Source organism: Dasypus novemcinctus, chromosome 21 (assembly GCF_030445035.2).
Source record: "Dasypus novemcinctus isolate mDasNov1 chromosome 21, mDasNov1.1.hap2, whole genome shotgun sequence".
NCBI lineage: Eukaryota > Metazoa > Chordata > Mammalia > Cingulata > Dasypodidae > Dasypus > Dasypus novemcinctus.
The window spans coordinates 73,609,282-73,723,902 of NC_080693.1; the positions used below are offsets into that span (position 1 = coordinate 73,609,282).

The 114,621-nt window shown below is 36.8% G+C and overlaps 1 protein-coding gene across 3 annotated transcripts; it reads right to left on the reverse strand.

Annotated features, from left to right (window-relative positions):
- Nucleotides 1–5,760: 5,760 nt before the first annotated feature.
- ABCA6 (ATP binding cassette subfamily A member 6) lies at nt 5,761–62,712 on the reverse strand. Of its 3 annotated transcripts, XM_071210783.1 has the most exons (41): nt 62,505–62,712; nt 62,109–62,189; nt 61,511–61,611; nt 59,845–60,049; nt 58,560–58,721; nt 57,003–57,106; nt 56,423–56,649; nt 53,405–53,546; nt 52,906–53,091; nt 49,397–49,544; nt 47,878–48,046; nt 45,174–45,232; nt 37,225–37,335; nt 36,652–36,827; nt 36,345–36,464; nt 35,938–36,076; nt 35,312–35,402; nt 34,866–34,955; nt 34,299–34,438; nt 31,907–32,023; nt 29,506–29,689; nt 28,960–29,126; nt 26,674–26,807; nt 25,936–26,073; nt 23,851–23,958; nt 22,944–23,117; nt 22,649–22,762; nt 19,081–19,200; nt 17,587–17,664; nt 16,252–16,343; nt 15,470–15,590; nt 14,779–14,896; nt 13,607–13,698; nt 13,245–13,423; nt 12,733–12,808; nt 12,564–12,658; nt 11,475–11,594; nt 10,334–10,474; nt 9,106–9,185; nt 7,278–7,333; nt 5,761–7,142 (listed from the first exon to the last, which is right to left on the reverse strand). In XM_071210783.1, the coding sequence occupies exons 3-41, from the start codon at nt 61,604–61,606 to the stop codon at nt 7,044–7,046; spliced, it is 4,968 nt and encodes a 1,655-aa protein (XP_071066884.1). In that variant the 5' UTR covers nt 61,607–61,611; nt 62,109–62,189; nt 62,505–62,712; the 3' UTR covers nt 5,761–7,043. The 3 variants fall into 3 exon arrangements, with proteins under 3 accessions (XP_071066884.1, XP_058140614.1, XP_058140613.1); XM_058284631.2 differs by lacking the exon at nt 34,866–34,955 and having other exon boundaries at nt 62,505–62,711; XM_058284630.2 differs by lacking the exon at nt 34,866–34,955 and having other exon boundaries at nt 37,225–37,338; nt 62,505–62,711.
- Between the last annotated feature and the right edge of the window lie 51,909 nt (nt 62,713–114,621).

The following is a 114,621-nucleotide window of genomic DNA, read 5'->3' on the forward strand; positions in this document are numbered from 1 at the left end:
CCCTCCCTCTTATGAACCAAGAGATCCAGGGCCTTATTCCACAATCTTTGGGCCTCTAATAATTTCTATATGTGTTTTTCAGATGGTTAATTGAATCTTCAGTAGTATAAAGAAAAATTTGGGTGGTCTTTTCCTCATTTCCTGGGAATGGGACTTCTGAATCTTTGTAATTTCTTGTGATAAGTGTCTTTTTCTTCTTGGTGGATTCAGGACCATGCCTGATACTTACAGAGTAGGGCCAGACACACAAGCACACTTAGGGTGGGCAGCTGGCCATGCCAGGAAGGCCAACCATGTGATTATGGGGTTAGGACTTTGAGCCTCATCATATCAGCATATATCAGCCCACATCAGCCCACATCCCTGATATCTGGGAGTTCAAACACATGGACATTGATTCTATCCATCATGTTACCTAATGAGATCCCATATAAATGCAGGATGCTAGAAGACCAGCAGAGCTTCCCTGATTGAGAAGATACATTGCTGTGCCAGGAGGTAACACATTCTGTCTCAGGAGAAGGAAACACAGATGCTTGCATTTGGTACCCTGGCAGACCTTATCCCATGTGTCTCATCTTCTTATTTGTATAATTTTACCATAATAAAATTAAAATCATAAGTATAGTGTTTTCACTGTGTTCTGTGAGTCATTCTAGAGAATTATTATACCTGAGGGAAGTGATGGGAAACCCCAAATGGATAGCCAGTTAGCCAGAAGTACAGGTGGCCTAGGTCCTCAAACTTGCAACTGATACCTGAAGGGGAATCTTGTAGGGGACTTCTTTTAACCTGTGGAGTCTGGCCTAACTCCGGGTAGTTAGAAGCAAAATTGAATTGAGTTGCTGCATCTTTGCAGTGGTTGATCAGACTTTTACACACAAAGTTGATATCAGATGCGGTTTGAGGTTGTAGAAGTCAGAAGTCTTTGAAAATGATGCACATACATTATATTTTTCAGGAGTCTTTTTTTTTAAAGAAGCTTTAGATTTCATAAATGTTGCATTAAAAAAAAATAGAAGATTTCCATGTTTTCCATTCCCTCCCCCTTCCACACTTTCCCACATTAACAACAGCTTTCATTAGTGTGGAACATTTGTTACAAATGATGAACACATAATGATGCATTACTACCAAACGTGGACTATAGTTTACATTATAGTTTACACTTGGTGCCACACTTTTATAGATTATGGCAAAATACATAATGGCCTGTATCTGTCATTGCAATGTCATGTAGGAGAATTCCAATGTCCTGAAAATGACCCATGTTACACTTATTGTTCCCTCTCCCTCCCCTCAGAACCTCTGATGGCCACTGCCTTTACATCAATATTACAAGTTCTTCCATTGAGACAACCAGCAAGATGGCAGCAGAGTAAGGAGCTCCTAGAGTCAGCTTGTGCTACAGGGCAGTTAGTAATCACCCAGAGCTATCTAAGGCGCCCGTTTGGGTGCTCCAGGAGACCAGAAGAGCATCCTGCAACATTCTTGAAAGAATGGAAGGAGGAGGAGATGCATCACCATCCCCAAATCGTTAGGATTGAGGAATGAACAAACATAAGGGGGAATGCAATTATGGACCAAAGTAGACTTATTATTATTCAAGTAATGGAAGAAATTGTAACATTAATATATAGTGGTCACCAGAGGTTAAGAGGGGAGGGAGAGGAAAGAATAGGTGTAACATGCAGCATTTTGGGTACATTGGAATTGTTTTGCATGATGGAACACATGGATATAGGCCATTATACATTTTGTCAGAATCTATACAATTGTATGGTACAAAGTGTAAACTAATGTAAACTGTAGATCATAGTTAGTAGTAATGCTTCAATATTTGTTCATCAATTGTAACAAATGTACCAAACTAATGAAAGATGCTATTAATAGGGGAAAATGTGAGGGAGGGAGGGGGAGGGGTATATGGGAATTCCCTATATATATATATATATATTTTTTTTTTAAAGATTTATTTTTTAAAATGTATTTCTCTTCCCTTCCCCGTGCCCAATTGTCTGCTCTCTATGTCCATTCACTGTGTGTTTTTCTGTGTCCACTTGTATTCTTGTCAGCAACACTGGGAATCTGTGTCTCTTTTTGTTGTGTCATCTTGCTGCATCAGCTCTCCGTTTGTGCAGCGCCACTCCTGGGGACACCCCTGTGTGGCATGGCACTCCTTGCATGCATCAGCACTGCACATGGGCCAGCTCATCACACAGGACAGGAGGCCCTGGGTTTGAACCCTGGACTTCCCATGTGGTAGGCAGATGCTCTATCCATCGAGCCAAATCCGCTTCCCTCCTATATTTTTTATGTAACTTTGTAATCTGAAATTTCTTTAAAAATAAAGTTTCAAAAATCTTGCATTAAAAAAGGAATGTATGGTGATCTAATGTTGAAACTCTGAAAAATTAAAAAAAAAATAAATGCAACAGGGAACTAAAATATTAAACAGCAGCCAAATGGAAGAGGAGAGGGCAGTTCCCTAGCAATCTTATAGTTCAGGATGAGAAACAACACTACAGCACTCCTCCTCCCCCACACCCCTGGGTATTTAAATTTAAACTTAATAGAATTAAACAAAATTTAAAATTCAGTTCCTTTAGCTCTTAAGTGTAAAAAGTGTGGAAGTTAAGAAAAAAGCTGAACAAACTGAAAATTAACTTTTCTTGGACTCATCACAGAAATGAGATCTCTGGGCAAACCACCATACTGAAATCTGGGGAGAGAGGAAAATACATAGAACTACAGCACAGCATCTTTGGAATGGACACCCTTGGAACCATAAACTAGTAAGAATATTTAAATGGCAATTTTGCTGAACTGTAGGAAGCTGAGTGTGGACTAGCCTAAAATGAGAAACTCATGGGACTGCAATCTTAGGAGGTCACACACTTTCCTGGGTTTTATCTCTATGAACCCCATCAGGTTATTATAATGAGAAAAGGAAAAAAAAAAAACAGGCAGGGGCGTAGAAAAAGAAGAAAAGTAACCATTTTGAGGTACAACCAGATAACTCATAGAACAAAAGTCTACTCTAAAGGAGAAAATACTTTACCATAGCTGTATCATACCTAGAAGTAAGGGCATTTACCCAACTCCAGTTTTTCTCTAGTTCTCTAGCCTTTCTGTCTCACCAAAGTCTGGGAAAGAAGGTAAGAAACACTGAAGGTCATAACCCAGGGACACAGGTCTCCTAAAAGACATAGTCATAAGACTATTGAGTGATTTCTCTCCCTTATAACTGAACAGCACATCAACAGAGCTCCAGTATAAGGACTATGGCTTATAGCAGAAAAAAATGGCAAGGCTCGGTCTCTAAAGAGATTTTCTAAAGAGAAATTCTTAGGAAAACTCAAAGACTATGATGGGAACAAAAACTAGGACACTAGAGGAAACTACAGCTATAGCAAACAGTAAACAGTACAAATATAATGGAGAGAAACTAGATGATTTCTCCTTAAAATCAAAAACAAAATATGATTTTTTCCTCCCACCACTCCTATTCAAAATCATACTGGAAGTCCTAGCTAGTGCAATAAGACAAGACAAGAAAAGAAAATGTACAGATTGGGAAGGAAGAAATAAAACATTGTTCACAGGTGGCATAATTATCTATGCAGATATTAGTGATAGCTGGAAAATATGCTTATTAAAATTTCTTCATTTAGGGGCTCTGGATTTTCTAATACCCTTCTGGAAAACTAATTGAACTGGTTTTCTGTTAACCTAATCTTAGTTTTTTATTCTTTGTTCTTAGTTCCTAGAAGGACAAAAACTAGACCTTCCCAGTTCTGCTTCCAGAAATAACAGGAATAGGATAACATCTCAAGGCAAAACCACAGAATGGCCCCAGGAACACCTTATAGCCCAGTAAATCTGTAAATTTTCTCAGGGACAAAGGCTGATATCCTTGAGCAGTAAGTTGAGAAGAAGTCATGGAGACTGCACATAGGGGCTTACACAATAATAACCATGTAATATATAAACGTTAATCAATGAATCACTGAACTGGGACAACACAGGCAAGAGTTTGGCATGCTTGAGATAAAACAGGATTAAGAAATTTGGGAAATGGATGAGGTTCAATCAATTGAGCTCCCGCTTACAACATGGGAGGTCCCAGGTTTGGTTCCTGGTGCCTTTTAAAGAAGACAAGCAAGGGAAACGGACTTTGGCCCAGTGGTTAGGGCGTCCGTCTACCACATGGGAGGTCCGCGGTTCAAACCCCCGGCCTCCTTGACCCGTGTGGAGCTGGCCCATGCGCAGTGCTGATGCACGCAAGGAGTGCCGTGCCACACAGGGGTGTCCCCCGAGTAGGGGAGCCCCACGCGCAAGGAGTGCACCCATAAGGAGAGCCGCCCAGCGCAAAGGAGGGAGCAGCCTGCCGAGGAATGGCGCCGCCCGCACTTCCCGTGCCGCTGACGACAACAGAAGCGGACAAAGAAACAAGACGCAGCAAAAAGACACAGAAAACAGACAACAGGGGGAGGGGAGGGGAATTAAATAAATAAAAATAAATCTTTAAAAAAAAAAAAAAAGAAGACAAGCAAGACAGCGAGCTGGCACGACAGGCTGGCACAACATGATGATGCAACAAGAGACACAAGGAGGGAAATATAATGAGAGACGCACCAAGAAGGGAGCAGAAGTGGCTCAAGTGATCAGGCATCTCCCTCTCATATGGGAGGTCCTGGTTTCAGTTCCCAGTGCCTCCTAAAAGAGGAAGACTAACAAAAATGAACAGACATAGAAAATGCAAACAACAAGGGAGTGGGGAGAAATAAATAAAATAAATATTTAAAAAAAATTTTTTTGCTCACATCTTCCTCACAAGATCTTTAGAAAAAAATCCAGCATTATCACTGACATGGCACGAATGCATCATGTGGTCATCACTTGATCCTTAAACCCTATTTCCTTTTCTTTGTCTATAACAACCCTAGTCACATTCTTACTTTGAACTGGTTTGGGGATGATTCCTCCAGGTCCTTGTTTGTGCATTTGCAATAAATCACCTTCTCACTGAGAGATGAGTTTCTTCTTTGTGGCACTGGATTGGGCAGACCCTTCTATTGGAAATAGCCGTGCTTACAATAACATTAGCACACTAATTGTAACTATGCCTGATATTGGTTATTCAATATTTTGTAAACATGTGTCTTTAAGACTTAAGAAATTTTATAATTTATTAAATAACATAAGCAAATATTGCATTATATTATGTGAAATACTAAATGTTATGTATGGTGTGATGTTATACATCTGAGCAAGACAAGAAGTTTTTGTTTTTGTTTTATAGATTTACTTTATTTCTCCTCACCCCCTTGTTGTTTGCACTTGCTGGGTCTGCTGTCTTCCTTGTTTCTTTAGGAGGCACCGGTAACTGAACCCAGGACCTCCAATGTGAGAGGGAGTGACCTCTGTTCCCTGCTTTGTTGTTGCGTCTCTCACTATGTTTTTTATTCTTGTGTCTCTCGTTGCATCATCTTGTTGTGTCAGCTTGCCATACCTGGCCGTCACACCAGCTTGCTGTCTTCTTTGGGAAGCACTGGGAACTGAACCACAGACCTCCCATGTGATACGCAGGAGCTCAAATGCTTGAGCCACATCTGCTTCCCAACAAGAGGTTTTAATGCTTGAGTTTTGGAAGTCATTTAAGTAAATTCAAGTCTAATATGAATTTATTTTTTACAGGGTAATAAAGATCATGAATAAACAGTAAACTATAGATTATTTATCACAGATTTACAAATATAACTCTCCAAATTTTATTGGAATATTTGTAAGATGTATAGATAAAATATTATTATATGAAAAGCTTATAAAATTGATAAAAGATCAGAGTCCAAAAAATAAATGAACAAAGAATCACATAATTAACATACAATAAAATATAAACTTCTAAAGCTACAACTTCACCATAAGTTTAAATGCAAATTAAAACTATTTCAATGTTATGACAGTGAATATGCATATATATTTAATCAGAAAATTATACATACTATATGATGTCAACTATGTAAAATGTGCATTAAGGAAAAGAAGGAAAGAGTTGAAAATGTTACCATGGTTTTGTTTTGTTTGGTATGGTAAGGTGATTGTGGCAGTTTTTAAATTCGATTTTATGCAATTCAATTTCAATATTTTTCTCCATTATACAAATTTTCTTCAGTAAGCATAAAATTTTTTATGTTGTATAACATATCACTGAAAAAAGAAACAAGCAGCAGGAATACTGATTGGTCTTCAAACAGTTTTCTGGTGATATTCAGAATGAAATAGCTATATTTTAAGGGAAAAGCTAAAATAATATGGAAAGTTGAAGATTTAAAAAAAAAATTGATTAATACAACAGATACACATGCATACACACACAGGAAAATGAGCTTAAACTGCATCAAATATACAGAAAATTATCAATGGGGTGATGAATGAAATCAGCATGCACTACTATCACATGCTGATATGTTATATTATAACATATTCAAATTTTTAAAAAATCTGATCACATACTCCTGTGACTCTCCTTGTTTTCCAAAGAAATACCTGAATTGCTTTTCAAGTGTATATGCTTGTTACCTTGTGAGTCCAAGGGCATCCTAACCCTATGAATCTCAAAACAATTTCTGGGAAGGTTCAGGGTAAGAATTTTATGTTGACTATAAAAGAAAACCCATAAAACTGAGAACTGTGCACTGGGGTAAAGTAGTCACATAGCTACTAGTTGTTGAATATGCCCCTCAAGTATTTCAGCAAGAAAATGTTTTAGTAAATGGTAAACTAGTGATATTTCAAATAATTCCACAACATACCCAGGGCTAGGCTACTTGGGTGTTTTTATTAATAAATTATATCTCCTTTATCATAGTTTTCTTTCTTCCCTAGGACTGAGGGGAAGAAAATTTAAAAATTCATTCATTTGTTGGCTAACCATATAAAATATATTTAATATTTATATTATTTTTAAATTATACTTACTGCTAATTATTACATTTAGACTTGCATGATCTTAACAAAGAATTTTTAGGCTTGAGGTTTTAAAGGTTATCTGAATGAGGGAGGAGTTTCCATCTCATGGTTGTATCAACTTGATCAAAACTTTCCACTTCCTGCTCCTTAGACAGCTCTAAGAACACCTAGACAGATCACAAAGGAGAAGGAAAAAAAATATTATCAAGGTATTGATAGTCTTCCAAATGAACAGGAAAAAAACTCAGGTTACTTGCATGAGAATGTTACAGGGTAGTCCAAAATCATAAAAATCGACTTACCTTTTCCAGTGTGCTTTCAGAGAGGCTGTATTCTTCCAGGTTAAAATTATGTTTCACTGGGGGGGAAGGAGGGTGGAGGAAGCTAATATTTATTAGATGCTTACAATTTTTCAACAAAAATTTTCTCAAAGTGAAAAAATATAAAAATTCAAATAATACAAATGTAATATAAAGCTGGAATAAACAAATACTTGGTAAAAGAATAAAATAATAAAAAGTCATAAAGGGTATAAAGGCAAATTAAGTTAATCTTAATATTTAAAAAGTTATCTCATATTGTATTTCATTAATATATGTTTTGTTATTTGGTGTGTGTCTTGGGAGAGATATATAAGTTCCTTGAGTAATTATATAATTAATTGATGTAATCTCACACATGGAAAAGATTCCAGTCACATCTCATCCTCTTTAAAAGGGCCCAGTCCTTCCATGTAATGGAAGGTAACAGCCAGTTCACCTTCTGTGCCAGTTCTCTGCTGGACTGCCCCACCAGGAAATTTGCATGAGATTTGTCACCAGATTCACTTATTCCTGTGTTCAACAGTTGACCATTTGTACACTGAGGATCCCCTATGTGCCAGGCACTCATAAGTGCCAGGGTTAGAGCAATAAACAAAACAGGAGAAAAAAAACAACAACACACAAATACTTTCTTTATGCATTTTGCATTCTAGTATGAGAAATATGGACATTAAATCAAAGGCACTTAAATGGTGACAGTTGCTCTGGAGAAAAATAAAGCAATAAAGGAAATAGGGAATGCTGGGGCATTCCTTTGTACAGGATGGTCATGGAAGGCAATAATAGTAGAACAATAATAATAGAGCAGAAAACTAACAGGAGTAAGGAAGCAGCCTGGATATTTAGAATTCCAGGAAGAAGGATTCACAAGGACAGAGTCCTGAGTCAGGAATATGCAAGTCTAGCAGCATTTAGAAGGAGCTAGGAGGCCTGTGTGTACAGGGGAAAAAGCAAACCAGATTTATATCTCAAGCACAATGAACCAGATGCTGTTCTGGGCACTTTACAAATTCAGTCATTTAATCCTCCTAACAATCCTGCCAAGTGGACACTGATATTACCCCTCATTTTAGAGATGAGTCAACTAGATATGAAGAGATAATTTGTTGAGTAATTTTACTCAACATCTCTCAGCTGCTAGTAAGTAGGAAAACTGGGATGGGAACCCTAGAGTCTGAGCTCTTTTCCGTTCTGCTGTGTTGAGTTACACCTTGATGGTCTACTGATGGGAATGATCCAGGTGAAAGGGGAATAGGCAATTTTAGACATCGCGTGGAGTTACATACAATGCAAGGAGTGGACTTAGCAAGAGATACAGTTCACTCATCATAATGGGAAAAAGGTCAAATATACTGGCATAGACGCCAGGAGCTGATAGAAGGATAGAAGATTTCTGTCATTTTTATTTTATTAGGAAAATATAAATCAAGGGAATCCAGGAAGGAGATAGACACGTAAGGAAAGAGGAGGAGTGAGGTAGTAATTTAGGAGACTTGGGGTGTGAATGGGATGTGTAGAAAAGGCAAAGCAGGCAACACCACTGGGCTTTTTGAGGTTAGGATCATGGATTCACAGTAAGACCAGTCAGCACAATTGTGTGTTTTTGGCAGTTTCTGTTGCAGCACTATAAAAAGTTAGATTAACTAAGGTTGGGGCTTAATCCCACCATTATCTACCTTTAGGATTCTTAACACCATACTTACAAGGTCTATTTTTTAAAACTTATTAAACAATTATCTATCATTAAATTATTATCTAAATATGAACTGGTCCTTCAGAAGTTTTATTATAACATGGCTATTCTTACCTGTCTCTAATTTTTGAAAGGCCTGAGACAGAGGATGAACATCCGTCATGGGCAGTTTATAGGCCAAAAAAGAAGAACACCTGGGAATAGGAAAATGTCATCTTTGTCCTGAGTTTCAAGGGGATAAAATTGCTATCAAATAAAATATTGATATTATTAACAATTTTTTCTTTTAAAATTAACAGTAATGCAAATTAATGTAATGCTAAAATGTGAATTAATTCATGTAATTTTTTCAATGGACAATTTTTAAAATGACTTTTGGCAATTGGCTGTTGGAGATAGTTCTAGTAATGGTCCAGCATAGTTACTTTTATGCTCAGTTTATATAATTCCTTTGCTTGTTGAATACAGATAATCTGAATTTTTCCTTTTCATTAGCTCAAAGTAGGTTGGAAACTAATTTCAAACTAAAATTTCATCCTTGTCACCAGAAAGCTAACTCAGAAAGAGGAGTATGAGGTTAGGAGAAAGAGATATAATAGTAGAGGTGAGACTAAAAGGTTTTAACTAAAAACTTCACAGAGGAAGAGCCAGAATTCATTTTTGGCATCTTGTTTCTATGTACTACTTTTGACTGTACGAACTTGTGCCCCATTCTCAGCTCATTCCTGAAGGGGAGACTGATATTCTCAAGTGGTCCTAAGGCTTCTCAGACCTCTGTGACCAGCTCTCCTAAGACCGGCCTCTGCTCTTCCTTCCTACCTGTATGGAAACCACTTTTCTGATTTGTGATGTCAATAGTCTGAGAATAGGACTGAGTTAAATGACCCAGTATATACCTTTAAAAATCCCATTATGTTTATACTGTGCTAAATAAAAGTAGCAGTTTTTGCATCCTCTTTCTTTGGTAAGCTCAGCCATCTAAGGAATTTCAAATTCAGTTCCCTCTCTATCGCATTGTCCTTCCTCCAATAGCACATACATTCTGTTCTCCATTTTGAGGCATAAAAACACCATTAAAGTGAGATTTATTAGTTGTCTCAATTGTTCTTGTTTTTTAAGAGGGGGATCTACCCTAAATATTTACATATTTTTTTATGCCCATAATCAGCTTCCTGGGCAGCTCCCATCACTTGCATAGTCTGAAAGACTCAAAGAATTAGTTTTGTGATCCCTAACTTTCATCGCAAAGTCAAATTACCTTGAAATTCTCACAGAGCTAAAAAAGGAGCCACTGAGTGGATAAAGCCTACATTGTTTCACCATTTTCAAAAGTTCCTTTCACCTTTGCTGCTGTGCTGCCTGTGGGAAAAGCTTCAGAATCTCAGTGTGGACCAAAGTTATTTGAGAAGGCTCTTTCACTTTAAGTTCTAGAATGTAATCCTTGGCAAACTTGCTTTTCAGGTGTTGAATGGAGCCAATGCATCTGTGGACAAGAAGGAGAATGTGTTGAAAAAATAGTTCCCCTTAATTTATTGAAGTTATTCTGAATTCCAAATATAGGGAAAGGCTGTCACTGATGTTTTCAAGAAAATGCATGCCAGCTGGACTCAGTTGAGGTTTTCCTGCACATGGCTCTTCTGCCCCTTCTATTTGAACCTATAATTAGTACTACAGTTGATAGGTGTATGTCCAAGAGATTTAAATCTTTGGGCTTTCCATGTGCCAGTTGGGCCCTGAATTTCAACAGAGTTGCAACACCTACTCTCCAGTTAATTGAACTCACCCATGACAACTAACAAGGAGATGATGGACAACGATTATTCCAAGGAACAGAGTTTGCAACTGCAAGCAAGATAGTCCCATCCATCTCCCCCTTGGGATGTAAGCCCCCTCTCAATTAGAGGTGGATCTAATCCCAGAATCCTCAGGATTGGGGAATGAATGATGAACTGAAGACTTACTGGTATTCTACTATAGATTTATTGTGATTCTAGCAATGGAAGAACTTTCATCATTGATGTGGGGACAGTAGCCACCAGAGGTTCTGAAGGAAGGGAGAGGGGAAAATAGGTGCAATATGGGGACATTTTCGGGACTTGGGAATTGTCTTGAATGACACTGCAATGATAGATACAGGCTATTATAAGTTGTGCAGGAGAGATTGTAAAACTACATTGTAAACTATAATCCATGCTTAGTGGCAATGCTCCAAAATTTTTTCATCAATTATTACAAATGTACCACGCTAATGAAGGATGTTTTTAATATGGGAAAATGTATGAGGGATAGGGAGAGGAATATATGGGTGTCCCCTACATTTTTTGTGTAATATTTATGTAATTTAAGTATCTTTAAAAAAAATTTTTTTTAGGTATATTAAAAAAAAGAGAGAGAATGCATGCCAGCGGCTCACAGTTATCTTACACTTTCAATGGGGGTACTCCTTTTGAGGGACTAAGTGCAGGCTCTGGACAGAAACTTACCTCAGCCTCCCAGACACCATGATGGCCACGCGGTCACACAAGGCCTCGGCCTCTGCCATGTAATGGGTGATCAGGAGGGCGCCCCTCTCGGTATTTTTAATGCTTGTCTGAATTGCCTGCCTGAAATGGATCAAGAGATTACTGGCATATTTTTTTTTAAGTGCAAAAAAAAAGAAGCAAGATGGAGGGCAAAACTTATAGACAGAATACAATGTATGATCTCATTCAGATCCCAATTCAAACAGATCAGGGAAATGTGAATACTGCCTAGGTACTTGATAATATTGAAGAATTGTTTTTGATATTGTAGGTGTCTTTATGAATTTGTGGTTAAGTAAAAAAAATACTTTATATCTTTGGAGAGATATACTGAAATATTTATAAATAAAAGGATATGTTGTCTTGGATTTGTTTCAAAGTAATTGGAGGGTGGAGAAAGGAAGTGGGTGATAGAATAGATGAAAGAAGATTGCCCTTATACTGATAACTGTTGAAAATGGGTGATGGGTATAATAGGTTCATAAATGATTCTCTCTACATTTGTATAAAATTTCTATAATAAATCCTTAAAATAAATTGGAAAAATATTGGACAGTCATAAACATTAAATTGGATTGGAGAATTTTTATTAATCTAAAGGGGAACTTAAGAAGAATTTTTAAAAACTATGAGAAAAACTGGATAAATGAATATAACAGGGCAGGGAAAAATAAAAGAAATGGAAATGGGGGAGTTGGTCAATGAGTCAATGCCCTTAATGTTCTTTAAGCAAAGTAGGGTTTTAGAAAAAGGAAATATTGATAGACATCTAGTTATCAAAAGACAAAATTATCACACATTTCAAATTACAAGACTTAAACATCCAACAAAATACTTCAAAGGTTTCCTTTTACCTGAGTAGTACATGAATATGATATAACATTAGAGAATTTGTTTGTTAAGTATTTGTTTTCCTAATAATGTGGATTACTTCCTAGTTGCTGAATTAGGAACCAGTGGATTTGAGAGTAGGTTTTCCAAGATCAGTTTAAAAATGCAACTTTACATAACCTTGATACTCTTGGCTCTGATGGATAAGATAATTCTCACCACATTTGCTGTTGCCCTGTAGGATCTATGCCTGTAGATGGTTCATCCAGAAGCAGGACAGGTGAATTTCCCAACATGCTCAGCACAATACATAACTGAAATGCAGAGAAACACCTGTTTGCTGCGGCTCCGAACCAGACCTCAAAATAACATCGCACACCATACACACCTTCCTAGCAGATCCTGCTGTTAATTTCTGCACTGGAACCTTCAGCTGCTCCTGCAGTTTGAAAGCATTCACTAGCCTGATGGCAAAACGGATGGGAAAAAGTATCAAGTCGAGAGAAGATTTTCAAATATATAAGCACATAGAAGAGGAGTAATAGCATTGGGGGCAAGCTTGAACTATTAATCTCAAAACTTTAATGATAAAAAATTCAGCTCATTTGGAACATGAAAGAAACTTCACCTCATAAAAAGTTCTTAAGAGAAATTAGAATTCTGAACTAGGAACAAAAATGGATGATTTGGGGGCCTTATTCATTTTCAATTATTTTATATAATTATTTTTTAAGATCCCTTCTTCAGGGATGCAGGAAATGAGGTGTTCTTCTATCCCTGTTCTACCACTGACACTCCGAAAAGTTGCAGATGTCATGTGCACTCTCCTTTCTTTATTAGTGAATCCATCAATGGTATGGCGCCCTGTCACAAAGGAACCACAATGACTTCTTTCTGTACCGGGTGATGGCGGCCTGGGCAGCTGCTTTCCTCAGCCCCTTCACTGCGGCAAACACCTCCAGGTGCTCCCTCACTGTCAGCCTGGGCCACAGAGCGTTCTCCTGGGGACAGTAGCCCAGGAACTTGACCGTGTCCTCTTCCTGGTGACCCGAAACTGAACTGTATCCTTTCAATTCCACCTCAAAAAATAATAAGATGGTTTTAGGAACATACGTAGCATTTTGTCCAACCCCGCAATTATCAAAGAAGCTAATAAAGGCCTAAATTTTTGAGCATCAAAAAAAAAAAAATTAAAGAAATCACTTTATATGTTTTTATAGAAAATAATTTAAATAATAATATAAAAGCGTAGTTTTAACTACCTCTCCAGCTGTTGGCCTTGTGACCCCAGATACCATTCTGATAGTTGAACTTTTACCAGCACCATTGGGTCCTAGCAAACCCAAAATTTCACCTGAAAGAAAGAGTCACTGACTATTAATAGTCAAAGTTAAATATTTATTAATATAAACAAACTTGTTTCTTTAATAAAACCTTCTGAGATATTTGCTCTCCTCAGTTATTATCATTCTAAAATAGATATCATATATGTAATCTATGTCATCAAAACACATTCTTTAATGCCTCTATGAAATATTAGTGGAAAGTTTATGGATTAAATGCCAAAATACCAGTCTTCCTTTTCTGGTAATTTGTTTCTGTTAGAAATGAACCATGTCTTAAAAGAAGAAAGGATCCCAAATTGTTTTCTAACAATGGCAGATGTGCTGAATATGTGCATAAATTATTCCTAAATGTGGGAAGCCAGAAACATTTTCTCCACCCCAAATACCACCACCTGTGTTCAAGACACCATCATCTTTTATCAGAATTGATATAAAAGCCTCCTAATCCTTCCCAAAATTCATGAACAGCCAGTATATTTATTTTATATAAATAAAATGTCATGAGCCTACTAAAAACACTCAAATGGTTTTCCACTAACTTGATATAAAATCTAAATTCCTTGTGTTTAAAAAGCTACATCTAATCTGTGCCCTGCCGACCATTTTGGCTTCCTCCTCTCCATCTGCAGATGTATTCTCTGACCTCTTTGTACCTCAACCACTCCAAACACATCCCTTTGTCTGAGCCCTTCCCTGCACTCTCATCTCTTAATGCTCACATAACTGGCACCTTTTGCCATTCAGATTTTGGCTTAAACTTGTTCCTCAAGTGAGGCCTTCCCTGATCACCTAACTGAAGGCAGCCTAAGTCACTTCATTTCATGTATTTTAATGCTACACATAGAACTTATCCAATATCTGATATTTTTCTTGATAGCTTATTTTTGTTTATGCCCCCCTTCTAGGATGTAAATCCATGAGGGCAGGGACTTTGCCTATTTCCTTCATAATTACATTTTTGGCAAACAAAAATATATAGGTTAAATGAATGAATGCTATAGCAAAAAAAAGGTGCTGATAATATAATAGATGCTCGAACTATATTTCTAAAAATAATCGTGAATTTAAAAGTGGTTATTATTCCAAACCTTTTCTAACACAGAAAGAGATATTTCTTGCTGCTACTTTCTTCTTTCGTTTTGAACAGCAACTTTTATTTTTGCTTGCATATTCTTTGTGTAGACAGCTGGCAATTATAACTGGTCTCTGGAATAGATGATATTATGATTTTACAATTAAGTTTCAGAGATTTTATGTTCCTATGTCTTCTCTGCTGGACCCTTTCTTGCCCTATGTTACAAACCATGTTTTTCAATGAATATAATCCATACTGCTTGCTTCAAATTTAATTTGCATTTATTAATGTAGACAAATTACATGCTTCTATGGAAGCTGGCTCATTACTTTACCAGAACAAAAGTGGCTAAGCTCATGGAAATGTCACAACATCTAAGTCAAATAAAAGGAAACTCTAAAATCTTAATCTCTATTTAGCATTTTATAACAAATCTCAAATTATTCACCTCACAAGGGCTTATTTGGTTTTGAAATTATAGCTCTACTTATCAAAACCACTTTCCTCAAAGAAAAATAAAACAAGCAGGTTTTAGATTCTTCATGGAGCTTCCCTGAAACTCCAAGAAGTATCTGCTTATATTTAAGGATTGGAAAAATGCACCAAATTCCAAACTTTCTCAATGAAAACCAGCAGTTCCACCTCTCTTCTTGACAATTCTTAAATATTTCAATTAACATCTGTTGTATCACTTATTTTTCTACCTCATCATCATTTGAGGTGGTTAGGGAAGTTGCTGTTCTTATTCTTTCTTCTTGAACATCTTCATCTTCATCGACAGGTTCTTCTGGATTTGGTCGACCACCTCTAATTTGGGGGGAAATTCTGTGTAGAAATAAGTAAAATCTATAATGTGTTTTCCAATTGTCAAGGATGTATCAAAAATATCTTCCCTGTGATTTTACCATTGTCCTTTCTTTCAATCAACTGATGATGACCCTGTGAATACTGCTTCAACATTGCCAAGGACTCCAATCCCACTAGCTAGAATCCCTTTCTTAGCATTGTTTCCATCCTCCCAGTTGACCCTTTTAAATCTGTTGGAAATTACTGTTGCTTCCTCTCTGAAAATCAGGTCACCCGCATTTTCTCTGGTCACACCAGGTCTATCTTAATCACACTCAGATATTAGTAACAGCACTCTTTCTAGAATTTCTCTACTTGCAAAACACTCTGAATTATGTCACTAAATCTTCTATCCCATCTCTTCAATTCGAGGATCTTATACAGGAGAATGACATATTTGGGTACTCATTAAATATTTGAGGAGCTGGAAGCTACCTTCAGCTGCTTTGGTTGATTAGTGGCAAAACTCTGCCTGGGGGACTTATTTCATGGCAAGGAAGTCAGTGATCCAGTGACAACAATGATAATCATAGTGCTGTTTACATTACACGTACAAATGCTCTTAAATCAATGGTGCAGCCACCTTCTGGGAATATTAAAATAGATATTAAGTACCAAATTTGATTATTTTAATTCTAACCTGAAAACAGGGTCCTTTCTCGTTGTTTTCTTTCCCCACTTTATTTCCAGCCATCTTAGAATAAAAATTAATATCATAGTCTGAAAGTAAGGCTAGAAACAACAACAACAAAATTATATTTAGATATAATTTCAAATACATTATTTAAACATTTTAGTTAAATTGACAGTCTTTTGTCCTCAGGCAAAATAGATGTGATTCATGTTCATACATTAGGGGAGAGATATTTCTGGCCATATGATCACAGTGCAGCCCACTGGAACTTGCTTCCTCTTTCTCCTCACAACCCACTTCCAGTCTCTCAGCAAATTCTACGTATACTATCTTCAAAATTACCCAGAATCTAACTACTTCTCATCCCAGCTTGTGCTAGTCCCACGTAGGTCCAAGCCATTATCATTTCTTATCTGGACTCTTGGAATACCTTCCTACCTGCTCTCCCTCTTCTACCCTCACGCAAAACATTTATTCTCAACACAATAACCACAGTGACTCTTTTAATATGTAAGTCCAATCATATCACTGCTTAAAACCCTCCAACCGCTCCTCAATCACTCAAAGAGTCAGAGTCCTTATGGGCCACAAAAAGCACTGTGTGCTTCTCCCTAACCCCATTCAACCTCCTTCCCTCTGTGACCTCTTCTTCTACCACTCTCACCCTTGGTCATTCTGCTACAACCAAACTGGCCTCCTGGCTGGTCCTGAAACAACCCAGGCTCATACTTTCTGCTTCCTAGTCATATCCTCTTTCTCAATCTATTCCTACAGCTTGCTTCCTTCACATCTTTATTCTCAGCAAACCCTTCCCTAATCACCCACCTGATACAGTATATATTGTTTATTTAGTTTAGTGTCCTATAACCTCCACAAGGGCAGGAATTTTTGTCTATAATTGTCCCTGTGCCTAGAAATTCCTGATACATGCTATACATAGACAGAAACTTTCCTAAGCTAAAATGTACTGATTTAATCATTTTGCCCTTTATTTTCATTATTTTGCATTTGCCTTTTTACACACAAATCAAAGATTTTAAGTTACATTGCATCTGCATTTTTGGATACACGATATCTCAGATTTGTATGGGGGGGTTAGTAGACAGTGTCAACAAACATAAAAAGTAATTTTTTATTGAAATCTTGACTTAACTCTACAGTCTATTAATGCAAAAAATAGTAAGCCTAGGATTTAGAATCATTATGTCTGAATATAATTGTTTTATCTAAGAGTATATTAAAGACACTTTCAAAGTTGGTACACTTCAGACAAGATCACATAGTTATAGTAAATGATAACTATCCAAAAAAGCAGGTGGCAAGGTAGAAAGTCCTTCTCACTATTAGGCAAACTAGAAGATCAACTTCGTTCAGGTCATGATTTGGGTCTTGAAATTTGTTGAAGGGCCTATAGGCTTTCTGCAAAAAGAAAACAATAGCTAAGATTTACATTTTAATAATATGAAATTTCTCACATTGAATATTTCCCTCATTAAGCTTGATTCCCCTCTGTGCCTGGGAACAAGTAATTACCTACAAAGTTTTCCTACTCAACATTTATTGTCTCTCTTTAACAGGTACCTTATAATTTTTTCTCATCCTAACATTGTTTTGTTTTTTAAATCTCTTGATTTTAAGAGATTAAAGGCTGCCAAGAGTCTACTGAGAGCATAAAATGGAAGTTCTGGCACTATGGAAAAACTCCAGGGGTTAGCAATATTTATTCAAAGTGCCCCAGATAAGCCCTTTCCATGTCCATTCCTACTTCAGTGAACTGGAGTACTGTTTTCTTATAATAATTAGTCCCATCATCTTATTCTTTCTTCATTAATCATTGCATTAAGAAAGTAAATTATTCCCCCTAAAAAACATGTAAAAATATAAATTAATACATTTTACCTGCAGGTCTACTATATTTTAGGAGAAAATGTTTTAAACAAGGGAATGAGTTTCCAATTGAGAATTCCACATATTGTTTAGCCAGTGGAAAACTATTCTTGTAGATGGAAGGCTTCCCCAGTTCCCTAAGAATACAAACCATTAGGGAAGCCCTGTCTACTTCCTTTAAAGTCAGTTCAAGCAGAACAGGGGGCATGCTCCAGACTCACCTACCATACTCCAGCCTCCAGAAAGGCTTCTCTGCACTTGAATCACATTCTGGTTCTTAAATTAATTTTTCCTGGTTCTTCCTGCCTCAATGCCTTTGTTTTCCTCTGTAGAACGTGCTTACCTCCAGCCCTAATCTTCTACTACTTAATTCTTACTCATCCTTTACTTCTCTGTTTAAATACCACTTCCTGCAGAAAAATACTCGGATTCATCAGTGCACATCAGATAGGCTTTGGGTGTGCTCCCTGGCACTCTGCTTTTGTCCTTTGAAATGCTTAAGTCCCTTGCCTTTACTTGCTTGAGGTCAGTCAGTCTTTGTCTCCACTAAGTTCTGTGAAAGGAACAGTTGTGCTATCTTGTCCATCAGATGTTTCCAATTACCAATACAGTGTTCCACACATAGTAGCATTTAACATGTCTTGTTGAATGGTAAGGTACAACATATATGCATTTTGTACAGGGCAAAGCTTTTTTAACAGCTTTAGTGAGGTATGATTTTAAGTGTACAATGCAATGATTTTCTCACAAGTTTATGGAGTCATGCAACCATCACCACAATTCAATTTTAGAACATTTCTATCACCAAAGAGATCCTTCATGTTTATTTGTTGTCCATCCCCATCCCAGCCTCAAGAAACCACTAATCTACTTTCTGTCTATAAATTCAGGTAAAGTACATTAATGGGCTATATAGTCAAATTATTGACAGTTGGTAACATGTCTTACCTCTATCAAAAATGTTAGAAATCCACCCATAGTATATATGGGAATTAATACCATGCAGGCAATTATGACAGATTTGTCGAAATGATGCGCTATAACAAAGGAGACTGTGAAGACTGAGATCTACAAGGCAAATCCAGATATACGGCATGTCAGACAAACTCAGTCCATTGTTACCTGACAAACATACCTGGGTGTTCTCCAAATTTCTATCAGAATTTTCTCATATGCAGATACACACTTATTGCCATCACAAATACCCCTTTTCAGAGGGAAAGGAGCAGGAGGGAAGCTTTTGCTATTGTTAAGATATATGCTCTTTAGCTCTCTGATAGAAAATTCGTAATAGATAAAATGTCTTGGGATTGCTATGAAAATTAAAATGATCAAATAAACTTCCTGGCATTATTAAGAGAAAGTCAAGACAACAGGATAAAGAGAAGAATTACCTTTTTATAGCTAAGGTAATAATATCCTTAATGCAAAAAAAATACATATGCAATGGAAAGTTACATGGACAGTTATAGAAAAAGAATCCATATTGCTTCTCACCTAGACTACTGTAAAGCTTTCTCATCATCCTCCCTGCTCCATTTATTCTCCATTCTAAACAGATAACATTTAGAAGATTGTGCATTTTGATCGTAATGAACCCATTTTCTTTTAGAATACTGGTTAATGGGGGTAAAGCGTAAATACAATTAAAATTTTTTTTCTGTTCATGTATTAATTATAATAATAAAAATAATTTCTAAATTTGCTGAATATTTTCAGACATTAAGAATTTAGCATGTCTTATTTACTGTAATTCTCACAACTTTATAATGTAGCTACTATTATTTAAGTTTCAGAGAAATTGAATATTATTCTTAAATCCACAGTGAGTGGCAAAGCTGTAATTAAATATTCTGTGATTCCTAAATCTTTATGCCAGAAAACTTTACCATTTTGAAGGACTATTACATAGGGAAATGATGCCTCAATACTAAATGAATTTACAATTTTGGGGGAATATGTAATCTATATATTAGGTTGGTACAAAAGTATTTGAGGTTTACATTGCTGAAATTTGCTGTTTGATATTGGAATACATTCTTAAATAAATGTGGTTATATTATACATCATTTTAATGTGCATTTCTTGCTTTATGTTTTTTGCTAATGACTTACTACTTAATGTTTATTTTATATTTATTTTAGACTATGGAAATGATGTTAGACAAAAAGCATATTTAAGCAATTTTCTTATTTGAGTTCAAAATGAGTTGTAAAGCAGCAGAGACAACTCACAACATCAACAACGCATTTGCCCAGGAACTGCTAACGAGCACACAGTGTAGTGGGTTTCAAGTACTTTTGCAAAGGAGACAAGAGCCTTGAAGATGAGAAGCATAGTGGCCAGCCATCAGAAGTTGACAACAAACAATTGAGAGCAATCACTGAAGCTGATCCTCTTAATCTACACGAGAACTCAATGTCGACTATTCTACAGTTGTTCAGCATTTCAAGCAAATTGAAGAGGTGAAAAATCTCGACAAGTGGGTGCCTCATGAGCTGACTAAAAATCAAAATCATCATTTTGAAGTGTTGTCTTCTTTTATTCTATACAACAAAGAACCATTTCTCGATTGGATTGTGATGTGCAATGAAAAGTGGATTTTATATGACAACCACTGATTATCAGCTCAGTGTTTAAACTGAGAAGAAGCTCCAAAGCACTTTCCAAAGCCAAACTTGCACCAAAAAAAGGTCGTGGTCACTGTTTGGTGGTCTGCTGCCGGTCTGATCCACTACAGCTTTCTGAATCCCAGTGAAACCATTACATCTGAGAAGTATGCTCAATAAATCGATGAACTGCATCGAAAACTGCAACTGCAGCCGGCATGGGTCAACAGAAAGGGCCCAAATCTTCTCCACAACAATGCCCAACAGCACATTGTGCAACTAATGCTTCAAAAGTTGAACAAATTGGGCTATGAAGTTTTGCCTCATCCACCATATTCACCTGATGTCTTGCCAACAGACTACCACTTCTTCAAGCATCTCAACAACTTTTTGCAGAGAAAACGCTTCTGCAACCAGCAGGATGCAGAAAATTCTTTCCAAGAGTTCAATGAAACCCGGAAGCATGGATATTTATGCCACAAGGATAAACAAACTTATTTCATATTGGCAAAAATGTGTTGATTGTAATAGCTCCTATTTTGATTAATAAAGACGTGTTTGAGCCTAGTTATAACGATTTAAAATTCACGGTCTGAAACCGCAATTCCTTTTGCACCAACCTAATATAAGCAGCACTTTGGAGTAGGACAAAATAACAATCGAACTTCCGTAAGAGCACAATAAGCATTTTATAGCAAATCCAAAGGACTCTTCTTGTTTTATAATCTCCACACTCTCTCTGCAAAGGCTTTGCACAATTGTCCACTTGTACATATTTCTCTTTGTTTCCAAGACACCACTCTTTCCTATTTTTTCTACTATCTCTTTATTTCTGGTAACTATAATTCCTGAAGTCCACTTAGCTGACTTTCTTACTTTACTAGGTCTCCAAGTTCCCATCTTTGTGCCTCCTTTAACCCTGCTTTCTTATCCACTGAAACAAGAGAGGATTCCAAACAGCTATTTATACCTCCACTGGTAAGCATAATACACTGAAAAGGTGCTTCCCTATCAGTCAGGGGTCTGAGATACACATGAAGTACCATGTCTTTGGGTGTATGAGAGTCCATCAGATACTAGAAACAAATTAACTATTATCTATGCCTTCACTCAATGAGAGAAAAGAGACACTTCCTGGTCTGCCTTTCCAAGTGTACCCCAGATCACAAAAGAATTACTGCATGACCATCAACATACAATGCATTCCGACATTTGATTCTGTTGAGGATTGAAAAATGACTGCAACCCAAAGACTAGCAGATTTTAAGTTTATATTAGCTGTATGATAAAAATATCAATTAGCATAGTAAATATCCTCAATACATACATGGAATGAAAGAAGTTATTTATATCAAGCATAATGCAAAGGTTATTGCAAACAGCTTATAGTCTTCGTGAGGATGTATAATTTGGAAACCTGTTAACCTCCTAAACAGCATGAGCTTGAGTAAGTATTGTCAGTCATGCTACTATTATATATTTTTTGACACAAAGAATGACATAAAGTCTGAGACCTCAGTTTTATCCTGGAGTCTATCACTATTTATTGTGTAACCTTGAACAAGTCACTTAATTTTTTTCTTTTATGAAATGAAGTGAGTTATAATAAATGACTTTGACAATTTTCCACTCTGACAATTCTAGCATTCTATAAATATGTAACTTCTTTGCAATAATATAAAAATGAAACAGATAAATATACTGAAATACATAAATATAAAAAGGGACTTGGAAAAATAATCAGAAATTGTAAACATGTGCTATAGTAAATTATGTGGTATAATTTTAAAGTAATATTAATTTTCCCCATTTCTAAAGGCTTAAGTGACTATATTTAGTTAATGTTACAAGGAAAGTTAGAAAAGAACAGAACTCCACTCCTCTATTTGTATGTTATATATACTTACCATATAGAAGCAAAACGACCAAAGGCCACTATTTTTTCTCCTCTTGCCAAAAACAAATGATATCACATATGTCAAGAAAACAAGAGAAGCTGCATAACCAAATGTGATGACAACCTGAAGAATATACAAATAATATAAAAGTCAAAAAAGAAAATGTTAGCTGAGAAAAAATGAAATTAGAAATATTTTGTTGCTCATGCACTTTGCATGGTTTTACTTTTCACTTATAAAGTGTTGATCTAAATTTTATTATTAATTACATTATAAAATATGATCTATGTAGCATGTTACTTACCACAGCAAATACCATTCGACTTGTAATATGAATGTGTTCCAAATCTTCTAGGAAGAAAACTAAATGCATTGAAAGGAGAATAAAAGCGTAGAGGTTAAGATCCACCAGTGCCTGCCCACACCAGTAAGCAGAGGGGTAGAGGCCTGAAATCCATAGCTGGAACTGAGCTTTGCGCTGATTAGAAAGAAAAAAAAAAGCACAGACATATACCATTTAGGAACATGAGGCTTTTAGGGTCAGTTCCATATAGATAGTCATTTTTGAATTTTTCACTGTTTTATTTGATATGCTTGAGTCACACCACCATTTCAGCCTATGTATAATAAATAGAAAAGTAGACCTCATTATAACCAAGGGGTTAAGCTCCTTCAAAAGAAATATTATTTTGTGACCTGAAAGAAATAGTCAATTCTCCTTTTGTTCAAATATCCTCTCAGGGAGCTACTGGCCTAAGACAGTGAAGACTGACTTTTCTAAATGGAATTTAACTATTTCGTCCGAATAATGGGCACAACCAAATATAAACTCAACATAAAATTGTATTTTCCACAGTGGAAAGGAGGCTCAAGTCTTAAAATTGACCCTCAATTTCGACATCAATGATTTCCTCTTTGTAGTTATGAAGATGATGTGGTTGAAAGTTTTATAATATTCCTTTTTTTGAGGTTTTCATAAATTTCGGTCTCTGCAAAATTACTGTACTTTTACTGTGATTTTGAAATAAAAAGTGTTTTGTTTTTAAAAGTGAATTTTCTAACTTGTTATAAATAGTGTGTAACTATATTATCTAAAATAAACATGTTTCAATATTTTTCTTACAGGAAAATACTATACTTTAATCATATAAAACTCAAAATACAACTACTGAAGTTATCATAATTTTTTTGCATTTCCCCCTTTTCCTTACTTTGTAATCGTTGACACTGCTCATGGCGAGGTAAGGTGCAATGCTGCATGTAACCAAATATAAGAAAATGAAGCCTTCTGGCAGCCCAGTCAAGAATAGTACATGATACTGAAAATAGAAAAGGTACTTTAGTGAATATTTTAAAAAATGAAACAAATACCAACAATCATGAAAAATAATGTGCTTTTTGAAATACTGAAAAATCAAAACTAAAGTGTCTGTGTGGAGGTAAGAGTTCTGATAATTTAACATGACATTTCAACTCCTAGAAGAAAAAGAAGTAAAAAAATAACTCATGAATTTTGACTCCAATTAACAGATTATTCGGGCTCTGAGTAGCCTGTCTTTCTCAGCAAATCTAGGGATGGGGATGTGACAACTTTGGTAACTAGATGGGTATGTTCTGAAGTGCAGAGGTAAAAAAGAAGCTCAGATGCCAACGAACCCATCTACAAGGAGATAAACTTGAAATTGGTACCCACAATCAGCATCTGCCTGAAATTGGGCCTATATGCTGCCTCCTGGATATAGTCAATATCAAAGTAATTCTGCAATTCTCTAGCATTTATGGCACTTAAGGCTACTTCTAAACTCCCCCAGATGGAAAAAATGGTTGAGGGAGGATTGGTGTGTGTCACTGGGGCTGCCCAAAGAACAGCTATGTACACCTTAGTCGACTTAGATCCTGAGCAAACAGGCAATGGCTTGGGGGTACATAGCACCAAGAGGGTATAAAAGCTGTCTCTGTTTCTACTACTTGCTGGTTCTGCTTTCCTTCTTGCTGGCTCCTTCAGAAACCATCACCCTGGAACTCACCTATGTGTTCCCTCTCACACAGTTACGGCTTTAACTTGCAGATTTGTATATCCGTCATTGATTTCTCCAATAAATCCCATCATCACAATTCTACTGTCTGCAGACTACTTGCACATGTGTATACCACCAGCACCACTAGTGCAGGAGGCCAAAACTGAACTCAATACCTTTGTCACAAAACTGACTTCCCTTTTTGACTGTTCCATTGCTAAATCCCCCTATTGCTCTCCCGATCTCCTGGCCTGAAGAAGTTGGAGCCAGTTTTGAGAGATCCCTCTTGGTATCAGTCAGGGCCTAACCAGAAAACCACAACCACCTCTGCACTTAAAATACAAATTAATCATGAAATTGGTTCCACAGGGAGTGAAAGGGCAAGTAAGATGGGGAGCTACTATCACTCCTGGATTAGGAGGACAAAGGAAGGAGGCAATGGAACTGCAACTCTGTTAACGGTCCTTTTGATCTCCTCTCTCCCACCAGTGTGTCCTATTGTCTAAACCTAGCCTGAAATCCGAGTTACAGAATCCTGAAAATGCAGCCTATGTGAATCAGAACCCCCTGCACACAGATAAAGTGTAACCACTGGTAAGCAAAGAAATGAAACAGAAAGCAAATGGGCTTAGTATTGGCACATTCTCCTACAATTTTTAATAGTCAATCTGGAGTGGATGTAGCTCAAGTACTTGAATGCCTGCTTTCCATGTATGAAGTTCTGGTCCATTCCCCAGTACCTCCTAAAAACAAGCAAACTAACTAACAACAAGAAAAAAAACAACTTTCATTGGGGAGCAGATATAGCTCAGTGGCTGAGTGTCTGCTTTCCATGTATGACATCCCGGGTTCATTCCCCGGTACCTCCTAAAACAAAAAGTCAATCTACTGCCCATTTACTGTCTATGGAGAGTCTATTAACAAATTATATTAGATTTATGAAATTTTAGAGCTGGGTTATTAGTGTATCTGATTTCCAATTCAATGTTCTTTCTCTCTCTCTCTCATACACTTCCTCAATCAGTATGTATAATTTTTGCAGGAGTCCCTAGTACAATAAGACATACTAATGGAAAGTATTCTCCTATGTGTATTCTCTGATAATAACTTACTAGGAAAAATATCATATTTTGTTAGATATAATTTGCTTAAAATGTTAGTACAAAATAATAATTTTTAAGATTAACAATAAATTATTAATACTTAAAAGCTAAAGAGAGAAAACATAGGTTACCTGACTAATACCTGATTGTTCATATAAGCAAATTCAATACTCACCAAAGGCAATGTGCCTCTTGCAATTCGAATATGTTCTGTATGATTAAACATTCTAAGTAGCCCATTGCTGATAATATTCATAAGGATAGGAAAACAATGAAGTCTCTTGGTATTGCATACAACTGAAAACTTGTAATCCTTAAAATAAAATAAATAATATTAATTATGAATCTTTAAAGAACAATTGCAAGTTTTAAATACATGTAAGATCCCAAAAGTGTGACATTTTAGCAAATAAAACTAGTGAGTTGTACTTATCGTTAAGGTGCAATTTTAATAATCTTCACCTTTGACAGTTTGCCATTGCTCATTCTATTTTCTCCAAGTTGTAATATGTTAAGATAGCAGACTAAGGACATTTTCAGAGATTTCATGTGGCTATTATGGTATTTAATGTATTTGCTCAACATATCAAATCATTTTTGTGCAATTAGCCACTTAATAGGATTCTTTAAATACGTAAGTATATTGATTGACAATTATAAGTTCTAATATTTTCGTTAAATTTGAAATTAAATTTTCATATGTAAAAATTATGCATGTCAAAACAAAATTAGACAGAAAATATTTTACAAAACCTATTTAAACGTCACAGTTTATTCAATGAGCCAAAATGTTTTCCTGAGTCAAGTTGCTATACAGTAGCTGGGTTGATTTTCTGCAGCTTTTGAAAGAGTTAAAATGTGGTACTCTCTTAATTTTTTTTCTCTTATAAGCTCTAACACGGGACAAACATACCTTTTGTTGACCAGAAACTATGATAGCTCCATTATATGAGAGGTCGTTAGTGCCATTTCTATTTTCAAAGTCATCTACTTCCAAAACTATGTTTTGATGTTTCAGTGAGCATATAAAATCTTCAATATTTGATTCTAGTATGAAGTTAATAACAGAGGAACATATAATAGCAATGAAATATGGATTAAATTCTTAAAAGAATGCCCCTACACAAATGAAAGTAAGTATTTGCACTATACTACATGAAGGCATGTCTCTTTGGATTTCACAATAATATTGGCCCTTGACACAGAAATCATTCTACCATTTACTATTTAGCAAAAGTTATGCAGTGACTAATTAGCTGTATAGTTCTGCTTAGTGCAAGCCACCATGTGGCTCATTAAAACAAGATAATTCTATTATTACAAGTTTGGTAAAAATACATTGGAACTCAATATTAAATGGAAGTATAATAAATATATGAGGAAAATCAATAATTAGTGGAGATATAAAAATTATATGGCAAGACTTCAGATTGTCCAGCCTAAAACAGTAGATAAGACTACTCTCCTTTCTCCTTTAATCCTTTGAAATGACAGGAAAGTAAATACACGTATTTGTGTGTGATGGTGGTACACATTTTACATATATATTGCATACATATTTTATAAAAATATACATTAATAAGTGGGAAATGAAAAAGGCACCATCAGCAAATGAAAGTTTTTGATGTGCGCCTAAAGAATAAGACAGATGCAATCGCTTGACAGAGAAACAAGAGCTGAGAAAAATTCACAGTCTAGAGCACACAGGAGCAAAAACTATAAAGATAAAGTTAATTTCTGAGATATTTCAAATTCAGAGTGAACAAAAGCAAGGGGCCAGATGGCCAGGGTCACTAACTAGGTCACAATTACACCTGGAACAAGGTGACCAGTCAGGTCCCACCATCTGTTCCACAGGATTCAAGCAGCAGCTGCAGTTGCTCCCACAGTAAAGGTCCCTATATTTACCTTCTAAGAGAAGTGAAGAGCTACCTCAGGAGGACAATATCTGGTGAAAACAGCAGGCAGGATCTGATGTAACTCCAGACAATTAAAAAGACAGGATAGGAAGGAAAAAGGAAAAAGAGGGACTTTTGTTTTTGCCTATTAGGCCTCAGAAATGGGAGTTTATCCTAGACAGACTCAAAGTGGGCTATGGGGTTAGAAACACAGGGACAAGTTCCTGACAGTTAGGACCCTCCCCCAACTTGGACAGAGATGCACACATAGAAAGTAAGCTTTCCATGTACCCTGGAGCAGCCACAGCTCTCACTCCATCTCCACAGCCACTTAAGGTAGAACACCCAGGCAAACAGGGACTCTCAAATTTAAAGACAAACATGCTACCAATTATCATATTTTGAGAAAAAAGGAACAAGATGGTATACAAGTCTCAAATTTAATTAGCAAATTACCTCACAATTGAGCATAGAGAAAAATAAATCTTTTTAAGATTACACAAGTGTGCTGTTCTCAGGATGACTGGAGAGTATGGAAGAAAAAAAACATGGCCTAATAGGTAAAGAAATAAGCTGAGATCTTGGAAATTAAATATACAATTAGCAAGACTTTCAGTTTGAAGAGTAAGTAAGGCTTTCTTTCTAAAATCCAAATGGGAAACAACAAGGAAAATGAGAAACAGAAATTGTTTTAAGAGGAGACATCTAAAACCCTGAATCACAAATGTATATGAAGAAGGACATCCAAGTAAAACGATGTCACCTACTCAGACATTATTTTTAACACTTTAGTCAGAAACCTAAAAGTTTCTTTAACAAAGTTACATTAGTGGTTAGCCAAACCAGTTGCTGGTTGTTTGGGATAACAAGATCACAAAGGAATCATCCTGGATTCTTCTGGACTACATGGAAGAGCATGGGGAGTAGGTATGTCATCTTTACATTTCAATCAGTGTGTGTCATCCTTATGACATAGGTTAAGTTGTAATAGAGAGATCTTAAAATAGGGCGGTTCAGCCAAGATAGACATTTATTTCTCTCTCGCATAATGGCTGAGGGTAGGCAAGTAGACTGCAAGATAGTGTGGTGACACAGATTCCTTCTATCTTGTTGTTCCACCAATCCCCACTATTTCCAAAACTCAGAGCAAATTTGTTATGCACAGGTTGTCATAAGTGTTTTCTGTAAGTAAGATTCAAAAACACATTTTCTTCTCTTATAATTTTCTCTCCCCGCCCCCCAGCATGTGCTATTTAACAATAAACATAATCAATTTCGGGATTTAAATTTTATCAGTTCACCTGTGTTATTGACAATCAGTAGGCTGGTACGGGAGTCTCTGGGGGGTTGTCCAAGAGAGAGGAAATACAATTCAGGTTTAAATTCCCAATCGCTCTTTTGATATAATGTAATATAAAATATATTTTCCACAATCAAAGGGAACACTGCAATTCCAAGCACCAATAATCTAGCAATAAAGAAAAATTACCATATGAATGTACAACAAATTTTTTGTCCACTTAGTCATTCCAAAATATTTGTTGAGTGTCGATTCTATTCTACCCTATAACAGTCGTGATCCCGGTGCTACGATTAGAAAGGCATGTACTAGCATGATATAGTACTAAAAGGCATTGTTATATACACACCAGGATATCAAACTATTAAAACTAAACACACAATCAAACACTAACACACAGGTGTTCTCAGTGTCAGTAGAATCAAATGCTGTGTTTAGCCTCCAACGTGAATGTGGGGCATTGTGCTCTAGATTTGAAATTCTCTTCTGGCTTGAATCTCTTTTGAAACCCATAAGTCTAACAAAACCAAAATATTCTGATACTCACAGGGTCAAAAGTGATTTCTTGCCACGTTTTAATTTTAAGAAACGGAGCCATGCTATTGCACAGACCTGCAGTCTCCAGAGGGCCATGTCACTTGAGGCCTTCTGCATTTCAGGTAGAGAAGAACGAGCTGATTCCATTTCATCTAGGCTTCCTGAATCTCTTAATATCACTGCTTGTTCAAAATCTATATGCACACACACACATCATTTTTAAACTTTATTTTTAGAGATGTTTTAGATTTACATTTACAGAAAAATTACACTGAAAGTATAGGGAATTCCCATATAACCCCCACACACCCACCCACATAGCTTACCCCCCCCCCAATACTGACATCTTAATGTGGTACATTTGTTACAGTTGATGAACCAATACTGAAGCATTGTTACTAACCAAAGACTATAGTTTACATTACAGTTTACACCTTGTGCTGTATAGATCCAAGGCCTTGAAAAATGCTTAATGTCATGTGTCTGTCATTGCAGATTATGCAGAAGAATCTCACTGCCCCAAATATGTGCTGTTCTAGCCATTCATCCCCCTTCCTTCTGAAACCCTGGAAACCACTATCTTTATATCAGCACACACACATTATTAATGCCAGCCTGGGACATCACAGTTTTCTCTGTTTAGGAACATGAACATTTTTTACTCCTTAAGTCAACAACAAAAAGACAACAAAGGATTTATACAGACATTCTCAAAGAAGATATTCAAATGGCTAATAAGCTTTTGAAAAGAAACTCAGCATCACTGCCTTCAAGGAAATGCAAATCAAAACCATAATGAGGTACCACTTCACAACCACTAGGTAGCTGTTATTAAAAAACGGAAGAAGAAAAACAAAACAAAACAAGTGTTGAAGGGAGGAGGAGAAATAAGAATTCTCTTTCACTGCTGGTGAAATGCAAAATGGTTTAGCCACTGTGGAAAACAGTTTGGTGGTCCCTCAGAAAGTTAAACACATGATCCAGTGTTTTTACTTCTAGGTATATACCCCAAAGCATTGATAATATGCACTTGGCAGATATTTGCACACCAGTGCTCATAACAGCATTATTCACAATAGCCATAAGGTGAAAACAACCCGAGTGTCCATCAACAGAAGAAGGGATGATAAAATGTGGTATATGCACACAAAGAATATTATTTGGCCATAAAAAGGAATGAATTTCTGATGCATACCACAAATGGATGAACCTTGACATTGTGCTAAATGAAATAAGCCAGACACAAAAGGTCATTTATAGGAAATAACCAGAATATGCAAATTCATAAAGTCAGAAAATAGAATATAGGTAACCAAGGACCAAGTGGGGGTGGGGAAATAAGAGTTAATGCTTAATGGATAAAGAGTTTCTGTTTGGGATGATGAAAATGTTTTGCTGAAAGATAATGGGTATGATAGCACAATATTGTGAATGTAATTAATTTCACTGAATTGTGCACATGTAAGTGGTAAAATGAAAAATTTTGCTTTTATATATGTTACCAAATAAAAATCTTTGGGAAAATTATTTTAGAATATTTATGGTTACAATGAGAACAATATAAGAAAAAATTACATTTATGATGTCCTTATTCAATAAATTCAACCATAAAATGTACCATATTCAAATCAAAAGAGGAAGGTTGATCACATTATGCTCAGTCTTTAAAAAGGCATAGACAGTCCCATACGTAACAATAAACTGAGGGATTTCCAGAAATGTTTTCCAAAGGTATAGCTTATCATTAATGCCTAAATGTCTGATATTGAAGGATCAATAATTTAGTAGTGCAAGTGAAACATCACCAAGACTGGAATCATCAAACCTGTACCTGAATCACATTATTATGGCTTATAAGTATATGGCTTGGGACCAACCAATCACTTAACTGCTCTTGAGTCTGATTCTCTCATCTGTAAAATGACACAGATGACACCTGTGAGAAAGTAATGCAATATACCCATACATTAATCAGAGTGTTTGACACAGGGATTTCATAAATGACATCTCTTATCATTTCCACCTGTTAAAATGCACAGAACATAGTCTCAAGCTTTCTCCTCATAAAGACTCTAGTGGAATTTTGTTTAGTAACAAGCTAAAAAAAATTTATAAGAAATTTCTGCTTAGACCTCAGGGACCTGACTGAGAGTCTTTCATAGCTTCACAATACCCTAGAAGTGTAAGCATCTGAGATGTAGGAGAAACCTGCTAAAATAAGGTGCAATCATTTCCAAAGAGAAATTCTATAGATTCCAAGAAAGGCCATGTGTCCAGTCCTTTCCAAATAGCAGAATCAAAGTTGAAATTGGTCTCATTCCTTAATCTGAATCACACACAAGAAATTATGAATACCAAATTGATACATGATCATTTGGGAATTTTTCTATGAATTATACAAATGGCTTTACCTTGTTCGGTAGTTGGTTTTCCTTCTAGTTTCATGAAGACATCATTCAGAGTTGATATGGAAACATCATAATTCATCACACCAAGGCTGGAACACTTATCAAGGTCACTGAAAAGGTCTAAGACAAAAGATATAATAGATACAGTCTAAACCTAGTAAATTAAATTTGGCCCTTTGCTTTTTATTAGTAAATTAACACTTATTTAAAAGATAATACAGAATATTGTTCAGAAAAATTATGTATTTGGAGTATCACTCAGATTTTGGTCTTATCTCCAAAATATCTTTCAAATCCATCCACTTCCATCCATCTTTTTACTGGTACCACTGCATCCCAATCACTATCATCTTTTACCTGTACCTCTGAAATGGCCATATAGTTGGTTTCCCAGTGTTCATTCTTATTTCTCTACCTTCAGAGTGACCTTTTATATTCAGAGAATACAAATATAAGTAAGACCATACAAAACCCCCTGCTTAATAGTTTCTCAATGCAGGTAAAATAAAAATCAAAGTGTGTAACATGGCCCCTGAGGCTCCATATGAGCATGTCTCTATCCCTACAACCTTCCCTATCTCCCCTCTCCACTCTCCTCCTTTACTCATTGCACTCCAGACACTCTACTTTCCCTCTCTTTAGAATGCTTTTGACCATTTTCTTCTTGTGGCCTTCTGAAACCACTCTATCTAAACCTCAACCTGACACCAGTCATCACTCTAAATTATATGGCCTTATTCATTATTTTATAGTATGATTGTACCACGATTTTGTTTATTGTCCATGTCTACTTCTCCCCACCCAATGGAGGGTAGGCTTCATGAGGGTAAAGACTCATTTGTCTTATTTAATTCCATATCTCTAATGCCTTGAGCAGTGCCTTTTATATAAAAGGTGCCCAGTAAGCATTTACTGTGACTCTTTTCCATGGGTATACTTGGATGAGGAGACAAGCTTCTAGGAAAAGCCTCTCACATGCCATTTTCTATATCTGGCAGGGTGATAGCCCAGTAACATTTCTAAGAGGAACTAGATGGGTAAGCCCATGCTGCACTGTGTTTCCTCATGGCCTGCAGGGGCCTGGAAGTTACCGTATGTCCTGGTGAGGAGATACATGGGCTAAGTACATCATTAGACATGTAGAGGTCTAGGGTCTGTGTAAAAGGCTGCCATGGGCTGAGAGGTCAACACCAGAGACTCTGGCTAAGTGATATATTCCAGTGGTAAGAGCACATAACTCTCTATCTCTCCTATCCCACTTAAAAAGGAGGTGGGGCAGTTATGTCTCATCTGAGCATTATTCCAAGAAGAATAACATAGGATAGTCCATGGACCTGAGAATGTCATCTTCCATGCTACTACAAAGGTCATAGAGAGCTGCCATTTATTATGTTGGGAATAAAATCTAAATTCCTGAGCATATGCCTAATGAGACTGAGTCAACCAAATGAGGCTGTTTAATTTAAGCCTGAAGAGAGTTAAATCTTTGTTAAATCTTTAACTACTTAAAGTTAAAGATTTAAGAGTTAAATCTTTAATAATAGTTTAGAATAAAAGGCTATTTAGAGCAGAGGAGGCGCTAATGTTTCCTCATTTGTAAAACAGAGAAATCATAGCACCCACCTCAAGGGATAGTTATGAGGACTAAATGAGCTGATATAAATTAATCTATTAGAACAGTACCTGGTACATAGTAATCATTTACAGAGAATGATTATAACTCAATGCCTAAGTTGGTACCACTACACAGCAAGCTAAGGACACATGCTGAACACTTTTGTGGGATCAACAAACTATGTCTTTCTCTGCAAAACAAATACATACACAATTTTATTAAAATACAAAAGAAACCTGTAGAAGACCCCACCTACATGTCTTCTGCACTCACCTCTACACAGCAAACCTATTTATTAAGAACACTCTCCTAAGTGTTATTTCATAGCCTCATACAAATACCAAATTCATGTTCAAAGCAAGCTCAAAGGGTCAGAAAACTAATGCTTCTGGAAGCATTCCTTAGCTAATGACAGACAGGGAATTGTGAGTGAATACCCCAGCTTCCTCATCCTCTGGTGACATAATCTAAGCACACTTATTCATTCATTCATGTATTTTCTCCAGTGTGATTAACCTCAATTGTCTACTTCAGTAAACCACTTGATAATACACACTTCCTTGACTTACTTCCCTTCCCTGTTTCATGACCCCATTTTCCTGCAGGTGCTTCAGGTATTAACTATCAAATAAATTAATTGCACTCAGTCCTCACTTCAGGTATGCTTCTTGGGGAAACCAACCTAAGACAAAATCCAAATCCATTAAGCAATGAAACCTAAAATATTAATGTAAATATTTGTTTCCAAATTTCATTCCATTGTGATCATATTCAATTTACCTGGAAATGTATTTGCACTTTCCAAAGGTAAAGTATACACAAGCTTTTCTTCATTTTCTGTTTTCAATTTAGCATCAGGAACATGTTGATTAATAAAGGATGTTATTTTTTCTGACTCACATATTTCATTTCTGTACAAACTAATATTTAAAAGAGAAAACAAGTGATTTGCATTCTCTCCACTGCTACAATTAACAAATTTTATTGAATATCTTGCCTTTGAGTACTACTTGGCTTTATGAAACAAACAACATGATAATAGTAATAATAATAATAAATGATGTCACCAGATTGAAAAATCTTACGATCTATATGTAAAAGACATAAAATCAGAACTACAAATATACAAACAAACTCATAAAATTATTCCTACTATATACCACGTATGAGGATATATGAGAATTATATACTAAGTTTGAAAACAGAGGGAGGTGAGAACAGGCAATTTTTATACCAGACTATGTAAAGATCAAAAATAGTAGATAATAGGGAAATTTGGCCCACATCCATGTTTTATTGGGCCATAGGGCTTAATAATTTTAAAAAATTATTTAAGCCTCAGCAAACCTTTTCTTGGTAGACGCAGTCCTCTCATGCTCTACCACCAGATTTACTTCCCTATTAATACTGGCTTCTGAAATTATTTGCCATTGTGCCCTTAGAAAGAATGAAAACATATTAGAGGACTGAATGGATCATCTGAGGAAATTGGAGGATGGAAAGAAGGAAGAGGTTTAGGCAGCACAGAGGAAAAACCTAAAAAAACAGTACAGAAGGAATTCTACTGTAAAGAGTCAGGCTTGGTTTACAATATTAAAATTTTGCATATCATTAGCATTAGTAAAATTACAAGGAAGCAGGAAAACAGGAAAACCGTTCAGGCAACATTGATCAATCCAGTATGGCAGAGAGGAAGCAGAAGGCCAGTTCTTCTTATGTAACCCATACTTTGTCTACTTTTTGATATACCATTATTTAAAAGCATGTACCTAGGCTATGCCCAAAGTCTGTACCTTAAGTGATATCCAAGACCCCATTTTCTTTTCAAAAAGAGAGAAGAGCCTGCACACTTCACTCTCCCATTGGACATGATCATTTTTCTGTCTGAGTAAAAAGAAGCAAGAGGAAGGATATTAGGAGTCATATCTACTCTCTTTAGAAAATATAGATGAGGAGATAATGCTCATATTTCCAGGTGGGCAATGTTCTTTGAGATGTTACTATATCTAATGTTGATCTTAAAATTGATGAATCCAAATGAACTCATGGACTCCAGTCTATTTCTGTGCTCTCCAATACTTCCTGAAAAAAAATTAAACGGTACATTCTCTACTCTGGATGCCAACAAATGAACAAATATTTTTAACCTAATATATATTAAAGGAGATTTGGATGCTTAAATTAATTGACAGCTGATCTGAAAAAAATAAAATTGCAGTATTTATTGGTGTAAACACTCTAACAAATGTAGAACCAGAGAAGAACCCTACAGTAGGACTAGAATTCTTTTGTCCACTGGACTAGTCCGGGATGTAGGAACCCCCACGTAATGAGAGCAGGTCTCTTGCCCTAGGAATAAACATCATGTCTCAGTTTCCCAAATTCTCAATTGGAATACTGAAATGAAACCAACGATTACCAGCCAGGATGTCAGCCTCATCCATGAACTTGGTACTGAAGAGAATCACGCAGTCTGCTTTACGCTCCATCAGGAAGTTCCATACTCGGTGCCTTGCAAAGGGATCCAATCCAGCAGTTGGTTCATCTAACAGCAAAAGCTACAGAGGATGAAGATATAGAAAATATGTCTCTCTTCCACGGGAACTTTCTACATATGATAACATGAAAAGCAACAATAACCAAACCAAACAAATGAAATTATCCAAATATTTATCTTTATTATATTTCTAAACATAGTGGTTTCTCTATAAACCTATTGTCAGCTGATAGTTATAATGAAAGATCCACCTCTTTTAGTGGTCGAAGAGGAGCTTGACTTTCTATGGATATTCAATCTGCATTTTTCCCATGCATAATCTCACTTACCTGGGGGTCTCCTAAAGTGGCAATTCCAAAGGTCAGCATTCTTTTCTGTCCTTCACTTAAATTTTGAGCAAGGTTATCCTGAATGTTTTGCATGTCCAATTCCAATAAAATTCTTTGTACCTATTCGAGAAGACATACAAAGCTTGAATTCCAAAATGACTTATACTGTGCAAATTAAACTTCCCATTAAACAGTGGACAATTTTTCTAGGAACTTCTTGCCTATATTTTATTCAAAGGAATTCTGTGGTCATGATTTAACTTGGTAAATTGTTGGCAGTTCGGTTAATGCAAGCATGTCCATCTACCTCTTGTTCTACTTCCTGTGACTGAATTCCTCTTAGTTTAGCAAACAGCCTGAGGTTTTCCTTGACAGTAAGTACATCAATTTGAACATTGAATTGAGGACAAACACCGGTGATCTTCTGGATTTCCTCCAAGTTGTGCATTTCAGAGAGATTTCTATTATAGATGATAACTGACCCTAAGAATAAAAGTTAAAATAATTTAACATTAGACTGAATATAAATTTTATTAATGCTTAGAGGTGTTATTCAAGAAAATATTAGCATATCTTTACAAATATCTAATATTCTGACTTCATAATTTATTAAAAATGACTCCTTTTTCTTAATGTAAATATTAGTGCTCAGAGTACTGTAAATTTTCCATAAAATATCATACAACATTGGAATAGAGATGATAATAATTTTCACAAAAATTGGGGAAATATGAAATATATTCTAAATCACATAGTTCTGAGAACACTTTAACATTATTTTATTTTAAGCAATCAAATTTGAAATTTAAAATGAGAGGCATAGACCTGACTTCATTCTATTATCAGACATTTCACCTTTGAGAAATTTCATTTTGCTCACCTTCTGTTGGAACAGACAATCCATTAAGGATGTTTAGCAGTGAAGATTTGCCAGCTCCACTGTGACCCAGAATTGCTGTGATTTGACCTTCATATATGTCAAAGATGAAGCCTGCTTTTAGAGTAAAATATTAAAATTATTAATAGGAGGGCATTAGACAAGGACTGATTCTAAAAATGGAACAAGAAAATTTATTTAGTTATGTATTTTATTTCATTTCATTTCATTTTTTCAAAGATTTATTTATTTATTTATTTCTCTCCCCTTGTCCCCACCCCCATTGTCTGCTCTCTGTGTCCATTCGCAGTGTGTTCTTCTGTGACTGCTTCTATCCTTACCAGCGGCATGGGGAATCTGTGTTTGTTTTTGTTGCGTCTTCTTGTTGTGTCAGCTCTCCGTGTGGCACCATTCTTGGGCAGGCTGCACTTTCTTTCGTGCTGGGTGGCTCTCCCATGTGCAAGGGCACGCTCCTTGCACATGGGGCTCCCCTACACGGGGGACACCCCTGCATGGCACAGCTCTCCTTGAACACATCAGCAATGCACATGGGCCAGCTCCACAAGGGTCAAAGAGGCTCGGAGTTTGAACCGCAGACCTCCCATGTGGTAGGCAGACTCCCTATCCATTGGGCCAAGTCTGCTTCCCTAGTTACCTATTTTAGTTGTAAATATATAATATTCAGTAGTCTCCTAACTGCCAAAATAATATGCCTATTGCAGAATGTTTTTTAAAATTAATTCAACACATTAAGAAGACAAAATAAACAATTCCAAATATTAACCGTGTCACATGCACTTATCTCCAGTGTGTACACACATGCAAATTTGAATATGCAAATACATACCTACAAAACTTGATCATACTTTGTTATTTTAGCTTGACTTTCTAAACATTAAATTACAAACATTTCAAATGGCATAAATTACCTTCCAAAATATATTCACCAACCAATTGTATTTCTTTTTTGACCATTTTTCTATTCTTTCATTATAAACTTTTTACAGTTACATGTCAATAGAAGTGATTTTTAGCTATTTTGAGGGTTTTTTTATTTCCTTCCTTTGCAAAAATGAAAACCAAGCTTTATTATAAAAAATTGTTGGACAGAGCAACTTTTAAGACACATTATGTCTGATAATTATATCTGTATCAGGTCCTTTCATTCAAATTATGTGACCTATCTTTCAAACATTATAAAAAGTAACAACTAAGCTCAAATTCCAGTTCTTCCATTTTCTATCTGAATGATTTCTGGATAAACTAAACTAAAGTTTGTTTTTCTCATCTATTAAATGTGCTAGTAATAATAATTAGATATAAAGAAAAAATTCTTCCCATTGTAATCTATTCCAATTAAAGTCCTCATTTATAATTTGACTAAAAGATTCTAAAGATCACTTGAAAGAATGAATTTTAACAATTAAAAAAAAAAGCTAAAGAAGATTAAGAAATTGGTCTTGGCCTACCAGATATTAAATACATTGGAGAACTATTGCAATTAAAATTATATGTTACTGATAGAGTAACAACAATGGAGTAAATGTAATAATTAAAATTATAAGTTAATTGTTCAGGACAAAGTAATCAATGGAATAGAATAGAAGCGTTAAATGGGTCAAAGTAAACTTAAGAAACAAGGAATCATAAAATGAACTTTCAAATTCATCAGAAAGAATAATTATTAAGAGACAAAATCGAGACAACTAGGCAACTCATTTTAAAATTCTATTATTGTTGTTTTTAAATGGAAAATACGTAGGGTTTTCAAGAGTAAGAGGAAAGCAACCCTACCTATCTAGAAGTTGACCTTGTTCTTTGGAAAACTGAAATATAAGCCTCAGTTACCTCATTTATATAATGGGGGCGATATTAATATGTATCTCATAAGATTAAATGAAAAGGTCCACACAAATCACTTTGCATAGTTCCCAGAACAAAGTACTCAATAAACTTTGTGTTTATTGTTATTATCATTATTATTATTATTAATGTATTGCTGATGGATGTATAACTTAGGAGAATGATTTGAACTGTGACTCAAGAATCTTAAAATATGATTCCTTTGAATGAATAATTCAGCAGCTGAATAATTCTGCTTCTAGAAATTTATATTCAGAAAACAATTAATAGCCTTTACAAGGAATGAAAAGAATGTTCTAATATTTTTTATATAGTGAGTAACTGGAAATAAAATAAATTTCATACATTAGTGCGTTAGGTAAGTAAATCATGGTTATTTAGGGAATAGAGTATTATTTAGAAAAATAGGGATGTTGCTGAGGGATTTCAAAAGTATCTTCCAAAAGGTGTTCCAAAGTTGCCACAGGTACCAGCTGCATGGAGAGAAGGCTGAAAGAGCGCAACTCTAGATCCCCCCACCCTTACAAACAAAAGAACAACTCCATTTTGTTCTCTTTCACATATATATATATTTTAATTAATTTATTGAAGTATAGCACTCATACATAAACAATAAGTGTATAATAACAGTTGTGGGTGGCAGACTTGGCCCAGTGGTTAGAGCATCCATTTACCACATGGGAGGTCCACTGTTCAAACCCCGGGCCTCCTTGACCCATGTGCAGCTGGCCCATGCACAGTGCTGATGTGTGCAAGGAGTGCCATGCCACGCAGGGGTGTCCCCCGCATAGGGGAGCCCCAACGCTCAAGGAGTGTGCCCCATAAGGAGAGCCGCCCAGTGCTAAAGAAAGTGCATCCTGCCCAAGAATGGCGCAGCACATACGGAGAGCTGACACAGCAAGATGACGCAACAAAAAGAGAGACAGATTGCCGTGCCGCTGACAACAGAAGTGGACAAAGAAGACGCAGCAAATAGACACAGAAAACAGACAACCGGGGTAGGGAAGGGAGGGGAGAGAAATAAATAAATAAATAAATCTTTGGGGAAAAAAAACAGTTGTGAACTTACAAAACAAACAAATATAACATCATACAGGACTCTAATAACTCACCCTACCGCCAATAACTTGCATTGTTGTTAAACCTTTTTAACTAACAATTAAAGAGCATTGTCAAAATATTACTACTAATCAAAGTATTTTCCCCCAACCAACACTATTATTATTATCTTTATATCATTTATATATGAACATACATAAACAATTAAGTGTATAGTAAAAGTTGTGAACTTATAAAGCAAGCATGCATAACATCATACAGGGGTCCCATGCATCAACCCTCCACCAACACCTTGCATTGTCCTGAGATGTTTGTTACAAATTATGAAAGAATGTTGTCAAAATCTTACTACTAATCATAGTCCTTATATTTGGTGTGTTTTTTCCCCAACCCACCCTATTATTATTTTTTAAATATATTTTTTATGACAGAAGTTGTAAACTTATAAAACAATCATGCACATGTGCAGAATTCCCAAACAATACCCCTCCATCAACATACCACACTGTGCTGGAACATTCGCTATAGATAAGATAATATCATCTGATTGTTACCATGTCATTGCATACATTTGGCTCACATTTTCCTTACTGCTTCATTATCACCACAGTACATCTTTGGCAGAGATGCAAGAATATTATATTATTTGCTAACCACAGTCCATAGTTCACTCCAGTTGCATTTTTCCCATGCTTCTCAACATTCCCAACACCCTGCAGTAGTGATATACATTTCCTCTAACTCACAAAGGATACTCTTGCATCTGTACCATCAACCACAATTCTTGGTTTATTGTGCTATTCAGTTCCTAGATTATTCTCTAGCATTCTGTCAATTGGCATTTACATACCTAGATCACCATTTTCAGTTACATCCCCATTTGTAAACTAGCTGTTACTGTGCGTTACCATCCACTCAATACATTTCCACACTTTTACAGTAAAGCTAATTAAAACTTCTACATACATTAAACATCAGTAGTCCATCTCAGTCCTCCTTTTACAAGAACCCACCACCTACCACCAGGTCTTGAAGATATTTTCCTATAACTTCTTTTAAAAGTTTTATGGTTCTTGCTTTTATTTTTAGGTTTTTTATCCATTTTGAGTTAATTTTTGGATAAGATGTGAGATAGGGGTCCTTTTTCCTTCTTCTGGCTAGGATATCCAGTTCTTTCAGCACCTTTTGTTGAATGAATTGTTTTGCCTGAGCTGTGTGAGTTTGACAGCCTAGTTAAAAATCACTTGACCGTATATGTGAGGCTCTGTTTCTGAACCATAAATTTACTTCCATTGGTCAATTGTGTCTGTCTTTATGCCAGTACCATGCTGTTTTTACCACTATAGGTAGGTAATATGATTTAAAGTCTGGAGATGAGGGTTTGCTTTTCCTTTTTAATGGTGTTTCTGGCTATTCAGGACCCCTTACCCTTCCAAATAAATTTGATGATGGCATTTTCAATTTTTTCTTTAATGCTGGTGGAATTTTTATCAGAATTGCATTGAATCTGTATATTAATTTGAGTGGATTTGACATCTTAATACAAGTGCTTTACATCGTTGCTCAAGTTTATTCCTGACTATTTGAGTTTTATCGGTCATATTTTATTTTCACCACTCTGACATTTTTGGTTACTTTTATTGATAAAATCATCATTTCTAGACTCTCTTTCAGATCTATCTCCTGTCTTTTCTTTTCAGGCTCTAGCACATCCTTCAATATTTCCTGAAAATCTGATCTCTTGCTTAGAAATTCTCTCAGTTTCTCTTATCTATGAATATTCTAATCTTGCCCTCATTTTTGAAAGACAATCTTGCTGGATGTTAGGTTCTTGGCTGCAAGTTTTTCTCTTGTAGTATCTTAAATATATCAGACCACTGTCTTCTTGCCTCCATGGTCTCTGCTGAGAAAGCAGCACTTAAGCTTATAGAGTATCCCTTATATGTTACGCTTTGCTTTTTTCTTGCTGTTCTCAGAATTCTCTCTTTGTCTTTGGCATTTGACATTCTGATGAGTATGTGCCTTGGAGTTGGTCTATTTGGATTTATTTGGAGCGAAGTACACTGTGCTTCTTGGACATGGATATCTATGTCCCTCAATAGGGTTGGGAAATTTGCTACCATTGTTTCTTCAAATATTCCTTCTGCCCCTTTTCCCTTCTCTTCTCCTTCTGGAACACCCATAACACATATGTTTACATGCTTTTTGCTGTCATTTAGTTCCCTGAGATCTTGTTCAATTTTCCATTCTTTTCTTCATCTTTTCTCTTGTATTTTCACTTTCAGAAGACATTTCCTCAAGCTCACCAATCCTTTCTTCTGCTTCCTCAAATCTGCTATTATATGATTCCAATGTTTTTTAAAATTTTCATTTATTGTACCTTTCATTCCCGTAAGGTCTGCTATTTTTCTACATACCCTTTCAAATTCTTCTTTGTGCTCATCCAGTGTCTTCTTAATATCTTTAATCTATTTAGCCATCTCATTGAATTTATTAAGGAGATTTGTTTGAACATCTATGATTAGTTGTCTCAACTCATTTATAAGCCTCATCTGGAGGCTTATCTTGTTCCTTTAACTGGGCCATAGCTTCCTGTTTCTTGGTGTGGATTGTAATTTTTTGCTGGTGTCTTTGTATCTGGCTTACTAGAGTATTTATTCTGAGTGCAGTTTTTCTCTTTAGTTTAGGGCTTCCTATCCTTTCTCCCTTGGTGATTGTGCGGTAGGAACCAAGAATGTAGTTGGTGCTGTAAGCGGTGGAAGCTCAAGCTGCCCTTATTGTACCAGGGACCAATGAAGCTTCTTCCAATGTTCTCCTTCGCCAGGGGTAGGGACAGAGTTATAGCTGTGTGGAATAATCCAAGTGCAGGCCTAGACTGTAGTTGCCCAAAGAAACTGATGAAGTTTCACATCCCTTTCTCCCCTGCCTGTGGTGGGGGATGAAACAGCAGGTGTGGGCAGCAATCTATGAAGTGCAGGTCCAAGATGACTGCAGTTGCCCCAGTAGACTTCCAATTTTCAGTCTGTGCCAGTCATAGTTACCTGCAATTACCTGGATAGGCTGATGCCGGGTCCACCAGCTTCCTCCCTGCCAGAGGTGGGGCTGATGCCTAAGCTAGGGCTGTAGGCTGATCCAGGTGAGAACAACTGGTTCCTCCCATCTCTGAGACTTTTGGGCAGCCTGGCTTCCCCTCAGGCTGGGGGTGGAGTAAAAATGGCAGCCACCAGCCTCTTTCCAACTTGGGCTGATTCACACCTCAGCTGTTCCCAGGGTTATAGCTTAGCTAGCTTAGTCTACCAATTACTAGCCGAAATCGGCAGCCAACCATGTTCTCCCCTGTTTTGGGGAAATGGGGCTTCCAATTCCAGCCACAGAATAGCTCCTGGGGTGGCTCGTGTCTCCAGAGTAGGAAAATCACCGACCTCCACAGCTTGGCTGGTAATTTCCCAGAGAGGTTGGCATAGGAACCCACAGCTTCCTCCCCGCTGGATGCCCAGGCTGGAGCTGCCATCTGACCTTGATGGAAAGAAGCCGGTCCCCATCAGCATTGTGATTTTCAGTCCACCCTCCTTCCCCTGTGCCAGGTGTGGAGTTAAGGTGGCAGCTCCTGGCCTCTTTCTGGCTTGGACAGGCTCAAACTTTAGCTGTTCTCAGGATTGTACTTTAGCCCCCTGAATTTACTCATCAGTAGCTGAAATTGGTGCCCAACCATCTCTTCCTCCCCTGTTTTTTTGAGAAGTGGAGCTTTCAATTCCAGCTGTGGAACAGCTCCTGAGGCGGCCAGTGGAGAATGGGCACTGGCCTCCATGGCATAGAGTGCTCTACTTACGAGTCTTCTCAGCAGATGGGCAGTCTCCTCCTTCCATTCCTTCAAGGATGTGGCAAGATGCTCTTCTGGCCTCCTGGATCCCCCAAACAGGTGCTTCAGCTAGCTCCAGATAGCTCTGGGTGTTTACTAACTGACCTGTAGCAGGAGCTAACTCTAGGAGCTACTTACACTGCCGCCATCTTGCTGGTTCATTTCTTTCACATATATTTTTAATGTATTGATAGCCAATGTTCTAAAAAATGTTTAAGGTACTACTATTTCTAAAAATGGAAAGAAATCCTTGAAGTTCATTATTATTGATTATTGAAAATGTGGTTTAAAGGTGTTCTGGGAAATGAAATAATAAATTTTAAAATCCTTGGCTAAAATTTTCTTAAAACCTGCATCTGCATACCTAGATGGTATTTGATGAAAAAAACCTGGACAGAAAATAAACTTACTAATACCAGTTCATGTAATTCTCAAAATAAAGACCTAATCTCAAAGAAAGAAGATTCAGTTATAGGATGTTCCATTTGTTAGAAAATAAACACAATGGACAGAGAACTCAATCTTTGGGAGGGTTCCTACTTTTCCTTTTTTAAACTTCTAAGGCTCTGTCTCTTGTAAAAATCATTCTGATTATTCCTATAAAATTATTGTTAATAAAAGCAAGCTGTTCTCAATGAAATGTAAGCCACAAACCTTGACTTTTGTTAAAATAAACTATATTTTTCAAAATTTTAATATCAAAATATGTTTGTTCTTCCAAAATTATGAGCAGTTTGTCATAGGATATTGACTTAAAAAACTGAATTCATTGTCAATGACTTTATTCATCTTGTTTTTAGCTAATCTCATCAACAGATGCAAACTATGTAAATTCCCTTGCTAGAATAAAAATTTATCAGACTTCTTCCTTCATAGTGTAAATAAAATAAACTAGTGCTGATAGCAGATTTAATTTGGAAAAAACAGTGAAATCACCTTATTTTTATCTTTAAAATTAATAGATCCATGAAATAAGAAGAAGAAATTAAGCATCAAGTCCTAATCATGATTAACAATTAACCTCCAAGTGGTAGAGGTACATTGTTTACATTCCTTCTTTCTTTTCTTTTCTTTTTCTTTTTTTGCCTATCTATATATTCCATTTTTCATGTTGAATTGTTCCCATTTTTGTAATAAAAAAATTAATGATACAATGAAATGTTTTATTTACCTTTCAATGCTTCCACTTTTCCAGACTTCCCTTTATATTCTTTTCTAACATTTCTGATCCTGAAATAACAAAAGAACTGCTTGCTCAACCGACACAGAAGTAAATATAGTACAGATTATGAACAATCCTAGTTGGAATGGTTTGTAGTCAACCACTTTATATGTAAAATACATAGTGGTAGTCAATCACTACATGTAGTGGTAGTCAATCACTTTATATGTAAAATATGTATTGGTAGTCAACCACTTTATATGTAAAAAGGAATGCTGCAGCAGGTGCCTTCTGGTCTCAAATTATGGCATAATCGACCTCTGAGGAAAAATAAGACTTAATTTCAATTGGTCATTTCCCCTGGGATGGAAAACAAAAAAGTATCTCTAGAAATATTTATTCTATTTGATTTTCTTAGAAAAGTAGACTATAACTATTATCACATTTTTTCTCTAGTCATAGAACGCCTTGTGCTCTTTCCCCTATTTGAAATTAATGCATTTACCTGAGCTTTTTAATCATCATCTCGCTTCCCCTTCAAGCTTTGTTCATCAGTCAGATATTCTGTTACCTTCATCTTCTATAGTTTCTTCTCTGATAGCTTCTCCTTGGTCTTTAATTCTGTTAGATACAATCAAGCTTTTCTCCTCTTCTTACCTTACTAAACTCTCAAAATAGTGTATAAACCTGTTGTCTCTACTTTCTCACCTCTCATTTCCTCCTCAATCACACTCTAGCTTCCGAACCTACCACTCTACTGGACTTTTTCTTACTGGAATCAGTAGTGAACTTCCAATAACCAAATGCAGCAAATGTGTTCCCATCCTTACCTGATTATGGGTCCCTACTGATGACTTCTTCCTTTTCGAAAGTTTTTACTTTCAAGGGACATTCCACTTTACTGGGTTTTCTTAGTATTTTTCTAAATATGCCCTTGCTGTTTCCTTATGAATTCCTCTTCTTCCAACAAACATTTAAATCTTTGTGGAATCAAAGGGTTCCCTGAATTTTATGGGTTTTCTCATTATATACCTTCTCAATGTGTTATTTCATTGCTTCTCACATTTCGAAACCAACCACTTTCCTACTATGGCGAGAAACTGAGGACAGGTATCCAAAAATGGAGCCAAAAGTTTAATGAAAAGTCCTTGCATCAGATGACTTTCTTACCCTTGTTTTTCAGTGACCCCAGGCCTCTACCTTAGTGAAGATCCAGACCAAAAGACAGAGCTGCGCAGAGACAATGTTGCACAGATTAGTCATGGAAAATTGGGAATGGTTTTAGGGCAAAGAAAATTCACTTGTTTTTGTTTTGTTTTGTTTTCATTTTTGCTTTGTTTTGAGAAGTACTGGTTTTTGGACTGCTGTCAATATTTTCTTAAGCAGATTGGATATGAAAATTCTTATAATTTCAATAATAATATCGTTTTATTTTTGTGCCCCAACTGGTAAATAGTGATTGACAACATGGGAATTTTGTTTTTTGGGGGGAAGATTATTCTTTATTTGGCCACTCCTTTTTTGAATAGATGTGTTCCATGGAGATGCTATCCTCTTATTTAGGGTGGAATGAATCTTTTGCCCCCCCTCAGAAAGCTTTTTAGAAAATATTAATAACTAGAAGGATGAAGTTTAAGTAGATGGGTTAGGACCTATGTTCTCTGACTTGGAAATAAATATTTCTCTTCCTAATGTGATTCCCACTTTTATTCATCTTCCTCTGTCTCCTGATATGTCAAAAGTAGTCAGTGGTTATAAACAGGCTGTGGAGCCAGACTGTCTGGATTCCAAAACCAATTCTCCCATTAATTAGATGTACAACCTCGGGCAAGATATTTAACCTTTCAGTACTTCAGTTTCCTCATTTGTAAAATGGGGAAAATAAAAGTGTCTGCTTCATATGTTGTTTTTGTTTTTTTGTGTGTTTTTTTTTTGTATTGTTTTGTTTTGTTTTGTTTGGGTTGGGTTGGGTTGGTTTTGAGAGTTAAATGCATATCTGGTACATAGTAAGCACTACATGGGTATCTGTTAAAAAAGCAAATGGTTAATAATTAAAGCTCTGATTCTTTAACTTTAATGCATGATAGAAAAATCTACAGGGCTTTTTACAACTCATGGATTCTTGGGTTAAATCTCATACCAACTGAATAGAATCACAGGGATAGGGTCTGAGGACAGAAATATTTTAAGAACTCTTCATAAGACTTTGTTACATACAAAATCCCATAACAGCGCTACAAAGTTGATGTTACCCTCATTTCATACAGGACACTGAGGATAAGAGAAATGCATTCAATTTTTCTAAGATTACACATAAATCGAGAGGAAAGTGTGGTATTAGGACCTAAGAATTTCTGACTCCAAATTTTTTACTTCTTCTACCATACCATATATGACAAAAGAAATTATAGATTCAGGTTCAGATGATTTAAAAAGTAAGTATAAAAGAGAGGTGGGGAACCAAATACAGAAGCAGGGAGGGAGACAGGTAGAGGATGACAAGGTAACATTATATAGAATTAATCAAAGAGAATTTTCCTTACAAAGTAGCAGTTAGTTGAAATTAGTGGTGTCTGCAGTAGATCTGTCCAAAGTGACATTCAGAAAAGCAAATTTTATGTCTTTAAATATTTTGCCTAAGCCCTGTCCTGTTGCTGTTGGTTAAAAATTGTTTAGCATTGTACCATGTTAATATGACTGTATATGTCATTACCTGATGGCTTCTTTTCCTTGAAATTCTGGAGCTACTTGTTCAAAATAATCACCATAGGGATGCTCAGTATCTATTTCATTCTCAAAGACCTTATCATCAGTTCTTTGGTGTTGCCAACAAGATGATGAGTTCAGAAAAAATAATGGAGAATATCGGTGATCACTTCCATCTAATTAAGAGGCAATAAAATATTGGATCAATATATTAAACCAATTAAGGCTTGATCAGAATAGTATAAAATGCCTTGAACTTTTGAGTATCATAGAGAAATTATTTTCTTTCTTGCTTAATATTATAGAGAAGAAAACTTGACAATAAAGCAAATAGTGAAAATTCAAATAACAACATGCTATTACAAAACTTAAAAATATAACAGAACTTTCAACAAAGTATAAATCATAGGCTTGAATAAATGGACTGTTTACAAAAATGCATAAAACCAAATATTTGGGAAAACACAGGGCACATAAAATATTTTTATGTGACACATAAAAATAAATTCAAGATATCGTTTGACCACAATAATATAACTAAACATAATATTGAAATCTATACATTATGTCAGTGATAAGTGTATGGAGAAATTGTATTTGTTCAGGATATATATGTGGTTATTTTCCAAATTTTAAAAAATAAAGTATTTGTTATTAATGGTTCTCAGATATAAACCAGAATTAATAGAAAGACAGAAATATATACAAATAATTACACAGATACATGAGACAACCATAAATGCAGTTGAAGAGGAAAGAACACAAAATAAAAGGATAAGTAAACCAGAAGAATTTGCAGGGGAAAAAATATTCTGATTCTAGTATATGTAAGGAATTCCTGGCTTATGTGAAATTTTTGTCTTTTTGTAAAAAAAAAGAAAATCTAACTGGGTCATATATTTCTCTAAATTATGCATAAAAATGAAAAAAAATCTGATGCTGAGAACATCCTCTCTAATTTTCATTTATGGTATTTCTTTAAAGGACAGACATCTCTCTTTCTGAAATGGTCCTTCTAGAAATCATGAAAGGGAGGACAAAAGATTATGTCACACCTGAGGTCCTTTCTGTGTTTCGTTTACAATTTGCCTCACATTTTTGTAAGTAAGAGATACAAATATTGAATAGGAGGCCTTTCCATAGTTCAGGGAATATACCCTAGCCAAAACCATCTTAAGAACAAATTTATTTCAGCTTGTTCTGAATCAAATTCTAAAAATTATTCTTTCAAAACACTTTTAGGGATCCTTGAAAAAAGTAACACAATTTAATTACTATACAATTATGTGTGCTATCATTATTATGATCATTATAATACATATTGTTATAAGAAGTCAGAGGTATAATTATTTTTATATAAAAAGTCCTTCCAGATCATTAAAATTACAAAATAAAGAACTCATTTAGCCTGCAGTGGGAAATATTTGTTATTCTTCATTCATTAAAATGTATTTGTATAACATTTTTAAATGTCTTCAATGTAATCAATACTTATAGAAGTCAGAGAAAAATGCACTACTACTTACAGGGTAATAGTCTGTCAAAGTATAATGCCAATACAAAGTACAAAAGAGAATCGAAAGCCAAGATGAAAAAAGTTGCTATCATCATATATGAATCTCCTGAAGGGTCAGGAAAAATTATGCCATTCACCTTATAATCCAGGTGCAAAATCTACAATTCAAGAAAAAAGTAATAAATGAGGCAATAAATTAAAAATAATTCACTGTAGCAGCAAGAATTATTTGACTAATAAGCTTTTTCAATAAGCCCTAATAATGAAGTTACCATTCAAACTATTTCTATTTTACAGAGATCAAATGAATATTGGAAGAAAATGCCAATTAAAAAATCAATGATCTAAGAATAGGACTTTAAATTATAATGCATTTGCTTATTTCATGAAGTCATTGCAATATTGCAAAGTATATGTTCTACACAAAAAGTAAAATACACATTTTAGAAAAGAATATGAGGAATTCTTTGAAATATCTTATTAGCATAATAATAAAAGAACTTACCTCCTTGTTAGTATTAATACAAATAAAATTTTGTACTTTTAATTTTATAATATAATAAGAGCTACACTTGCATGGAGCTGATGTTCAAGGTACTGTTTTAAGTGCTGTTCACATTATCTCTTTAATCTTCCTCATAACCCTATGATGCAGGTTTATTTATTTTTACTCAGTGGCAAAAAAATACAGGAAGTTCAGCTTCCAAAGCCAGGTTCTCACTAAACACCCTATGCTACCTCTCAATCTATGTTAAAATGTTAAAATTTTATATAATTCTGTGGTATTAATTATATTCACAATGATGTGCCACCACCATCACTATCCATTACCAAACTCCTCCAACACCCCAAATATTCATATTTGAATATGGGTAAAAGGGGAAATTTTAGGGTTATATATGTTATTAGAATAATTTTTAGTAATGTTTAGTAACATTATATTTAGTAATAATTTACTAGAAAAAAAATTTTTTTAACTATAAAATGGGACTCTTCCACACAGTCTAATGTAAACTATGGAGTATAGTTAATAATATAATTATAATTTTTAAAACGTTAAAGTTTACATAAGAGAGTTTGGTTTATTAAAGGAATGAAAGGCTGGGCCAACATTTGAAAATCTATCAATGTAATTTAGCATTAAACAGATTAAGTGGGAAAATCATGTGATGAACCTAATAGATGCAGAAAAGACATTTCATAAAATTTAATATTTATTCATGGTAAAGAAAATCTCAGAGCAAACTAAGAAGAAAAGGGAACCTCCTCAATCTGATGAAGGAGATAAACAAGGACCAACACCAAGCATCATGCTTAATGGTACAAGTTTTTCATTTGCCTGCATTTCTAATTCAACATTGTACAAGAGGTCCTGACTTATGCAGTAAGACAAGAAAAAATAAATCAAAGACATAAAGACTGCAAAGGAAAAATATACCATCATTGTTGTCGGACAATATAATTAAATATGTAGAAATTCCAAGGCCATATGCAAAAGATCAGGTGAATCTCTTTACATGAACAACAAGCATGTAGAAAATAAAAATTTAAACACAGATGTCTGTTATAATAGTATCAAAAATATCAAATACTTCGGGGGAAAAATCAAGCAAAAATTGTAAGAACTCAGCACTGAAAACTAAAACAATTATAAGGTAAAATGAAGAAAACCCATTATGTTCATGGCAAAAACTAAAAAGGTGTCAATTCCCTCCAAACTGAAAACTTCCATTGTGTCAAAATCTTAACAGCTTTGCACATGCAAGCACATATATGTGTTACTTGATAAGCTAATTCTAAAATTTACATCAATACAAAAGTTGTGGAACAGACAAGCCTCTCTTGAAAAAGATAATAAACTGATAAAATTGTCTCTACCACATATCAAAACATTACAAAGCAAAACAGTACAGATAATGTCTTATTGATGCAAGGATAGACACAATGGGTTAATACAAGATTGGTTGAGTTAGGATAAAAGAACTACTGCAGTTCATTCAGGGAAAGGATGTTCTTTTAAAAAATAGAGCTAAAGCAATTGGATATTCATATAGAAAACTACTCCTATTTATACATACACAGAAATCATTTTGAAAAGGATTTGTATGTAAATGCAAAAGGTGAAATAATCAAGCTTCTAGAATAAACTGTAATAATCCTGGGGTAGGGAACATTTCTTAAACAGACACACAAGCACTCTACATAAAAGAAAAAACTGACAAATTGGACTTTATCGAAATTAAGACACTGTTCATCCAAATCACAAGTAATAAAGCAAGCAACAAATAACTGAAAAATGTCTTATATCCAGCATATATAAGGAGTACCCACAAAGCAATAAACAAAAAATAGACAACTTAGTCTAAAAAAGTGGAGAAAGGACTTAGATTGGCAATTTACAAAAGAAAATCCAAAAAGTATGAAAAGGAACATTCAACATATGAAAAGGTACATAGCTTCATTAATTATCAGGGAAATTCAAATTAAGACATCATGATGTATCACTATTTATTCACCAGAATGGCTATAACTTGGAAGACTGACAATACCAAATGTTGGCAAAGATGTGGAGCAACTAGAATTCGCAAAAATGTTGGTGAAAATGTAAATTGGGACAGTAACTTTAGAAAAATATTGGGCAGTAACTACTAAGATTAGCATGTGCATATTCTAGATCCTAACAGTCAATTCCTAGATGTATAACAAAAAGAATTTAATGTCCATGTTCACTGGGAGACATGTACAAGAATATTTATAGCAGCATTGTTAATAATAGCTAAAAACTAGAAACTATTGTCCATCAATAAGAAAATTGATAATATAGTCAAACAATAGAATACTATATAACAATACTCTTAGTTACACATAAAATGTGGATGATAAATAAAAACATAATGTTGGATGAAAAAGCCAGTTTTTCAGCAATACATTTTGTACAATATCACTTACATAAAGTTCAAAAACAAGCAAAATTAAACAACTATGCTTAAGGATGCATACTTAGGAGGTAACAAAAAACAAGAAAGTAATTATCATCTAAGTTAGTTTTACCTTTAGAAGGAAAGAGTATTTAGTGAGCTTCTAGTGTGATGGCAACATTCTATTTCTTGACCTGGTTCATGGTTACTGTGATTTACTTTAGAACTATTCACTAAACTATATATTTATGTTTCGGATTTTTCATATTTGATTTATAGTTCACAAAATAAAACATTTTCTAAAACAAGTTTGCACAACAGAATGCTTTCATCTCATGAACTAAAATGACAAGTGTGTGTGTATATTAGAGGAAATTTGTAAAAAACAAAATACATCTAAGAGGTAGAAATAGGGAAGTTTTTCTTTTCACTTTCCTTGTGAGATGAAAATTTTTCTACAGTGTAATAATTTTTTAAATTTAACTTTACATAGAAGGATTGTTTAGAATAAATGTTGTTATTTTGAAAGTTTGTTGATGATAAAAGGTCATGGAATTTCACAATTTTCAATGTTTAATAAACCAATTAACTGTACTCTTACCTGAGCCAATCCAGCAGTGAAGGCAAAGGGGCTACAAATGCTCAAAATCCACTCCAAAGTTGAAGAAAGCTGTCTGTACAGTGCAGTCAATCCCACACACCCCCAAAAGAGAGTAAAGAGGAGCACAATCAAACTGGTGAGGACAGTTTTCTTTAACAGTACGCTCATCAGGAATACTAAAGTTATCTGAAAGAGAAGACGTTTAGCTGATCATATATATTTAGTTCACTGAGAATCATTGGTAGAACAATAAAATAACAGCCTTTGTATCATAATGGTCAAAAACATTTTTCTTTTTGAGACATCATTTTGTTGATTCAGACATTTATGCAAAAGAGAAGTCTGATTTTCTTTGGGTTACATTATTTTCTCACACCCATAGAGACTTTCTCAAGCAAACACAGAAAAAATGGACATAAAAGAAGAAACTATGTGAGTGATATTTACTACATATAGCTAAGACCGAATGGGAAAAGTGATCATAAATTCATGAACTTACCAAAGACAGGCCATACAGGAAAAAGAGTGTAAATATGACCATGAAGCCCGTCATCACTATAATTTGGGCAGATGTAATGACAATTGCAATGAGTATGCAGATAATGAAAATGAAGCCAGCATAGAATAGACCCCAAGAGAGCCTATGTAAAGACAAAAAGTTATTTAAATTATTCATAACTTTACTATGAAACAATCAAAACACACTCAAATACCTAAAGAATAAGACAGTGATAACCGTGGTACCTGACATCTAGATGAATAACTATAACTAAAACAGTTGAAGCCACCTGTGCACCCCTTCCTTGATCACAATCTTCCTTCCTCTTCTCACAAAGGTAGCCTAAATTTGCAGTTTATATTCCATTTTGGTTATTTTGATTACATAAGCATGCAATCGCCATACTGAACCCTGATACAGAACAGGCACCACCCAACCAAAAAAGATGTCACTTCCCATTATGTGACAGGAAACAATAGCATTGCTCTACTGGTGTTTCCTGGCTGGGTGTCAGCTGGGTATACGTGTCTTGTATAAATAGTATAACATTGCACTTATAATATTATACTGTATGTTTTTTTCTACAACTAGCCTTTATCAATCAACATAACAATACTTTATACTACTGTTTAATATTTCACTATATGAATATACCCAATGTTCTGTTTCCCACAGACAGGTTGTTTCCTTTTTTTTCTTTGCTATTACAGCATTGCTAAAAACATTCTTATATAAATCTTTTTGGGGAAATTTGTCAGAATTTCTCCAAGGTGTAATTGCTGAATTAAAGGGGGTAAGCATTTTGCACCTCATCAGCTATTTCCATACTGTTTTAATTGTAGAATTGGAAAGGAACTTAACATTTGCTAATCAATCCAGTAGATTTGGGTGGATTTGTGGCGGACAATAATTTCACCATTCTTGAGGATCTCAGGAGGCAGTGGCAAACTAAAATCTCATAACTCCACTAAGCCCATTCCATTTTCAATATTCTCATTCATGATTTTTTTACTTAAATTGATATAACTTATTTTACACCCTTAAGCATTCAAATTGTTTTACTATTGATATGATGGTGTTCATAGGCTCCTCTCAGTCCAGAGTTCTTTGTTGTATGTAAAAGAAATGCCTAATTAAATAAGAATTCAACAGCTGAGGAATATGGCAAAAATATTAAACTAGGACCTTGCATTAATATGTCCCAGTAGAACATGCTTATGCTGAATTTATTTGCTCCTTGCTTATTTAACTTCTTTTTAAATTTCATGTCATTGCAATGATTTGGAAAAAAAAAAAGCATACCACATTCTGCAGAACCCACTTCCTGAGTACAAATATAACTACTTTGTTTGGGAAAGGAAAAACTATAGCATAGGAGAACTACAAATGAAGGAAATTAGAAAAAGGAACTGATTGCCAGGGTGGGGTAGAGGTTGGAGGGAGTTATTAATAAACTATGGAAACCCATATGCTAAAAACAAAGACATTAAGACATCACATTTAAATAATACTATTATATTTCATAATTATTATGTTAGTTTTAAAAGGTTGTCATCAAATGTATTTCTAATAGACACCCTACACTTAATTGAAATGTTTCAGAATCTTTCTCCTCTTTAGTTTTAAGGATATATACATATATATCTAGTGTATGTGTGTGTACAATTTTCTAAGTTTCATATATACTAGGAATCATTTATTCTTATGTCCAATACCCAAATGCCTAATACCTTTCTGATTTATACAGGGTTGACTCCTACTTCCACGGTCTCATGTAACCTCAGAGATGCTATCCCAAAGGACATGCCCTGGACTGAGACAAGGCCTCCGACATGGGTCACCTCAACTCTTGCTCCTACCAGATTCACTGAGTAGCTCCAAGGTCTTCTCTGTATTCCCAAAGTTCCACTGCATATAACTCTTTTCCTCTGCCACTGCCCCCATCTTTCTCTTTTTATTTAATTCCAAGACACAGTTCCCTCTTTTTCTATTTCACAATTCATACTTACAGGAATTAAAACTCTCCATTTACCTTATAGAAAAGTAAAAATTTCCTAAATCATAATTTCATTTCAGGAAACTTCAAAGGACTGTTAAATAGTTTTTCACCCATTCCAGATACTTCATCATCCTAGAATATTTTTTTGATATAGGGAATATACAGAGAACTATCTTCCAGGGTTCAATATAAAAAAATGTTATGCTTCTTTTGGGATAAAACAAGCAGATTCTTTTTCCTTTTTCCTTTTCCTAGACAGTAAAGATTTTGCAACTGATTGTATTATAAAATTATCTGCTTTAGCCACTCTATTATTTTCCTAGGTCTTTGTTCTTAGTCCTCAATTACTTGTTTTTATTATAATACAAATGCACACACACACACATTTAAAAATCTTTGAAATCATTTGTGCAATGAAAGATATAAACATTTCAAAAGATGGAGTCCTTCTTATATACCAACCTAAGTACTACATGTGCTGTGTACATTACAGAAGTTATCTTATAAACAAAATATAATATCTTCCTATTTTATTTAGTTGCTTAAAAAAAAATACATCATTGGTGGCCAAGGCTCTGAACAGAAATTAGCCTTTATAGGCTTATACTTTTTCCAAAGTTAGGAAGCCACAAGAAATCAAATGATTATCTATGGGCAGAACTGTTGGAAAGCTACAATCAGAGGACCTGGATTTGAGGCCCAGCTCTGGTACTGGCCATCTGAGTGACCTTGGCAACTTCCTTATTCTCTTTGACCTTCACTTTGCTTGTTTTTAAACGGGATGATATCACTTTTATCCCGTGGTTAGCTTAGCACAATCAAGGCACAGAAAAAGTGCTCTGGAAATTAGAATCACTGTTTATATGACAAAATTTAGCAAAGACTAAATAAAAATTAAAAAAACAACAACAAAAGAAAAAGTAGTCAATGCAGCAAATTTAAATCATGATGTTCTGAAACAAGAACATTTTTCACTTCTTTATTTCCCTGTATATTAATAAGCCCTACAAAATACTCACCAGAATGCTGAATCCTGTAGACCCATTATTTTCATCACGTCCTTAAGGCTCTTTCTCTCTTTTGTAATATTGAGTGATGAAAAATATATAAATGGGGAGAAATAAAGCAAGCAGTAGAAAATAAACATCTCATACATAAATGGGTCTTTAGAAATAAAAGGTGATGTTTTCATATTTGTCCCAGTAACTGACATCAACTCCTCCATCACAGAGTGATTTGTTGTGACCTAAAGAGTTTAAACAAACAAAATAATTGTTTAGAGTACAGAAACTGGACAAATATGAGTAAGTCCTGTGGATTATGCCAATATTGATTTCCTAGTCTTAATATTGTACTGTACGTATGGTTACCATTGGGGCAACTTCATTGTTTTGGTGACTTCCGTGAATCTATAAATATATCAAAGTAAAGAGTTTCTTAAAAATAAGCAACAAGTTCCTTTGTATAAATTGAATTCCAGCATTTGTATACCTGTGTTATTAAACAAAAATATGAAAATCTGAATATATACATCATCTTTTATCAAAATGATCATCTTCAGGAATCAGTTTATATTAATTATTAGAACTAAGAACTTACTTCTATAATAGCTGAATCAATGGCAGTTTGTAAGGTCACAAATCCTCTTTCCCAGTATTGGGCCAGTAAACATGAAAACATATCATATCCCTTCCAGCAATGAGCTATAAGCACAAACAGAACCACAGTCATCATTATGAGATGAAGGCAGTTGGAGAATATGAAAAAAGAATCCATGGATAAAACAATCCAGAGGAAGCTCCACTAGTTAAAACTTATAAATACACAGAAAAAGGAAGCTAATGAAAAGTTTTACTAGGGTAAATTTCATCATGCAAATCACAGCATGCATAGAAAATGTTGGAAAATGTAAAGATATGAAAGCAAGGAACACTCTACTCCAGTCATATGAGATGCCTTGCTGTGCCTCAAAACACCAAAACTTTCCAGCACTAGATTTTTTTTCACACTTGAACGCTCTCCCTCTAGATAGGTACATGGCTGACTCCCTCTGTTCATTCTGAAATCTTCTAAAATATCTAAAATCAGTCCTCTTTCCAGTCTTCATCTGCTAAGTCTTCTTTTTGTTACATTGTTCCTTTTATCACCACCTTACAGAATGCATATGTATTTGTTTGTTTATTGACTTCTGTTCATTCCCTGGCCTTTTCCCCTGGCCATGCTAGAATAGCTCTTGAAAGCAGGCTCTATGTTTCGTTTACTTCTATCTCCAGGGCCAAGAACAGTGCAATGCACAGAGTAGGCATTCAGTGAACCAATTCTATGACTTACTTTAGTTCTACTTCCTAACCGCTCTCAAATCCATCCACCTCTCTCCCATGCAGCTGTCTCCATACTGTCCTAAACACATAATCTCACTAGCCAGTTTCACTACATTATCTCTGGCTCCTCTGCAATCCACTCTCCAGGCTGTATCAGAAGTGCTTCCTTAGGAAATCTAATCATGTCTCTACTTGGATTAAAACACCTCAATGGCTATCCATTCCTCCAGGTTTACAACAATCCCCAACAGCTTGCCTTTGAGTCATTTTACTTTCATTTTGCCTCCACATTCTTTTCCATGGTCTCTGCTTAGCTGTACTTCTCTTTTTTCAAATCTATTGACAGATGCCATTTCTCATCCCAGGGCCTTCACCCTTGCTTTTCTTCTATCTGAAACACAATCTCCCTAGCAACTCGTAACTACTGTTCCTTCTGGTCTTTAGTTTAAACCTCACTTTCCTGCAGCTTGTTAGCACCTGTCGATCTAAGTCACTGCTGCACCCTTCCTGATACTTTTCTTTAATTGTTCAATGCCTATCTTCCCTTCTAAACTGGAATCTCACCAGAGACTGGGACATATCAGTCTTGATCATCCCTGCATTTGTTATACCTTGTACATGCTGAGCTCAACATATATGGGGGATGAATCTACAATTTAATGAAAGTTATACACTCATGGGTAGATGTGATTGACCTTGGGATAAGCTCAGCAATAAAATGTGCTTTGTTACTTTTCTCATGTGCCATTGAAAGCATCTCTGTGACCCATCCCATTCTGTTCTTTTTATTGAAAAGATGAAAAATGTTGTAATTATAGTTTATATGAAAAGTCACCTAAGAAATCTTCTTCCAGCATAAATGGAATGGCATATCCCTGAGCAAACTTCAATTTATATGAGAAAGTATCATTAAAGATGATTCCCACACTGTCTGGAAAATTGTCTAGAATTATTTTATCCATTGATTTTTGATCTGGAACTCCAGTGACTTCTCTTCCTGTGAATTACAAGGTAAAAACATACATTGAAAATTACTACAGGGATGCACCAAAACTGAATGTTATATCCAACTATGCCATCACGTATTTTCCATTGAATTAAACTAGCAATCATTTTCCATTGAAATCAAATGTGTCCAAAAAGGAAAGCAGGGAAATTTTATTTTAATAGTTTAGATTGTAAAATCAAGAGAAATGCATGAGAATTTAGGGTTGTCTTTTAATAAGGACAAATATAAAAAAGGCAAGTTTTAGGTACAGGAAAACATTGTACTAGGATAAATATGCATAAGAGAATTGGAGAACAAACTTCAGAGGTAATTGTTATAGTTACCATATAGTCAGAGGGTGCCATATTTCAGATTTACTGAATTAAAATCTCATGTGACATTTCCTTTATACAAGAACCAAAATCTTAAGGTGACCCTAACAGCCAGAATTTTCACCTGTTAGAAATCAAGGATCAAAGAGTAGATAGCCAGACTGCACCTAACTTGGCCATGAATGAAATAATATATTTTGGTTACCTCGGTTACATAGAGACCTCATTTAATTTTTAAACAATGTTTTAAAATTACAGTATATGCAGAATACTCAGAATAGATTATCCATTCTTACATTTCATAGTTCTAAAGTTGTCACTCAATAACCATACCCTAATCTCTATTTAGATTTTTCCCCTGAATTATAAATCTCAATCATTATATTTCCATGTTAATAATCCCACTCCCAGAGGGGAGTGGGTGTTAGCTCAGTTGGTTGAGTGCCTGCTTTCCATGTATGAGGTCTTGGGTTCAATCTCCAGTGCTTCCTAAAAAAGAAAAAAAAAAAATCCACTCCTACTAATAGCTATATTGCTCTTAGAAACTACTCTGAAGATATGAAATGGTAAATCTATTGTTTAACAATATTCTTTTAGAAATGTGGGCCTCCCTGAAATTGACCTTCATCAGTTTAAAAGGCTAACTGTTGTGAGAAAGAGAAAAAAACTGAATTTATATATTATCTTGACACCTAAATATGTAACCAAATGTATCACTCTAACTTCAAACTAAACATGTGTACAACTTATAAAGAAATACAAGGATATCAGTAATTCTTATTTGCTGTTAGTATACCTACCTTTCCAAAAGGGAGAAAATGCTGTTTTATTCATTATCTGCTGGGTTATATTAGAAATTGGTGTATATACAACTTTTACAGAAGAGCTATTAAATTTATCGACTCTTCCAAGATCATGAGGAGGTATTTCAGTAACCTTGACATTTTCTCTGAAAAATGATATTAGGCCCATATTCAGCCCTAGAAGTAATGGGAGGCCCAATTCCTAGAAAACATGAAAAAGAAAACCAATTTAGATTATGTGTCCTTAAACAACTTGGTCAACAGCAAATAACTGTTGAAGACAAAATTGCAATATTGCCATATAATTAGCTTCTCTTTGCTCTCTGGCTTTCTAGCAAAGGATAACTAATGAAAGATAAATAATGAGATAGTAGCCACATGTGTTATTCTTTAATACTAGAACTAAAATTTTGCATTAAAAATTGTCATCTACTGCAGAAGGCATCATATAAACAGGATGACAATCTATAAATGCATGGGCAGCAGATTCTATAATCTATATAAAAGCAAGCAGGGATTTTTTCCCAATGTTTTAGATTCCAGATTCAAGAGAAATGCACAAACATTAAATGTTTTCTTTCAATAATAGTAGGTATCAAGGCAAGACATAGGTATACAAAACATTTTATAGCAAAATAAATATGCATAAGAGAATTGGAGTACAAAAAACAGGTAATTGCTGTGGCTACTGTATACTCAGAGGATTCCAGTTTTCAGTTTTACTGAAACAAATGTAGCTCACATAAGTTCATGGTAACAAATCACAATGAATTTGCTGGTTGTCATACCCTTGTATTGGAAATCAAAGAAAATGAAAAGGAGTGAGTGGAAAAGACTAGTAGTTCAGAATATCAGTGATCTCTTTCTTCTTGGCAAATGTTAAATTATATCCTTAGGCCCCTCCCAAATTAATAGAGTCATATGATTGAGCTCTGACCAATGGAATGTGAACAGATATGACATGAAACACTTCCAGACCTGGTTTGTGGAACCTTGCACAACCTGCTATATTCTCTCTCTCTTTAGTCTCTCTATTTCCTTATCTTATGAATGGATGCAGAGGAACCAGGGGAGATCTGGAGGTCCAGGGAGATAGCAGAGTCCCTAAATGAAGGAGCCTGGGCCCCTGAATGACAGAGTAGAGAAGATTCCTTCACCCACCCACTCCCACCCCAGTTGTACTACCAAACTTGTTCAGACTGTGATAAGAGTGATCAACCTTTGCTCTGCTAATTCACTGACATCTGGAGTTGTTACTAGTAGTCAGTTCTCTTGCCTAATGCACAATCAGTGATGTTATTTGGTCATAATTCTTGCAAATAATTTTTGTGTAGAAAATTTATGAACTTAAAAATAACTCCCTAAAATTAAAATTCATCAAGTTCTGCATTTTGATTATTCCTAGGCTCTACATGTATAATGTGTCATAGTAGCTCTAACAGTTGATATACCATATAATTACATGTTTACTTACTCTCCTTTAAAAATCAATCAGAAATACTTCTAGTCCTTACAGTTGTACACTATTTTTCAAGAAGTGCTTTGAGTCTTTCGGTACAACAAATATGGTTAGATAAAACCTCAAAATCAAATCTGCTTCTTAAAATATAAGAGAACCATTAGGTAAAATAACAGTGTTAATAATGAAAGGATGCAAACTTACCACCAATATCTCTCTTTTCATCCTCCATTTCTTAAGAAAATTCTTATACAGAAGGGCTTGAGTTTGCTGGCATACATTTTTATCTTTCTTTTTCATTTTGTCTATTTTATGAAAAAGAAGAGAGTAAATATGATAAAGCACAAACTAGAAAAAATGGTGTAATCAGAAAAAAACGTGATCATATATTTCAGTCAAGAACCATAAAAAAAAGGACTTAAAATATTAATTCAATCATCCATGGATGTAAATTTTTACCTGAAACACATTCTTTTTAAGCAAGGAGGGTGTGATGGTCGGGAGGTAGAGTGACATCACAATTTTACCAAAACATAGAGTAATGCAATTGAAAAGCTATAGTTAGAATTCAGAACCTGCATGATACTTCAAATTTTTTTATCTTTTATAACAGAAATTCAATTACATAAATAGAGTAGTTAAATTCTACCTCATCTGATTAACAGTAATTTCTTCTTTGTATTTAAATAGACTTCTCAGAGCTAATCAAACTAACATCAAAATTTTTATTTCCTAAATTTATCTGAATAAAAATTATGTCTATGTTATATAACATCAATGAAATATTCTCTTATATATTTACCTTCCAAATTGAATGGAAAAACTTTTATTAAAAGATTCAGGCCACAGGATAACAATTCAGTCAAACTACTGCAACTTGGGTCTGAGAGAAGAACAAAAATATTTTTCTGAATGTTGTACAAAGTAAGTTTTGAAAATAAAAAGCATATGGGAAAGTAATTTTTCCCAAATATTTTTAAATAAACAGAAACAATTTTGAAATTAAATTCTTAGAGATTTGCATATGAACATATTCAGACAATTACCCTCAGTTAATAGAGAAGCAATAAAAGGTGGGAAAAAAAGCAAAACATTAAATCATTAGCTCACGTAAGTATTTGGAAATATCTGAAAAAATCTTTAGCAGTGTCTACCCACATATTTAGCAAAGCCCCAAAAAATAAACAGCTCTACTTACTGTCAGAAAAATTACTCTGGAAATACTGTTAAAAGTTTTTTGGTCTAAAGACAACAGTTATAACTTCTTTATTACCACTTCTTCATTTATACCATGAAGTGGGTGTCTATTTCCAAGAGTTCTTACTCAAGCTGGCTTCTGAAAAAGGTGTGGTCAACCCCATGTGCACATGATGAGCTTCTTTTGTTTTCTGTGTTTTTTCCCCTCAATTATTCTGTAGGGAAATGACCGTTCAGTGGTTGGTTACTCATTTCACAGGGAATGACATGAATCCTGTTTGTTCACCTGGCCTTTCAACTCCAGAGATAAGAGGAAAATCGTCAAAATGGGACTAGCCTATCAGACATGGTAAGACCAAACTGGGAGAAAAAGCAACAAAAAAGTAAAAACAATAACTAACCAAACTAAGCAGTTATATATGTATGAGAACTCTGTAAGTTATTTTTTCACTACTGATGCTTAAACACAACTGCCAATTACATATTTTATTTAACTAATTTGAAATATATGGGCAGAACACACTGGAGATTAATTTTGTCTAAAATTCAAAGCAACCTATAGTCTGTCTTGGAAAAATATCTAAGTTGGATAAATGAATTTCAATGAAATTTCTTTTTTTTCACTCTGTTCACAGTAGAAGCAGGATTTCATAAGATGTGTAAGCAAAATAAAATCGTGGACTACTTAGGAATAGAAAACATATTCAGCTAATGTTTTGTGCATGAAGACTAGAAAAAATGAAATGTATTTAACTTGAATTGCACAGTTTATCTTCTTCTCTAGAATTGCAAACATTTCTTGTCCTGCCAAAGAGAATGGCAAAACAGGAAGCCAAAGTCCATGAATTGGGAAATCTCAAATATTTGAAATGGCTCCCAATCCACAGATGTTAATAATCATAAAGCTGAGAGATGCTCTGGAGAAAAGGAGGATAACTTTTTTAAAGTATTTAATGTCATGATATTATGTATATTCATATCTCTCCTTGGCTGTTAATTCTATTTTTCAGAATAGCCAACTGTGAAATATTTTACTGTGAAATATTTTATGCCTCATACATTAAAATATTAGCAAGAAAAAAAGTAGTAAAGATGTCCTAAATGTCTCATGATTGGTGGAAGGAAGGTGTTAAAAGGGACAAACACTGTTAAAATTTTATATCGTAAATAGGTTAACAGGAAATCTGAGTTCATTTTTAATTACCTGGAATGTAGCTCAGGTTTTTATTAACTTTGTTGTTACAGTGTTTTATATTCTATATTCACTGTCATAGGAATATTTTCACTCTGCCTGTCTTACAATTAAGTTAAAATGTACTGCTACAATATCAATATTATCTAGATTATTGTTTTCATTTCTTCTTATTGTTTCTTGTGTATCTTGGTCTTCATCTTTCTTGACCTCTTTATTGTGATTCTTTTTTCATTTTCTTGTGCTATTTTCCTTATATCAACCTGAAAATTCCCCCACAAATTGTGGCTTAATATGGTGAGGAAGTACCCAGCCTCCAGCTAGAAGCTCACTTAAATGGTGGATAAAATATATCCAAAATAGAAGTTCAGATGTATAACCAGGAAAAATAAAAAGGAAGAGGAAAGAAAGTGAGAAACAATGGAAGAAATGAAGAAAGGAAGGTACATCTCCACATCTTAAAAATGAAAATAGCAATTAAAGCCAGAATTGTGGGTAGTTTTTCTTCTAAAATCACATCAGTCCAAGGAGGTATTGGATTGAGACACAGGTCCCAGGTGTCTTAATATCTTGGTGACACTGGAGACATTGTGCCTAGGGATTTTGGAAGCTGGTATTAATATCTCTGCATGAATCCAGAAGCTTTGCAGCACTCTTCAGTGCTAGAAATAGAGTCTAGATAACTTCATCTTCTGCAACAGGGAAGCATATATTTTTTTCTTCCCCATTCTCTGAGTTAAAAAATGTGTATAAATGGAAAATTAAAGTTTCAAGCATATGTCAGATATAGGAGACAGGAGCAGGATCTGAATTTATTCTCCCTGCATGGTGCAGAGACAGAACCATAGTATCATGTCCAGAAACAATGTCACAGTGGTTAGTTTATGTTTCTGGAGCCAAAGTGCTTAAGTTCAGATTCTGGCTCTGTCATTTACAAGACATGTGACCTTTTATAATTTATTTAATCTTTTCCCCCTCAGTTTTCTTATCCACAAAAATGGGGATAATAACACTATACGGTTATAGTATGGATTAAATTCAGTAATATAAATAAAGTGCATAGTACAGAGCCTGGAAAATAGTAAAAGCTCAAATACTGTTATTTGTTATTGCCGATACTACTGTTACCACTACTGGTGCCTACAAAGAAAACACAAACCATTCCACAGGTACATGACCAGAATTCAGGACAAAACACACTCATGGAAGGTGGGGGAATCCTCTCAGAAGGAAAGCTCATAATCAAAAGCCCACCATGAAGGAGAAACAGTAGACCCAACAAACGGGGCAATTAGCACCCCAAGAACTGAAGATCCTAGAAACTATGTCAGAGACTATATAATAAAATACAAAAGAAATAATGTTCGTTAAAGCAGGAGAAAATGAAATTAAAAGCTGAAAGGAAAGAAATCAATTAGAATTCATAGAAATTTAAGGGGAGTAATAATACCTAGGATTAAACAATGCAAAAGTTATACAGAAAATTGGACATTGTTAGAGAGAAGGCTAATAAACTAGAAGTACATCTGAAGAAATCATATAAAATGCAAGGCAAAGATAGTACAAGATAGAAAATATTGAAGAGGTTAAAAGACATGGAAGAATGAGGATATCCAGCACATGTCTAATAAAATATTCCATAATAAAATAAAGAGAATAAATAAGAGGAAATATTCAAAGATAAAATAGATGGTGGCCTTCCAGAATTGAAAAGCCCTCAGATTAGAAAACCAGCGTCCTAGACAAAATTTTGTTTTGTTTTGTTTTGTTTTTTAATTAACAACTAATTACTTTGCAGTGAGTTTTCAGAACACTGGAGGGGGGAGGATATTAAAAACAACTAAAATAGAAAAGGCATATTGCGAAGGTTCAACAGCCAAAAGACATCATAAAATGATGGAATAGTGTTTTAAAGGAGCAAAGAGAAAATTAACTGTCAACTTCAAATTCTATAATCAGCTAAATGTGCGTGAAAAAAGATTATCTTCAAACATATTTCACCACCCACACACACTGACTGAAAGACTACTAAAAGATGTACATCAATTTTTTAAAAAAAGAAAAAATTAATTTCGAAGAAAGCAAATTGGACTCAGAAGAAAGAGTTGACTGTCAGAAGCATTTGGTACATATGTTGACAAACTAAATATTGATTGTAAATAATAATTTCATAGGAGAAGAGGCAGAACTTTCCACCAACCTATACACTTCTTTAGCTTCTGTTGATGGAATCTTCGAGTTACTGTGATTTCATAGGGCTTTAACTGCTAGTCAAAATCCGGAGCAGAGAAGTTGACAGGAGAGTGGAGAGTGTCAGCGATTTTCACATGCACACCATGCTATTGTTTCCCCCAGAGTTTGTTGTAGAGGTCCAAAATTCTTTAGATTGCGTTTCTGGTCATCTACTTCTCAGCAATAGATTGGATCATTTTTGAGAAAGCCCTCCTTCACTCTAAAGCAACCCTTGTGAGCTATAATCTGAAAGATAATGTAGGCAAGGGGTGGGGGTGGGGCAATTGACTGAGTAAAGTTCTAGAGTAGCATAGGATTAGGTGGCTTTATATAGGAATGTTCACCCTAGTAAGAAAGCCAGAGTGTGTGGTAAAACGCAATCTAGTTAGTTGATGGGGTTTGAAAGCTTGAAAATATTCTCTTCTAATTGCTTGCATTTTCACAAATTGGATGCAAGGTCTTCTGAGAGAAAGGGGAGGGGAGATATTATTAACAGAGGTCTGAGAAAAGAGATGGGAATAAGTCATCCGATTCAGTAAGAGTGAGTAAACCAGGGAAAGTTGGTAGAATTGGCAGGCAGCCTTAAGGCTCCATTTGAGAATACTGGTGGTACATTTAAACTGATACTGTTTATTACATTTATGTTTGCTTTCCACCCATGTTGATCTCCCAAATGCAGGCACAAAATAGGTGGAGAGTTGGTTAGAACCAAGGTTGGGGTTCTGTTTTTCTTTGGTTGGAGTTTTGCCAGGCAGTGATAATAAAGGGAAAGAGGACAATGCATTGACAGTGTTGGTGAGGGAGTGGCTGCTGGCTGAGATAAGTCTCTCCATTGAAAGACTAAGGACTCCAAGGTGGAGATGCTAGGTGCCTCATCTTTCTTTTCTATTTGATTTGGTCCATTGGTTCCCAGGTTCTTCGTGCATGGCACAGAGCTGATACGCTGTGTCTATAAGGTGCTGGGCTTTGGGGGCTTGGTTGTCTAAGTATATAGCAAAGATTTATTGAGGGAAGATAAAATATGAATCCATAAATCATTTCCTAAATAAAGAAACATTTTAAGTAAACTACAATTTAGCAGATTGGCAGAATATTAGAGCTAAGCACAAGTTTTCCGGAATTTTAACTGCACCAGCAATTTTTGTCATCTGTTACTTCTTTTTTTTCACATGTTTCCTCTTAAAAGCTTGTATATTTTGCTTATCTGCTTTTAGGAACATGTACAGACTTCCATTTGTGCCCAGAGTAATTAGGATCAAATATCAGGATTATACCACTATAAACATTAAACAGCACCAAGAGTTTGTGAACCTCTCTGTAGAGATATCCCAACTGCTGGCATCTCAGTAGGAGAGGACCTAAGAGGTCTGCTGGCCCTGCTTCACTCCAACTCACTGTTCTCCCAAGGATGGAGTCATTTACTATAGCAGGTGCAGCTGCTAGAGGCCCCCTGTAAATCTGCCAAGCTGTCCCCAGAAAAGGGGAAACTGTTGTGAGCTGAGCAAGCACTCCCAAATGTGGCTACCTCAGAATTATAATTAGTATTATTTTTAAGATCTATGCTGTTTCTGTAATTGTTTCTTTTAGAAAACTTTCCTGATGATTCCACTTGGGATGCTTATTCCTGGGGTCTGGTTCTCATTATCTTGCCAACGATTTTTCTTTTATTGTTCCATATTATAAAGAGACTTCTAGATTGAACTCCATGGTTAGTTCTTATGGACTCTCTTGGGAATTGATAGGGCAATGTTACTTTTTCTTTCTCTTTCCTGTTCTTTGACAAGTGTGCATGATGTTTAGAAAGGTTTGAGAGAGCTTCTGTGGAGATTAAGGTCAGGTAGCAGGCATTTTCATATGTGCAAGCTTGGACTTGACAACCTTTTCTTTAGTATTTGAAAAATTCTCTTATTGCACTGGAAAACAAGAAAATGTCTCATTAGAAATACAGAGTTCTCTAAGGGCAAAAAACATGGAATTAGATAGAAAATCAAACCTTAAATAAACCACAGCCCAAAACAGATGAGGAAATGTTCTTTGAAAGAAAAAACAATTCGGGGGGGGGGGGGGGGGGGCAGGGCAAGATGGTGGCTGAGTGAGAACACCTGATAATCTCTCCTGCAAAAAAGCGGCTGGGCAGCGTTGGAAATTCTTTGGGACCAGGCTGTTTCGGGATTTTGCAGGGCAGGAGGTGTCTGGACATCAATTTGGTGGGAAGGTAACAGACAAAATTCGTGTATAAGATAAAATTGAGGCTCTATTACATGGAGGTGGGGGCTACGTCCTGGAGGCTCTGCGGTACTGAGGAATTCATAAGCACTGAGCGGGCTATTGGGGGGCTAACAGGGCAGGAGGCCTTCGCAGACCGATCTGGGGAGACAGACGGGAGTTTTATTGCGAGGTGGGCAATTTTTGATTGCGGACACAAATAATAGTGCTTCCGGTTAGAGCCCCGCCCCCAAGGCCTGCTGCCGATCTGCAGTGGCCTTAAATTGCTCGCAATAAAGGGATGTCACCAGGAGGCTGTTTCAGGGACTCGCAGGGTGGGAGAGGTCTGGAAGCCGATTAGGGGAATATTTTGCAAAGTGTGGGAATTTCGGTTTCGGACTCTGATATCAGCATTTCCGGCTGAAGCCCCGCCCCCTGGGCCTGGCTACTGATCTGCAGCGTCATTAAATTGGCTGCAGTGTAGAGGCACCCCCAGGTGGCCGTTTTGGGGGCTTACAGGGCAGGAGGTGTCCTGAAGTCGAATTGGTGATACAGCCACAGAAGAGACCCGAGTGAGAGGGTGAATTGCGGAGTTCTGACACATAGGTCAGAGTTTGCGGAAGTGACCTCCCCCATAGGGCTGGCACCCAGCTGCGGGGATCCCTGAAGGCTGTGTTGCACTGCAGTGCTCCCAGGCTCCCTGTTAACCAGATTTGAGGTTGCCAGGTCTGAGTCCCCTAAACCCTGGTGGCCCATACCCCAGAGACTCACACCTCTTGAGTCTGCAATATCACACTTTCCATCCCTGAATCCATCATGCCCTGAGGTCCATCTGAGGTCCTTGAATGTCCTAGCCCTCAATGTTTGCGTTTTTTTTTTTAATTTTGTTTTGTTTTATTTTTATTTTTTATTTTTTATTGTCCTGATTGCTAACATTGCATTATCTCCTAGTCTTTTCTCACATTGTATCCCCCAAAGTCTTTTTTTTTTTTCAGTTATTTGGGGGGTTTTTGTTGTTGCTGTTGTGGTTGCTCTACATCTTTTTTTCTTTTCCTTACCGTTTCCCCTCTCTTTACCCACCCCCTTTTTCTTTCTTTCTTCTCTCTTGTCCCTCATTTTCTTCTTATTTTATTTTATCTTAATTATACAATAGGTGCTGCAGGGAACACCTCACATTTGCTGGGTGTCCTCATCCACTGTTGCCTCATTTCTGTATGAATTGATTTTGGCTACCTACACTATCCCCTTTCCCCCACATCTTGATATCCTCCATCATCTACTGTCTCTCCTATATTCCACCTCCCTTTCTTTGATCCCCAAATTGACTAATTCTTAATTTCTAATACCTTTGTTTTGTTTTCTGTCTTTTATCCACTCTCGAAACTACTGCCTTTCTTTTCTCTTTCCCTCTCTCACAAAAACACTAGCTTTTTAATTCATACCATATTCCTCCATATTCAGTCGACTACCTCATTATAGGTACTCTACCTACTGCTATAACTCTACACAACTTACATAAATCTAATATCCATCCTCCCAGATCGCATATTGTTGCTCTGTTAACATTTATTACCAATACTACTTTACACATTTTCCTTTCTTGCACAATTGCCTTTCCCTGGCCCTAATACTTTCCTTCAAAGTGAACTCAGCCAGCAATAAGAAATTAGAATAAGAAGAACAAAGTGACAAAGAGAAGATACAATACTTACAAAAAAACAACAGCTAATTAATCCCCAAGACTAGACAAAGAAGCTAAGGAACTGATTAAACCCGTCAAGATAAAATGATGAACAGACAGCAACAAAAATCTACAAACCAAACCAGTAATCAAGAAAACATGGCTGAATCCAATGAACAAACTAAAAACCAGGAAGGGGAGCAGAACTTCACACAAGTAATTAAAGATCTCAGAACATATATCACAGACAAATTTAATGAAGTAAAGGAAGAGGTTAACAATATGAAGACAACACTTGGAGGGGAAATTGCAGACATACGCAAAAAGATAACTGATATCATGGGAATGAACACCGCAGTTCAGGAAATCAAAAATACACTCGCAGCAAATAACAGCATATTAGAAGAGGCAGAGGAGAGAATTAGTGACGTGGAAGACAGTACATCGGAAATCAAACAGATAGTAGAATTGATCGATAAAAAGAAAAAATCCAGCTAGGAGTTAGGGACATGAATGACAATGCAAAATGCACAAACATACGTATTACAGGCATCCCAGAAGGAGAAGAGAAGGGAAAGGGGTCAGAAGGAGGGTTGCAGGAAATAATGGCTGAAAACTTCCCAAATCTATTGAAAGAGACAGACGTACATATCCAAGAAGCACAGTGCCCCCAAACATCATAAACCCCAACAGGCCCACCTCAAGACACATACATGTCAAATTATCCAATGCTCAAGACAAAGCAAAAATTTTAAAAGCAGCAAGAGAAAAGAAAACCATCACATACAAGAGAAGCTCCATAAGATTAAGTGCTAATTTCTCATCTGAAACCATGGAGGCAAGAAGGCAGTGGTATGATATAGTCAAGGTACCAAAAGAAAAAATTTCCAACCAAGAATACTCTATCCAGCTAAACTAGCATTCAGAAATGATGGAGAGTTCAAAATATTCACAGATAAACAGAAATTAAAAGAGTATGCCAAGAGAAATCTCCCCTTCAAGAAATTCTAAAGGGAGTTCTGCAGGAAGAAAGGAAAAAACAGGACAGGCAGAGTTGGAGGAGAGTGTAAGAGTAACAAAAAAAAGACAAAAAGAGAAGAAAAAACAAACAAACAAAACATGACAAACACAAGTCCAATCAAAATATGGCTAACATAAATAATTCCTTGAAAGTAATAACACTGAATGTCAATGGATTAAACTCACCTATCAAAAGATTCAGACTGGGAGATTGGATAAGGAAATATGACCCATCTATATGCTGTCTACAAGAGACACATCTTAGACCTAGAGACCCATGGAGGCTGAAAGTGAATGGTTGGGAAACAATCTTACAAGCAAACAATAACCAAAAAAAGGCAGGAGTAGCTATATTAATATCAGACAAAATAGACTTTAAATGTGAAACAATTGTGAGAGACAAAGATGGATACTACATATTAGTGAAAGGGACAATCTGTCAAGAAGAACAAACAATCATAAATATTTATGCTCCTAACAAGGGCGCCTCTAAATACGTGAGGCAAACACTGGAAAAACTAAGTGAAAGAATAGATGCATCTACAAATATAGTGGCGGATTTTAATACACCACTATCAACTCTGGACAGAACATCTCAAAAGAGAATCACTAAAGGAACAAAATATTTGAACAGTTATATTAGAGGAGCTGGATCTAATAGACATATACAGATCATTACACCCAAACACAGCAGGATATACATTTTTCTCAAGTGCACATGGATCATTCTCCAAGATAGACCATATGCTAGGCCACAAAGAAAGGCTTAATGAATTCAGAAAGATGGAAATCATAAAAAAAAAAAAAAAAAAATCTCTGACCACAGTGGAGTGAAGCTGGAAATCTGCAAGGGCCAGATGCCCAGATTTCACACCAAGATATGGAAATTAAACAGCACACTCTTAGAAAAACAGTGGGTCAAAGAGGAAATCTCAAAAGAAATCAATGACTACCTTGAAACAAATGATAATGATAACACAACATACCAAAATTTATGGGATGCAGCAAAAGCAGTACTGAAAGGGAAATTTATAGCCATAAATTCATATATCAAAAAAGAAGAAAGAGCAAAAATTGAAGAACTAACTGCACATTTGGAGGAATTAGGAAAAAAACAACAAAATAATCCAACAGGAAGAAGGGAGGAAATGACAAAGATAAGAGCAGAACTAAATGAAATAGAAAATAAGAAAGCACTTGAAAAGATAAACAAGACCAAGAGCTGTTTTTTTTGAGAAGATCAATAAAATTGACAAACCCTTACCTAGACTAACAAAGAAAAAAAGAGAGAAGATGCAAATACACAAAATAAGAAATGAGAATGGAGATATCACCACTGACCCCACAGAAATAAAGACTATCATAAGAGGATACTTTGAAAAACTATATTCCAACAAAAATGACAATTCAGAGGAAATGGACAAATTCCTAGAAACACATAAGCAGCCTATATTGATGAAAGAAGAAATTGATAATCTCAACAAACGAATCACAAGTAAAGAGATAGAATCAGTCATTAAAAATCTCCCAACTAAGAAGAGCCCAGGGCCAGACAGCTTCACAGGTGAATTCTACAAAACATTCTGGAAAGAACTAACACCAATCCTGCTGAAACTCTTCCAAAAAATTGAAACAGAAGGAACAATGCCTAACTCCTTCTATGATGCCAACATTACCCTAGTACCAAAGCCAAACAAAGACACCACAAGAGAGGAAAATTACAGACCAATTTCTCTAATGAACCTAGATGCAAAAATACTTAACAAAATACTTGCTAATCGTATTCAACAACACATTAAACGAATTATACACCACAACCAAGTGGGATTCATTCCAGGTATGCAAGGATGGTTCAACATAAGAAAATCAATCAATGTAATACACCATATAAACAGATTGAAGGAAGAAAATCACCTGATTATATCAATACATGCAGAAAAATCATTTGACAAAATACAGCACCCTTTCTTGATAAAAAACACTCCAAAAGATCAGAATACAAGGAAATTTTTTGAACAAGGTAAAGAGTATATATGAAAAAACCTACAGCTGAAATTGTTTACAATGGAGAAATCCTAAAATCCTTCCCTCTAAAGACAGGAACAAGACAAGGGTGCCCACTGTCTCCCCTTCTATTTAACATTATCTTAGAAGTACTTTCTAGAGCACTGAGGCAAGAACCAAATATGAAAGGCATTCAAGTTGGAAAGGAAGAAGTAAAAATTTCATTATTTGCATATGACATGATCCTATACATAGAAAACCCTGAGAGGTCTACAACAAAGCTTCTAGAACTCATAAATGAGTTTAGTAAAGTCGCAGGTTATAAGATCAATGCGCAAAAATCAGTAGCATTTCTGTACACCAAAAATGAGCAAGATCAGGAGGAAATCAATAAACAAATGCCATTCACAATAGTAAATAAGAAAACCAAATATTTAGGAATAAATTTAAATAAAGATGTAAAAAACTTATACACTGAGAACTATACAAGACTGTTCAAGGAAATCAAAGAAGACCTAAATAAATGGAAGAATATTCCCTGTTCATGGATAGGAAGACTAAATATTATTAAGATGTCTATCCTACCAAAACTGATCTACGCATTCAATGCAATCCGAATAAAAATCAACACAGCCTTCTTTAAGGAACTAGAAAAACTATGAAATTTATTTGGAAAGGAAAGAGGCCCCAAATAGCCAAAGACATATTGAAAAAGAAAAACAAAATTGGAGGAATCACACTACCTGACTTCAAAACATACTACAAAGCTACTGTAGTGAAAACAGCATGGTATTGGCATAAGGAGAGACACACTGACCAATGGAATCGAATTGAAAGTTCTGATATAGAACCTCATATATATAGCCATATAATATTCGATAAAGCCACCAAACCCTCTCAACTGGGAGAGAATGGCCTATTCAACAAACGGTGCCTGGAGAACTGGATATCCATATGTAGAGGAATGAAAGAGAATTACCATCTCACACCTTATACAAAGATCAACTCAAGATGGATCAAAGACCTAAATATAAGAGCCATGACCATAAACACCTTGGAAAGCAGTGTAAAGAAACATCTACAAGACCTTGTAATAGGAAATGGCTTCATGAACATCACACCAAAAGCACGAGCAACAAAAGAACAAACAGATAAATGGGACTTCCTCAAAATTAAAGCCTTCTGCACCTCAAAGGAGTTTGTCAAGAAAGTAAAAAGGGAACCTACACAATGGGAGAAAATATTTGGCAACCATATATCCAATAAGAGACTTAAAACTTGCATATATAAAGAACTCCTATATCCTGAAAATAAAAAGATAAACAACCCATTTAAAAAATGGGAAAAAGATTTAAACAGACACTTCTCCAAAGAAGAAATACAAATGGCTAAAAAGCACATGAAAAAATGCTCCAAATCTTTAGCTATCTGGGAAATGCAAATCAAAACTACAATGAGATACCATTTTACTCCCATAAGAATGGCAGCTATGAAAAAAACAGAAGAATACAAATGCTGGAGAGGAAGTGAAGAAATGGGAACACTCATCCACTACTGGTGGAAATGCAGAAGGATCCAACCATTCTGGAGGACAGTTTGGCAGTTTCTCAAAAAACTAACCATAGATTTTCCATATGACCCAGCAATACCACTGCTGGGAATATACCCAGCAGGACTGAAAACAAGGACACAAACCGATATATGCACACCAATGTTCATAGCAGCATTGTTCACTATCGCCAAAAGTTGGAATCAACCCAAACGCCCATCAACAGATGAGTGGATCAATAAAATGTGGTATATACATACAATGGAATACTACTCGGCTTTAAGAACAAATACACTACAAACACACGTGATAACATGGATGAATTTTGAGAACCTTATGTCGAGTGAAGCAACCCAGGCATTGAAGGACAAATACTACATGACCTCAATGATATGAAATAAGCAAGCTGCCTCAGAGAGCTAGAGACTGGAAGATAGGCTTACAGGAAATTGGGGGTAGAGGAAGGATATAAGCTGACATCTACATGGGTGAAATCTATGATAAGCTGGCAGTAAGTATGTGCACAAGGAAGAGATAAAATGGGGGCATAGGGTTACCTTTGGATGGGGCTTTGTGCGTTTGAGGGGGGCTAGGGATGGGCGGATGGGTAATATTGCCCAAGAAATTGGGGGGAGGGCAGGGCAAAATACGAACATAGAAGATTGTCAGGTGTTGGTTGAAAGTAAAATGCTGAGAAAACCTTTTCAAAATATAATTAGGAGGGTTACCTGTTTAAGATACTCAAAGGGGATAATCTGATACAGGACAAACTCCTAGGGAATATCTGAATGCTCATTTTGCCAGAGTGGGTTATACCATTGGGTAGAGACCCAGATAATGAGAGTGAAGGTAGACCCACATCCTGGGGAGGACTAATGCCATCAAATAGAGGGAACTGTATCTCTCGAGAGAAAGAGTGGCTCCCAGGGCATTAGGGCAGTTGAGCAAGTCAAGCCCTCAACACTGTTGCAAGTACTCTGAACATGGCTCCTCAAGAAATGAAGATTGACTGTCACTGTGGGGCCCAAGGGGAGGGGGAAATAGATATTGAATAGATGGAACCAAAGTAAATGTGAGGGCAAAAGAAGTGTTTCACAAGAGTACACAAGGATGGATATAAAACATGTAATATTACACCAAAAACATATAGGGGACGACAGACTAATAATGTAAACCATAATGTAAAACATAGGATAACTAAAAAATTTAGAAAACTGTATAGCCTGAAGTATAAACCACAATGTAAACACAAATGTTACCTTGTTTGAAAGCTATTGTCTCAATATCTGTATATCAGTTTCAGTAAATATGATATGAATAAGTTAAAAGATTATCACTGTGGAAGGAAAAGGTTTTATAATGGATATGTGGGAGTACTGTATATTGTATATATGAATTACTGTGATCTAAGGCTCTTGTGAAGAGAAGCTCAACAATTAGGAATAAAGAAAAGAAAAAGATAGGATGTAGAATTTTTCCAAATCAATATGTATTCTATATCTAACCTTTAAACTCATAGCTATATTCCATTTTACTAGTAAGGGAACCTGACATTATTTTGGGCTTCACTTTTCAGGAAGTTTTGAATCACAGAGTGGTTCAACAATGGCAGCAGAGGAATACTGGTATAGGATGTTATTGACAGGCGATATATGGTTGACAGGGAGTTATACAGGGCATGTGTCCAGGGTGCATGGAAATGTTTGGATATACTCATAGTGGAAACAATTAAAAACCAGAGCTGGGGAGTATGGGGTTCCTGGCCGGGGGGGAGGGGGGGCTCTGTCGTGGTCCCTAGGGGAGCAGCAGCAGTCCCCCAGGTGCAACAGTAAGGAAGAGGAAGGAATGAGGGTCCAACAGTGAGCCCCTGATACTAATGACTATGCTTGTGAGCCTATACACCTGAAATAAGAACAAGGCTTAGAGCAGCACTATGCCTAAGAGTTCCCTCCTGACAGCCTCCATGTTACTCAAATGTGGCCAGTCTCGAAGCCAAACTCAGCATGTAAATGCAATGCCTTCCCCCCAGCATGGGACATGACACCCGGGGATGAGCCTCCCTGGCACCGAGGGATCACTACCAAGTACCAGCTGATGACGTAACTAGAAAATGACCTTGAATTAAAGGTTCAACACGGACCAGCAGAATATCCCTGTCTACATATAATAACAGGAGTTAAAAATGCTGTTTGACCTAAAGTAAGGGGGAAATGGAAAGGACAAATGAGTTCATATGGCTATGAGTCTCTAAAAAAGAATCTGGAGGTTGTCAGAAGGATTGCCCTTATGCACACCTGAGCAGAGTCTCAGAGACAGATAAAGTAGATTCAACCCCAGGTATTGGTCCTTTTGAGGGCTAAAGAGACCCACAGGTTCTATGGTCATGGCAGATGGGGTTCACTGCCATATCAGTTGGCCCTTCTTTGGAGCTGGTGTTTCTGCGTGATGGAGCTGGACTCAGATGGGATCTCTTTTCACAAGCCTTTCATGCTACTTTACTGGAATTGTAGTTGGTGCTGGGGTTTAAGATATATCTAGGGGATTTGAATCTCTGGACTGACAATATGATAGCCAGGCCCTGAGCCTCAACAGACTTCAGCTCCTACACTCTGATTTATTGGACTTACCCCACTCAGCTAACATGGAGTTGAAGAATGTCAACCACCACACATGGAGCCTAGAGTGCCTACAACTGAAAGCAGGAGGATTGCATCCAGTATCCATGTGGAATCTAAGCCCCCTCTTGACACAGATGTGGAATGGACACAACCAAGCCAAGGTCTACAGGAAGGAGGAATACAGTAAGGATTAGAGTGGACTTAATGATATCCTATTCATGAACTATTGTGGTTAATAATCGAGAAAATGTGGCATTGGTGTGGAAAAAGTGGCCATGGTGGCTGCTGGGTGTGGGGAATGGGAGGAAGAGATGAGATGTAGAGGTATTTTCGGGACTTGGAGTTGTCCTGGGTGGTGCTGCAGGGACAATTGCCGGACATTGTATGTCCTCCCATGGCCCACTGGATGGAATGTGGGAGAGTGTGGGCTACGGTGTGGACCACAGGCCATGGGGTGCAGCGATGCCCAGAGATGTACTCACCACATGCAATGGATGTGTCATGATGATGAGGGAGAGTGTTACTGTGGGGGGAGTGGTGGGGTGGGGGCAGTGGGGGTGAATGGGGACCTCATATTTTTTTAATGTAATATTTTTTTAAAAATTAATAAATTGAGTAGAATTTGAAAAAAGAAAAAAAAAAAGAAAAAACAATTCCAATGATACTCCTAACTCAGTTCAACAAATTCAGAAACTATGCATAAGTCAAAGGTTATAAACCAGTATGAATAGCGTGATTCCATTAAAATATATATATTTATATATGTACATGCATATGCAGAAAAAGATAATACATAATTAGTGACTCATAATAAAAGTGTTTTAAAATTTTTTCTTCTTATCTATAGTTATTGACCAATTCTGTACTAAGTGTTTTTATTTTTTGGTATGTATTTTAATTAAAAACTTCATGGAAACAATGACGTTTTCCTCTTTACCTTGCAATGCTTGCACTCTGCCAGACTCTCCATTATAGCTTTTTTTTTTTTTAACATTTCTGTTTCTGAAAAAAGATCAAGTAATTTTGAGATAAATACTTTCTCTCATAACATATATTATGCTAACTACCAACACAAAATATGAAAGAACACAGAATTCATAATATAAAGTGTAACCCTCTTAATGGGGTCTAAAGAAGGCAGGAGCAGGGGCCCACTCCAACCCCAAAAGAGATTTACATGGACCTGCTGAGATTCTTATCAAGCTTGGTATTTCATATATTCCAGTTATTTCTCTAAGTTAGTAAACGAAAACTACAACTTAAAGAAAGGATGAAAGATAGGGAGAGGAAGAAAGGAATAAAAGGGAGAGAAGGACACTCTATCTGAATCTGCATCCCTCTCTAGTTTTATTCAGTCACTTCTCTTTCACAGGCAAATTTCTCAAAATACTACTCTCTGCATTCTGTCTCCATTTTCTTAACTCATTCCCCTGAAACTATTCTTAAAGAAGTCAACACTGACATTCTAATTATTGAATTCAATGGACACTTTTCAGTCCTTGTTTAACAGACCTAATCACTGTATTAAAATGATTGCTCAGTGTTTTGTTTTTGCAAAGCTCTGTATTTCCTAGGCATCTATTCTTATGGTTTCCACACCCTACTCTTGATATTCCTCCTCTGCATACTTTAGGGATTTTAATTGGATTCTGTACTTGATCAACGATTCTTACTCTCACCTCTGTTGCCACACAATCTTACCCATTTAACCTAGATTCTAATTCTCAAATTTTGTCTAATTCCCCAATTTAGATATAGATTCTAATCCAGGATCTTATTATCTTTCATCTCAAGCGGGCCATGACCTCAGCTGTATTGGTAACATCAATTTGTATCAGGACCAGCCTCTTCTCTTTTGCAGTACAGAGGAATCACCATGCACTATGTTTCTCAGAATTTCTTCGTATTGTTCAAAGTTGGAGTTTGCCATGAGAGGAGCTCAGGCAAGATTTGGAGAGCAGAAGTGAAGAATTTTTCTCCGAAGATCATGGGGAGGCAGACATATGGGCAAACTTGAGGTTTGTAGCAGCTTCTCAAGCTTCTAGACAAGTACTACTTTCATGCTGCAGACAGATGATTGCTGGCTCCTTCCCAGAGAATCCTGGGACTTGCAGCAGTTTTCCAGCAAACTTTTTTAGGACTACATGTTTTAGTGCATCATGCTAAGATCCTCCTTAATGGTTTTCCCCCAACTTTCTGTCTAAAGATTTCCTGGTCTTCTCTCCTCCTACTCCTGTGTAGTTGCACAAGTCCTAATTCCTATATTTCACGGCAGTAGTATTTTCTATTATTTCCTCTATACTCCAGAAATATTTCCAGAGACTCATTTGCAAGACCAAACCCAGACTGAGACAACTTCCTAAATATATCCATTATCTCTAGTTGTTGCTCCTCTCAAATCCATTCTCCACAGGCTGCCAAAGTGATCTAACACAGATGTAAATCTGGTTATCTAATTTGTCTCCCTAAAATCACTCAGTGATTCCCTACCACAAACACAGGATAACCAAACCTCCTTAATTTGGCATACAAAATTCTCCTTGATTCCATTTGGTACCTACCAAATCTTGAGGCTTTCTAGCTTTGTACTTTAAACTCATAAACATCAATTACTTGTCATTTCCCAGATTCACACACTATTTCTTGCCATACTATGTTACTCATACCATACCAATGTTTTAAAGGAACTTCACATGCCCCACCATGCTTTATGTGACCAAGAGCTCTTCCTTTTGTAAGAGTCACCTCAAAGTGTCATCTCCTTCTGAACTTTTCCACCACATGGATGGTCCTTCTCTATGTTCTTTTAATTCCCTGTGTCCATATATATACCACTGCTCTTACTAATTGTCTATTTAAGTGCCTGCTTCCCCTTAACTGTGTCCTTCTTGATTAAAGACTGTGATCACAATTGTACAGGAGGATTTAATAAATAATAAATAAATAAATGAAGCAATAAATTTGCTGGCAGGAACTGTCAGGTCCAGAATGATCAAAAAGGAACAGGTCTGAGGCCTGTTGGGCCCTAATATATAGATACAGGAAATGCCAAGATGGATAATTATGATGCACAGTTTTAGATAGGCTAGAAATCTTACATTTACCTGAGAATATACTGAGTTCATACTAAAAACTAATGGGGCAAATGGGGTCTAAGGTCACTGAACAGCATGACTGGTGGCATTCACTTAGGAGAATTAATTAATACAAGTAATATGGGTCAGAGTTAAGGTCCCGGGCATTTATTGGACTATATTTCTAAATGATGTGTTTTTGACATGATAAATTACAGTCTAGTGTAATTTAGTCCTAATTTAACTTAAGCACAACAGTACTAACACAATTACTCTAAAAATTAATAAGGAATAGTTATAAAAGTCTTCACGCAGGTTATAGAATACTGAAAGCCTTACTAAAAATGGTAGAAGTTTGAGAACTTCCCTCAACTCCAAGAAACAGAAAGCTTTGTCCTTGGCCTCTCTATGTCACATTATTGTTTTCTCCTTTCCCTAAAGCTTTCCTCCTCTCTCTTATTTCCCACTTCCCCAACTACTTTACTTGATCACCTTCAAACTAAGTTTTAAAAAATAAGGTGAATTTATATGTCTGCCTAATTGTCATTATTTGGGACATTCATAACATTTGTCAACTGTCCATTATGGGCCATGCATCAAAGATGTTTACAATTACATGTGTTAGTCCATTTACTCTTCATCACAATTAGCATTACTATTATAACCAATTTCAAGATGAAACAACTTATTTTTCATATAAGGCAGCATACCATTTTCTCCTTTATTAATTTTAGCATGAATATGTAACAGAAGTACCACCCTCAATTTTTCCTTCCTGTAGAATCTTTCCTGTATCTCAAGATGAATCATTTCTCCAACTTGTTCTCCCAGGATAATTTATAAACTTCTAAGAGAAACTTTTATTTTTGCTTAGATTTGTGTTTTTCATTAAAAAAAAAAAAAACTGAGCCACAAAGAGGTCAAATGACTAACCTGGGATCACATAATTAACTAGTGGCAAAGCCTGGACTCAAACCATGTGCTCTGTTGTCTCCTTAGAATATACGTTTAAAGAGTTAACTTCACATAGATGGAATGTTACTTAAGCATGTCTTTCTGTGATCTTCAACAAAATAAACAAACACCTAGGAAAGTATGTGCAATGTAAAGACAGAATGAAGAATTGGACAGTCATTACTGATGCAAATTTCCCCTCACTCTTTCCCTGCAATATTTCTTATTTCTATCCTATTTCAGTTGATCAAACCCATATGGATAAAGATGAAGAACTAACATTTATCAAGTGCCCATTATGTAACAAGTCTATTTACTTAATTCTCTCATTAATTCTTCAAATTACTGTAGAGGACAGGCATTACATTCTTCTTAGAAATGAAGAAAATGAGGTTCAGAGAGGTCATGTAGTTAAACAAAAGTCACAAAGCTGCTAAATCTTCCAGTGGGTTTTTATTTCAAAATCCCATGTCAATACACTTTCTAAGGGGAGATGGTCTGAGTCTGAAAAAATATGTATGTTAAAAAAGATATCTATATATGTACACATGTATACACACACCATGCATACATTTATACTTTACATATATATATATATCCATCCTCTACACTTTTGCTTTCAGCAGATAAACTTACTGTGTTACTGAAAAATCAGAGACCAATTAACAGAAGCTTCCTTCGGTACATCTATTTCATCCCGGGGAAAGACTGGGTCAATCCTTTCTGAAAACTCAACTCCACTGCACAATCCCTCTATCTGATCCTATTAGCTAATCTGAAATCTGGTATCCTTCATTATTCCTCTTTATTTTATTCTTGCCACTTTATACGGTTTCTTTCCTTCTCCCTTCTTTTTCCAGACGTGCCAAAGTAATTACATGTGGGGAAAATTTGTTACTGATCTCTGCTGCTTTCCTTAAGCTACCTTAATTCCTCATAAATCAGCTCATCTTCTCACATTCACTGTTCAAATCCCCATGTGTGTGATTCAGGTTTTATATCTAATAGCTATTGTACAGTTTCCCTTGCTCTTGAATCCATTCCATTGAAGTTAAACTCTCAAAGCTTGCCAATATTTTTTGAATTATATCAGTATCTTCAACAATTTACTTTCATTTTCTTTCCTCCTCTGCAGCATTTGATACTGTTGAGAACCATTGCTAGGAATTCAGTAATGCAATTTACTGTTTTTTTCTTTCTAAAAATCCTTGAATTTTGTATGTCCCTTAGCAAGTTTTAATATTTCCTTTAATAAACACACCCACTCTCTTAGTTTCAACCCAGAACTGTTTCCAGCCATGACCTCTCTCCATACTAGTTTAACATTTCTAGACACAAGTTTATAATTTATCTTTCTAATATATAGTTAACTTGATCTCCTTTTTTCTCTCATTAGACATCTGGTTGATCATTTCAACATTTCCTTGCTGTAGTTCTCCTCTTTTTAAATCAATATTCTATTAATTACCAAAGTTCTATTTATATTGAGGGACTTACGCATGATTATGCCATAGATCATTGTTTTCCCTAAAAATGACATTGTTTTTGTCTTGTTGGATTAATTCTTCTAATCTGTAGAAATTAAACTATAATCTGTAGAAATTATTAAACTGTAAGTCTGGTAATAAAGGAACTATTAGATTCGATTTTTATGATTACACTAAAAAATTAATTTTTTGATACTTCCTTTCTGGCAGGTCAACCTATTTCCAGGTCTTTAATGTATATTTTCCATCCTTAGCTTACTTTATATAAAAAGAAATACAATTTAGAATCTCTAAAAAAGTAGTTTTATTCTATAAAGTACTTTTTCTTATTCTCTCTTGACCCACAATATGGATTGCACAATTTATATTTTTATGGGTCTTTTCAAAAGACCAGCGTTAGGTTTAATGATTAAATATATTATTTTATATTATTTTTTGTCTTTATTTTTTTAATGTTATATTAAAAAAATATGAATCCCCATATCCCCTCACCCCCTCACCCCACTCCTCCCCCCATAAAAACAACCTCCTCAATCATCATGAGACATTCATTGCATTTGGTGAATACATCTCTGAGCACCGCTGCACCTCATGGTCAATGGTCCACATCATAGCCCACACTCTCCCACAGTCCACCCAGTGGGCCATGGGAGGACATACAATGTCCAGTAACTGTCCCTGCAGTACCACTCAGGATAACTCCAAGTCCCAAAAATGCCCCCACATCAAACCTCTTCCTCCCACTCCCTACTCCCAGCAGTCACCATGGCCACTTTCTCCACACCAATGCCATATTTTATTCAATTACTAATCACAATAGTTCATGAATAGAATATCAGTAAGTCCACTCTAATCCATACTCTATTCCTCCATCCTGTGGGCCTTAGAATGGTTGTGTCCACTACACATCTATATCAAGAGGAGGCTTAGATTCCAGATGGATGCTGGATGCAATTCTCCAGCTTTCAGTTGCAGGCAGTCTTGGCTCCCTGGTGTGGTAGTTGACCTTCTTTACCTCTGTGTTAGATGAGTGGGGTAAGTCCAGTAAACCACAGTGTAGAAGTTGCAAGTATGTTGAGGCTCAGGGCCAGGTTATCACATGGTCAGTCCAGAGATTCAGGTCCCCTGAGTATACATTAAGCCCCAGCACCAACTACAGTTCCAGTAAAAGTAAAAGGAGAGACTTGTGGACAAAGATCACATCTAAGTCCAGCTCCATCTCACAGAAGCACAAACTCCAAAGTAGGGCCAACTGACATGGCCCTGAACTCCATCTGCCATGACCATAGAACCTGTGGGTCTCTGTAGCCCTCAGGAGAACCAATACCTGGGCTTGTATCTACTTTATCTGTCTCTGGGACTCTGCTCAGGCATTCATAAGGGCAACCCCTCGATAACCTCCCGGCTCTTTTAGAAGACTCATAGCCATATAAACTCATTTGTCCTTTCCATTTCCCCCTTTTCTTCAGGTCAAAAAGCATTTTTAACTCCTGGTATTATATATAGACTGAGATATTCTGCTGATCTGAGTTGGCCCTTTTATTCAAGGTCATTTTCTAGTTACATCATCAGCTGGCACTTGGTAGTAATCCCTTGGCGCCAGGGAGGCTCATCCCCGGGAGTCATGTCCCATGCTGGGGGGAAGAAGGCAACACATTTACATGCTGACTTTGGCTTCAAGACTGGCCACATTTGAGCAACACGGAGTCTCTCAGGAGGTAACTCTTAGGCACCCTGCAGCTCTAGGCCTTGTTCTTATTTCAAGTGCACAGGCTCACAAGCATAGTCATTAGTATCAAGGGCTCATTGTTGGACCTTCCTTCTTTTTTTGGTCTTTGTCATTGTACTTGGGGGATTGTTCCTGTTCCTTTAGGGACTGTGATAGAGTTCCCCTGGCTAGGAACTCAGCACTCCCTCCATTGTTGTTTTTAATTGTAACCACTATGAAAATATCCAAACATTTTTATGTACCCTGGATATATTCCCTGTAGAACTCCCTGCCAACCATGTGTCTCCCGTCAATAACATCACACACCAGTATTCCTCCTCTGCCATTGTTGAACCTCTCTGTGATCAAAAAAACTTCTTCAAAAGTGAAGCCGAATATATTGGCAGGTTCCATTAATAGTAAAATGGAGTATAGTGATGAATTTAAAGGTAATAGAATACATATTAATTTAGAAAAATTAAGGTAAAAATAAATTGGGGTATCAAAAAATTTTAAAAACGCAAAAGCTTTGCTTTTGATATTTTGCCTTCCATCACTGCAATAAGTATTGCCCTGTATGCAAATTGGCAAGGCAACTACTTCTGTCTTTTCCTCAGTGTCTACGTCCTATTTTACTTTCTTTTTTCCTAATTATTAAGCTTATCTTCATGAAAGTTTTAGATCACAGTAATTTATATATATAAGGTACAGTACTCCCATATATCCAACATAAACCCCTTTTCCCTTCCACAGCAATAATCTTTTTACATATTCATACTATATTTACTAAAACTGATGTACAGATATTGAGACAATAGCTTTCAAACAAGGTAACATTTGAGTTTACATTGTGGTTTATATTTTAGACTACACAATTTTCTAAATTTTTAGTAATCTTGTGTTTTACATTATGATTTACATTTTAGCCTATCAGCCCCTATATATTTTTGGTGTAATTTAACATGTCTTATATCCATCTTTGCGTACTCTTGTGGAACACTTCTATTATCCACACAGTTACATTGGTTCCATCTACGCAATACCTCTTTCCCCCTGCCCTTAGGGCCCACAGAGACAGTCAGTCTTCATTGCTTGAAGGGCCATGTTCAGAGGTACTTGCAACAGTGTTGAGGGCTTGACATGCTCAACTGCCCTAATGCACTGGGAGCCACCATTTTTCTCGAGAGATACAATTCCCTCTATTTGAGAACATCAGTCCTCCCCAGGATGTGGGTATACCTTCACTCTCATTATATGGGTCTCTATCCAATCATATAACCCAGTATGGCAAAATGAACATTCACATACTCCGTAGGAGCCTGTCCTGTGTCGGATTATCCCCTTTAAGCATCTTAAATAGGTAACCTTCCTTATTATATTTTTGAAAAACTCTTCTCAGCATTATACTCTCAACCAAATACCTGACAATCTCCTATGTTTGAACGTTGCCCCACCCTCCCCCCAATTTCTTGGGCAATATTACCCATCCTCCCATCCCTAGCCTCCTCAAGCCCCCAAAGCCCCATCCAAAGGTAACCTGATTCCCCCATTTTATCCCTTCCTTGTACAAATACTTACCTCCAGTTTATCATAGATTTCACCCATGTGGTTTCAGCTTACATCCTTCCTCTACCCCCCATTTTCCTTTAAGCCTATCATCCAGTCTCTAGATCTCTGAGGCATCTTGGTTTATTTATTTCATATCATTGAGGTCATGTAGTATTTGTCCTTCAATGCCTGTGTTGCTTCACTCAAAATAAGGTTCTCAAGATTCATCCATGTTATCACGTGTGTTTGTAGTGTATTTGTTCTTAAAGCTGAGTAGTATTCCATTGTATGTATATACCACATTTTATTTATCCATTCATCTGTTGATGGGAATTTGGGTTGATTCCAACTTTTGGCAACAGTGAACAATGCTGCTATGAACATTGGTGTGCATATATCAGTTTATGTCCTTGTTTCCAGTTCTACTGGGTATATACCCAGTGGTGGAATTCCTGGGTCATATGGCAAATTTACAGCTAGTTTTTTGAGAAACTGCCAAACTTTCCTCCAGAATGGCTGGATCCTTCTGCATTCCCACCAGCAGTGGGTGACTGTTCCCATTCCTCCACATCCTCTCCAGCATTTGTAGTCTTCTGTTTTTTTCATAGCTGCCAATCTTATGGGAGTAAGATGGTATCTCATTGCAGTTTTGATTTGCCTTTCCCTGATAGCTAGAGATCTGGAGCATTTTTTCATGTGCTTTTTAGCCATTTGAATTCCTTCTTTGGAGAAGTATCTGTTTAAATCTTTTCCCCATTTTTTAAATGGGTTGTTTGTCTTTTTATTTTTGAGGTATAGGAGTTCTTTATATATTCAGGTTATAAGTTTCCTATCAGATATATGGTTACCAAATATGTTCTCCCATTGTGTAGGTTCTCTTTTCACTTTCTTGACAAACTCCTTTGCGGTGCAGAAGGCTTTAATTTTGAGGAAGTCCCATTTATCTATTTGTTCTTTTGCTGCTCGTGCTTTTGGTGTGAAGTTCATGAAGCCATTTCCTATTACAAGGTCTTGTATATGCTTCCCTACATTGTTTTCCAAAGTCTTTATGGTCTTGGCTCTTATATTTAGGTCTTTGATCCATCCTGAGTTGATTTTTGTATAAGGTGTGAGATGGTAATCCTCTTTCATTCTTTTACATATGGATATCCAGTTCTCCAGGCACCATTTGTTGAATAGGCCATTCTCTCCCAGTTGAGAGGGTTTGGTGGCTTTATCGAATATTATATGACTATATATATGAGGATCTACATCAGAACTCTCAATTCAGTTCCATTGGTATGTGTCTCTCACCTTTTGCCAATACCATGCTGTTTTCACTACTGTAGCGTTGTAGTATATTTTGAAGTCAGGTAGTGTGATTCCTCCAATTTCGTTTTTCTTTTTCAATATGTCTTTGGCTATTCGGGACATCTTTCCTTTCCAAATAAATTTCGTAGCTAGTTTTTCTAGTTCCTTAAAGAATGCTGTGTTGATTTTTATTGCATTGAATGTGTAGATCAGTTTTGGTAGGATAGACATCTTAATAATATTTAGTCTTCCTATCCAAGAACAGGGAATATTCTTCCATTTATTTAGATCTTCTTTGATTTCCTTGAACAGTGTTGTGTAGTTCTCTGTGTGTAAGTTTTTTACATCTTTACTTAAATTTATTCCTAGGTATTTGATTTTTTATTGACTATTATGAATGGTATTTGTTTCTTGATTTCCTCCTGAGCTTGCTCATTTTTGGTGTACAAAAATGCTACTGATTTTTGCGCATTGATCTTATAACCTGCGACTTTACTAAACTCATTTATGAGTTCTAGAAGCTCTGTTGTAGACCTCTCAGGGTTTTCTATGTATAGGATCATGTCATCTGCAAATAATGAAATTTTGACTTTTTCCTTTCCAATTTGAATGCCTTTTATATCTGGTTCTTGCCTCAGTGCTCGAGCAAGTACTTCTAGGGCAATATTAAATAGAAGAGGTGATAGTAGGCATCCTTGTCTTGTTCCTGATCTTAGAGGGAAGGATTTTAGGATTTCACCATTGTAAACAATGTTGGTTGTAGGTTTTTCATATATACTCTTTATCATGCTCAGAAAATTTCCTTGTATTCTGATCTTTTGCAGTGTCCTTATCAAGAAAGAGTGATGTATTTTGTCAAATGCTTTTTCTGCATCTATAGAGAGAATCATGTGATTTTTTCCCTTCAGTCTGTTTACATGGTGTATTATATTGATTGATTTCCTTATGTTGAACCATCCTTGCATACCTGGAATGAATCCCACTTGGTCATGGTGTATAATTCGTTTAATGTGTTGTTGGATATGGTTAGCAAGTATTTTGTTGAGGATTTTTGCATCTAGGTTCATTAGAAAAATGGGTCTGTAATTTTCCTCTCTTGTGGTGTCTTTGTTTGGCTTTGGTACTAGGGTAATGTGGGTATCATAGAAGGAGTTAGGCAATGTTCCTTCTGTTTCGATTTTTTGGAAGAGTTTCAGCAGGATTGGTGTTAGTTCTTTCCAGAATGTTTTGTAGAATTCACCTGTGAAGCTGTCTGGCCCTGGGCTCTTCTTAGTTGGGAGGTTTTCAATGACTGATTCTATCTCTTTACTTGTGATTGGTTTGTTGAGATCAATTTCTTCTTTCGTCAGTATAGACTGCTTATGTGTTTCTAGGAATTTGTCCATTTCCTCTGAATTGTCATTTTTGTTGGAATATAGTTTTTCAAAGTATCCTCTTATGATAGCCTTTATTTCTGTGGGGTCAGTGGTGATATCTCCTTTCTCATTTCTTATTTTGTGTATTTGCATCTTCTCTCTTTTTCTCTTTGTTAGTCTAGCTAAGGGTTTGTCAATTTTATTGATCTTCTCAAATAACCAGCTCTTGTTTTGTTTTTTTTTTTATCTTTTCAAGTGCTTTCTTATTTTCTATTTCATTTAGTTCTGCTCTTATCTTTGTCATTTCTTTCTTTCTTCTTCCTGTGGGGTTACTTTGTTGTTTTTTTCCTAATTCCTCCAAATGTGCAGTTAGTTCTTCAATTTTTGCTCTTTCTTCTTTTTTGATGAATGAATTTATGGCTATAAATTTCCTCTTTACTCTTTTGCTGCATCCCTTAACTGCTGGTATGTTGTGTTATCATTTTCATTAGTTTCAAGGTAGTTATTAATTTCTTTTGAGATTTCCTCTTGAACCCACTGTTTTCTAAGAGTGTTCTGTTTAATATCGATATCTTGGTGTGAAGTCTGGGTCTCTGGCCCTTGCAGATTTCCAGCTTCACTCTGCTGTGGTCAGAGATATTATTTTGTATGATTTCCATCTTTCTGAATTCACTGAGCCTTTCTTTGTGGCCTAGCATATGGTCTATCTTGGAGAATGATCCATGTGCACTTGAGAAAAATGTATATCCTTCTGTATTCAGGTGTAACGATCTGGATATGTCTATTAGATCCAGCTCCTTTAATATACTGTTCAAAGTTTTTGTTTCCCTATTGATTCTCTTTTGAGATGTTCTGTCCAAAGTTGATAGTGGTGTATTAAAGCCCCCCACTATAACTGTAGAGGCATCTATTCTTTCACTTAGTTTTTCCAGTGTTTGCCTCACATATTTGGAGGCACCCTTGTTAGGAGCATAAATATTTATGACTGTTCGTTCTTCTTGAAAGATTATCCCTTTCACTAATATGTAGTATCCATCTTTGTCTCTCACAATTGTTTCGCATTTAAAGTCTATTTTGTCTGATATTAATATAGCTACTCATGCCTTTTTTTGGTTATTGATTGCTTGTAAGATTGTTTTCCAACCATTCACTTTCAACCTCTATGAATCTCTGGGTCTAAGATGTGTTTCTTGTAGACAGCATATAGCTGGGTCATATTTCCTTATCCAATCTCCCAGTCTGGATCTTTTGACAGGTGAGTTTAATCCCTTGACATTCAGTGTTATTACTTTCAAGGAATTATTTATGTTAGCCATATTTTGTTTGGACTTGTGTTTGTCATATTTTGTTTGTTTGTTTTCTTCTCTTTTTGTCTTTTTTGTTGTCCTTACACCCTCCTCCAACTCTGCCTCTCCTATTTATTTCTCTCTTCCTGCAGAATTCCCTTTAGTATTTCTTGAAGAGCAGGGTTCTTGTTGGCATACTCTTTTAATTTCTGTTTATCTGTGAATATTTTGAACTCTCCATCATTTTTGAATCCTAGCTTAGCTGGGTAGAGTATTCTTGGTTGGAATTTTTTTTTTTCTTTTAGTACCTTGACTATATCATACCACTGCCCTCTTGCCTCCATGGTTTCAGATGAGAAATCAGCACTTAATCTTCTGGAGCCTCCCTTGTATGTGATGGTCCTCTTTTGTCTTGCTGTTTTTAGAATTTTCTCTTTGTCTTGAGCGTTTGATAGTTTGACAAGTATCTGTCTTAGGGTGGGCCTGTTGGGATTTATGGTGTTTGGGGTGCATTGTACTTCCTGGACATGTACATCCATCTCTCTCAGTAGATTTAGGGGGTTTTCAGTCATTATTTCCTCCAACACCCCTTCTGTCCCCTTTCCCTTCTCTTCTCCTTCTGGGATGCCTATAAGACCTGTGTTTGTGCATTTTGCATTGTCATTCAGGTCCCTAAGTCCTAGCTGGATTTTTTCTATCTTTTTATCGGTCAGTTCTACTATATGTTTGATTTCAGATGTACTGTCTTCCATGTCACTAATTCTCTCCTCTGCCTCTTCTAATCTGCTGCTATTTGCTGACAGTGTATTTTTGATTTCTTGAACTGTGGTGTTTATCACCATCATAGCTGTTATCTTTTTTGCATATGTCTGCAATTTCCTCTCCAAGTGTTTTCTTCATATTGTTAATCTCTTCCTTTAATTCATTAAGTTGGTCTCTAATATATGTTTTGAGATCTTTAATATCTTGTCCAATGTTCTGCTCCCCTTCCTTGTTTTTAGTTTGTTCATTGGATTCAGATATGTTTTCCTGATTACTGGTTTGGTTTGTAGATTTTTGTTGCTGTCTGGTCATCATTTTATCTTGATGGGTTTAATCAGTTCCTTAGCTTCTTTGTCTAGTCTTGGGGATTAATTAGTTGTTGTTCATGCATAAGTGTTATGTCTTCTCTTTGTCACTTTGTTCTTCTTACTCTGTTTTCTTGTTGCTGGCTAAGTTCACTTTGAAGGAAAATATTAGGGCCAGGGAAAGCAAAATGAGAAAGAAAAGAAAATGTATAAAGTAGTATTGGTAATAAATGTTAACAGAGCAACAATGTGAGATCTAGGAGAATGGATATTAGACTCGTGTAAGTTGTGTAGAGTTATAGCAGTAAGTAGAGTACTGATAATGAGATAGTTAACTGAATATGGGGAGGAATATAGTATGAATTAAAGGGCCAGTGTTTTCATGAGAGAGGGAAAGAGAAAAGAAAGACAATAATATCAAGAGTGGATAAGAGACAGAAAACAGAACAAAGGTATTAGAAATAAAAAGTCAGATGGGGGCCAAAGAAAGGGAAGTAGAATGTAAGAGAAACAGCAGATGATGGAGGATAGAAAGATGTGGAGGAAAGGGATAGTGTAGGTGGCCAAAATCAATACACACAGAAAAGAGGAAATGGAGCATGAGGAAACACAGCCAAGTGCAAAGCGCTCCCTGCAGCACCTATTATATAAAGAAAAGAAAATTTAAAAAGAAGAAAGAGAAAAGAATAAAAAAAGAGAAGATAAAGGGGGGGGGGCAAAGAAAAAGGAGGGAAAACAAGCAAGCAAAAGAAAAAGAGAAAAAAACTAAATAAATGAAAAAGGACCTTGGGGATACAACGGGAGAAAAGACCAGGAGACAATGCAATATTAGCAACCACGCCAAAAAAAAAAAAAAAAAAAAAAGAACCAACGTTTCAAGCTAGGAATCCTTTTTGCAGTTAAATACACTTAGGGATCTGACCTTCCCCCTTTCTCCTTTCCTCCCTTTTCTTTCTCCCAGGGCAACAGGAAAGCTGCCTGACAGGTCCTGTAGGGGATTCAAGTAGGTCCTTGTTGAACCAACTCAACACAGAAGACTATGACTCTATTTCCAGCGTGAGAGCACCTACACCTCACCAGAAACCCCAAATATGTTATTTGAAGCTTGAATAGCACCTCCTACAGTCCTTCCCCCTTAGGTGTGCTAGGAGAGGTCTAACTGATTTTCTGACTCCACCTTCTCCTAGACCAAGTTTCCTATCCCAGGACGTTTAGGTAAATTGGGCTTTCTCAGCAGATTTGCCTCTCCTTTCTTCCTAGACTCTCCCCAAGACAGCTGGTACACTCCTCCAAGATCAAGGACAGAAAGAAAGAAACAAACAAACAAAACCCCACAAACGCTGAGGGCTAGGGTAATCAAGGACCTCAGATGGACCTCAGGACACAGTGGATTCAGGGATGGGAAGTCTGATATTGCAGACTCGAGGTGTGTGAGTCTCTGGAGCATGGGCCACCAGGGTTTAGGGGACACAGACCTGGGAACCACGCATCTGGTTAACAGGGGGCCTGGGAGTACCGCAGCACAACACAGCCTTCAGGGATCCCCGCAGCTGGGCGCCAGCCCTAGGGGTAGGGGTCCCACCCGCAACCTCTGACCTCTGTGTCAGAAACCCAAAATTCCACCTCTCACAACAATCTCTTCTGTCACTGTCTCACCAAATTGATATCCAGACACCTCCTTCCCTGCAAGCCCCCAAAACAGCCCACTCAGAGTTTGGGAGCACCGCAGCACAACTTAGATTTAAGGGACCACTGCAGGTGGGCCACCAGCCCTAGGGGGAGGGGTTCCACCTACAACTTCTGACCTCCATGTCAGAAACCAAAAGTTTCACCTCTTGCAAGAATCTCTTCTATCACTGTCACCAAATCGACATCCAGACCCTTCTTGCCCTGCAAACCCCTGAAACAGCCCACTCAGGGTTTGGGAACACCCCACACAACAAAGATCCCAGGGATCACCATGGCCCGGCCGCCAGCCCTAGGGGAAGGGTCCCACCCACAACCTCGACCTCCGTGGAAGAGACCCAAAATTCTGCCTCTTGTAAGAATCTCCTCTGTCACCGTCCCACTAAATTGATGTCTAGACACTCCTGCCCTGCAAGCACCCGAAACAGCCCAGTCCAGCAGTACTCCAACCCTACTCAGCTGCTTCTTTGTAAGAGAGATTATGAGGTGCATTCACTCAGACGCCATCTTGCCCCAACCCCTCGAGAATTTCTCTAAATCTATTATTTTAATTTCTATTCCTTGATTTTTACTTTTATCATTAATATTTCCTCTACCTTCCTTCTTTATGAAATATTTCAAACACATAAAACCATAGAAGGATATAACAAAATCCCATATATTAAAAAAAGTTAACATTATTGCCACATTTCCTTCAGTTACTTTATGGGGTAAAAAATATGTGTGCATTTAAAGTGCCCTTTTTTACCTCCTCCTAACCCCATAGTAGTTCCTCCACCCCAAGGCATCTCTTCCCACTCTGTTCATATCCCTGTTTTCAGTTCTTTTGGGAATGTACTTAGTAGCTGGTTTGCCAGATCTTATGGTAATTCTACACTTAGCTTCCTGAGGAACTGCTAAATTGTTTTCCACAGTGGCTTCACCATTTTACAATCCCACCACCAGTGGATGAGTGTTTCTCTCTACATCCTTTCAACTCTCCAAAACTTACAGTTTTCTGGTTTTCTTAAAAATATAGTGTTCATTCTAGTAGGTGTGAAAGGGTATCTTATGGTTTTGATTTGCATTTCCCTTATAGCTAATGATGTTGAGCATCTTCTCATGTGCTTTTTAGACATTTGTATTTCATCTTTTGAAAAATGTCTATTCAAATCATTTGCCTGTTTTTTTAAATTTATCTCTCTCCTGCCCTCCATCCCCACCATCCCCCAGTTGTCTGCTTTCTATGTCCATTTGTTGTATGTTCTTCTGTGACCACTTCTATCCTTATCAGCAGCACCCTGGGAATCTGTGTTTCTTTTCGTTGCATCATCTTGCTGTTTCAGCTCTCCGTGTGTGTGGCACCATTCCTGGGCAGGCCGCACTTTCTTTCGCGCTGGGAGGCTCTCCTTACAGGGCTCACTCCTTGCACGTGGGGATCCCTTACGTGGTGGACACCCCTGCATGGCAGGGCACACCTTGTGTGCATGATCACTGCACGTGGGCCAGCTCCACATGGGTCAAGGAGGCCTGGGGTTTGAACGGCGGACCTCCCATGTGGTAGGCAGATGCCCTATCCATTGGGCCAAGTCTGCTTCCCTCATTTGCCTGTTTTTAATTGGACTGTTCATCTTTTTATTGTTGAGTTGAAGGATTTCTTTATATATTCTGGATATTAATCCTTATTGGATATGTGGTTTCCAAATATTTTCTCCGATTGAGTAGTCTGCCTTTTCACTTTCTTAACAAAGTCCTTTGAAGCGCATAAGTTTTTAATTAAGGGGAGGTCCCATTTATTTTCTTCTTCATGCTTGTGCTTTGGGTGTAAAGCCTACCATAAGATTTTGAAGATGCTTCTCCATATTTTCTTCTAGGAGTTTTATGGTACTGCTCTTATATTCAGGTCATTGATCCCTTTTTATTTAATTTTTTAAGCTAGGGGCCCTCTTTAATTTTTGTGAGATGGATATCCAGTTATCCCAGCACCATTTGTTGAAGAGACTATTCTGTCCCAGTTGAATGGACTTGATAGTCTTGTCGAATATCAATTGGTCATAAATGTGAGGGTCTATTTCTGGACTCAATTCAACCCTATTTGTCAATATACTTATTATTTCAGTACACTGCTGTTTTGATTAATGTAACTTTGTAATATGCTTTAAAGTCAAGTAGTGTGAATTCTTCAACTTCATTATTCTTTTTCAAGGTCCTTTTGGATATTCAGGACCCTTATCCTTCCAAATAAATTTGATAATTGTATTTTCCATTTCTGCAAAATAGGCTGTTGAGATTTTTTTTATTGGGATTCTGTGGAATTGTAAAACAATTTGGGTAGAATTGAAATCTTGACTTTTAGTCATAAATCCATAAACACAAGATATCCTTCCCTTCATTTAGGTCTTTTTTGATTTCCATAGCAATGTTTTGTAGTTTTCTGTGTGGTCTTTTACATCCTTACTTAAATTAATTCCTAAATATTTTATTCTTTTAGTTGCTATTGTAAATGGAATTCTTTCTTGATTTCCTCCCCAGACTGATCATTATTAGTATATAGCAACACTACTGATTTTTGCATGTTGAGCTTGTATTCCACCACATTGCTGAACTTGTTCATTAGCTCTAGTAGCTTTGTTGTTGATTTTTCAGGACTTTCTATATATAGGATCATGTCATCTGTAAATAAGTTTTCCTTTCCATTTGGGTGTCTCTTATTTCTTTTCTTACCTAACTGCTCTAGCGAGAACTTCTAGGAGATTATTTAAAAACAGTGGTGACAGCGGGCAAACTTTCAGCCTGTAGCATTCCCTTTAGTATTTCTTGTAGGGCAGGTAACTTGTTGACAAACTCTCTCATTTTCTGCCTGTGACTATTTTTAACTTCTCTTTCATTTTTGAAGGACAGTTTTGCAAAATAAAGAATTCTTAGCTGGCAGATTTTCTCTTTTAATACCCTCAGTATATAATATAACTGCCTTCTTGCCTCCATGGTTTCTGTTGAGAAATTAGCACTTAATCTTATATTGCCTTTCCCTTGTAAGTGATGAATCACTTTTCTCTTGCTGCTTTCAGAATCACTCTTTATCTTTGGCATTTCAGATTCTGATTAGTATGTGTCTCAGAGTTGGTCTATTAATTTTTATTTTGTTTGGAGTACACTGTGCTTCATGGATATATATGTCTTTCATAGGAGTTGGGAAGTTTTGGGTCATTATTTCCTCAAATATTCTTTCTGCCCCTTTTCCCTTCTCTTCTCCTCCTTGGAAACTCATGACACATCTGTTTGTGTGCTTTGTGCTGCCATTCAAATTCCCTGAGAACCTGCTCAATTTTTTCCATTCTTTTCTCTATGTGTTCTGTCTGTAAGATTTCAAATACCCTATTTTCTAGCTAGCTGATTCTTTCTTCTGCCTGTTCAAATCTACTGTTGTGTGCCTCTATTGTATTTTTAATCTCTTCTGTTGTGCCTTTCATTCCCTTAAGTTCTGTTATGTTTCCTTTAATACTTCAAAATTCTTCTTTATCCTCACCCAGTGCCTTCTTTATATTCTTTATATCTTCATTTTCCTTCATTTCTTTGAACTGATTTAGAAGATTTTTTTTTTAATATCTTTGATTAGTTGTTCTAAATTCTGTGTCTCCTCTGAATCTTTAATTTTTTCCTTTATCTGGGCCATATATATTTTTTCCTGTTTCTTAGTATGGCTTGTAATTTTTTGATGTCTACACATTTGATTATGCTTGGTGAGTTTAATCTGAAGGTTAGTTTCTATCTTTTTCCTAGGATTTTATTGTTGATTGGCTTGTGTTAAGGCTCTTCTTTAATACTTGGTTCAATTTAGTCTAGGACTTTAGAATTGCCCCTGTTTAACTGATCAGATTTATTCAGCAGTTCTTCATCTGATTCTTGTTGTAGGTATGTGATATAATTTTTAAGATTGCTCTGTTTGTGAAATTGTTTCACCTCCAGGAGAAAGCTTCCTTTCCTCTGTTCTGTTAGTTTTTGTTTTGCATATACAGGCTTTTTGTTGGTTTATTTGTTTGTATAACTCTCCATTCATTGCCTCTAGTTACTTTACCTGTAGAGCAGATTCTGGGAGATGGTTATCCTGGAGAGGACTTCCTAAGTCAGTATTTCACAGCCCAAACAGGGCCAGGGACCCATGAAGTGGATGCAGACCAGTTCCAAAGGATCTTGGGGAGAGCATTAAGGAAGATGCCCAAAAGCTTTTTTGTCAGCTTCCCAAAGTTGTGTTTCCTGACCTGCCCAGCAGGTGACACTTTTCAGTGAACTCTTCCCTGCAGCCCTACAGAGGAAGTGTGTCTTTAAACCCCCACCAGCTTCATCACTGTGAGTGGGGTTGAAACAAAGGCTGCAGTGGTCCCTGGCCAGGGCAGGTTAAAACAACAGTTCAGAGCCAGGACTCAGAAATTTAAATTCACCAATCAAAAGCCATAATCAGTTCTCAGCCCTTGCTCCCACCACCATTCTCAGAGACGAGGGCTTCCACATTCCACTCCATCCACAGCAACCAGTCAGGGACTAGACCTGAGGCCACTTGCCTTGAGAGTGAGGGATGAATACTATCCATGGTGATGGAACAAGTTCCTCATAGTTTTTTACTGTAGTTTCTCAGACTATTCATCTCATTCTTTCCTGTATGTTGTACAGTGATCCCCTGGTCTCTGGAGTCCAGAAAAGTTGTTTCAGACAGTTTCTGCTTGTCCACTAATTGTTCTAGGAGTCCTGGAACCCCCTACTCGGCCATTTTCCCAGACTTTCCCAAAATGATACTTTTAACTAATCTTAATGATTACTCTTAGTAAAAATTATCACTGAAATTCTCAAGTAATTATTTATATGGGAAAAATAAACAGATTTTTAAAAATATGTATAATGAGTTTTACTATTTGAAGAAAAAAGTAAGAACTACATTGGAGAATGCAGTTTTTACCTTTATTAACAGAAATTATACTCTAACATCTTTTCCAGAGATTTTATTTTAATCCCTTTGCCAATCCTCCTTCCAGTTATTTATTAACCTGGAAGCAAATAAATAAAGTTTACTTACATGACAGCAGAGGATTTTCTGCCTGTCAATTTGAGAATGCCTAAAAAGATTCAGATTTTGTGTCTCCTTAAAGGGACCAAAAGAAGGATTTTAAATTGATTATCTAAAACCCATCTTCAGGCTCTTGTCCACCACTTAATTATTGTTCTTTCTAATTTCTGGCTGTTCTGCTTTCCTCAGTTTGATGAACATCTGTGACTGTCTTCTGGCTCAGCCCAAATTTCTAGTTCTTTGGTTTGACATCCTGAACTTTGTTGCCTCCTCACTGTTTCCAAAAAGAATTAGCACATGGGTGACCCTTTAGCTGAATCGAGTTTAGTCTAGTTTCCCACAGACTGCCTTGATGGCTCCAATTCAGGCTCTGCTTCAGGCACTTCAGCAAACTCACTCCATACCTTTGTGGAACTAGGAAGACACCACTGCAACACAGTCCTCTGCTGCTTTCTGGTGGTCAAGACATTTTAGCCATTTCTAAATACGGACCTGCAGTTTTTACCAGGCAGCTTTCTCACGGCAGGATTAGAAACTGTGCATCTCATGGTCACTGATATTTTAAAAAGGAAAAAAAAAAAAGATTGGACTTTAACTGTAAAGTTAGATACAGAATTTTTAAAATAAACCCTGCCATTGTTACATGTTCATTGTGAGACCGATTTTCCCCCAGTAGTTTGGAACTTTAATTTAAATTATAAATTGTTATTGTAAATTTTTTTGACCTTCAAGTAGACCAAAAATACCAAGAAAATTCCAGTGGCTTTCTAAACAATTCAGTTCTCATTTTTACTTAGTACTCTTCTGCATCCTCTATTATATGGGAAAATCCTGGAGCATCAAGATAAAATATTAGGTATGCATCTTAAAAACAACAAGCTATATGATGGTTTTAACACCAGTAGAATTTAGTTGTTGTTGTTGTTTTTTTTTAAGGTATTACCTTGAAATTCAAAATGTAAGCAAAGCTATACAGACTCTTTTGAAGAATGGTTATGCTCATCTAAACAATGGTCAATGCAGCATTCGTTGCTCAATCACAGGCTGATATTTGAAGAAAGCTGCAGAAGTTGGATGGGTTTGCTGGTATATCTCTCAGCTCATGGAAATAGCCACTAAGGTTTATGTCAACCAGGATGTAGAAACAAGGAGGGAAGAAAATTGGAAGATGAAAAGGAAAGCAGATCTTCTGGCAGCAGCAATAGTTGAAAAATGCAATACTGTATCAAGGAGAGTAAACTGGGAAACTCCTGCCCCAAGGAGAGGGAAGGGTCCACCCCTAGGGTGAAATCAGTGCACGTACTGCAAGGAGGACAGGCATTGGAAGCGAGAGTGTCCCAACTGGCCACTCGACCCCATCACTGCAGCCAAAACTTTAGCCAGGAAAGCTAGCAGGGCATCACAAACCAAATCCTGGGTTCGTAAAAATTCAGGAAAAAAACCTACAAATCAAATCATTGGACTGGCAAGAATAGAGGACAGTGATAGAGATTATTAGGACAGACGGGGCTCCTATTCTCTCGGCCCTGTGGAGTCTATGGTCAGAATCCAAACTGGGGACTGCACCACACATATAATGGTTGACACTGAGGCTCAACATTCTGTAATGACCAAGATAGCTGGGCCTCTATCAAAAAGACAAGCCACTATCATAGGGACAACTGGCAAAAGTACCCAATGGCCCTTCCTCCGAGCCAGGACCTGTAGCGTCAGGGGTAAGGAGATCACTCATGAATTCCTTTATCTTCCAGAGTGCCCAGTCCCTGTCTGGGTTGAGACCTGCTGACTAAACTGCAGGCTCAAATTACCTTTAATGCCATGAGGCAATCCACACTAATACTGGGACCACAAAACCCCCCAAAAATAGTGCTAAGCCTTCCTCTGCAGGAGGAATGGAGACTGTTTTGCCTCAGTGAAAATGGCCAATCCATGGCCACACAGCTCCCCTTTGAAGATGTGCCCAGCAGCGGGTAACCCAACGGGGATGGCACATGACATTCCTCCAATTATTATCGAAATAAAGTCCACAGCAGTCCAGAAAGCATAAAGCAATATCCAGTACCATGTGAAGCACAAGAAAAAGTCCGGCCACATATTCAGAGATTACTGAATGAAGGTATATTAAAGCCATGCCAGTCTCTGTGAAATACCCTACTCTTTCCAGGTAAAAAAGCTAATGGGATTACCACCCGGTCCAGAACTTATAAGCAGTTAATTCGGCAGTAATAACCCACCATTCTGCAGTCTCTAATCCATGTAGTCTTCTCAGCTTAATACCCTCATCAGCAATCTACTTTTCATGCCTAGATCTTAAGGATGCCTTCTTCTGCATTTGGGTAGTGCCCTGGAGCCAACCAATTTTCACCTTTATGTGGGACAATCCAAACTCAGGTGAAAAGCAGCAGCTAACATGGATGAGATTGCCTCAGGGATTTAAAAACGCACCCACTATTTTTGGACAAGCCCTGGCCAGTGATCTCAAATCCTTTAAACCAGAAAGCCATAACTGTTTCCTCCTCCAATATGTAGATGAACTCATCCTCGGAAGTCCCACCTACCAAGACTGCGCTGACGGAACCCATGCCTTTTTAATGCATCTACACCAAAAAAGGCTATCAGGTGTCTAAGAAAAAAGCCCATATCTGCCTATCTCAGGTCAAATATCTAGGTTATAAAATAACGCAGGGGCACTGTGAATTGGAACTTGAAAGGAAGAAAGCAATCTGTATTTTCCCTGAGCCCAACATCTGCTGGAAGCTGCGAGAGTTCCTCAGAGCAGCTGGATTCTGCCACAGTTGGATCCCCAATTTTGGGGTCCTCATGCACCCTTCATATGACTCCACAAAGGGAGGAGATTGTGATCCCCTGCTCTAGGAAAGCCCACAGAAAAATGCTTTCACGGCTCTCAGACAAACTCTAATGGAAGCACCAAGCCTCAGGCTTCCAGATCTTAGCAAACCATTCTACCTCTATGTTCATGACCACCAAAGAATCGCAGTAGGAGTACTCACTCAATACCTTGGTTCCTGGCAAAGACCTGTACCTTATCTCTCTAGACAACTAGACACTCAAGCCAGGGATGGCCCTCATGCCTGCAAGCTGTATAGCAGCTGCAGCAATGCGAACACTAGAAGCCATAAAATTAACTCTTGGGCAGCCTATAATTGTCCGGGTTCCGCATGCAGTAATCAAAATCTTAGAAGCCAAAGGAACACACTGGCTAACTAACTAAAAGGAACACACTGGCTAACTAATTAATAGGTTAAATATCAAACCCTATTATATGAAAATCCATCCATCCAACTGGAACTTGTAAAAAACCCTAAATCCTGCCACCCTGCTACCCGTGGAGCTGGGGGTTCCAGTCCATAACTGCCTGGAAACATTGCAAGAAGTATATTCCAGCCAGTCAGACCTCCAAGACCAGCCTCTGGCAAATCCTGACATGGAGTTCTCCACAGAAGGGAGTAGCTTTATGCAAGGCAGCAATCGGTGGGCAGGATACTCTGTAGTAACATCCGAGACCACAGCAGAGGCCCAGCGCCTCCCAGATAACACATCAGCACAGAAAGCCGAACTCATTGCCCTCACCTGAGCCCTACAACTTGTGGCTGGAGACAAGGTTAATATCTACACAGACTCCAAATACACCTTCCTTATCCTGCATGCACATGGAGCCTTATACAAACAAAAAGGACTCATTAACTTGGGAGGAAAGAGCATTAAATATGGCACACAGATTCTGGAACTATTGGAAGCAATTTGGGAGCTTATCAGAGTGGCTGTGATGCACTGCAAGGGACACCAGATAAGCCACAGCCCCATAGCCCAGGGAAATCAGAGGGCAGACACTGAAGCAAAAAGTGGCATGGGAAGGACCCCTATCTGAAAACCTAGCCGCTGCTCTCATTCCTCAACCTTTTAATTATCAGAAACTCCAGTATACACAGCCTGCTCTCATCCTGCAGCCTCTGAATCACCGGGAGCCACAATATACTCAAGCCGAGAGAGAGTAGATACTCTCTGAGAGCAGGACACAAAGAGCAAACAGGTGGTGGACATTGCCCGATCACAGAATACTTGTGCCACAAATATTAGCCACAACTGTAGTTCAAGACTACCATGAGAACACTTGGGAGAAACCCAACTTAAGGAAGTGTTAGAAAGATTCTTCTACATCCCAAGTCTAGCCGCTATCACACATGCCCCATGCTGTATGCCAGTGGTACATGACATGCGCAAAAAATAATCCTTGTCAGGGGCCCATGGGGGCCCCAGGAGTCCAAAGAATTGGCAGTATGACTCTTGAAGATCTAGTAGTTGATTTCACTAAAATGCCATGCTCCGGAAGCTATAAATATCTCCTCGTCCTCATTTGCATGTTTTCTGGCTGGGTGAAAGACTTTCCCACTCGAACAGAAAAAGTTAAAGAAATAGCCAAAGTTCTCCTCAGGGAAATCATTCCTCAATATGGGCTACCCCTCTCAATTGTCTCTGACAATGAAACTGCCTTCGTCTCTGAAATCACTCAAAAGATTGCCAAAGCACTGCACATCTGATGGAAACTGCACATCGCTTATCGTCCTCAAAGCTCAGGGAAAGTAGAGTGAATGAGCCATACAATAAAAACTTATATTGCCAAGACTTGCCAGAAATTGAGCTAACATGGGTTCAAGTACTTCCAAGTGCTCTCCTCCAAGTTCAGGCCAGCCCAAGCTGAAAGCTAAGCCTAACCCCTTATGAAATCCTCTTAGGGAGACCCACCCTCCCCAATCCGAAATATGGAAGGGATCTCAAAGAAAGAGGAAACTTACCAATAGCTCAGCAAATGGTCAGCTTAGGAAAACTCCTATAAAACCTGCTCCACTGGGTCCAAGAAAGGACCCCCATTAGCTTAAGCAGCTCCATATGCCTGTACAAGCAGGAAGATGCAGCCTTGGTCAAAGATTGGAAATCAGCTCCACTAACTCCTTGATGGCGACGACCCTATCTTGTCATTTTACCCATCCCCAGTGCAGTTAAAATAGCTGAAATCACCCCAGGGATACACCAGCTGGGCCAAGCAACCTGCCCCAGAGTCCTGGACCTATATTCCAGATACCCACAACTCAACCAAACTCATCTTGTGAAAAAACAAAACACCAGGCCCTGCTCCAGTCACACCCCAGGAGCTGACTGGTCCACACATGGCTGAAGATGGAAGATGGAACACAGAGCTCTGCTCCAATAACACCCCAGAAGCTGATTGGTCTACACACAGCCAAAGAATAGGAATCCGGTTTAATCCCAGTTACAACGCCCCTTTGATGATTTTCCCTACTCCTAGCCCTGACCCTCCACTGGTCCCAGGTTAGCACCACAGAGCCATGTATACAAAAGGTGTGAATGGGGGCCCATGTCAATACCTCATTAATATATCATAGCCATTATACCTGCAAGGGCCATATAACCACCTGCCAGTTTCAGGGAATCTCCTATAGCGTATGTAACGTATCTGGCCAAATAATCTGCTATGACCCAAACCCCCAAAATGGGAAATAAGAGTGCTTAATCAAAATGGGGAGCTACTTCGCTCTACCCCAGTTACTAGCCCGAACCAATGAATATCCCTCCTATTTGACGCATGTCAAGTTATAGACTCTGGGATACCATGGAACATCAATTGCAGAGGGCTCAACTGGGAGTAATAAGTATATGTGTGCCTCAAAAATGAAAAGTGCAGCCCAAGGGGTAGGGACCTTCTGGTGAAAATCCATAGGTGCATACTACTGCCCCTACTGGTCCTGTGTTACCTGAACCACCTGGAACACAGACACCACTAAACAAATAGCCATCCTCACCAAAGGGATGGCCCCTGCTAACTGTCCACGTGTTAATGTAACCCCTTAAACCTGAATCCTGGCAGACTCAGGGAGTCCAAATGGACCTCTGCATTGCTGGTAGAGGAATAGACCCAGGAGCCTACATCTGGGTTGGGTATCGGGAACACCCACTCACAAGTAAAGCCCACTCTGTGTTCCACTCCTTCTATACAGAAATGGAAAAGCCCTTTTCCATTCCACAAGCAACAAGAAAACTCTTCATAAACCTAGCTGAAGTAGTGGGAGCAGTCTTAAATGTCTCCTTGTGCTATGTATGTGGACGTACTAATATGGGAGACCAGTGGCCCTTGGAAACTAGAGAATACAATTACAGCCAACCATACAATGAAACTGGGCTCCCAGCTGTCCTCCAAGATAGTATGTGGTCCTTGCAAACTTCTGTCATAGGAAAATATTGTGCTTCAAGGGCCTGCCTAAACTCCTCTATATCTTATGGAAATCTAACACGTACAGGGGGAAAATTATAAAATTATACCTCCAATATGACAGAGCCTTGGGAAACATGGAATGAATCTGACCTCATTGTCATAAATTGTACTTTTCCCAACTTAATCAGTGTGGAACTCCACCACAAAAGGCCCCTTTACTGCCCCAAATGGTCTTTACTTGATTTGTGGGAAAGTTGCATTCCAAGAACTTCCCCGAAACTGGTGTGGTACTTGTATGCTCAGTACAATAAAACCCTCCTTCTTTATTCCCTTAGCAGAAAGGAAAGAGCCAAGCCAGCCAGTATATCAAAATATAAGAGAAGAAAGGACTGTCGTTACCTGGGTAGGTGAAGAATGGCCCCCTGAATGTATAATCCAATTCTATGGGCCAGCAACTTGACAGAGGGTTGCATGTGGGGTTATCGAACCCCTATCTATATGCTAAACTGAATCATCCACTTACAAGCTGTGGTAGAAAATAGTAACTAATGAAAGTGCCCATGCTCCAAACTTACTAGCCCAACAGCAAACTAAATTCAGAAACACTATCTATCAAAACTATCTCTCCCTAGACTATCTCCTGGCAGCTGAAGGAGTTGTTTGTGGAAAATTCAGTCTAACCACTGCCTTGAACTAGACAGCACTGGAAAGTTTAGGATGAAATTACAAGCAAAATGGTAAAAATTGCTCATGTTCCAGTGCAGACCTGGAATGGCTGGAATTTAAGTAATCCCTCTGGAAGCTGGCAGTCAATAGTAAACAATTTCAAGCTTCTACTGAGAATAACTGCCTTCCTCATAGGAGGATGCACCATATTTCCTTGCCTCCTCCCTTTCATCATAAACAGAATGCACACCCTAATAAATGGTAAAGGAAAAACACAGACAGCTGCCCATCTCATGGCTCTATATACAAACCAGTCAGTCCAGAGGGACTCTGACCGTAGTGATGCTGAAGCTTAATAACCTTAAGCAGGCTTCAAAGGGGGGAAAATAATGTAGCCTATGCATAAATTCAAACTTACTTTATATCAAAATATGCCTAGAAAGCCAAATGAGAAGTATAAACTCTATAGGCTTTGGATATTCAGGAAGATGCAAGCCAAATGTGTCAAGCTTACCTGGAATGTGGAGGGATTGTGCTAAAAGCTTACCTGGAATGTGGGGGATATGTGTAAAATCAAGCTTACCAGGAGGAAATAACCTATCTAATACTCAGATAAAACACTTGAAGAAACTAACAAAAAGTCCTTTTGCATACAAGCACCATTTGACTCCCCACTCTTATATCCTCTATATAAAAGGGACCCAAAAATTCTATTGAAGGCTTGGTTTTTATCAGGACAAGAGTCCACTGAGTCTGTTGGTTGAAATAAATCATCTTCCTTCTCAGAATTCTCGCATCCTGGCCTTCAATACCATGTACACACGCCTTCTCTCTGCTACAATAGGACAGCCACAACTAATTTTATAGTGATGGTGGAGTGCCCTCTCTCACAAGTACTAATTACTTTGAATTTAGTTCTCTGGTGTGTTTTCCAGCCCCCCAAAATACTCATCCCTCTTTCCATATGTAACACTGCTATTTGGCATTTATATCTGACATAGGCTGGGTCAATGCTTTTTCCTTGCTTCTAGAAGTTATCCTAACATGTTCACACCATCCCCTGGGGTTTCTGCCAAATCAATAAACTCTTCCATATCCAATACTATGTTCTGCACCACGTGGATCAAAAACTCTCATAATCCATTCATAGTTTTCTAGTTCCTGTCAGAAGATGGGGCTAGGTCCTGCAGCTCTTATGTGATATGGCCCCTTTCTTCCTCCAGCAGACCCAGCAGACCTTTGGACAAGTTATTTTGTGATTTAACCTTAGTTAATGGCCTAACGGCTGTGAAGGGAAGTGGGAACAGATTCTGAGGTAGAGGTTATATTAGTTTCCTAGGACTGCAGTAGCAAGTTATCACTCACTGGGTGGCTTAGAACAACAGAAGTTTATTCTTACAGTTCTGGAGGTTCGATGTCCAAGATCAAAGTGTTGGCTGTGCCATGCTCCCTCCAAAGCTCTAGGGAAGAATCCTTCCTTGCCTCTTCCTAACTTCTGGGGCCTCCTAGCAATACATGGCATTCCTTAGCTGGTAGCTTAATCACTCCAATCTGTGCCTCCATCTTTACATGGCTTCCTTCCTGTGTGTTCTCGCTTTTTTCTTGTATATGGTGTGAGGTCATGGTCCACCTTCATTCTTTTGCATAAGGATATACAGTTTTCCAAGCAAGATTTGTTGAAGAAACCATTATTTCCTGATTAAGTGGACTTGGCACCCTTGTCAAAATTCAATTGGCCATAGATGTGAAAGTTTATTTCTGAACTCTTAATTCAATTCCATTGGTCTATATGTCTGTCCTTGTGCCAGTACCATGCTGCTTTGATTCCTGTTGCTGTGTAGCAAGTTTTAAAAAACAGGAAGTGTGAGTCCTCCAACTTAGTTCTTCTTTTAAAAGACAGTTTGGGATATTTGGGGCCCCTCCCTTTCCACATAAATTAGATGACTGGCTTTTCAATTTCTGCAAAGGCAGTTGGAATTTTTATTGGGATTACATTGACTCTGTAAATTGCTTGGGTAAAATTGACATCATAACAATAGTTAATTTATTCCTAGATATTTGATTGTTTTATTTGCTATTGAAAATTGAATTTTTTTCTTGATTTTCTATTCAGATTGCTCATCACTATTACTCATCACTAGTGTATAAAAACATGACTGGTTTTTGCATGTTGATCTTGTACCCTGCCACTTTACTAAATTTATATATTATCACTAGTATCTTTGTTGTACATTTTTAGGACCTGTTATATGTAGGATCATATCATTTGCAAATAGGGAAAGTTTTGCTTCTTCCTTTTCAAATTTGGTGACTTTTATTTATTTATTTTCTTATATTACTGCTCTTAACAGAACTTCTAGTACAATGTTGAATAACAGTGGTGGCAGTGGGCATTATAGCCGTTCCTGATCTTAAAGGGAAAGCTTTCCATCTTCCACCACTGAGTATGATCTTAGTTTGGTCTTTTCATAAATATTCTCTACCATTTTGAGGAAATTTCCTCCTATTCCTAGTTTTATGGGTGCTTTGTTTTTTTTTAAATCAAGAAGAGATGTTGGATTTTGTCAAACACCTTTTCTGCACCAATTGAGATGATCTGGCATGTTTTTTTTTTCACTTTGTTACATCAATGTAGTGTATTAAATTAATTTTCTTTGTTGAGCCATCCTGGCATGCCTAGGATAAACCATACTTTATCACTTTATCATGGTGTATAATTCCTTTAATAGGCTGTTGAATTTGGTTTGCTAATATTTTGTAGAGGATTTCTGTATCTTTTTACATAAGGGATATTGGTCTGTAATTTTCTTTTCTTCCAGTGTTTTCACCTGGCTTTGGTATTAGGGTGATGTTGGCCATATAGAATGAGTTAAGGGGTGTTCCCTCATCTTCAATTTTTGGAAGAGTTTGAGCAGGATTGGTGTTACTTTTTCTGGTGGTATTTGGTGAAATTCACCAGTGAAGCTATCTGTCCTGGGCTTATACTGGGGAGGGCAGGGGAGGTAGAGTTTGGTTACTGATTCAATTTCTTTAGTTGTAATTGGTCTATTGAGATGATTTATTTCTCTTAAAGTTGTTTGTTCTTCCTAGAACTTGTCCATTTCATCTAGGTTATTTAATGTTGGCTGTGTTGGATTGTAGTGACACACCCTAGAAAAATATGTTCTTAAACTTAATCCATTTGTGTAAGTGTGAACTATTGTAAATAGGACCTTTTGAAGAGGTTTCTTCAGTTAAGGTGTGGCCCAGCTGAAATCAGGTGGGTCTTTATCCTATGACTGAAGGCCTTATAGGGAAAGAGAAAACCAGAAGGAGCAGCCAGAAGCTGAATGTCAACAGAACCTGGAAGAAAAGGAAGAAACCAAGAGACACTGCCACGTAACATAAAAGTCAAGGAAGAATCAATGATTCCTGGCAGCCAGCCCCAGAATGCCAGTCTTCTGGGAGAAAGCACCACCTTGATGACTCTTGATTTTAGACCTCTCCTAGCCTCAAAACTGTGAGGAAATAAATTCCCATCATTTAAGTCAATCCATTTTATGATATTTATGTTTAGCATAAAGCTAAAACATTGGCATGCAGTTGTCCATAGTATCCTTTTATGATCCTTTTTTATTTCTGTGGAATATTAATAATGTCCCCCTCTTTCATTTCTGATTTTAATTATTTGCTTCCTCTCTCTTTTTTCATAAGTCTAAATAAAGGGCTGTCAATTTTATTGTTCTTTTCAAAAAGCCAACTTTCCATTTTGTTATTTCTAATTTTATTCTCTATTTCAGTTCTATCAGTTCTAATCTTTATGATTTTCTTTCTTCTGCTACCATTGAGTTTAGTTTGCTGTTCTTTTTCTAGTTCCTCCATGTGCATGTGTACAGTCAGGTATCTGAGTATTTCTCATTTTTTAATATAAGCATTTAGAGCAGGAGTTCTTAACCTTTTTTGTTCCACAGAACTTTTGCCAATCAAGTGAAAACCATAGACCCCTTACTAAGTCCAGACTATACTGTGTATTATTTAATAAATATATCACACCTGCACCAACATGTCCCCACAAGAATATTATTTTTTAAAATATCAATTCGAGCTCACAGACCCCTTATTAAAAACCCCTGATTTAGAGCTATATGTGCCCCTCTAATCATTCTCTTCACTATGTTCCATAAGTTTATGTGATGTGTTATTTTCATTCATTTTAATATAATTTCTTATTTCACTTTTCATTTCTTCTTTGACCCACTGATTATTTAAAAGCACATTATATAACGTCCATATATTTGTGGATTTTCTAGTTCTCCATCTGTTATTGATTTCTAGCTTCATTCCATTGTGGTCAGAGAAGATACGTTTGTATAATTTGAATTGTCTTAAATTTTTTGAGATTTGTTTTGTGACATAACATGTGGTCTAACCTAGAAAATGCTCCGTGTGCACTTGAGAAGCATGCATATTCTGTTTTTGGGTGCAGTGTCCTGCATATGCTTTATTAAGTCTAGTATATTTATAAAATTGCTCAAGTTCTCTTTTTCCTTATTAATCTTCTGTTTCATCCATTGACTAAAGTGATGTATTGAAGTCTCCAATTACATTATTATAGAAATGTCTGTTTCTCCCTTCAGTTTTGCCTGTTTGCCTCATGTATTTGGGGGCACTGTGATTAGGTCCTTAAATTTTTATGATGGTTAATTTCTTCCAAGTGGATTGTCCCTTTTATTAATATATAATGTCCTTATTTGTATTTTGTAACAGTTCTTGGCTTAAAGTCTATGTTGTCTGATAATAAAGCTACCCCAGCTCTCTTCTGGGTACAATTATTTGCATGAGATATTTTTTTCATGTAGGTAATGCATATTTATTGAAAATTTTCTTCAATGACAATGGTGTAAAGACCCCAAATTACAAAACATAATGGTAGATGAAACTTTTAAAAATAAAGCAACATTCTATGTTTTACAGATTTATGCTAGTTTCCTTCAAATCTGTCTGTCTTTTTCATCAAAAAGGAGATAATGGAATCTGTGTTATTCTTTATGGTATAAGAGTAAAAAACTGTGTTCCATTGACAAAAAAAGTTTTGCTTCCAAATAGCACAAATCTTTAAAGCAACCCTTTCCTGACAATAAATATGAAAATAGTCATTTGCAAATATATTACCTTCATCAGAGTTTTTTTGTTTGTTTGAAAAGTACATCTTTGCCCTTATGTCAGAAAACCCCAGACATCTTTTCCAAGTCTTTGGTGCATTGGCCTACTTGCCAAGTTCCTGGCCAAGAGGTGCTTTGAGAGGTCCCACAAGCCTCTGCCACATCACAGGAGGGGAGGCCTGTTTAGAATGACTATAACAAGCCCACAACTGAAAACAGACCATTTTTGAGCAGGTGTTTTCATGTGGAGAAGTCACCAGCTCTCCTGCCCACCAAAGCCAGATCAGAAGGCTCTTCAGCCCTCACAGTCAGTAGCCTGCAGGTCACACCAAAAGGGCCTTTGGTGGGTAGGCCTGCTGCATGAGTTTTACCCTGGGCTTCCTCCACTTCATGCTGCTCTTGGCCTTGTTGATTTGTAATACAAAGAAACCCAGGGCTACCATGGCATCCAGGATGGGGATAGTCTGGCCTACCTTGTGGTTGTAGCGGCAGGTCCTTATCCCTCCAGGGATGTCCCAAGGAGCACTTTCTCCAGGAGACAAGGGCCTGACTTTGGGGCAATTTGTTCTAAATCTGGGTAACACCACTTTTCAAGGTCGATGGAGAGTAACTTATGTTTCCAAAGATTACTGGGGGCTCTCCTTCAAAGGCTGTGGCTTGGCCCAAGACAAGTATGGACAGGCTGGCAGAGTCAGTGGTTTTGGATTCCCCACATGGGTCTCAAGAACTTTGGAGAGCCAATGAAGATGGGGTTCCTTTCCATCCTCTCTGGAATGACAGAGCCAGTGTCAATGGCTCTATCAAGAAGGACAATATACCCCAGGGGTTCATAACCTTTTTTGTTTCATGAACCCCTTTGCCAGTTAGGTAAAAACCACAGACCCCTTACTAAGTCGACACTATACTGTGTATTATTTAATAAATATATCACACCCACACCAACACGTCCCCATAATAATTTTTTTTGAATTTCAATTCAAGCTCATGGACCCCTTGTTAAGAACCCCTGATGTACCCCAAACAGAATAAATCCTAATAGGCCTACTTCAAGATATCTATCATTCAGATTGTTGAATGCCAAAGATAAAGAGATGATTTTGAGAGCAGCAAGAGGAAAGCAATGTATTATTTGCAAGGAAGACTTAATAAGGCTAAGTACAGATCTCTCTTCAGAAACCATACAGGTGAGAAGGCAGTGGTATGATATATTTAAGATACTGAAAGAGGAAAAAATGCCAGCCAAGAATTCTTTATCTAGCAAATGATCCTTCAGAAATGAAAGTGAGTTTAAAATCTGTACAGACAGACAAACCCTGAGAGAGTATGTTACCAAGAGACTAAATCTACAAGAGATACTAAAGGGTGTGTTACAGACTGAAAGGAGAAGACAAGGGATAGAGCCCTGGAGAAGAGTGTAGAAATGAAGAGAAATTGAAAGTGTCAAAAACCAGACAATAGTAAGATATGACAACAGAAATCCAAGGGATAAAATGGATGAAGTAAGTAATGCCTTTACATTAGTAACACTGAATGTTAATAGATTAAACTCCCCAATTAAAAGATAAACTGATAGAATGGATTTTTTAAAATGAGCCATCTATATGTCATCTACAGGATTCTCACCTTAGATGCAAAGACACAATCAGCCTGAAAGTGAAAGGTTAGAAAAAGATATTCCATGCTAATAGCAGTAAAAAAAAAAAGCAGGTGTAGTGATACTAATGTCTGACAAAACAGATTTTAAATGCAAAACTGTTATAAGAGATTAAGTAGGTCACTATATATTAATAAAATGGATAATTCACCCAAAAAAATAACAATAGTAAATATTTATGCACCTAACACACTGGCAAAACTGAAATTAGAAATAAATGGCTCTATGATAATAATTGAAGACTTCAACACTCCAAATTCTCAGCATTAGATAGAACATCTTGACAGAGAATAAATAAGGAAACTGAGAACTTGAACAATATAAATTTTCTAGATCTAATAGGCATTTACAGAGCATTGTCCCAAAACAGGAGGCTATATATTATTCTAAAGTACTCATGGAACTTTCTTCAGGAAAGACCGTATGTTGAGACATAGTAAGAGCTCCATATATTTAAAAACACTGATACTATACAAAACACTTTCTCTGATCATAATTGAATTAAGTTGGAAATAAATAGGTAGAAAAAAGGGAATATTCACAAATATATGGTAATTAAACAATATACTCAAACAACCATTGGGTTAAAGAAGAAATTGCAAGAGAAATTAGTAAATACCTTAAGACAAATAAAAAAAAGAACACAGCACCCCAAAACTTATGGAATACAGCAAAGGCAGTTCCGAGAGGGAAATTTATAGTCTGTAATGCTTGTCAAAAAAGAAGAAAGAGCTAAAATCATGGATCTAACTGTACAAGTGGAGAAATAAGAAATCAATCAGAAGGAAAGAAAACCAAGAGTAGAGTAGAAATAAATGAAATGGAGGGGGAAAAAACAGTAGAGAAAAACCAACGGAACTGAAAGTTGGTTCTTTGAGAAGATCAACAAACTCAATAAACCCTTAACAAGATTAACAAGAAAAAAAAGAGAGAAGATGCAAATAAATAAAACCAGAAATGAGAAGGGTAACATAACCACTGACCCAACAGAAATAAAAGATCTTAAGAGGGTACTATGAACAACTGTATGCCAACAAACTAGACAACACTGATGAAATGGACAAATTCCTGGAAACACATGAACAAACCACACTGACCCCAGAAGAAACAGAAGACCTCAACAAACCAAGCACAAGTAAAGAAACAGAAACAGTTATCAAAAACCTCCCCCCAAATGAAAAATCCAGGACCAAATGGCTTCACAGGTGAATTCTACCAATCACTTAATGAAGGTCTAATACCAATTTTGCTCAAACTCTTCAAAAACATTGAACAGGAAGGAATGCTGCCAAACTCATTCTATGAAGCTAACATCACCCTAAAACCAAAATGAGATAAAGATGCCATGAATAAAGAAAATTACAGACCAATTTCTCTAACAAATATAGATACAAAAATAACAAAATACTTGCTAACTAAATAAAAGAACACATAAAATTATATATCATTATCAAGTGGGCTGTATTAGTCAGCCAAAGGGATGTGGATGCAAAATATCAGAAATCAGTTAGTTTTTATAAAGGGTATTTATTTGAGGTAGGAGCTTACAGATACCAGGTCATAAAGCATAAGCTACTTCCCTCACCAAAGTATTTTCATGTGTTGGAGCAAGATGGCTGGCAATGGCTGTGAGGGTTCAGACTTCCTGGGTTCCTCCCTTCTCTCTGAGTTCAAGGTTCCTTTCTTCCCAGGGCTTGCTTCTCCCTGGGCTCAGGGTTCCTCTCTTCCTGGGGCTGGCTTCTCTTTCCTCTGTGAGCTTACTTCCCAGGGCTCCAGCTTAAGGCTTCATCATCAAACTCCAACATGAAAACTCCATAAAAAACCTCCCAACTCTGTTCATTGCCATACCTTTTACCTGTGAGTCCCCACTCACCAAGGGGTGGTGACTAAATGCCCTAATCATAACTCATTCATGCCCAGGTACAGATCAGATTACAAACATAATCCAATATCTATTTTTGGAATTCATAACCATATCAAACTGCTACATGGGCTTTATACCAGGTATGCCAGTGTGGTTCAACATAAGAAAATCAATCAGTGTAATACACCTCATTGATAAACTGAAGAAGAAAAATCACAGGATAATTTCAATTGATGCAGAAAAGGCATTTGACAAAATACAACATCTTTTCTTGATAAAAGCACTCTGGAAGATAGGAAGAGAAGGAAAAGTTTCTCAATATGATGAAGTGCATATATGGAAAAACCACAACTTAATAGTGAAAGACAAAGCTTTTCCACTGAGATTGGGAACGTGACAAGGATGCCCACTCTCCCCACTGCTATTGGATATTGTGCTAGAAGTTCTAGCTAGAGCAATTACACAAGAAAAAGAATAAAAAGATATCCAAATAGGAAAGGATAAAGTAAAACTCTCAGTAATTACTGATGATATGATCCTATATTTAGAAATCCCAAAATATCCACACCAAAACTATTAGAACTTATAGATGATTTCAGCAAAGTCGCAGGATTCAAGATTAATATGTACAAAATCAATAGTCTTTCTATACACTACTAATAAGCAATCTGATAAGGAAGCTGGAAAAATTCCATGTGTAATAGTGTCTAAAATAATCAAATATGTAGGATTAAATTTAACCAAATACCTAAAGACCTGTATTCAGAAAACTATAAAACATTGATAAAATAAACAAATGATGATCTAAATAAATGGAAGGATACTCCATGTTCATGGGCTGGAAGACTAAATATCATTAAGATGTCAATTCTACCCAAAATGATACACAGATATAAAACAATCCTGATAAAAATTGCAATATCCTTCTTTGTAGAATTTGAAAAGCCAATTATAAATTTATCTGGGAAGGTAAGGGCCCCCAAATAGTCAAAAATACCTTCAAAAAAATGAACCAAGTTGGAGGACTCTCACTTCTAAACATATTTAAAACATGTTATCTGGATGCTGATGTGGCTCAAGCAGTTGAGCACCTGCTTCCCCCATGGGAGGTCCTGGATTCAGTTCCTAGTGTCTCCTCAAAACAAAACAACACAAAACAAACAAACAAAAAAAGCAATGCAACAAGGAAACAAACGAAGGGCCCAACTCAGGGGAGCCAATATGGCTTGGTGGTTGATGTCGGTTTCCCATAAGTGAGATCCTGGGTTCAATCCTTGGCCCTGGTACCGCAACAAAAAATGCAAACAAACAAAACAATATAACAGCAAACATATTATCTAGTGTAGTGGTAAAAACAGCATGGTACTGGCATAAAGATAGACTGACCAATGGAATCAAATCAAGAGTTCAGAAATAGGCCCTCACATCTATGATCAAGTGATTTTTGACCTACTTAGTTGGGTCAGGATAGCCTATTCAACAAATGGTGCCGGAAAAACTGGATATCCATATCTAAATGAAAGAAAGAGGACCCTTATCTCACTCCTTA

Bases quoted from the DNA above. Each gene is read 5' to 3' on its own strand.
- ABCA6 (XM_071210783.1), bottom strand. From the start codon at position 61,606: ATGAAAAAGAAAGATAAAAATGTATGCCAGCAAACTCAAGCCCTTCTG. The intron at 53,547-56,422 runs GTGAGTATTTTG...GTCTTTACATAG, and splicing joins CTACAGGATTCAGCATTCTG to GCTCTCTTGGGGTCTATTCT. The intron at 7,143-7,277 runs GTAAGTCGATTT...TGATCTGTCTAG, and splicing joins CTGAAAGCACACTGGAAAAG to GTGTTCTTAGAGCTGTCTAA.